Here is a 127,969-nt window from a genome sequence, read left to right on the forward strand (position 1 = left end):
TGTTTTTGGTCCCTGCAAAATTTTTTGTTTTTTAAAATAGTCCCTGACCCCATTTTTGTGATGATTTGCATACGTGGCACATGATGACCGAACCAATTTTGTAGTTTTTGGTCCCTGCAAAATATTTTGTTTTTTAAAAAGGTCCCTGCAAAAATTTTTGTTTTTGAAAATAGTCCCTCCAGGGATAGAGGGAATATTTTCAAAAACAAAAAATTTTGCAGGGACCAAAAATATTTTTTTTTTTCACAGGACTAAAACCAAAACGAGGCATATTTGTAGGGGGCTAAAACCATATTTTAGCCATTAAAAAAATTCTCATGTCAATTTTCTCAATTAGTGCTCATTTATGATGTGAGATCAAGCCATTGATTTTCTAACGGTGAACTAATCCTAGTCATTGAATTTGTAACTTATCTTTGGCTCTTCACCTATAAATTGAGCTCTTCTCCCCCACTTCTACTCACACCAAAAGTTCTTTTGAGTTGTCAAAGAACTTTTCTCTCTGCTCCCTCCTTTAGCTTGTGTTGACGAGCTATTCTTTTCCTCTCCCTCTTTTTCTGTCCCTTTGGATTTAAAGAGTGTTCTTAAGGTCAAAGTCCCTTCAGTTTAAAATGTCCCTTCGGAATTAAGAATGGTCTTAAGAACATAGTCCCTTCGGTATAATTTTTTCCTTCGGAAATAAGAGTATTCTTAAGATCAAAGTCCCTTTCGAGATAAAGCATCCCTTTGGAAAATAAGAATGATCTTAAGAATATAATCTTTGTTTTATGTTTTATGCCCTTAGAGAAGTTAGAGGTGGAAACACCATATTAGAGTGGTCTCAATACCATATAAGAATGATATATTAGTACCATAATAGAGTGGTATCGGTACCATATTGGAGTGGTTTAAGAACCATATTGGAAGGTGTATTTCTAGAACAGATCCTATAGTGCAATATGACTCTGGTACAGTTGTAGCTGGGCTGTTTTATCTTGGGGACGTCGTGGTTGATAGTCTGCTTGCACAATTTTGAGCAGTGTCACGAAACGTCTTAAAGAGAGCGACCTAGTACACGACTCAGCCTAGTAATCTTTTCTGTGATAAAAAAAATATTTTTAACTAATTTTGACTATTGTTCCAACATATAATATATATAAGATCTAAGATCCCGACCACCAAAAATATAATCATCTGTCTCAACTCTTAACGCTTTGAAGATGGAAACCAAGTTCCGTGTACATATCAACAGTTTTCCTTTGAAGTTTGAAAGTAGTCATGCAAAATATTTTCTTCTGCATGTTTATTTTGTTCTCATAATATAATATGTTGCAAGTTATTTCAAAAAATAATATGCTGCAAGTTCAATCCGATTCTTATCTTTTTGTGTAATTTAATCAATCCTCCTTATCTTTATCGACGTGTTTTTTTTTTTTTTTTTGAAGATTTTATCGACATGTTTGTGCACACATATTAAATCCAGAAAGGCTGCACGAACACCTTATGGGAACAAATTGTCAAGTGCCAATTCTATAATCATTTTTTATTAAAAGAAATTCTATAACCATTTTGTTACCTAAAAAAATTAACATGTATGCTTCTTAAACAAGAACACTGTTAGCGTGACATCGTAAAATTTGACAAAATCTTATCCGTGCAAATTTTGACAATATAATAGAATAGTCAAATCATAAGTTTACTAACCCATAAGATTTATGTATTAAAAAATGCCACCAAAAACTACTATATATACACCTTACATTGCAATGCATTATATATCAAAAACACAAGAATTGCAAAAAGAAAAAAAAAAAAAAAAAAAAAAAGGCACACAAATAGTCATACATATTCAAGGATCAAAAAGGAAAAAAAAATGTCTGATGATGAATGCAAAGGTAAGGAGTTATATATATGTTTACATGCTTATATATGAATAATAAATTAAATGGTTTGTGAAATTTTAATTATAATTTGATGGTTTAATGAATCAATATATTGTGTGTGCTCAGGTAAGAGTTCATGGCCAGAATTGGTTGGAGTTGAAGGAAAGGTAGCAGAAGCTACAATTCAGAGGGAGAATGCATCGGTGAAAGCCATCATAGTGTTAGAAGGATCTTCTGTCACCGACGACTTACGCTTTGACAGGGTTAGGGTTTGGGTTGATAAAGAAGGAATTGTGACTCAGGTTCCAACAATTGGATAAAAAGTGTCATGGAATTGAACTTGTATATATGCTCCAAGTTATAAATTTAATGCTTCAATAAGGAGCTATTTTCTTTCCAATTGTATATTGTTATATGTTATTTTTTTATTTTGGTGGTCGGGGTTTGAACACCAGACCTTACATATATTATTTATTATCCCTATCAACTTAGGTAAAAATTATTGTTAATTGTTATATGTTATTTAAACATACATGTTCTGCATGTGGTGTGCATATACAATCCAATCCAAAGCAAACTGCAATAACCGAATAGAAAAACTAAAAACCGAAACCGGAAAAGAAAAACCCACTATTTTAAATGGTTTGGAGAAAAAAGGAAAATTGGCCGACCAAAAACCCGGTTTTTTAAATAGTGGGACTTAAGATTTCTTTTTTTTTTTTAATAGGGAGACTAAAAGAATATTTAGGCATAAATTTTTTTAAAATGTTGACTCGGAAAATTACGTGGCCTGCCACATCACAAAAAATTATCCACATCCAATATTTTCAAACAAAAAATTAATCGAGGGACCAAATTAAGGTTTTTTTTTTTTGGAATTACAGAGTGAAATTGAAAAATCTAACTTTTTATTGGGAATAAAACAAGGTAATCTGTGATTGCAAGGATCTTTTTCATATTTAAGTCCAATATATATGGTCAGTTATTATTAAACATTTATTAATTAATCAATATTTTTTTTGAAAGAATTAATTAATCAATATTTGTTCCCCTCAAAACAAAACAAACAATATAAATATTTGTTGGACTTTATTCCTAAATGAACCGTCATGAATTAAACTATTTTACTATGTTGAACTACATATCTCTAACCTTAGTTGTTTAACTATTTAATCATAATCGCAATAGAATATCAACGGCCTAAAGCCTTAAAGCAATTATTTTTACCCAAATTACCTAATTTTCAAATTTATACACCAAAACACACATTATTACTAACAAAGTTAAATTGAACTCCTTCACTCTATGAACTCCTAACCCTCCACTCTCTTTATCTAGAATATATATATATATATATATATATATATATATATATATATATATATATATATATATATGATACTGTACAAATATTGTCGAATGATATATAATTTGATTTATTTCTTTTTTTTTTCTCCCTCTATTTTAAAAAAAAATGGAGTTTTGGTTCCCAATTTAAATACAAATTTTTTGGTTCTCCAATTTTATATTTCTCACCCTCATCCTATTTTAGGGTCATTTTTGGTAATGTTATCCATTCATTAGTGACGTGACAGAGTTTTTTTTTAACAACAAAATTTATTAAAAAAACAAGATCTTTGTTCAAGACGAACAGAGATCGGTGAAGTCAGAGACTACAAACTACAGGGGCCATGTATAGGCAGAACACACAAAATAAACACCATAAAAGACACTCATACACACAACACCTAACCAAGCTCTGCTTTCAACACCCATGACGACAACAACCACCAAAATAAATCTCACCACTAAAATCAGACTCTTTCGCAAACCACCATTGGAAACGAATCCATAACCACCCATCGCCACTACTCACCCCAAAAAAACACCCTTAAAAGTTAAAACATCCTCTGCTCATCTCCATAGCTGCGCCACACTCAAAAAAGTCTCAATCTAATACTCGCTTCCACCACCTTTCAACCTCCGGTTCACCGAAAGAAAATCATAAATAGCCCAAAATCATAAACACGCGAATAATATAAATATTCAAGAAATAGACGTTACGTCATCAAGAAAATCCAAACAACAAGCATATATAAAAATTCTCAACAGTTGCAGCGGATATAGATCATACATCTCCAAAGTCTACATGTCATGAGATCAAAATACAACATCATAAAAATTCTCCAAATTCCGACAAATGGGCAAATCTCCGAAACATAAATAAATCCAGAATAAACAATCTAGAATAATCATAAAGACAGACATCCTAGATCAGAGCCTACCCTAAGACTCTAAGGAAACGATAACGGAGATAGCTCCCGCTATCCAAGCGGTCATCAAGCAACTCACCAAAAGCAAACTAGTCTTGCACTTCGTCTACCCATCCATACAGACAGGTAGTGTAACACCCCGTTTTCCCAATATGAAATTTTCTTAAAACATTTATCAGAGTAAGCATCGTAAACAACGGGATGTCACATAAACGTAATCCAAAAACAGTTAAATAATGATTTAACCAAATATCTTAAACATCGCAGCGGAAATTATGTCATAGTCATAAAACGTTTTGGCACGCAGGCCTCATCTTAAATCTTAAAAGAAATTAGTTCATAATCATAAACAGCATAAAAGTCACGTAATAGAATGAAGCATGCATAATCATAAAGCCCCATCCCGTTACGTATCAGAGCGACCTAGACGACACAGTGAAGGCAAGGCCACTCACGACGGAAACAGCACACTAAGCTCGATCACCTGCACGTTACCCACGGTCGAGGTAACATTCAAACAGAAGGGGTGAGATTTCATAACAAAATAGCGTTAATCAATGCAATTAAGAATCATAAATTAACATCTTAATCGATCTTGATCATAATCATTTTAAACATAATCATCATTGTATCCTTAATAAGCATTTATCACGTAATCACATAGTCAATCATCATCAACAACATAACATTATCACGTAATCACATAATCAATCATCATCAACAAAGCATAATAGACATGACAATGTGACAATGCTCCTAGACTCCGTATATGCATGTGGTACCAATCGTCATCATAAGTATAAATATACTTTAATCGTGCGGAGGATAAAGCTCCTAATAATCGTGCGGAGGACAAAGCTCCTAATAAAACGTGGTGAGGACTAAGCTCAATGATATGCTATGCATGGACTCTTAACAACAAAACATCGTAATTGTAACGCCCACTTTCGTTTAATCGTTATTTAATTGAGTTTAGGCAATTATATTATAAGTATATAGTATATGCATGATTTTGTTATGTTTTGGTGATTCACGATGAATTTAGTGATTTGATTGATGACGTGATAAGTTATGAGTTTTGGAGGATTTGATTATGATATGAGATTTATTTTATTGTTAAATAGAATAAAGATTTGAAAATAATATAAAATATTTAGTTGAGGGCTGTTTTGATATTTTAGATAGTTTTGGGGGAGAAAGTGAGATAAGATAAGTTATTAGAAAGAGGTATAAATAGGAGAAGACCTAATATTTTAGAAACTCATTGTACGTGAAAACTTTGGAAAAAGGGAGAAAAGCTTAGAAGGGAGAAGAGCATAGAGAGGGCTGCGATTTCTTCATAACCAGGTAAGGGTGAGACTAATAACTCAGTATTGTTAATTGAATGTGATTCTGATGATTAGTTAACAAGAATTAGGAGAGAATTGGAGAAAACGAAAACTAGGTCAAAACCTTAGAATTGATGATCAAACGGTGAGAATTGGTTTAATTGATGTAGAAAGTGTCCCTAGACCTTAGATAATGTTTAGGATGAACTTTGGAATCAAAAACAAGCTTAGAACCATGTGAAACGTCGAGTTTTTGTGAATTTAGGAAGTCTGGCCGTAGCGACATTCATCGCTCGCCACGGCGAGCTATGAATCTCGCCTCGCGAGTGATGAACATTCATCGCTCGCCTCGCGAACCCTGTTTCCTCGCCTCGCGAGTTGTGCAATGCAGCTCGCCATAGCGAGCGACCTTACTCGCCATAGCGAGCTAAGGCAGAGTGCATTGTTAGATTTTGTGTTTCGACCTTTTTAGTTGGACCTTGAATGCCTTAGTGTGCCTGAACATACCTAGTAATGATTAGGAATGAATGTAGGGCAAGATTAGACCCAGAACAACTTTAGTTTGGGAATTGTTTAGTACTCGCCATGGCGAGCAAGAACCCTCGCCTCGCGAGCACCTCCAGCCTTGAGTGTTGTGAGTGTTTGTGCGATTTGTGTCGCACGTTTTGATCAAGAGCGAACCCCCTTATGATAATAAGACCTAATGATGACGTTAAATGCAGTCTGTAAGCTGTTTAAGATATGTTGAGATTGATTGAGTATGATTAAGGTATTGTATATTTATGTAAGATATGGAAGTTTAATTATGAAATAATTGATGTGCTATTGATATAATGATATCATCCTGTTATGTGACTTGATTATGCTGCTGCTGTTATTTAACTAAGTGCATTGTATGTATTTATATATGATGAAATGATGACGTTTAGCTCCAAATTGTTGGATGCATGTTGATATGTTGATTACGATGTTTTGTTCATAAGAGTCCATGCATAGCATCTCATTGAGCTTAGTCCTCACCACGTTTATTAGGAGCTTTGTCCTCCGCACGATTATTAGGAGCTTTGTCCTCCGCACGATTAAAGTATATTAATACTTATGATGACGATTGGTACCACATGCATATAAGGAGTCTAAGAGCATTGTCACATTGTCATGTCCATAATGCTATGTTGTTGATGACGGTTGAATAAGTGAATACGTGATATTGTTGAATATATGAATACGTGATACTTGTTATTTGAATATGCAAAGTTATCCAAGAATGATTATGATGTTAATGTTAATTATGATTCGAATTACTTTGATTAGCATTATTTTGTTATGAAATCTCACCCCTTCTGCTTGAAAATGTTGCCCTTCGTATGGGTAACTTGCAGGTGATCGTGCTTAGTGTGCAGTTGCTTCTGTGAGTGGCCTTGCCTCACTGTGTCGTCTAGGTCGCTCTGATACGTAACGGGATGGGGTTTATGTTTATGCATGCTTCATTCTCTTACGTGACTAATACGTTATTTTTATAATGTTATGGATTCTGATTATGAACTTTTGATGGGGCCTGCGTGCCAAAACGTTTATGAATTATGATTATGATTTTCCGCTGCAATGTTTAAGATATTGGTTAAATTATTATTTAACTGTTTTGGATTATGTTTTATGTGATATCCCGTTGTTTATGATGCTTACTCTGATAAATGTTTTAAGAATTTTTATGTTGGGAAAACGGGGTGTTACAATTGGTATCAGAGCAGGTCGGTCCGTCCGGTCAATTAGAGAGTCGTGTCGAGTCTTAGTAATATTTATATTACTATCTTATGTTGTTGTTGCTACTTTTGTAGAATCTCGGAAATGGCTGGAAGAAACGATGTTGCGTTAGCTGCTGCTCTACAAGCTGTTGCCCAAGCTGTGGGACAACAACCTAACGCAAATGCTGGTGCGAACGCGGAAGCTAGGATGTTGGAGACGTTCATGAAGAAGAACCCTCCGACCTTCAAAGGACGTTATGACCCTGATGGAGCCCAAACGTGGCTTAAGGAGATTGAGAGGATTTTCCGGGTTGTGCAGTGCACGGAGGATCAGAAAGTGCGTTTTGGTACTCATCAGCTGGCCGAGGAAGCTGATGACTGGTGGGTTGCTCTTCTGCCTACCCTTGGGCAGGAGGGAGCTGTTGTGACTTGGGCTGTTTTCAGGAGAGAGTTCCTGAGAAGATACTTTCCGGAAGATGTTCGCGGGAAGAAAGAGATCGAATTCCTTTAGCTGAAGCAAGGAAATATGTCCGTGACAGAGTATGCTGCCAAGTTCGTGGAGCTGTCAAAGTTCTACCCGCACTATACTGCTGAGAATGCTGAGTTCTCGAGATGCATAAAGTTCGAGAACGGTTTGAGGCCCGACATCAAGAGGGCGATTGGGTACCAACAGCTGAGAGTTTTTCCGAATTTGGTTAATAGCTGCAGGATCTATGAAGAGGATACGAAGGCTCACTACAAGGTAGTGAATGAAAGGAAGGGCAAGGGACAGCAGAGTCGTCCTAAGCCGTACAGTGCCCCCGCTGACAAAGGTAAACAGAAGATGGTCGATGTTAGGCGGCCTAAGAAGAAGGATGCTGCAGAGATTGTGTGTTTCAATTGTGGTGAGAAAGGCCACAAAAGCAACGTTTGCCCGGAGGAAATCAAGAAGTGTGTCCGGTGTGGCAAGAAAGGTCATGTTGTAGCTGATTGCAATCGTACAGACATTGTGTGCTTTAATTGCAATGGAGAGGGTCACATTAGTTCACAGTGTACTCAGCCTAAGAGGGCGCCGACTACTGGTAGGGTCTTTGCTTTGACTGGGACTCAGACAGAGAATGAGGATCGTTTGATCAGAGGTACTTGCTATATTAATAATACTCCTTTAGTTGCTATTATTGATACTGGTGCTACGCATTGTTTTATTGCTTTCGATTGTGTTTCTGCTTTGGGTCTTGTTTTGTCTGATATGAATGGAGAGATGGTTGTCGAAACTCCAGCTAAGGGTTCGGTGACTACTTCTCTCGTATGTTTGAAATGTCCTTTGTCTATGTTTGGTCGTGATTTCGAAATGGATTTAGTTTGTCTACCTTTGAGCGGTATGGATGTGATTCTGGGTATGAACTGGTTAGAGTACAACCACGTTCTTATTAATTGTTTTAGCAAGTCAGTACATTTCTCTTCCGTCGAAGAGGAAAGTGGTGCAGAGTTTTTATCTACTAAGCAGCTGAAGCAACTGAAACGCGACGGTATCTTGATGTTTTCGTTGATGGCTACTTTATCTATTGAGAATCAAGGAGTGATTGATAGGTTACCGGTGGTGTGTGAATTTCCTGAAGTTTTTCCAGATGAGATTCCTGATGTGCCTCCAGAGAGAGAAGTTGAGTTTTCTATTGATCTTGTTCCTGGAACGAAGCCGGTCTCGATGGCACCTTATCGTATGTCTGCTTCTGAGTTATCTGAGTTGAAGAAACAGTTGGAAGACTTGCTTGAGAAAAAGTTTGTTAGACCGAGTGTTTCACCTTGGGGAGCGCCGGTTTTGTTAGTAAAGAAGAAAGATGGTAGTATGCGGTTGTGTATTGATTATCGGCAGTTGAACAAGGTAACTATCAAGAATAGGTATCCACTTCCGAGAATTGATGATTTGATGGATCAGCTAGTGGGTGCACGAGTTTTCAGCAAGATTGATTTGAGATCAGGTTATCACCAGATTAAAGTAAAGGATGAAGATATGCAGAAGACAGCTTTCAGAACGCGTTATGGTCACTATGAATATAAAGTTATGCCTTTCGGTGTGACCAATGCACCTGGAGTGTTTATGGAGTATATGAATCGCATCTTCCATGCATTTTTGGATCGGTTTGTGGTTGTGTTTATCGACGATATTTTGATTTACTCCAAGACTGAAGAAGAACATGCTGAGCATCTGAAGATTGTTTTGCAAGTGTTGAAAGAGAAGAAGCTTTATGCTAAATTGTCTAAGTGTGAATTCTGGTTGAAAGAAGTGAGTTTTCTAGGCCATGTTATTTCCGGAGATGGTATTGCTGTGGATCTGTCTAAAGTCGAAGCTGTATCGCAATGGGATACTCCTAAGTCCGTTACTGAAATTAGAAGCTTCTTGGGTTTAGCTGGTTACTATAGAAGGTTTATTGAAGGATTTTCTAAGTTAGCTCTTCCGCTAACGCAGTTGACTTGTAAAGGTAAAACTTTTGTGTGGGACGTTCATTGTGAGAAAAGTTTCGGTGAATTGAAGAAGCGTTTGACGACTGCTCCAGTGTTAATTTTGCCGAAGTCAGATGAACCTTTTGTGGTATATTGTGATGCGTCCAAGTTGGGTTTAGGAGGTGTACTTATGCAAGAAGGTAAAGTGGTAGCTTATGCTTCAAGACAGTTGAGAATTCATGAGAAGAATTATCCTACGCATGATCTCGAGTTGGCGGCAGTAGTCTTTGTATTGAAGATATGGAGACATTACTTGTATGGTTCGAGATTTGAGGTGTTTAGTGATCACAAGAGTTTGAAGTATTTGTTCGATCAGAAGGAATTGAATATGAGGCAGCGAAGATGACTAGAGTTGCTAAAGGATTACGACTTTGGTTTGAATTATCATCCGGGTAAAGCTAATGTTGTTGCAGATGCCTTGAGTAGGAAGACATTGCATATGTCCGCTATGATGGTCAGAGAGTTCGAATTGCTTGAACAGTTTAGAGATTTGAGTTTGGTTTGTGAATGGTCACCTCAGAGTGTGAAACTGGGTATGCTGAAGATTGATAGTGAATTTCTAAAAAGTATCAAGGAAGCACAGAAAGTTGATGTAAAGTTTGTGGACTTGTTGGTTGCTAGAGATCAGACTGAAGACAGTGATTTTAAAATCGACAATCAAGGTGTGTTGAGATTCCGAGGAAGAATTTGTATCCCAGACAATGAAGAGATTAAGAAGATGATTCTCGAAGAGAGTCATAGAAGTAGCTTGAGTATTCATCCGGGAGCTACGAAGATGTACCATGATTTAAAGAAGATTTTCTGGTGGTCTGGTTTGAAACGAGATGTGGCACAGTTTGTGTATTCCTGTTTAGTTTGCCAGAAGTCGAAAGTTGAGCATCAGAAACCTGCTGGAATGATGGTACCTTTAAACGTGCCAGAATGGAAATGGGATAGTATATCCATGGATTTTGTGACGAGTTTGTCGAATACTCCTAGAGGGAGCGACGCAATTTGGGTTATTGTTGATAGGTTGACGAAGTCAGCTCATTTTCTACCTATTAATATTAGTTTCCCTGTTGCCCAGTTGGCAGAGATTTATATCAAGGAGATTGTGAAGTTGCATGGTGTTCCTTCGAGCATCGTGTCAGATAGAGATCCAAGATTTACTTCTAGATTTTGGAAAAGTTTGCAAGAGGCCTTGGGTTCGAAGTTGAGATTGAGTTCGGCGTATCATCCACAGACAGATGGTCAGTCGGAGAGGACAATTCAGTCGCTAGAGGATTTGTTGAGAATTTGTGTTCTTGAGCAAGGAGGAACTTGGGATAGTCATCTTCCGTTGATCGAGTTCACTTATAATAATAGTTACCATTCTAGTATTGGAATGGCACCGTTCGAGGCCTTGTATGGTCGGAGATGCAGAACTCCGTTGTGTTGGTTTGAATCAGGAGAAAGAGTGGTCTTAGGACCAGAGATTGTTCAGCAAACTACTGAGAAAGTTCAGATGATCCAAGAGAAAATGAAAGCGTCGCAGAGTCGACAAAAGAGTTATCATGATAAGCGTAGAAAAGATCTTGAGTTCCAAGAAGGAGACCACGTGTTTTTGAGAGTCACTCCTATGACTGGTGTAGGACGTGCTTTGAAGTCAAAGAAGTTGACCCCGAAGTTCATTGGTCCGTATCAGATATTGGAAAGAGTTGGAACGGTGGCTTACCGAGTGGGTTTACCGCCGCATCTTGCGAATTTGCACAACGTTTTCCATGTGTCGCAACTTCGAAAGTATGTTCCGGATCCATCTCATGTAATCCAAAGTGACGATGTGCAAGTTAGAGACAACCTTACGGTAGAGACTTTACCGGTGAGGATTGATGATCGTAAAGTGAAGACGTTGAGAGGCAAGGAGATACCTCTCGTGAGAGTCGTTTGGACGGGAGCGACTGGTGAAAGCTTGACGTGGGAGCTTGAGAGTAAGATGCTGGAGTCTTATCCAGAGTTGTTTGCTTAAGGTAAATTTTCGAGGACGAAAATCTTTTAAGTGGGGGAGAGTTGTAACGCCCACTTTCGTTTAATCGTTATTTAATTGAGTTTAGGCAATTATATTATAATTATATAGTATATGCATGATTTTGTTATGTTTTGGTGATTCACGATGAATTTAGTGATTTGATTGATGACGTGATAAGTTATGAGTTTTGGAGGATTTGATTATGATATGAGATTTATTTTATTGTTAAATAGAATAAAGATTTGAAAATAATATAAAATATTTAGTTGAGGGCTGTTTTGATATTTTAGATAGTTTTGGGGGAGAAAGTGAGATAAGATAAGTTATTAGAAAGAGGTATAAATAGGAGAAGACCTAATATTTTAGAAACTCATTGTACGTGAAAACTTTGGAAAAAGGGAGAAAAGCTTAGAAGGGAGAAGAGCATAGAGAGGGCTGCGATTTCTTCATAACCAGGTAAGGGTGAGACTAATAACTCAGTATTGTTAATTGAATGTGATTCTGATGATTAGTTAACAAGAATTAGGAGAGAATTGGAGAAAACGAAAACTAGGTCAAAACCTTAGAATTGATGATCAAACGGTGAGAATTGGTTTAATTGATGTAGAAAGTGTCCCTAGACCTTAGATAATGTTTAGGACGAACTTTGGAATCAAAAACAAGCTTAGAACCATGTGAAACGTCGAGTTTTTGTGAATTTAGGAAGTCTGGCCGTAGCGACATTCATCGCTCGCCACGGCGAGCTATGAATCTCGCCTCGCGAGTGATGAACATTCATCGCTCGCCTCGCGAACCCTGTTTCCTCGCCTCGCGAGTTGTGCAATGCAGCTCGCCATAGCGAGCGACCTTACTCGCCATAGCGAGCTAAGGCAGAGTGCATTGTTAGATTTTGTGTTTCGACCTTTTTAGTTGGACCTTGAATGCCTTAGTGTGCCTGAACATACCTAGTAATGATTAGGAATGAATGTAGGGCAAGATTAGACCCAGAACAACTTTAGTTTGGGAATTGTTTAGTACTCGCCATGGCGAGCAAGAACCCTCGCCTCGCGAGCACCTCCAGCCTTGAGTGTTGTGAGTGTTTGTGCGATTTGTGTCGCACGTTTTGATCAAGAGCGAACCCCCTTATGATAATAAGACCTAATGATGACGTTAAATGCAGTCTGTAAGCTGTTTAAGATATGTTGAGATTGATTGAGTATGATTAAGGTATTGTATATTTATGTAAGATATGGAAGTTTAATTATGAAATAATTGATGTGCTATTGATATAATGATATCATCCTGTTATGTGACTTGATTATGCTGCTGCTGTTATTTAACTAAGTGCATTGTATGTATTTATATATGATGAAATGATGACGTTTAGCTCCAAATTGTTGGATGCATGTTGATATGTTGATTACGATGTTTTGTTCATAAGAGTCCATGCATAGCATCTCATTGAGCTTAGTCCTCACCACGTTTATTAGGAGCTTTGTCCTCCGCACGATTATTAGGAGCTTTGTCCTCCGCACGATTAAAGTATATTAATACTTATGATGACGATTGGTACCACATGCATATAAGGAGTCTAAGAGCATTGTCACATTGTCATGTCCATAATGCTATGTTGTTGATGACGGTTGAATAAGTGAATACGTGATATTGTTGAATATATGAATACGTGATACTTGTTATTTGAATATGCAAAGTTATCCAAGAATGATTATGATGTTAATGTTAATTATGATTCGAATTACTTTGATTAGCATTATTTTGTTATGAAATCTCACCCCTTCTGCTTGAAAATGTTGCCCTTCGTATGGGTAACTTGCAGGTGATCGTGCTTAGTGTGCAGTTGCTTCTGTGAGTGGCCTTGCCTCACTGTGTCGTCTAGGTCGCTCTGATACGTAACGGGATGGGGTTTATGTTTATGCATGCTTCATTCTCTTACGTGACTAATACGTTATTTTTATAATGTTATGGATTCTGATTATGAACTTTTGATGGGGCCTGCGTGCCAAAACGTTTATGAATTATGATTATGATTTTCCGCTGCAATGTTTAAGATATTGGTTAAATTATTATTTAACTGTTTTGGATTATGTTTTATGTGATATCCCGTTGTTTATGATGCTTACTCTGATAAATGTTTTAAGAATTTTTATGTTGGGAAAACGGGGTGTTACAGTAATCATGTGCATTGAATAACTTGAAGCGAAACGTCATCATTTTCATTATATTCATAAATAAACATTGCATACTCAGTTAAATATTAGCAGCAGCATAGTCAAGTCACATATCAGCAGGGAGATATCAATATATCAACAGCAATTTAATAGAATCATAATCGTTTCGTTATATCTCACATATTGCATAATACACTAATCATGCTCAATTAATATCAACATATCTTAATAGCTTTACAGACTGCATTAAACGTTATCATAAGGTTTCATTACCAACTAGGGGTTCACTCCTGATCAAAAGGTGCGACACAGATCGCACAACCACTCAAACAACTACATTCTGGACTTGCTCGCGAGGCGAGAGTTCTCACTCGCCATGGCGAGTGCCACTTAAATTCCCAACTAATGTTGTTTTGGGTTCAATTATGTCCTAAAATCATTCCTAATCATCTCTAGGTATGTTTAGGCACTTAAAGGCACTCAAGGTCCAACTAAAAAGTCGAAACTACAAAAATATGACATGCACTCTGCCTAAGCTCGCGAGGCGAGGAAAGGTTGCTCGCCATGGCGAGTTGCACCAAACAACTCGCGAGGCGAAGGGAAAAGGCTCGCGTGGCGAGCGATGAACTTCATCACTCGCGAGGCGAGGATCATAGCTCGCCGTGGCGAGCGATGAACGTTGCTACGGCCAGGCTTCCTAAAAACACAAAAATCCGTCGATTCACATGGTTCTAAGCTTGGTTTTGATTCCAGAATTCTTCCTAAACATATTATAAGGTTAAAGGACGGTTCTTTCATCAATCTAAACAAGTTTTACCGTTTATTCTCAAATTTTAGGGTTTTGACCTAATTCCAAAACTTCTCTAAATCAATCCTAACTTGGTCAACTAATCATCAGAATTACAGAGATTAATGTTACTGAGTTATTAGTCCCACCCTTACCTGGTTATGAAGAAATCGCAGCCCTCTTTGGTCTCTTGCTCCTCTCTAAGCTTTTTCTCCCTTTTCCAAAAGTTTTCACGTACAAAGTGTTTTTTCTAAACCTAGGTCTATTCTTTTATATCTCCTCTTAAAATACTTATCTTATCTCACTTTCTCCCCCAAAACTATCTAAAATATCAAAACAGCCCTCAACTAAATATTTTATATTATTTTCAAATCTTTATTCTATTTATCAATAAAATAATTCTCATAACATAATCAAATCCTCCAAAACTCATAACTTATCACGTCATCAATCAAATCACTAAATTCACCACAAATCATCAAAACATATCAAAATCATGCATATACTATATAATTATAATATAATGGCCTAAACTCGATTAAATAACGATTAAACGAAAGTGGGCGTTACAGGTAGGCGGTCAAAACCACTGGGGGTAAGCTTTACATCAATCATAATCAACATAAACAAACATAAGCATTCAAAGATTTCATGCATAACACATGTATATAACCATCCCTCCTAGAATACTAGCATCACATGATTATTATCCCCCATTCCATACATCTCAAGCTATCAACTTACTAACATAGTATATCAATCACTAATCAAGTCATCGACATAAGCTCATCATTCATCAACAACAATCAAGAAAGGATTACTCACCTTATTCTTCATTTAGCATACTTAACTTAATAAATACAATTCATCATTTCCAGGTTATAAGCAAGCAATCATCATTATCTAAGGAATCACCAAATCATATATATATATATATATATATATATAAATATATATATATATATATATATATATAAACACACACACACACACACACACACACATACATATACATACATATACAAATCTTACCTCATCATTATTATCAAAAATAATTATCATCAAATTGATTCACCAAGTGTATAAGCACAAGTAAGTAAGATATGCAATCAGAGCATATATCATTTATTTACAACAACCAACAAAACCACCAATCTACATATACACAATCAACATAGATCACAACATTCAACAATTTCACCAATACACAAATTCATCAAGTCACATATCCAATTGTGACACAATTCATCAACCACTCAAATGCATGCAATGTTCTAGACTCTTCTAGATGCATGCGGTACCGTCACCAACAACGTCTAGGCCGTCACCCCAAGATGCCAATAGCACATCTTATGTAAGAGTACACCTCCTCTTACAATTCAACTATGTAAAAGTACACCTCCTTTTACATTTCTCATATGACTCAATATGACTATGATGCATGGACATACAAGCAAAGAATCAATAATGCAAAATCATACATTCACCAACAACAATGTAAAAGTACACCTCCATTTACATTGATCAACTTCAACAACAATTGCATTATCAAGTATTTACGTCCACAAAATCAATCAAGTCATAATTCAATTAAGAATCATCACCAACATCATCACTTAACATATATGCATTCACCGACAATATCACAATCATTCAACATATATGTATTCACCGACAATATCCTAATCAATTAACATATATGCAACATTCAACATCAACTATATCATATAGTTCAACAACATCATATTATTTCTCACAATTCCAAGTAAATGAGAAAATACAACACCTTACGATAAACATCATATTCAACACCTAGCAATCATTCACATATCTTCATATAATCATATAAATCTATTCACGGAATATTTATAAGGTAATTGGCTTTAAAGAATCGTTTCCGACAAAGTCTGTATCAAGTGGCAAAACGGCCAACATTGATGATTTTCAAAACAAGGTAACTTATTCAAGTTTGAAAACTCACAAATCAATCTTAATCAATCATGTAGTCATTAGTTCAAAGATTAGCCTAAGTTCGTATAAGAAAACCCCAAGTTCACACATTCCGTAATCCCACCCGAAAATCAAGTTTGACATGATTAAGACCTTGTACCAACTTTACAAGCCTTACCTAAGTCCACTTGAACTGTAGACCAAGCTTGTAATCCCTTTTTGTTTACAAAAATTCATTTCCGACAAAATCCGAAATTATCAAAAGTTCAAGTTTCAACCCAATTAGAAAATCCCAAGTTTGAATAAGTAAATCATGTTCCAGTAGGTTTAGGAGTACAAACAGAGATTAAACAATTTGAAAGAAGTGTTTCACAAAGCTCGGATTGGCCCCCTAAAGCCCGGAACGAAAAATCAAAAGTTGTTGAAACTGGGCTCGTTCGCTTAAGCGTCCATCCGTTTGCTTAAGCGACCAAGCTCCAGAAGCTTATAGTAGTTGTTCGCTTACCGTTCGCTTACCAGTTTGCTTAAGCGATCAAGTTCCAGAACTTACTGTGACTGTTCGCTTACAGGTTTGTTTAGCGTTCGCTTAAGCAAACAGTCATCAGTTCTGCAGAAAAACTTTCGGGTTTCAATCCTTTTTCACCCAAAATTCCCAATTTTGATCTCCCAACGCCCAATTATGTTTCCAAAGTTTGTATACAAGTCTTAGCACTTAAAAGGGCTCTCGAGAACACATCAAACATGAAAACAAATGTCATTCAAACATGATTCACCAAATCAACCCATTTTCACAAAACCAACAACCACAACTTATTTCACATCACAAACTCATGATTTATGAACACACAAGCTATGAATCATCAACAACAATATCTCTTAACAACAACAAGATCAATTAAACATGATTCTCATCACAAATCAACAACAACATAGCACAATTCAACAATTAGAGCACAATTCACAATATATTATTTTCACATATTATGAACATGCAATTTCATCAACAACAACTCAATTATCACCAATTTCATGTACTCAAACATATCATCATAACAAGAGCACGAATTTCAAATGCAAAATAATCACTTATTCAAATAAGCACTTATGCATATAATTAAGGAAAAGATTATAACTAAGTGATTATGATTGAAATCTAACCCCCTTACCTCAATAAGCAATAATCCTAGCAAAAGGTTCGATTTAGCTCCTAGAATCTCTATCACCTCTTGGTTCCTCAAGCTTTCTCCCTTCTAACCCTTTTGCTCATTCTCTTGGACTTCCTCTCTCTACCTCTCCCAAATTCTTATGAAATGAAATGAAAACCTATTTTTCTCTAAAGTCTAGAACTTATATAGGCTCCTCTCAAATAGGCATAACCCTAATGCCTTAGTGGGCTTAACTCACTCATTCACTAATTCTAAAATGTTTCTACTCACTTAACGGTAAAATAATAACAACGATCACTTACCGGCTCACAACTAATTACCACACTAGTAACTTAGTAAAATAATGGTTCTCACTTGAAACACTAAAAATAATTCTCACCATGAATCACTAAATTACCCTTCCAACACGTAAACCCATAAAAATACACTTAATATTAAATAATCACACACAAGCACATATATACACATATTAAAACAATTAAGAATAATTCTAGCGAAAATCGGGATGTTACAACTCTCCCCCTAAAAAGAATTTTCGCCCTCGAAAATTACGACACTCTCTATCCCCACCTACCATCTACCATTTCAACACTGCCACCACACAATACGTCAAACCAAAAAACTCCTTGCCACCGCTGCAGCTACAATAGCAACCTCCCCAAAACCACTTAAACACCGCACATCACCACCTCTTCACCAACCGAGAACCACCACCTCATCACCACCACTACATCAATAAACTCATGATCAATCACTGGCGCAGCTGCCATCTGCAACTGCAAGGCGAGGAAGGAAAGGAACCTAGAAATCTAACTCAGAAAGACACAGATCTAGATTAAATCTAAACACATATGAACACTCAAGCAGACAAGAAATGACATAGAGGGAATGCAGAACACCACCATAAAAATCGCCCTAAAAACCACTACAGCCACAAATACCACCACAAAATCAGCCGCCGGAAGAAAAACTTGAAGTTGCCTCCGTGCTGGTGGGTTTAGAACCGCGCCCACCCTTTGGGTGATGGACCCACGGAGTAAAGGTGTGATGCCGGTGTGAATTCGCATGAGTACCACCCTATGCAAGATCTACATCGGAAAAGAAAGGTTTGGATGTTACATGAGGATGGTGGAGAAAGAAAGGTATTAGAGAGAGGTCAAAGAAAATGACTTTTAGAGAGAGAAAATGACTTTTGACGTGACATAGTTTATTTGGTCACATTAAAAATGACTCAAGAATAAGATAAAAAATGAAATTTTGAAGAAAAATGTGAGATTGGCCGACAAAAAATCTGATTTTTAAAATAGTGGGACTAAGATTTCTTTCTTCTTTTTAAATGGGAGATTAAAGTATGACACATCAAAATTAAATGTTGACTCAGAAAATTATGTGGCCTGACACATAAAAAAATTAGTCACATCAAATATTTTCAAACAAAAAGTTAATCGAGGGACTAAAATAAATTTTTTTTACGCATATATTTTATGTGGAATCATTCTTTAAAAAAATCAAATATTTTAATTTGCAATGTATCAAATACACAAACTTTAATAAAAATTTACAGTTCTAAAACTTAAAGAGTGCCCTATGAGGCCCGGTTAACATTTTCAAAAGTCAATTTTTTTTTTTTTTTTTTTTATATATTTATTAGTTAGGCTCAAATGATATGTTTGTTCTAAACCACTACAATCTTGATAACCGACCTATCTTTTAAAAATATAAATATTTAAATATATTAAATATCCTATATTATAATCAAATCATCTATCTCAACTCTCTAACGCTTTGAACATGGAAACCAAGTTCCATGTACATATTAACGGTGTTCCTTTGAAGTTTGAAAGTAGTCAGGCAAAATATATTTTTAATTTCTACATGTTTATTTTGTTCTAATAATATAATATGTATATGTTGCAAGTTATTTCAAAAAATAAAATGAAAATAATATGTTGCAAGTTCAATCCGATTCTTATCTTTTCTTGTATATTTTAATCAATCCTTATCTTTATCGACGTGTTTTTTGAAAATAATATGAGAACAAATTATCAAGTGCCAATTCTATAACCATTTTGTTACCTAAAAAATATTAACATGTATGCTTCTCAAACAAGAACACTGTTTGCGTGAAATTGTAAATTTTGACAAAACCTTAGCCGTATAAATTTTGACAATAGAATAGACTAGTCAAATCATAAGGTTGCCAACCCATAAGATTTGTGTATTAAAAAAAAGCATAAGGTTTCCACCAAAAACTACTATAAATACATCATACATTGCAATGCATTATATATCACAAACAAAAGAATTGCAAAAAGAAAGAAAAAGGCACACAAATAGTCATACATATTGAAGGATCAAAAAGGCAAACAAAAATGTCTTATGATGATGAATGCAAAGGTAAGGTGTTATATATGTTTACATGCATATATATAAATAAATAAATTAAATGGTTAGTGAAATTTTAATTATAATTTGATGGTTGAATTAATCAATATTGTGTTCTCAGGTAAGAGCTCATGGCCAGAATTGGTTGGAGTGGAAGGAAAGGTAGCAGAAGCTACAATTGAGAGGGAGAATCCATTGGTGAATGCCATCATTGTGCCAGAAGGATCTGCTGTCATCCTTGACTTTCGTTGTGATAGGGTTTGGGTTTGGGTTGACAAAGATGGAATTGTCTTTAAGGTTCCAACAATTGGATAGAAAGTGTCATGGAATTGAACTTATATATATATATATATATATATATATATATATATATATATATATATATATATATATATATATATATATATATGCTCCAAGTCATAAGTTTAATGTTTCAATAAGGAGCTAGTTTCTTTTTAATTGTATACTCATATATACCCTCCTGTCATTATTATAAGTAAAAATTCACATTTTAGGTACATTCAATAAATTATGAATCATACACTCTCTGGTCATTATTATAAGAAAAAATCTAAATTTTAGGTTCATTCAGTAAATGATGTATGTGATGTTTAATATATGTCATATACATTATTTATTGAATGAATCTCTAGTATAGATTTTTGTTTATAATAATGACCAGAGAAGGGTGCATGTAATTTAAACATACATGTTATGCGTTGCAAATGCATATACAAATAATTTGTTTTTCATTTTCTTTGTCAAGGAAATATATGGTTCGGGCATGCTCCATTTAAGCTAAGCTCCATTTACTCCATTTAAGGTTTGGATGTAAGGCATGTGGCAAAAAAAAGTATCTAATGGTTAAGATTTTAAACTAAAAAACAATAAAAAGTTGTTGCGATATGAGAGAAGAAGGGAACATGATTTGTTTGTTATTATTATGTATTTTTATTAAACAAATATTTATTTTTTAATTTAAAATCTTAACCGTTAATTTTTTTTTGCCACATGTCTTACATCTAAACCTTAAATAAAGTAAATTGAGCTTAGCCTAAATGTAGCATATCCGAACTTAAAATATATATGATACTATACAAATATTGTCCTATAATATCATTTCATATGTTTTTGTTCTTGGTCCATGTATTTTTTAAAAATAAAAAATGAAGTTTCGGTTCCCAATTAAAAAATATATATATTTGGTTCTCCAATTTTACATTTTCCTGAATTTCCCACCCTCATCCAATTTTAGGGTAATTTTTGTTGACGTGAGAAGAGAAATTTGAGAAGAACCAAATGGCAACCCATGAAATGATTTTTACTAGAATTTTGCTCATTAGTCAAATGGATTCGCTCATTCTCAAAGTAAATGACCGAAATGCCCTTATGCATGTTAACATGCGCTAGTGCAAATTATAACGTAACTTAAGATAAGTAGCGTGACTTAACATGCGCTAGTGTTATTTGTTGAATGCTTAGCGCAAGTTAACATGTGCTAGTGTATTGTGCAACGTGAGTTAACTCATGTTGCCATTTGCACTAGCGTGAGTTAACTCACGTTCATAGCAGACACAGAAACTGCAATAAATGCAGTGCAATAACAGAACTGAAACTTGAAAAGTGTAGAATGACCCGTAATCACGCCACATTCATAACTTAACCGAATTACGCCAGTTTAACAAGATTATCGGATAATACGACATAATCGATCCAAATTACTCAAAAACATCGTTTTTCTCACAATCACGTAATCACACATAAACGATCCAAATTTCACAAATTCGCCGGTAATTATCCGTAATAATTTAAACACACTTAATGACACGTAAACGATCCAAAATAATTCATTTCATATATTTATATAATATTAGTTACATATTGGCCATAAATATCAAAATTACACAACCGGCCACCAAAAAATATGTCGGGGTGTAATACCACAAAAAAAATTGACGAACACCGACCGACCCAAAAGTGTCATAACCTATCTAACTAGACTAGTGATAGTGCATATTCTTCGTCTTCATCCATGACTTCGATCTCTTGCTTTGGCTTTTTCAGAGTGTCTAAATTAATAGGATTGTGCTCATTTGTTGGTTTGTTTGGCGGCATCAGCTCCTTAGACATGAGCTCGTCGAAGGCGGCTTGTCTATCCAAAAACTGAAAAAGCCACTTCCTTGAGCCCGTGCCTTCAAGCTTCGGTTCTTCCTCGTCTTAGGTGGCTTGTATTCACCACTCCTCTCACATGACATCGTCATGTATGGCACTATAGTACTAGATTTATCTATAGAAATAGTAAATCCCGCCCTACCCGCTTGTCGACGAACCCAACCAAGTAATTCTTCTCGATCTTTCCATCTTTCATTTGTTGTAAAAAATGACCTGGTGTTTACTTGAATAACACGAACACCGGTAGGTACCGGTTTAGGCTTCTCTTCAAAGTTACCGGTAGGTACCGATTTAAGCTTCTCTTCAAAGTTTCGGCTCAATGCCATCATCCGCCACATTTTCAACCGTGCCACTCAATATGTACTCATTAAAAAAAACAAAGAAAAAAATAAATAAGCGACTTGTGCGGCAAGCAAAGCAAATAAAAAAAAGTGGCGCAAAATTTCAAATTCTAGGTTACTGTAAGTAGCGTGAGTTAACTCACGCTAGTGCTATCTACCTACACAACTTAAGTCACGTTGACCTTACAACTAGCGTGAGTTAACTCACGCTGAGCCCTACCCCTACTGAAATGAAAAACGAAACTACCAGCAAAACCAGCAAAAATGAAAAAGTTTTGACGGTACATTACCTGTTCTTTGATGCTTAATGAGCGTAGAAACTTGTTTCCGGAAGATTTGCAATGATTTGGAATGAAGATTTTTACCCAAAATTTCGCACTTTTGGGGTTTTTAGAGGTGGAGCGAAAGAAAAAATGGAGTTTTATGGTTGCCTGCTGGATTTTGAACGAAAATAGTACTTAACGCAAGTTAACATGCGCTGCGTGACTTAAGTTACGTTCTCCTTATAACTAGCACATGTTAACTCACGTTACGCAAGTTAACATGCGTAGGGGCATTTTCGACTTTTACTTTGGAAATGAGCGATACTGTTTGGGTAATGAGCATAATTCTTTTTACTATTCAACCTAGATAAGTTTTTCCTTATTTATCAACCAAGGGGTACTAAAATGAAAGACGGGGTGATTGCCCCCAATAGGAAGACCAAGATAATTGGAAAAGTCTGACCAATTTTATAATTTAACACAACAAAAGACTCTACCAACCAATCCTCAGCCACGTTGATTCCAACCAATAAACTCTTGTGAAAAATCAACTTTTGGCCCTAAGATCAGGGGCGGATCTACACTGAAACATGGTGTGGCAGTTGCCACACCAGATTATTCCCCTTTTTTTTTCTTCATATACTTGACTTAAATTATTATATATATAATATAAGTCGCAAACATATCAGAACTCTTTCTTGGCTTAGTGGTATGTGCGAATGACGAATTGTGAATGTGCTGAGTTCAATTCCTGGCGTGTTTCTATTTTGATGTTTTTTTTTAAATTATTTGTATTAAAAAAGGGTGTTGCTGGGAATCGAACTAGTCGAACTAGTAACAACAAGGTAAAACACAGTCACCCAAACCACTTATCTATAGCATTTAAGGTAACAATGTTTTACTTTGTTAATATATATAGTTGCTTTGAAAGTTTTGCCACACCAATATCAAATGTCTAGATCCGCCCACGCCTAAGATGAGATCTAAAATGATCATATCGTCTTAAGAGTTTTAACATTTGTCCAAAATTTTCACCCAAGATAAAGATATAATCAACAAATTGCATAAAAAAAAAAAAAAAAAAATCTCCACCCTAGGCCTCACGAAATTATGTGATTTAAAATGATTTTCAAAGTGATTGAAAACCATGTCTCAAACATCATACACACCTTCCACCAAGGACCACTTAGATTATACAATTGATGGAATTCTCTTCCTACTAGCCATTTTCCATGAAAAAAAATTGAATTTAGCATCACCTTCCTTAAGCCATAACAACCTTGTCTTCTGACACTACATGCTACACATTATTCTAGACCAGAAAAAAAAAAACTTGAGATGAAACATAACGATATTCCTCTAACTCCAAAGCATCAAAACCACCCCCTTCATCCTTATTATCAAAATGAAGCAAGCGATCCTAGCCTCATTTAAACATCTAGCAATATTTCTACCATACTTCCTTTAATCAATTTTAATTTCTCACCCCAACAAACAACATGAAAAGATTGACATTGCTGTTTAACAAAATCCTTATAACCCGGAAAATGTAACACTTCAACATGCAAAGGTGTAGGACCCCAATTATCCTCAAATCAGAGCTAAATTCAATTGTCTTTTGAATTCCAACATGAAAAGGTATCCAACCCTTTCAAATAGAATTGCATCCGATGGAGGAAACCTATAACAAAAAAATCGATTGGTTTAGATTTTTTTGGACTTTTTATTACTTGTAATTTTTTGGATTATGAATATCTTAAATTAGACCACAAAAATCGAATATACAAAATACTCATCCAATTGGACCTTTGCTAAAAAAAATCAACAAAAACAACAATGCAAGCAGTAGTAAAACAGTACTCGTGTTGTTGTCTTTAGAATTCAATACTTAGTCTTTATCATATTAGTATAGATATCGTACTAAAACATGAAACAATTGATTAATTAATAGGCAATTAAGCTAACTTTTCTATAAGAAAACACGGATTATTTCAAAGACTTAATTTAAACCAAAAATTAAGTTCATGGTCAAGCAAATTATGCACTACACTACAAAGAAGACATTTGGTCTCTTTCAGAGATTTCTATTTTAAAATAACCAATAGGTTGCCATCAAATTATTCCTTCTAAACTGGCTCCACTCCCTTCTTTTTGATGATGTCAATGATTTATCAATGCATGTAAATAATGAGTTAGCATTGGATGAAATTAACCCTAGCTTGTTACTATACTATTATTACTAGATGATAGTACAAATACATGGTACAGCCAGATGTCTCTTGCTTTAGAAGAATGGGTGGCTAGAAAGCCTGTTAAATTATGCAAATTAAGCAACTGGCGAAATGCTAAATATATAACAACTATACTTTTCTATCTTAAAAACGTACGATAAAGACTTTTTTTTTTTTTTGGTTACATACGAAAAAGACATTTGGAGTTATACTTTTTTTTAGATGTGACATTAATTGGATATACTTCAAACGCGTTTTTGCTTGTATGTTCTGTTTACATTGCACATCGTATTTTTTATTTGCAAATTTAAAATTTGCATTCGCATGCAATTTTTCGGCTGAAAGAAATATCGATAAAGAAAAAAAGCTAATACAGTATAAATAAAATGTTGAGATTAATGAGAGGAAAAACACAAATGAAGACATCCTATGTGGTCGGTCAAGGATTATTTTGATGTAGTATAGACTTGGATCTAGTTTTAAAACAAATATGATAATGTAATATGATCCCATATAACTTTAATTTCACCTCACCCTAATTAAAAATATGAAGACATCCTATATTTACATGGGAATACGAACTACTTGTGGATATGATTTGATAAACAAATTAAAGAAAGGATTAAAAAAATGTACAATATATCCATGCACCGTCCCATGCACATTCTGCTTGCATCTCATTAAATATTCATACCTTAAATGACAAATTATTTGACAGCCAGGACAGAAGAATAGAAGTTTCAAACACACTAAAAATGTATTATATCATATGATTAATCCATTTGTGAGGATAAGTCACATTAACGCGGCAAAGAAGTTATACCAAAAGAAATTAAACAACCTCCTCATGAAAATTGAAAACAACATAAGCAGAAAGTGTAACCAAATCAATTACAATTAAATGGAAGTAAATAAAAATATTCCTCAACCTAGGTTATAGACTCATCTTAACATAGAGAGCCGGCTACATATTAGACAAATCCCATGAATATACGCCAAAACTATACTCTAAATTAATTGATGCATAACCGTGATTGCCACATAGACTTAACCAATTATTTCTCTTTCTTTAATTTTGACCCCTTTATTACATATTTACATTCCCATGCTTAGTATAAATTCCCTTTCACCTTCACATAATTTTTTATACATTCTCTTCCATATATTACATATTTTCAAACTCATAAAGTTGTATTCTAGTACTTTGTTTTAGTAACATGAATTATTCAAGTGAAGAAGGTGATGATGGATATGATCAAGGAAAAAGACGTTCTTATGAATGCACATTTTGCAAAAGAGGATTCACAAATGCACAAGCTTTAGGTGGTCACATGAATATTCATAGGAAAGATAGAGCTAAGGCTAGTAAGCAACCAAATTCTTCTTCATCACAAATTGGAACTAAATTCTACACCAATGATGAAACTATGGTCTTTCCTTTTGCTTCAGAACAAAATTCCTTTATTGGAAATTACCAACCTTCAAATATGCATGGTTATTCATATGAACAACCAAGATCATATGAATATCCGACAGCACCAAATTACCATGTTGGAAATTACCAAACTTCAAATGTGCATGGTTTTTCTTATGATCAGCAAGGATCGTCGAATTGGCCTAATTTCCATCTGAACCAAGAGCTTCAAGGACCTGACTTGAGTCTTCAAATCGGCTCAACTCAACATTATGTTGATGATACTCATCATCAAAGAATTAGGAGAGGAAATGATCAGGAGGATATTGAAGTGGACTTGGAGCTAAGGCTTGGGCAGGATTCAAGATTTATATCATAGTTTCATACTATATATTTCATCGTAAGTTTGATGTATATATTCACATTAATTTATTTAATTTTGTGTCCTTATAGATGCATAGCTAGAATGTTATAGATGCATGATTAAATTATATTATTGTAGTTTACTAGTGAGGATAGTAATGTTTAACATTTGGGTATTGTAAGCATCTATCTCACAATTGAATTTGTGGATATATATAATTAAAGCAGTATATATATGAATTTATTATGTATATATATGCTCAGTTTTCTACTATATGATACAATTAATTAGTACTATAGTGAATGATCTTTGTACTATTTCACTTGCGTTCATGTGTTTCTTTTTAAGGTAGACTATTGAAGTTGGTAGTTTGAGGTATTTCTTGTCAAATAAGTATATGCTATCTTATGAAGTTTGAATATATTATCTATACTGTGCTTAAAGTTCCTCAAAAATTTTGATTTGCCAGTTTTGAAAATTTTATATAATAGGGAAGCTAGGCTTAAAATCCAGATTATTGCCGTGTAAACGTAAATTTTTGAATAAAATGATTATTCATTCGGTATATAGTAAGCATTGTACAGAGCATAATTTGTTTTTGTGTTAAAGGGGAAAAATAAAGGTGGCAAATAGGACAAGGATTTGTTGGTGAATAAATTTGGTAAAATCAAAACATCATCAGAATCGATTTTATTGTCTTTTTACCAAAACTTCTCATGGTAAAAATTACAAAGACAAAGTAGTGGGGTTAGTTATCTAATTGCATGCAACGTATTTTATCTAATTATTTAGTTATTTCAAAGAACAATAAGTTATAATTGAGCTTTGCTAACGGACAATGGGTTTAATTCTCAAGATTAATCGATAAAATGAAACGTGATCTAAATTTTAAGATAAATCACCTATAGTCAGTCCAAAAAGCCTAATCTATGAGGTCGAGGTTTCATAGGAGAGGAAAAACTTGTATTTTTGTATAGCTTATAAAACACAAGTAGAAGGAGGAGTGTACTTCACGTCAAAAAAAAAAAAAAAGCAAGAGTGCTTCAATATTAGTAAAGAGAAGATTGCTATGTGTGTAACTTTGTAAGGTTAATTACACAATTAATTTTTCAATCGCATCCAAAAGCTTTTTTTTAAACAATATAAATTAAAGTATCAAATTCAGTAAAAAAATTAAATTCCACACAATTGCTAATATTATATCTATAACTATTATTTTTAGATAAATGATACTTTAGGAAGTGATTTCGAGGTTATTTTGTTTTCTTAGTATTGGAAAAATAAAATCCCACAAAGATTGATCATAAGATCTTGTTAGAGTTTACAAAAAAGTGACATTTTTTCATCTTACAAGTCAATTTTGTAAAATTAAATGCAACGTGATCTAAATTTTAAGATGATATCAAAATTTATCGATTCAGATCATTAATCATTTATATCAATGGTCCAAATCTAAAAGTACTTGAGGTGAGAGGTGTATCGGAATATAGCAAATAAACAAAGCTTTTGGATTGCAAAGGTCAAAGTATGGTCTGAGTAGAAGGGGCAGAGGTCAAAGTATTGTCTTGCATTGCAACTGACTATACTTAAAAAAATGTATTAGGAGCAACTTAAGCCCGTGTAATATATTAATTGAATAGGCAAATTTAGGGGATGCAGTTTTTAAGAATGGGGGGGTGGAAGAAGAAGCTCTCAAGAATGAGGAGAAAATTGCCTCTCTCGGACAACAGTTAAGTCATTTTGACTGCAAATGGATGCTCTGTGTAGACCATGTTGCCCAAATCGTTTGGATATATTATGATTGGTTTAGCTAATTTTTTCTTCTTCTTGAAAGGTGGTTTAGTTAATGTTATATGTCCGTAAGTTTAGCTCAATTAACAACGCCAATATTGCTAGATCAGATACCTTCATCTAGATTCGAACTCGAGACGTAACAGTTGTGTAAGTGAGTTTACGTGGTATTTGTCATTTTGTCAATAGACAAAAAAAAGATACACCTTAATGATTTATCGTGATAATAATTACAACTTCAATCGCGATGGATGTGAGAAAAAGGTAAAGAGTGCAAAAATGCAACGATGAAGACAATAAAAGAGGTGACAACAATGAATGTGAAGGGTAAAACAAATAAGCTCCAAAATGGCGGTTAAGTTTATGCGGAAACAGTTCCCAAAATCGAGAGCTTATGATATCATGTAGATAATATTTCTAATGTATTTTAAAGTTGTAATGAGAATACATGGATTAATTTAGTTTTTTTTTTTTTTTTTGACAAATGGATTAATTTAGTTAAATATATACTATTTGCGACATTTATAATATATTACTCATTGGAAGAAGAAAAATTGAACATTACTACTACTCCTTGCCTGTTAGATTAGAAAAACTTATAACATTTCTCATTGGAAATTAAGAAATGTGGCTCTTTATATGCACCGTTCTCCCTCTTATGAAGGTTACACTTACACAAAAAAAATAAAATTAAACTAATCTAATTTTTCAGCGACGAAGCTAGCAATATTTTTATGAGGTGGCCATTTATAAAAAAAAAAAATTAAACTAATCAAATCCACGCAAAAAAAAATCACAATAACTATTACTTATATAAAATGTTCTTCATAAAATATACACTTGATTCAACAAGAACGAATTATGTTAAAAATGCGGCAATAACATATTGTGTCAAAAAAGTCACAGTAGAATGAATAACGTATTGTACCTCCCCTCAAAAAAAAAAAAATATTGTATCAAAAAAACTACAACAAAAGAAATAAAAACTAATAGTAGCTATTTATGAAAATTGAACCCAACGGTCTTTTAAAGACTCGAATTCATCCATAATTGCAGAGCTAAATTGACTTATTTTATTTGTGTAGTGACCTGTGGGTGTGGGCCTACTATTGTTTTGTTTTATTTGTTAAATAAACCAAAGATTATTATTATTTATTATTTATCTTTTTTGGATGTTAATCTTCTGGTTCCTATACGATAAGATTAAATCATTTGAAGTTCGATCGGAAGCTAAATAAGGATGGGAAAAAGTTATTTCCCGTAAAATAAAACTTAGGGTAGTTAAATATATAGGGGTGGTTAGATATAAAAATATACCTACTCGCTCAAAAAATATATTTTTTTGGGGTGGCAATGGCTACCCCTCCCTTATACTAGCATTTGTCCCTGCGTTAGATGATCATGTTATACCTCATATCATTTTTCTCCAAATGAATTAACCAAGTGATCGAACTTAAATGGTTAATGAGCTCCACCAAAGAAGGAATTGTTTAGGAGAACCCGAGCTTGATTTTTGGGTGAAAATATTCTTGATCAGACTTCACTTACCTCTTTACTGAATGTCAGATTACTATAACTCTTTTCCTAAAAAACCGGAGAGTTAACGCGCGAAAAAAATCCTTAAATGAAAATAGTTTGCAAATAGGACAGTGCATTGTTATTTGTTAGGACACTTGTTGATGACTTAATGTTTGCCTTTAAATTAATCTCCACTTACAAAATCCGAATCTTCCAATAAAACAGAAAACTTAGATGACAATTTTGAATTAGGAATTTGGATTAGAGCCAATAATTTGTGACTTTACTGATGAAATAGCATTAAGGGGTTAAAACTTAAAAGTACACATTTGCTCCTTTCAGTCACTGTACATTCAATTTGAAGTAAATTCACATTAGCATTGGTAAATATTCATATTCTTCTCCTAACCTCAAAAGTTCATTAACACTAAAACTAATCAGGTTGGAAATAGAAAGTTACATTTTCCTTTAGTATGGTAACATGTACAAGCTCATACATATTCTTAACTCATTATACGATCCTGATTTTATGTCTTAAAACATTGACTTCATCAATATAACAATATTATTTACTGAATCACCAATATAATTCATGAAAACCTTTACTAAGTTAACTACTATAATATAGAAAAGGAGAATACACATAAAAAAATGTAATGCTTATAGCCAGGTTTCTATAAACAGGTGCTGATCAACTGAAGACAAAACAGACAATCTGATGAAACAACCAACAATGATTAGGTGCTTAAAGTAGCTACATTCATCACAATTTTGACAAATCCTTTAAAAAAAAAAGACATTTTGTGATATTTTATTTATATATTTAGAGAAGTGGTGACAAATCCTTTAAAAAAAAAAACTAAATTCATGATTTTCAGCAAGCCTACTATGTGAATTCTCAAAATTCAAAAACAATAACAATATGGCTGCACTGGACAAATGATCACACACTGGAATGGATTCCTCTAACTAACTTGATTAGAATTATGTTCTAAAGTGGCTTTCCAGTCACCAAAACCATCACACACAAAATATATACATAATTATAGTTCTTTGGCCATCCAAATTTGGAATTTTTTGATCATAAACATTCTTCCTAATAGATCCAATCACTTACTCTATAAGGTTCACATGGTTAGCCTCTTTCTTTTCCTTCAGTTCATTGGCAAGCATGTCTATAGAATCCGAAACTTCAGCCCTATATACATAAAACCTTGTAACAAACGCGAAGAAAGCCAAGTTCAAGAAGTTCAACACCGCGAAAAACGCATAGTAGTAATCAAGATGAGAATCATTCAGATTGTTCAAAATCCACCCTTTATGACCATGTTCCTGAGTTATATGCGATACTGTCGACAAAAGGAATGAACTGATGAAATTTCCAACGCCTAATGTAGTTGAAGAATACGAAGTTCCAATACTCTTCATGCTTTCTGGAGCTTGATCATAGAAAAACTCGATTTTCGCAACCTCTAGAAATGCATCAGCTGTTCCCATAAGTATAAACTGAGGAAGCAAAATGAAAATACTCAAAGGAACTTGTCCTCCACTTTCAACTAAACCATGTTCTTTTGCCACTCTAAGCCTATAATTTTCTGTCACAGAGGCAACTACCATGATAATTGTGTGAAGAACAAGACCAATTCCCATTCTTTGAAGAAGGGTAATCCCTCTTGGATTCTTGGTTAATCTCTGCATAATCCTTACAAAGAAACGGTCATAGAGCACTACACAGACAAGCAAGGACAATGTGACAAATGCAGCTAAACTTGCTGGTGGAATTTTGAAGCTTCCAATGTGTCTGTCAAGTGTTGTTCCTTGTTTTACAAAAAGGGTGTTTACTTGAGCCATCATTGTACTTGGAACAAATGTAGCAACCAAGATTGGAATCATCCTTAGCATTTGTTTTGTCTCTTCTACATGTGTAACTGTGCATAACATCCATGGACTAGTTGAGCCTGTTTTGACACTTGCCTTGTCTAGGAACCTAAATAATAAATTAATATATGAAATTGCATCACAAAAGTAACAGAGTCGTGTTATTTGAACAACTAAGATTTGACAACTTTCACTATAGTTTTTTAAGGGGTTCACGTGGTTGTAGATTTGAACGTCTGAAAAATGTGTCCAAGTTTGTGGTTAATGAAGTTACATTGATAGTTAATGAGTTTTGATGCTTGTTATATACATTAACCATCTATTAAACATAATCAACCACCTATTTGAACTGTGTTAACCCCTTAAAAAGTTGTTGTGGAAGTTGTCTAAAACTAGTTGTCCAAAAACCATTTCTCAAAGTAAAATTACATCCGTCAAGTAGAGATGAAGTACTAACACAAACATTGTACACTACACTAACATATCGACAGCATAAATAATTTTAATTGAATATAGTAACATGTGTCGGTGTCGGGTCCGTGTCCAACATTGACATGTGTCACACATTGCCTTCAATCTGAAATGTCTGTGTGTTACGGTTAATTAAGCTAGGAAATAATCAAAAGTATATACCTCAATGTTGGAGTGGAATCAATTCTGTAAGTGTTACTCCCTTTCTTAGCATACTCTTCCATATCAAGTTCATATAGTTTTTTAGTATCATCAGGAACAGGTACTTTCCATTTTCTCAAAGAAGCAACTATGACCCTAGCCATTCTAGTGAAAGTACTCCCTGCAGGCAATTTGTGTCTATAAAAGGGTGTTCCTCCCAAGAATATCATGATTGATATTGCTAATCCTAGAGTTGGCAAAGCATATCCAAGAGTCCAACCAACATTATCTTGGATATAAACTAGAACAGTATTAGCAAAAAGGGTCCCAAAGAAGATGCTAAACATCCACCAATTGAAAAATGAAAGTTTATGTGATTTTTCTTTAGGATGAAAATCATCAAATTGGTCTGCACCAATGGTTGAGATGTTGGGTTTGGTTCCACCTGTTCCTATTGCTAGAGTGTAAAGTGCACCATAGAACACAGCTAATTGTAATGTAGAGAGTTTTTTGCATTTTGTTACATCTAATTCATGGCATTCAGGTGGCTTTAAGGTAGGAAGTGACACTGCTAATGTAAGCAAAGACATACCCTGCATGTTCCAATACAGATCAAACAATTAAATTACATAATTCAGTGTAATTATAATTAAGTGTTAGTGTTGTGTCGGTGACACCAAAATACGCATAATCTGAGGAGTGTTCGTGCTTTATAACTTGTAGGGTCGGTAAAATTTGATGATGCAATAGTTAAACGAGATTGACTTTGACTTGAAAAACAATAATTAATATTGCACACATACCTATTAGTATTATCCATCTTTTTCACTTAAAACTTATCCAAAACTTGGAGCATGCTGCAAATACTACTAGACAATTTTGCCACTGTTAGCTATAAGATTCTTCTATAATCTATATGATTTGTTAATTGTCATTATAGTGCTTCATCCCAACCCACTAGCCCCACAGTAGCACCATGTCCTTATCTTGAGATTGATTTTATGAACTTTTAGTGGTGTTTATAACTTGAAAATGTGCTCCATGTGGAAAAAAAAAACATCAAAACATTATGATGGGAAAATTTGCTTTTGATTTTGCTCATTCCTTTAATTCAACGTACGCACGATATTTTTCAATGTAAGTTAACTCACGCTGATACTTTAAGACCGATTCAATCGCTTTTTAAACTGATTCAATCGATCTTGTTAAATCAAAAATATCAAATAAGAAGAGCAATTTTCCTATGGTGGACCTTAATAACCCTTGGTCCAGTCCACTATCGAATCTTAAATAGGAAAATTAATATGAAAAGAATATCGCGTGTTTAGAATCAAACTCACTGTGACTAGGACACTTTCCTACTACCTTAATGTATTTTTCTATATACAACCCTGTCACATGGGTCCAGTTCTTAATACTTTGAAAAATATTCATATTAATAATGTAAAGTATACATAAACATTTTTTTTGGTCGTATATTTCGTCATCTATTGACTATAAACTCGTCAAGTATTGACTATAATTATGTTTAGTAAGAACTAATTAAATTTATTATTAAATTAGTATAGTAGTGAACTAGAAGCTCATTCGTGCTGAAAAGAAGGAAAAAATCATCAAATAATATATGGACATGACATGCTAACGAGTGCTCTACGAGAATTGTTAAAGAAATATATTAAAAAAAATTGTCTTCAAAATATAAATAAAACACTTAAAATATTTGTACAGAAAGAAAAAAAAATCATCAAATATCATATGGAATATATTAATAAACGCTCTAAGAATATTGTCAAAGGAACTCATTAAAAAAAAAATTGTCTTAAAGATATAAGTGAAACATTTATCTAAATGAGAATAACACATGTTAAAAAACCAAATGAGTATCAAAATATCACTCTTAAAATTGTGTAAAACAATATTTATTTACTTCCACTGAGATATATCTCATATTAATCTAAATAAGTATATTTCAATTGATAAATAAATATATCTACGATGTTCATACCAACTGAGATATACTTATTAATACTTTAACATTTTAAAAACAATATTCTCAATACAATTCCTTTTGATTTAATAAGTGTCTTTAAGATTGAAATATATAGAGATCATTCATTGATCCTAAAAAGGCAAGGATAAGTTTCAAATGACTGGTTTGTGATTCTAGATTCTTTTGTTTGTCTGATTGTCTCGTATCAGGAGCTAGTCAAATGTTCAATTAATGTATTATTGGTCCTTTCATAAAATAAAGAAAAAAGTGTATTATTAGTCCCCGGTCTATAGCTATTGTTGACTTATCCTACTAGGCTGCTCGCATAATTGGTATCAGAAAAGTAAGAAATCTTCCATCCAAAATGTTGACTATAGTATAGTAGTAGCAACTTAGTTAGCCAACTTGCTTGCTAATTATATATTCATTTGTGTGGAATAATCATCTACGCGCAAACACGGTAAAGATTAACCTCTCAAATCAGATAGAACTACAATTGTTGACAAAACTCTTCTTAAGAGAATTAAATGTTCTTGCATTCTAAGGTTGAATTCGAATGTCTTTTAATTAAACTATAAAAATCTCTTAGATTGTGGAATGATCGGTTAATTGCATGTAATATATCATACGGTCAAGTTTTAAAAGTATTAAATAATCCATTTTCATCAATATAATCAATAATTGCAAATGGATTTAACTGACCACGTATATTATAAGAGTTAGGATCTCTCCATTTACGATCTTTGAATAATATAAAGATTTTTATACTATCAATCATTTGTTGCCATAGAACCAATGTATGGACAAAAATATGCGGATTTCAAATCATATATATTGAGATCAAAAACTATATCTTTGCACCATTTGATTTAATACACTCAGAACCTAGGGTACATGTGCCAATTGCCAAAGATCTTGGTTGAATCTTGACCCCATTACATGTTACATGTAGGAGTTGGGAGATAAGCTGGACAAAACTATGGGGGTCCATAGGGTGTATTTAAAATTACTCCCACCAATGCCATGCAAGAGGATACAGACATGGGTAGGATGAGGTTTCAATTAAATTATCAACCTTAAATGCAATCTGTGGACATTTTAGATGTCCTCCTATTAAGATTGAAATCAATGCCTTACTATTGGTACAATAATTATAATGAGTTTTTGGACAATGATTGTATGTTAAATTAAAAATACTACTTGAATTGAAATTGAACTCTTGTGATTAAGACTTGCTTATAAGAAAGTTATAGCATATACTATTGCTTACCGAGAGATAAATGAAGGATGCAATGAGGAAAGTCCAAAAACGACCAAGGTGAGCATCAGCAACATAAGCACCTAAAATAGGTGTCATCCAAATGGTCCCAACCCAATTGGTCACATTGTTACTAGCAGTCACTGTTCCTTGGTGAAGTTTCTTTGTGAATAAGAGGATCAAATTTGATGATATTCCATAATATGCCATTCTTTCAAATACTTCATACACTGCATTCATATATTTGACAAGCAATAAGGTTTATACGTTTGTAAAATGAAGATTGAAGCTTTGGAGTAGAAGTTAACTTGTTATTACTAAATTATTATTTGCTATGCCAAATATTGAGTAATATCGAGACCGGACAAATTATTATTGGCATGCATAATGGTGGCCCTATTTAATAAGTTTTATTAAATTAAAAAAATGTAAAAATGTAATATTGTGATATTGACGTGACCCATTAATTAAGTAAATATTTTTGAAGTGTAAGTTTGAGAAATTTAATGTTTATTAAGTAATATACGTTACAAAATATAGATATTGTTTAGTAATAAATACAAAATATGATGTGCAATTTTTATTTTTGTAAAAAATTATAAGGATGTATCCATCAAAATAAAATTATAAGGATGTGAACATTTTAATTAGAAACCTTAAACTTTTTTAAAAAAAAAAAAAAAAAAAATTAGAAAGCTTAAACGTCAATAGTAGTAGTATATTTTTTAAATGGCATTGGAATTTCTTTATTTCTTTGTTAAATAGTTTGGTCGTTAGAAATTTAAAATGTGAATAAATGAGAAATTCAAGATTCGAACTAAATTTTGCTTCATTAAGATGCATTGAAAATTTAAAATATCTTTAAAATCGTATTTCCTTATGAAGAAATACTTATCCATTACACTATCCCAAATCGTGTCACACTAAACTAAACGAAGGTTCAAGCTTTGGAGTACATTTTTTTTAGGCGTTTATAATATACTAGTGGTTCTTATCTTCCTATTTATTTTAGAGGATATTGGTTCTTATCTTAGCATCCATAATTTTCTCAAATTCACTCAAAGTTTGTTTTTTTAGAGGAACTTCCTCAAAGTTTGTTATCTTTCCACACTTATTGGAGAGCAATATTTTGGACCCTATAGAGAATAACAAACACTTTTACTTCAAAGTTCTAAACATAAAGAGATGAAAAGGACTAGTATATAAAAAAAGAGTGAGAGATTTTACCAACAACAAAGGAACAAGCTTTCCAACCACCAGTTTTGGATCTAAGAACAGGTTTCCCTTTAAGATTCACAGTTCCATCTTCTGTGTACTCCTCTTTCACTACTCTACCTTCTTCCATAGCCCTCTCTTTTTCTTTGCTCTTTGGTTCCTCCTTGGACGGGAAAGAAGAGAATGGTTATGAAGGATACGTATTCATCAATGAAACTAGAGACTAATTTATAGACACTTCTATCTAGTTCACGTGGGCCCATGATAACAACTTTGGCTTTTAAATTTCTTCTTGTTCTGTTTTTGAAGTAATTTATGGAGTGACATTAGTCAATTCGGTTGAAATGAAAATTTATGGTTTTTTTTTAGAGTTTTTTTTGGTTAAATATGTTTTTAATCATTATAAATATATTATTTTTTGTTTTAGTCTCTTTAAAAAATTTCTTCAACTTTTAATCACTTATAAAATTTTCAATCACTACTTTTGATCCCTTTTAAGTTAATTTTTGTATATTTTAATAAAATTGTGCAGAAATGTGAAGAATATTGTAAAAATTTCTCTCCAAAAAACTTAGTTTTTTTTTAACAAAACATAAATTAAATATAAATTTTTAACCGTAAAAAATGTAAAAATTCATATTTAATTCATGTTTTGTTGAAAAGTTCTTTTTTTTTTTTTGGAGAGATAAATTTTTCTGCAAATTTTCATTCCAAAATATAAATTCTACATATGAGCTTACTTTAAAAGAGGGACTAAAAGTGAAGATGAAAAACTTTTGGAGGACTAAAAGTTGAAGAAATTTTTTAGAGGGACTAAAACGAAAAGTTAGCATATTTATAAGGATCAAAAACATATTTAGCCTTTTTTTTAAGGATTTTATAGAGTTTGTTTATCAATTTTTATGGTATTATTATAGCGTTTGGACACTCATTACACTCTTTTTATTTCACTTATGAAATTTTGATTAAAACTATCTTTTTTTTTTGCTTTTGCGCTGGTTTCCGACCGACCAAAGGTGGACGACTAATCCGGCTCGTGCATAGAGGCATGCGCACTGGCCAAGCGTTGTCCCCCCTAGGAATCGAATCCGGTATTCTCCGGGTACGTCTTTGGAAGGAGCTCCTTGCCACTGGAGCCCAAACAACTTGGTTTGATTAAAACTATCTTGATTATGATTAAAATTGTAGGTGTAGATATTTTTCATTTCATGTTGTAATAAATTATTCTTATCATTTTTAATGACTCTAATAATATAACAATATAATATAAATTATTACCTTTTTGAATGACTTCAACAATATATCATTCTTATTCTTTTATCATATTTGTTTAAGGGTTTTATTGAAAGTCAAAAAATCGCCACAAAACTATGTATTCACTTTATATATGTAGTATAAATAGATATAAATAAATTATTATATTTGCACTTTGTTGTTTTTTTTTTCAAGTAATTAAGGTGATTAAGTATCAACAATTTTGGTCCAGATGGTAAGTGATTAAGTCTTTTAAGGATGTGGTCAGGGTTTGATTGTTGGTTCATTCTTATGGAAAAAAATTGGTTAGGAGAAGAGAACCCACATGTGTGCTTCATAACTTCCTTAGGAGAAATTAGTCAATGTTAAGTAACGGTGGAAACTTTGTACCAATATCATTATAATCCAAACAAAAATTAAGGGGAATAAGTGAAGAATTTGATTTTGAATTTCAACCCTTGAATATCATAATGTTCCTATCAATCCTTCAAAAAAATAAAATAATATTCCTATCAACTGAACTATGTTCATCGGAACTATTTACGCTTTGTTTTATTAGCAAGAAAAACTATACTTTCACTTTGTTTTTGGATGCGTGACAAATAAGATGAAAAGATAAAAAGGAAAAGGTCAAAGAAGGGAGAAAATAAGAAAATTTATAAGTTATTAGCGAATAAGTGTGAGAATAAGTTGAGTCGAATAAAGATCGATCTGCAATGTCTAATTATGACTTGTCAAAAAATTTAAGAACTAGTTTCAGTTATAGTATGTCATAGGCTTAATTTTTAGGTTTGAGTCTAATCTTTTAAAAATCTCATGACGTATTAGTTTGTTTAAAAAAATTATTTTATATGAACGTATTTCAATAGATAATCTGATATATATTTAAATAGATCAATAAATAGATCAACGAACTAATAAACCAATGAGAATCACTTTTTATGAGTTAATATAAATTCCATTTAAAAAAAAAAGTATTTTTACTGGTTACAAAAATTTAGTTCTTTAGTTGGGAGTTTAATTTTTATTTTGTTGTGTGATTATATTTTGTTAACTTGCAGTCTTAAACTTATAATAGTCATAAATTACAAATATGTCATTTTAAAACAAAACTCTTCAGCAACCTAGTGGTACAATGGATGTGATATTTTCTCAAATGGGCATGGTTCGATTCCCAACGTATGCTGATTTAACATATTCTCATCCATACTAGTAAAATACATGAGCACTCGCATAAGTCCTGGCTTATTCTCCTCCCTACAAACAAAATCCCAAGGTCTCCAAAGTATACGAGAAATCATTCTTAAAAATAACAAATAAAATTAACATAAGATTAGCATATATAGGAAAGTGCAAATAGAATCAAATTAAAGCACATAAATACATTTTTGAATTAAAAAGCAATGAAGAAACTTAATAGAAGAGAAAATAGATCATTTTATGAAAATTGTCATTTCGTTTCCAAGGAATATTAGCTTGTGTGACATAAGTTTTGTTAATGTTTCTTTCATGTTACATTTTGGTTCCGTTGATACAATAAAAAACGCAAATCTATTGAGTTTAATGATTTTGAACTCCCCTACTTGATACAATGTTTGATTTGGATTATCTCTTGCTGATGTGTTATGCTATCTTTGTTGCAACTAATCCAATAGCCGGAAGAACATCAAGAATAAATAAATAAATAAAAAGCAATGTTTAAGAGAGAGAAAAGTGGACGTAAACAATTGTGATTTAAGCCGCACGGATAAGAGAGAACCTCATCGGAGAGAATCCAAATCCGTGTTTGAATCAATATCATAAACAAAATAGTTTTTATTTTATTGTCAATAAAAAAGTTTTTTACAAACCAATAATAATTGGGCATTTTTAATTTTCTATGTATTAAAATCACATCACATAAATATATGTGAATGTTTCTACTTTCTAGTCACATGTAACAAAAAAAAAGAATGTTTCTAGTTACATCCGTTTTCGCCGTAAATCTAATTGGTTACTTCCAATTACGATAAATCAATAGTTCAAACCGCACTCAAAGGTAGGGCATTTCCCATTTTTATAGGAACTTCTGTACCATAAACAATGGTATCTCCAATTATAGCCCCTCTGGGGTGTAAAATATATCTTTTCTCACCATCCCCATAGTGTATGAGATAAATGTGTGCATTTCTATTAGGGTCGTATTCGATAGTTACGATTCGACCATATATGTCCTTTCATTACTCTCTTACAGCCGGTTACTGCGGGGAGAGAGTGCTAGTCTAACTGCCGGTACGGGTATGCTAATAGATAGAGGATCCGCCAGTCCTAGAATCGGAAAGTAGCTTGTCTGCCGGACTGGCTGCTTCATTGAATGTGTCGATCTTATTCTATATAAGGAGTTGATTTGCATCCTTGTCCGGCAGTTAGCTAAGCGAGAAGCTGTGATCGATCTGGTTACACCCATAAATGACAATAACACCCTTAAATAAATTTTAATTCCCATTTCACCTAAAATCTTTGCTATCGTTCTCTCCTAAACGAAAACAGGTTCTTCTGGAAGCAATTTTGAAACAACCAAGGTTAGAAAATTGTGTTTTGATTTGGTTTTTTTTCCCTCATTTCAATTCATGCCATTGTTTTGGGTTTTGCGTTTGATTTATGCTTTCAATTTCTACATCGTGGGTTTTGTGGGTGCAGAGGTAAACGTGAACTAGTCTCACGTAGAACACGTGAACTTAAAGGAAATTCTGATTTTACACGTTTCTTTCTTTGAGAAAATTTATATGGAAAGGTCAATTTTGGTATTAAGCTAAAAATTTTAGTTAATTTGGAAAAATTCTAAATATATAGCATCGAGGTTAATTAATCCGGTTTCGCACATAGTGAAGCACCAAAAACCCTAATTCCCATCTCCTTCTCCTTCAGATCCATCATGACGACGAGAGCAATTGCATCATCCTTCAAACGCCGCCTTTTCTCCACCACCACCTCCACCTCCACCTCCACCTCTACCTACACCACCACCGTAGCCGGAGCACTCTCCAAACCTTCATCTCTCACATCCCCTCGATTCATCATCCCAATGTCCCAAACCATCTTCCAATCACTCCATTTCGGCGGGATTCACCGGGCCGGTTACTGCAACTACTCGCCGCTAGTACCGGGGTCCAACACCTCCTTCAGTGACCGTCCTCCTGCTGAGATGGCTCCGCTTTTCCCTGGTTGTGATTACAATCACTGGCTTATTATTATTGATAAGCCTGGTGGTGAAGGTGCTACCAAACAGCAGATGATTGATTGTTACGTCAAAACCCTTGCACAAGTTCTGGGAAGGTATAACATTTTCTTACTATTCATATTCAGGTTTTTAATTTTGTCATCAAAATTTATGAATTTTAATACCTTTTTGGATTTTTGCTTGTTGGGTCTTCTGGGTTGTCATAAAAATCATTTTTTGCTTGTTGGGTCTCCGGGGTTGTGATAAAAATCCTTTTTTTTTTTTTTTGCTAGTGTTATATTTTTCTGTGATAGAAATGGATGTTTTGAAACCCCAATTTTGGTTTTAGTTTGATAGGTCTTATTGTTGTTAAGTGATTTTGGTTTTTGTCTTTCTAAATTTGTTGTTTGGTTTTCAGTGAGGAGGAAGCTAAGAAGAAGATTTACAATGTATCTTGTGAGAGGTACTTTGGATTTGGCTGTGAGCTTGATGAGGAGACTTCTAATAAGTTGGAAGGTATAAAGGAAGAGTAGTGATATATTGACAACCATTTGTGACAACTTTGTTGACAACTTTTATTTTCTCTCTTCTCATTGGTCCAAAACAATAGAGAGAGAAAAAGGAAGAGAGAGAATAAAAATATAATGTGAGTATGAGAGAGAAAGTTGTCAAAAAGTTGTAATAAAGTGGTTGTACAGATATCATTTCTCATAAAGGAATCATTTCAATGAATTATTTTGTTTTTAATTTTTAATTTTTATTTTACTGCTGGTTAATGTGTTTTCTATTGTTGTTTCTCTTTGAGTAGGGATTCCTGGAGTTCTGTTTGTCCTTCCTGATTCATATGTTGATCCTGAGCACCAGGATTATGGCGGTGAGGATTTAGCAGTTTTATATTTGAACTCTTTTTTCTCTTGCCTTTTGTAGCTGATAATAATGGCGATCTTTGGTACTGATTTTTATTTTCTTGCTTTGAGGCCACAATTTGTGACATTTACCTGTTATGTTTCCAAACTTTGATTATAATTAAGAATAATCCTAGTAACAAACTCTCTAACACAAACATCCCAACACACTCTTATGGTTGAAATTCATATGGTTTCCACCAAATTATGTGGGTTCCATACAAATTTGGTGGGACTCGTATGAATTTTAACAAATAAAAGAGAGTTGTTGTGATGTCTTTGTAGTGTTGCTAGCACTCCTCAACTAAGTAATATAATGTTTATATAGCACTTTTAATTGTAGGTATAATCGAGGGGCGGTGTTCAATGTTTTTACAATAGTTTGCATTGCAAGCACTTTGTTCTCTTCTTTTTGTTGTCCTTTTATATCTTTTGTCCATCTCGGTAAAGCTAATAATTCTCAATGTCATTTGGGTAATGGATAGCTTTTAATGCTAATGGACTAAAATATTCTCTCTTTTCCTGATTTGTTGCTTAACATATCTATGGAGGTTCAGAATCAAATGAAGTGATACATTAAATCACTTGATGTCTTCTTTTCCAAACCTATGATGCTATTTTCCTTTTTCATTTTCAATTAGTTGGGTAATTACTTATTTTTTGTAAATTATTCAGATACAAAACTCTTGTTTTTATCATTTATATCGAAATGTCTTGTGTAAATGAAGGGATTGTCATGTTCTTGTTCTAGTTATACACTTGGCAAGCACTAATTAGTAACATAGAATACGTTTCTTGATAGTCCATCTTGGCAATGCTAGTAACTCACTAAGTAATGTCTAGCTTTGAATGCTAACGGACTGATAGATACTTCACCTCCTCGTGTTCTGTTCCTTTACATGACTATGGAGTTGCAGAATCATTGGAGTTGATACATAAATTAATTAGCATAGAATGTATTCACTGGAAGTCCATCTTGGCAATGCCTCTCCGAGTAATGTCTAGCGTTGAATGCTAATGAACTGATAGAGAATTCCCTTCCCGATGTTCTGTTCCTTCACACATTTATGGAGTTGCAGAATCATTGGAGTTGATACATAAGTTAATTAGCATAGAATGTGTTCACTAGAAGTCCATCTTGGCAATGCTAGTAACTCTCCGAGTAGTGTCTAGCTTTGAATGCTAATGGACTGATAGAGAATCCCCCTCCTCTTGTTCTGTTCCTTCCCACATTTATGGAGTTGATACATAAAAAATTACTTGGCATATAATGTGTTTTTGTTCGCAGTCCATCTCGGCGCTAATAACTTTCTTGAGTAATGTCTAGCTTTGAATGCTAATGGACGTCACTGACAGAGAACTTCCCTCCTCTGTTCTTTAAATCATATGAAATTGCAGAATCATTGGAGTTGATACAAAATTTACTTGTCATTTTCTTGTCCCAGAGTATTAGTGCTTTCTGTTTTGGGATAAATCAGTGCTTATTAGCCAAATTCGACAATTCCATGTTTGTTATATAACTATGATGCTATTTAGTAATAATCTTTGGTGGTGGCTAATGTATTTTCATCTTTTCTATTTGGAATGTCTGGTGCAAAGAAGTCAATTTTTATATTATTGTTGTCCACACTCAGTACATTCTAGTTAATGTCTTGATTTTCTGTGAATCCATCTCTTGGTTGTGTCTAGCTTTAAACGTTAGACTGACATGAGTACCCCAATTATCAACAATCACTTGTAGTCACACATTCAATCCTCTTCATCATATTTCTCTTGGTTCATTGATCTGTCATTTTTGTCTCTTTCTTTATTAAATCTTTGATTTGCATTTGTTTATTAGGGTTGTTTTTGTTCTTTTCTATTTTAATTATCATGTGATAAGAATCTGGTTGTCATATTCATGCTTTCTTTTGACTCTCATAGTTGCACACTGAAGTTGATTAAGTAAGGTCTAGTTCTAGTTATACAATATAAGGGAATGCATGCTTTTGTTCTTGTTTACCCAAGCCCGATAACTCTGCTCAGGTTAATAATTATCTCTTAATTATGTCGGTGCAGCTGAGCTATTTGTGAATGGAGAGATTGTCCAAAGATCACCTGAGAGACAGAGAAGGGTGGAGCCACAGGCACAAAGGGGGGACAGCAGACCAAGATATCATGATAGAACAAAGTATGTCCGACGCAGGGATAACCAGCGGTGAAGTGCTAGTTTAATAAGGAGAGGGACCTGATGTACATAATGTGGAAGTAGTGCATTATATATGCCAACTTCCTTAATTCGTGCCTATGGTATTCAGGTGGAGTGTTAACTGAATGTGTGTTTGTAGTTTGGACCTTTATCAGGTTGATTCCTCTGTTATTGTTTTTATTCACAAGAATAGAATATTATATTTATCATGGATCTAAATTAATTTAAAATCTAGAACAAAAGAAGAAGTTGTCGTACTTTTAGCTACTATAATGCATAATTGTTTCACCGTAATTGGTTGCCAAGGGAGGGGAATGTTGGTTTCTTATCATCTCTAAATCCCTTCCTATTCTTAGAATGAAACAGTTTATATGAGCCATTATGTAATAAGCATTGCGAAGCATATTGTGTAATGGGGAATGAAAAGATTAATTTAACCCGAATGATTTTGTTATCGTCCATGCTTAACACATAAAATTTGTGTGAACAAAAATCTTTTCTTGTTACTTAATTGCACTTTTGGCTTTTAACGTTTCATTTCAGTAATTTTTAATTTATCTATTAGAATGATTCATTTGAAGATAATTTTACTAGTATTGGAAAACTCTGATTTATTTATATATAATGGTGCTAGCCACTAGGAGCCCAAATAAGAAGAAATGCATGAAATTAAAAGGGGCTGAGAACGTGAAAAAAATAATTAAAAGAGTTGTGCATTATGCAAAAGAAAACATTCATTTGGTATTCATACAGTGAGAAATTTGAATCACTTGATGGATATAACATGATGTGAGATAAAGTGAAAGATAGAGAAAATGAGATGTTGAATGATAGTTTGGTAGTTAAGGGTGATATCATTGTTGACATGCAAAAGGATTAGGGTTGCCAAATTAAAATGTTATATGGGTCATTTTTTTTTTAACTTGCCAAAAAAATCTTGTGAACACTTGAAAACACCCAATTCCGGACATTTTTATTTCAATCTCAGGGGTTTTAACTATAATCTTATTTTCGGTGTTACTTTGTTTTTTTTTAGTTGTTTTCGTTAGTTCAAATAAATAAATGTGGACCGTGTTAAATGATTTGTTTATTCATGTCTAAGTGAAAATTGGAGAGTACATGAAACTTGTATGTGGTACCAACAACCACTTCTACTCAGTAATTTAGCATGAATTTAAACTCACATCAATCTTCTCACTCGTTAATCCAGAAGTTGCAACTGCCTATCAACCATTCCACATTACAACCTATATAAGCAACAAGACCAGTAATTCAATTTCCACCAAATTGAATAAACAATCATCAGTACCTTAATATACTAGAAATAAGGCTACAACAACTCAACATGTTACCAGTACCATTTTTCTTGCTTGTAGTTTTCCTACCAAAGCCAAAGGATTAGCAATGCCATCCATGGATTCCCCAAACCCTCTCTTAGCTGATCATTTCCCAGACCCATTTTGTGTCATGGAACAAACCTACTTTGGAGTTGAGAAAGACCAATCAGCCATGACATTGTCACCGGTTAAAGTAGACTGGAAGGAAACTCCAGAAGAACATGTTATAGTGATGGACGTGCCGGGGTTGAGAAAAGATAAGATAAAGATAGAAGTGGAAGAGAACAGCGTGCTGAGAGTGATTGGAGAAAGAAAGAAAGAAGAGGAGAAAAAAGGTGATCGTTGGCATAGAGCTGAAAGATCATATGGAAAATTTTGGAGACAGTTTAGATTGCCTGAAAATGCTGATTTGGATTCGGTTAAGGCCAAGATGGAAAATGGTGTTCTTACTTTAACACTTCGTAAGTTGTCACATGGTAAGATTAAAAGTACTAGACTTGTTAGCATTGAGGAGGAGAATGAGAAAGCAAGCAAGCTTAGCGATGATGAGGCTAATAACAATGAGCTTGGAAATAATTAGCATGTGTTTGTTTTGAATAAAGGGATATCACCTAAGGTCTGTGTTATTGTGAAGGAATTATTCGGTTGCTGAAGATGAATGAGTATGTGTGTGTGTTTTTTTTTTTTTTTTTTAAGGTAGTGTCTAGGATTTAGAAATCCCTTATGGACACTTTGGTTTGTTTTTGTGTCTCTGTAAGCTTTATATTATTATGATTATGATAAAATGATTACTTACATAAATTAATATGAAGCACTTGCCTTAGTACTTTCTCCTTTTACTATTTCATTTATCAAAAAAGAATTTAATAAACCAACTTTACAAGCACACCAAAATAAAAATAAAAGGTGTTATTATCTAAAGGGTTCAATGGGAGATGATTCTTCAAGAAAAACAGCTGTTTCAAAGCATTCAGCAGCTTCCAATGCTGATGTTCCCAAATCAGCTTTGTAGAGAAGTCCAAGATTGTACCATGCAGATGAATTTGTTGTGTCAAGCTTTAATGCATCGGTGAGAAGGCTTCTAACAATTAAAGATGATGATTGACCGCCAAGTTTTCTCAGAACACAAGCTGTTGATATCAAACTTGCCACATGGTTTGGCTCAATATCTAATGCTTTTTTATATGATTTCAATGCTTCTTGATGAAGACCTCTTGCTTCATTAAGTAAACCTGCATAAACTTAACTTAATGATGAACATTACTACATGAAGAATATTGTATCTGAAGATGTTAAGCTTCAATAATATTAAGTTCATGTTTGTGTCTGCGGCAATCCACCACATCACCGCACATTTATTGACTCCTAACAATTGGAGCTTCTGAAATATCATGGTGAGGAAACATCGGGACACGAGAAATAGTGCATCACCATGAAACCAAACAGGTGCTAAGATTGCATTTTTGTTGTGTTCAATTATGTTCTTTCTAACATTACACAGATTTTGTTAAGACAATTGCTTTCGGTATAAACTTATACAAAAATGTTGTGAAAGTTGTCTTGAAACTGAATAAATGAATTTCAAAAGCTCCAAGTTCTAGCTTCAGTTCAGAATCAATTCTGGAGTCAAATTAATTCTACTCGAAAACATCAAAAATATGTAAACATAAATTTTAACATAAGCAATATATATATACCTGTGGAGTGCAATCTAGAAGCGGAATATGGATCAATAGCCTGAGATTTAGCAAGACAAATTTCGGCATCATGCCACCGCGACAAGGCTGTGTACACATTGGCTAAATCATGCCAAACTTCCACTTCTAGTCTTCTGTCACGATTTCTCTTACACTGTACAAAAGAGAAATCAGAGAACTAACATAATCATAGCTGTATTAAAACATAGATTTAAAATGAAGCTTCTCTAAGTTTCCTTTTCCATTGGTACTTTGTATTATTCAAGAATCAACAAAGTAATATATTCTACGTTTATTAAAAACTGTGTACCTTCATAACCTTATTTGCAGTTCCTAGATTTTTATTATGGACTTGAAGAATCGCAAGAAAAAAAGTGTATGTCTCAATAGCATTTTTTAATCTTCCTTGTGCAATCTGAATCTTAGCTTTAGTTCTCAACAATTCTCCTTGATCCCATTTTCCGCTTTGATCTAAAGCAGCATCAATAACAATCTCCGCATCAACAAACTTTTTTTGAGCCGATAAAATCCGCGCTAGTAGTATATATCCGCTAATACTCGATCCACCTTCCAGCTTAATCAGTTTCTTTGCGTGATCATAAGCAATTCTCAACTTTCTATGCTCAGCATATTCTAGACAAAGATTAAGAACAATGTAAGGATCATTTTCCTTCATCAATTTCTCAGAAGCTTTTAAAGCACTGAATGCTTGAGATTGTATCAAAACTTTCTCTGATTCAGAAGTAACTGACTTCGATTTTGCTGACAGTAGAACACCTAGTAAACAATTTGCAATAGCTTCTATTTGATTACACTTTCCATGCATTTGAGAAATTGCCTTGCTTGAAAATTTGATTCCGTCTTCGATACAAACCTTGTTGTCTGCACAAATTTTTGAAGCTAATAGCAATTCCTCTATGCAATCCGAGTATACCGAGTTCTCTCTATTTTTCAATAGGTTCCTCAAAAGATCCAAAGCAACTATATGCTCACCTTTACCACAGTAACAAAGAGCTAGAGTGTAATATCTTTCTCTTCTCTCCATTGTTTCTGGAAGTAATTCCTCAACTTGTTGAGCTAGTGTCATGAATTCACCACAAACACTCAGCGCGAAAGAAAGGTGATGAATTATTGAGCGATCTTTAGAATTTCTCAGCAGAATCAGAAGTAGAAGAACAGCTTCTTCTATGTTGTTTCTTGGCACAAACGAACCGTTCAATTGAGAGCGAAGCGAAGGAGAGTCCGCTTCGTAGCCGCTGTACAAAAGAAACAAAGCAAATTCCTTTTGTATTCTTGCAGTTGATTCAGTGTCAAGATTCCAATGATAAAGCAAGGCTTTCCTAAATGATAAGATAACATCTTGAGGTGAGCCTGCGAGGTTCCATAACTCCGGAAGCAGTTCTACAGAATTTGTTACTATCTCTTGTAATTTACAATCTGAAACAAAGTTTTCGGGCCAACCTTCTGGTAATGCAGACTCAACTGTGTCTAAAATAGTTTTGCAAGATTGAGCAGCTTCTGCAGATTAATAATTTACAGTCACAATAAAAATCATGAAGTGCAAACCAATTGTGTTGTAAACTATGCATTGTCCACATCACATGATTGAAGAATCTTTACAGAAACTACAATTTATCAAGCACTGTTACATGAACACCAGACTTACATTGATACTGATACGTCGACACAAGTAATAATTTGAAAAATAGAAGTAGTTGAATATAAGTGTTGGTACTATGCACGTTACAACGGTTGAAGATAAAGTGCAAAATAATTAAGATGATGATTTCGTATATAGTTACTTAAGAACTAAGAAACAAGATAGAAAAGCACCTTGAAACCTTCCAAGAGTTTGCAATGATTTAGCCTTGAGAAAAAAAGCTTCAAGAAGTAAACTAACAGCATGTATCGACATAGAAGGCACTGAATCACGTTGTGGACTGCGTTTATTATTGGATTCACATTTTCTAGATATAGACATTTTCATCTTTGGAATGACAGCAGCAATATCTATTCCTTCAAATACATGAAGTGCAGCTTCAATGTTGCCTTTTTGATACTCAAGTCTTCCTAACAAGGCTCTAGCTTCCTATAAGGAAAAGTTCATCTAGCTTCATAAAAACACTTAAAATAGCTAAAAACACTTAATTAAACTGTTCATCCAAACATGGTCTAAGTACATGGGAGCTTCACATCATGAAAAGCATACAATAAAAGATGAAAGAAATAAGTTTATCCAACCTCATAGTTTAAATAACCACTTTCACGTAGAGATGATTCTGCTTCTTCAATGTTACTATTATCCAACTTTGTATCATTTTCACCTGGACGAGATGAATAACCACTTGCTGTTGCTGAATAATCCCTAGTTGCAAGGGACTCTGATGAATAATTCAGTTCATCTACACTTAACTTCTCCTTTGAACACACACACTTTATCATCTTCCTCAATTCCCTTCTAATGCTAAACTTTTTCTTACTTATCAAACTCTTAGCTCTCATGCTACTTTCCTGAAACATCATCAATAAAGCATGATAACAACTTTAAAAAAACATGGACACTTTTTGTGCATATGTTTGTTTTGAATTACTTAACAAAATTCAAGGTTTAAAACTATTTAGTCTATATTTCGATTTACCGTGAATTTGGAAAAATCACGGTGACAATGATTCTAAGGCTCTAGAGTGTAACTTTTATCAAAATTACTTGACTAACGGTAATTTTAACAATCTCACTATCAATACAAACATAACAAAACCAAATTAACTAACTCATAAAGAATTTGGCAAAAAATTCATCATTTACATACCAAAATTTCTGATCAACAAATTAAACAAAGAAATAAAAAAAAAAAATAAGAAGCTATAAAACTACACCTATATTATAGATACTGAATTCAATAGAGGCTGCTGTAAAAGGGAAAGAGAATGGTATACAAACCTAGAGTTAAATGTTAGAAAACCCTTTTTATAGCAATATAGAAAGAAGAACAATGATTTCATCATAAGTTCATTACAACTCATAGAAGAAGTGGGAAGAAAAAAAGGTAACTTTTCAATCAATTACACTAAAGTATAGGCTGAGCCCACTAGACAAAATGAAATAAGCATGCAACTATCCTATTAAATTCACCCACAATGAAAGTGTAACAATGATTTTTTTCTCTTGTTAAGCAAAGAATCCAAAGCTGAAAATACTTTCTACAACAACCTTTTATTTGTCTGTTTTGGTAATTTTCAATGTTTTCATGAGTTTGACTGGTTGTTATGTTACAAGTTTTCAAACAATTTGTCGTTGTAACAGTTATGTCACAGTGCATTAAATTATACATATCTAACCCCTGAAGTCTGAGGTTTGAATGTTCAACCTAAAGTGTAGAACACTAAAACATGACTTGTTCAGAATTTTTGTCCTTTCACTTTTATTTAATTAATAATAATTTTGATAAATTAATAGCACCGTTATAGTCATTAGGAAAAAAATGAATTATTAAATTTAACACTATTATCATTTTCTTAATTGATGTGATTTGTTTGATGGAAACTACATATAAAGTTAATAAAATTTAAATTCCTGTGAATTTGACTTTTTATACTCGTAATTTTGTTGTTGTTAACTATCCGGTTTATAGGAGAAGGAGACTTCACCAAAAAAATTAAAAATAAGAGAAGGAGACTGTGATAATTTAGACTTTGATCAAGAGGTAATTAAAACATACTCCCTCCGTCTCGAAATATAAGAAAAAAAATTCATTTTCTTTGTTCCAAAATATAAGTAAAAAAGACAAAATTTTCTCCCATTTAATCTTGTTTTTAAAAAAAATCATCTTTTCCAAGAAAAACTTTTGTTTATTCTCATAAAATGAAATACAAATTACATTTAATTTTCTCTCTTTCATTTTCTCTATAACCAATAGCCAATGAAAATTGTTTTTCCATCCTCCTATAAAACTTTTTTAAAAAAAAACACAAAAAACTATGCTACAAATTCTTATGATCTAGTTTTCTTAATAAGTGTGATTCTTGTTATTTAGTAAACCTCATTAACCAATTATTGGTCCTAATTGTTTGATTATTACATGCATATTTGTCTTTTGTGTCTTATTGTCAATATCTATAACTTCAATTTTCTATGGAGCTTAGAGTTTTGAAGCATGTTTCACATGACCAGTCTAATGATTTTCTATATTTCCCTTAAAAAAAAAAAAAAAAAATTCATCATTTAATGAGACCTAAAAGCAAGATTAAATATATGAGGTTTTTTTTTTTTTTTGAAGTTAAGAAAGAAACCCCAGAAGTCAAAAGACTGTAAACACCAGTAACATCGTAAACGCTAAAAATAGAGTATTCTTAAATCAATCTATTTAAATTGTATGTATTCTTCACTATCCTGTTTAATTTTTGAATATGAAGGGTTTTAGAAATAAATTTTGGGCAAATAAGAGGGATGATTGATAACTCATCTCCTTGAACAAAGATGAATTTTTATTAAAACTTCTCTACAACCAAAAAAAAAATAAAAATGGTCAAATCATATATTGTCTACTAGGCTAAAGTGAAATGATTTGACTATCAGCTGCATCACAATTAGTTGATACAAAATCGATTAACAACCAAATCTGTTGTCGATTGACGATTGAGTATGACTACCAAATCTAATTGGACTTGGAGGCTATTATAGCCTTATTGGAAGTATTTGACTATAACTATATCAAAATAATTGACATTAGAATCAATTGATGTCGAATCGGCTAACAATCGAATCAACTCTTGGTTGATGGCTGAATGTGGCTACCAAGTCTAGATTAAAAGGTTTTTAGACTCGATTTTTTACCTCAACTTGTTTTGCGTATGTTAAATCGACTCATAAACTCTAACAACACAAGACAAGACATAACGGTACTGGAGAGTGAGGATATTTTGATATTTTTAATAGTTTTTACTATAGGCAAAAAGTTATCCCATAGTTTAATGAGAGACACACATTCTTGTTTTTGTTCAATCCATTACCATTTGTTTTGTCTAGTTCCATGATCAATTTCTAAATCAAAGAGAGTACAAAAGTTGTCTAATTTAATCCTCTACTTTTTAGCGAATCAAATGTAACTATCTCATATAAAATAGGGAGAAAAGCTTACTACAATAGAAACATAAGGATAGTGTTGGAATAAGGCAAGCATCAAATAAGATTAAAATAAAATCATTTTCGCAATGAATAGAAAATAAAATCATTTTCGCACGAATGACTTTTTATAATTCTCACTTAGAAAATTTGAGACACTATATATATATATAAAACTTTTGAAGTATATAATATAATACAAAATTTACAACAGACAACATCAGTAAACCATATCACGTAAAAACTCACATGTTAGGGACTTTATTTTAAGAGTAAATTTAATTTATGAATGTACTTTATCACTGTATATTTGTAGACATTGTGAAGTTTATGCTTTTAGTGAATGCTATATGAAATTCATGTGTTGAATTTGAAGGATTTTATTTATGCCTTATTATATAAGACTTTGAGTGTTCCACTTTAGAAAGAAAAAAAGAACATTGTAGACTTCATCAATTTTATCTTAAAAATGATTATTTACACTTTTTCATTTTATTTTACTATAGTGCTCTTCTTATGATAAAGAATGAATTAAGAGTGACAGAAATGGAGACAATATTTCCTAAAAAAAGAAAAAATTGAGACAAAGATATAATAAACTTTGTTAACAAAATTAGTAAACATATTTTAAATAATACAACACTTTTTTTCTTTTTGGTCAGCAACTACAATACCTTCTTCTTTAATGCAGGACTGATAAAATGCAGCCAAAACAATCAGGCTGAGATTCAGTACGATTTGGTATGCTTGTCAGTTGTATATTTGGAAATCAAGGAACATTGTATTGTTCCATGAACCTTGTACATCTTATGTTTGGTTGAGTGTTTTAATGATATCTTTTATCTTCTAAAGTCACACACATGAGTAGTTGTGATATATGATATTGTCAAAAAAATTGACATTCTCACTTATAATTATCAATCAAAGCGATGAAGAACATTAACATCAGTCATAAAGTTTGAAAGTGAGTCTTCGGATGTTAATATTCAAGATAATAAAATAGAGTAAATAAATATAACTAATTCTTTCACTCAATATATTAGAGAAAATTTCATATATAAATAAGATAAGATACATGATTAAATAATAACACTTTTAATTTCGCTCGTACAAACATTTCTTATATATAGCATCGGCTCATAAAAAATGCAAGTTCAATAGAAATGATAATTATACTATAAAGTTTAACTTAAGTAATATCAACGTCGACGCTCAGTGGTGTCCAATTCCACCGCCTCCACCTCCTCCGCCACCCCCGCCAAACCCTCCACCAAAACCACCTCCTTCTCCTCCACCAACACCTCCTCCAAAGCCTCCACCTTTGCCGAACCCTCCACCAATACCACCACCAGAACCTCCTCCAGCACCACCACCAAAACCTCCACCTTTGCCAAATCCCCCTCCAATGCCACCACCAGAACCACCACCGCCGCCAAAACCTCCGCCTGAACCACCCCCAATACCTCCACCAAAACCTTTTCCGATTCCACCACCAATTCCAGTACCAGAACCGCCTCCAAAACTACCACCTCCACCAGAACCTCCTCCAATACCACCACCTAAACCACCACCTTTACCAATTCCACCACCAATGCCACCGCCTTTTCCAAATCCACCACCACCACCAAGTCCTCCACCTTTTCCAATTCCACCTCCAACACCACCACCTTTTCCAAAGCCTCCACCACCACCAAGTCCTCCACCTTTGCCAATTCCACCACCAACACCACCACCTTTTCCAAAGCCTCCACCTTTGCCAATTCCACCACCAACACCACCACCTTTTCCAAAGCCTCCACCACCACCAAGACCTCCACCCTTTCCGATTCCACCTCCAATGCCACCACCTTTTCCAAAGCCTCCACCACCTCCATGACCTCCACCTTTGCCAATTCCACCTCCAACACCGCCACCTTTTCCAAAACCTCCACCACCACCCTTACCTATACCACCTCCAAGGCCACCGCCCTTTCCAAAGCCACCACCTGAACCTCCTCCAACACCACCACCTTTGCCAATTCCACCACCACCTCCAAATCCCCCACCTTTGCCAATGCCCCCACCATGACCACCTCCAAGTCCTCCACCCTTTCCGAAGCCGCCACCGGCACCACCTCCTACTCCTCCACCTTTTCCAAAACCACCACCTCCACCAGCTCCCCCACCTTTTCCTATTCCACCACCAAGTCCGCCTCCTTTACCAATTCCACCTCCAATCCCATGTCCTCCACCAGCACCTCCACCGCCACCAAACCCTCCTCCACCTCCAATTCCATGTCCGCCGCCTGCACCACCACCAAACCCTCCTCCACCACCAGCACCACCCCCAAATCCTCCTCCTCCACCAAAACCGCCGCCGCCGCCACCACCAGCTCCTCCTCCACCACCAAATCCACCTCCAAACCCACCTCCCTTGCCAAACCCGACAAGGTTTTTCTCATCATCATTGTTTACATTCCTTGCAACCACATTGACCACGAAAGCATGTAGACAAAGCAATAACAATAAAGCCACTTTCTTGTTCCCTAGCAACATCTTTACTATATCAAATCACTCACACTTTCTATTTGATATCTATCCTGGTTGGTGTAGTATGCATAAGCTAACATGAGGCTTTTATAACCCGGAAGAGGATATATGTTATACTATGTTGGCCCCTCTATCACTTTAATTGGTTTCAACTACTAACAATAGCAGGTCGTAGCATTTAATGCATGCACACTGTTTTTGCTCAATTATTCACCGTGTTCGTTGCACCTGTTTTTCACACAAAAGGAGAAAAGTTAAACTTCTAATTTCTAAACCTTTGTTTGTACAACTTGATCAAGCTGACACACACTGACACAAAAGTGACAATTTTGTTCTTGGTACCTCTCATCATGTCGAAACTTCTTTTCATTTACCAAACTTGTATCACAAATGTCAAATAGGACATAACTGTTAGAGCAACGTAACTTCAATGACGGTGCAGTTTGTTTTCCATTGATATCATGTGTACTTAATAAGATATACACGACGGTGCTTGAATGAAAAAGCATCCCGTACATGTTTCTTTAATAAGATATACATAATTATAGTATAAGTTATGTGCATATAATTTGATCATTCAAAATATTATTATACGTGTTTTATGATTTAATCTAATATATATAGCTCAATGTTAAGTTTTGTAAATCGCACTATCGATTACTATTAAGTAATCAAAGCTAATTATCAAAATTTGGTTAGGTACTTATATTTCTCGCAAATTATATTTCTTTTAGAGTTTAATGCAGATGCCCTGTGTGTATAAAATAACTATACTAACATTTAAAAATTCAGGATATTGCCACTCATATCTAACTTTTTATTTTTGTGTGACATTCTGACTTTTAGAAGAATGAAACCCTAGCTATTGCTTTTATGATTGGTTATGTAATTTTTATGTTGTCTTCTTTGTAAAGACTTGATGTACATGGGTTAGGGTAATCCTTGTACTCTTTGCTATTAATTTTTGCTTATCTATAAAAAAGTGTAATATAAAAAGATGACTGTCAATCCGTCTTTCTAAAATGCATTATTTTATCGAAGAATAATGCCACTTCTCACGAAAAACTTCTTGGCGAAAACGTCACAACTGCAATATAAGTTTTAACGCTTGTAACCGTAGTATATCCCTTCCTTTTATCCAACCCATCCATGATTTCCGCCAAAGAAGTGGCAGTAAATTCTCGAGACTTTTGTGATATTTTGTTTCGCTAGAAATAACAGTGTTGTTTTTTGAAAAACCACTTCCGGTAGTGTATTCAACATATTTGAGTATATATAGAAGTAGATTGAGAAATCTTCATACTCCATCTGATTATTATTATAAGCAAAAAGACCATTTTTTAAAATCATCAAATAATGATTATATTTAGTCTATATTATATAGATCTGATACATCAATTTTCAATGAACCTAAGAAATAAGTTTTTTTTTTCCTATCATAGTGACTATTGTTGTAAAATGAAGGCATTATCATTCGACGTGTAAATCTTTCCAACAGTTTACTATCACGCTTGTGGGCTTCTTGTTTTGACAATTGAAAAGTGTTATCAGACAAGATTTTATGGGTACGACGGAATCATTGAATGTTGCATTATATATTTTAGTTTATTTTTGGACAAGATTTTAATATAGATCTAGCATTAGATGTTACTATAAATTAAAACCGATTTAGACAATGGTATAGAAGAGAGTATTATAGGATAATAGACCCAACTCAGTAATGCCTAAAAATTATTAAACGTTATAGAGAGATTCATCAAAGTTTAGAAAGAAAGCTGTCACTTTAATTTGGTGAGCCATTTGCATGTGCTTGGTAGATGAAAATTTATTGTCCTATGAATTTTGTTTTCTTTTCTTTCTTCAAATTCAAATCTGAGGCTGGCATCCAGATCCTATAGCACGTTAAATAACAGGAGAGGATAATGGAAGAGAGGTCCAAATTGTTAACCTAGCTTTCAATTTGATTTATTTTATATACACACCCAAGGATATTATGTTAATACTAGCAGAAAGACAATAGTTTGATTTTTTTATTGTTCTTAATTGTATATCTATATTATTGTATTTAGTTATAAATTTTCTATCATATATCACACTTAAATAATTTTGAAAAATTAGAAAGATAAAATGGTCTCCTAAGAAAAAGAATAAAAAGGTAAACACATTAAGTTTAAATAAATGACATAATTGAAAAAAGTACTACACCAAAAATATATGATGCATCACCTTTAAATATATGCATAGACTTTTTTTTTTTTTTTTTTCCGATGGTAGATGAATTTTGAACCCTGAATTTTGCATATATTATGTATTGTCCTACCAACTGAGTTAAGCTCAAAAGGACGTATAGACTAACTCATCATACTTTTTTCTTTGAATATATATATATATATATATATATATATATATATATATATATATATATATATATATATATATATATATATATATCCTACAAAATTTTATTTCTATGCACACTAGGGTCAATCCATTTTTCATTGGAGACCATGTGTGTACATCCTTATAAAAAATTATTCACCTACACTATAATTAACTCAACTTACTAGTGATTTGTGCACTTATTTATTAGATTTTTGTTTAGGAAGATTAATTTTGATCTTGTGTGTAATATATATCTTCAAACCGTATAAAACAATATCAAGTAGCTATATGCATAATGTCTTTTTTCTATCAAAACCTATTTGCTATATGCATAATTGTGCACGCATTTAACTCTTTTTTCTTCCTATCACTCTCAAATAAAAAATTTGGCTTTTCTCTTTTGCCTTTCAATTCAACCCTTACTAGTATGTGTTTATCTTTCCCATAGGCATGGATATTTTTGTTGAAGGACCCATAGGCATGGATATGAAAAGCAAAAATTAAATGTACAACTTGTTTTCGAAAGCAAATGTAAAACTCATCAATCAACATTAAATGTGCTATTATTAACAAAAAAATAAACATTAAATGGGTAACCTGTAAATGAGTTAATTTTACAGCTTAAATTTCGTTTTCAAATCCCCCAATATATTGATCAAGTTGTTTTGACTTCCAAGCATTGAATCAAACACGAGTTGGCCATTTAGGGCAAACGTTAATTTGTGTGGATACCACATACTACTATATGAAAGCAACCAAACCTTCTCTAGTCCTAATGATATATTGGCCAAACGTTTGTGTGGATACTACATAATAATAGTATGATATTTGCTGCTACACAAGATCCAGTTTTTAATAGTATGATGATTCAAATTGAATATTTGATGGAACTTCATAACCGTGAGCTAGTGATCTTTGTTTCAAACTCACGAGTTTGTAACTTTGTATGTGAAGGAGTTCTAAATTTGTTAAGAAATTCTTAAGTGTTCTATGCATTTTTTTATTTGATAGAGTAAGGGCACAGTTAAAGATAGCACAGTCTTGTTATCATTTTTCAAGTCTTCAGTTCCTTATATAAGCAAAGATTAGAGAGACGTTGGAGAAGAGTGTCAGCGCATTAAGAATCGTTGAGAAATTTCAAATCAAGGAAGTTGGGTCATTGCCTGATATGGATAATGTCATTGATTAGACATTCATAATTTTTTTTTGCTGAAACTGGAATTATCCGCTCATTATCTTTGTCCTTGAAGTTCTTTGTTTGCTTATACACGTGGTCAGAAGAAGATAAATTGTATTATCAGAGTCTTGATAGAGACAACTACAGAAAATGATAAATTTGACGTGGCTTCTAGGTCCCGCAGGATCTTCTGTACTTCAAAGTGGAGGTCTTCAAAGTCTGATGCAGATCTTTAGCTTATGAGTTGCTTCCTTTCTTCTGATCCAAGACGTTGACTTATGGTTTACCTTTCATCAGATCTTCTACCAAAGTCTTTTAACTTCTCTTTGTGCTTCTGATGCTCTTATACATGTTCATATCTTTTTAAAATTTAATCTATGGTCCTGCACACTTGATCATATATTAGCATATCTAATTGTTCTTTAATACCTTGTTATCATCAAAATTCTAGAGGAATTGTACAAACCAATTTTGTTCCAATAAAACATATAAAAAAATCACCTAAAATATTGTAAAATTGACTCATAAAAAACCCTGAAATATTGTTATGACAGGGTGTCACTATTCAGAGACAAATAAACGAGGTTGCCCATTACTTAAACTTAACGAAGGGGAGCACATTGTCAGCTAGTTTCCATATATTGGTAGATATATAAAAAAAAGTTACCATAAATTGTCAACTAGTTTCCACAACTGGAATCATTTTTATTAAACTTTTTTTTTACCATGGTCCAAAAAGAAATTTTTCCATGAAAGGTTAAAAATTAAAAAGTTAAGAGTAATTAAAGGTTAAAAAAAATTCCCTTTACTATCACGAAATGTTAAAAAATTCCTTACTATCATGTGACCTCCTTATTAGTTGTGCTAAAAGGACAAACAATACAAAAATAAATATTTAATATTGATTATAATTTTGAAAATGGCTTCTACAACTTTATGAGTGCTAAGAATTATTTAATAATGTATAAAAAGAATGAACTTTATACACTATAAATATATCAAAGAATATTCTATGTTTTACGATGAAAAATATGTCTGCAATAATCAAATTTATTTATGCTATGAGTTTAATTCTTTTCATTGCAAATGAACATTATCGTAAGATATTCTTTCATCCTTTTTCCAGAATTTTCTTCTTCACTTCTTAGTTCCTACACAACGATTTCTATGTTTTAGTAATGTTATTTTATTATCTTTGAAATTTAAACAGGTGAACTTATATGTAAAACTGATGACAATTGTCCAAGACGTGGAACCAACAAATATTTTATTCATAAGTGTATTGATTACAGGTGTCAATGGATTCCTCGTTGATTCTTTGAGTATCACATCTGGGAGAGTACAATAACATACTGGAGAATTATTATAATTTCAAAGTCTACAATTTTAATTTTATGTCACATACTCCCTAAAAATTTATGTCACATATAGAAATATTATATGTGTGTTCCACGAGTTTCACATGAATATGTCTTTAGATTTTTGTTTTTAACCAAATAAATATTTTAATAATATATTTTTATGTAATTTTATCGATTATTTTGATTGTATTTTGAATATTATGAAGATATAAATACATTTAATATTGATTTATACAAGTCAAAAGAAATATATTAACAAGAATTAAAATATATATTTCATGGATAAATAGAAGATAGTGACAATAAATATACAATACATGATAAAAATTGTATATTTATTTCAATATATTTTGTATGATGCTTGTTAGGGTTAGACCTAGGAAGATGATTTGTCGGGTGAGATCCGATGTAAAAAGATATTGAAATGATGTATTTGCATGTGCTCCAACAACCAAATCAGTAAGAGGTTCAAGAGAGAATGCGGCTATATTATGGAAAAAAAAGTGTCATAATATTCTACAGTTAGGGTTAGATCTAGGAAGATGATTTGTGTGTCGGAAATTTGGTAGAGATAAAAAACTATCACATTTTTATGGGACCATCAATAACTTTTAGAAATTTTGTAGGCAAAAAAATCTTATTTAACCTTATTATACATAATATTCTACTAAAATCCTTTTTCATAGGCTTAAGTACCTCATTCCTCATCTAGTTTTTAACAATCAAAGTAAGAAACACAAAACTAGTTGAGTGTTAAAAACTAGTTGAGGAAGAAACACAAAACACGTGTGAATTGTGTTTTCAATGAGTAAATTAATCACAACCATTAAACTTAATCCAAGGGTTTTTATTCAATCCTCTCATCTCTTATAATAAAAGCTCCTCTCAGTATGTATTTATGTATGTCATACTATGATTATCCTTGAAGTTTTAGTTTCATCGCATATATCACATATAATTCTATTTTATTTTATTTTTACATTTGACATCACTCTACTACCCTAGATATCTTTATTTTAATATTTGTCTACTAAAAAAAACTAACAACTACTGAACACGTTGAGATCCTATGTTATTTATGAGTTAAGATCCTCTTTATTTAGTACCATCTCCATTTCTTCTATTTGGAGGGATAGAGACACAATGAAATTTGAAAAAATTAATAGTGGTAAGACTTGGGTTAAAATCCTCTCCATTTATAATTTTTTTTCATTTGTTCCATTTAGAGATATAAAAACACACAAAAAATAAAAAAATAATTAATGATGATAGGACTCAATTAAAGATATGATCCACCACTTATTTTTTGTGTCTATCTCTCTCTAAATTGTAACTTCCATTTATTTTTATAAATGGGGAGGATCTTTAGCCGTAAGACTCACTTAATGGTAGGGCCCACAATCTACTTTTTCGTATCTATCGTTTACCAAATGACATTTTCCATTTATTTTAAGCAAATGGAGAAGATCCTATCTCTTTATTTAGAAGTCAAAAGTAAGTTTGGTGCACAAAAACAAGAATCACAATAACCGTAACAAGAACAAAAAAAGCTAGAGACTCCATTGGGTGTTTGTTGTTGGTTTAAGATTTACATTCTTGGGAAAGTGTGTTTGTTCAAATGAATGAGTGTTTAAGTGTGTGAGTGACCAATTGTCCAATTCTAAATTTCTAGTAGATGCTGCTGGCAAACTAGTCCACCAGAATTAGCAGGGAGAATCAAATCAGAGATTCTGAGAGGAGCACGTTCCAAGGTTCCAGCAAACACAACTAGACCAACACAAACTACCACATATTCTTCCAACAACTTCCTAACTACCATTCCTACAAACGGGTTTGTAATCGTCGTTCTTGGTAACAGTTTGTAACTATAGTTCGACAACAAACAATAATTAAATGCCGTTTGGAGTGTTTTTGGAGGTTCAAGTTGCTTGTGAGCAATTCCTAGGTCCCGAAAAAGCAATTTTCCCCTGGCAATAAAGTTGACACAAACCCACTTGTTGAAATTGGATGATCAATAAATATTTGAAACCAAAAAAATACATTGCAGCTTCAACTTGTCGCCAACTTAATTACCTAAATCTCATGTGTCTCTTTTGAGTTCTACACAATTATTAAAAAAAGTGGTTACAAGTGTTGACTTTAATGATAAATGTTTCATTTATAAAAACACGTTTTTTTACAAAAGGCCAAAAACACCATAGATAAAAAAAAAAAAAAAAACACCCATTCGAAGCGCAATGTGCCTAAAAGGAGCAAAAATAGTATACATTACAAACAAGTTAAAGATAGAACCCCAAAAGATAATTATTAATGGCTTATTGATGTGTTTAGCCCTTGCAATTAGGCGGCATTTAAAAATTCGTCTCTGTAATTGCTAATCCTGGCATTTTAACCCTGCAATTGTTAATCGTTTAAAATTTGGTCCTTGGACCAAATTAATCACTGCCACGTCACTAATTTGATGACGTGGCAATCACTGTCACACATGAAATTCCAATTTTGCCCTTAAGAAGAGGACAAAATATTGAAGAAAGAATTGGAAATCCAGGGATAAATTTGGAATTTCATGTGGCGTGGCAGTGATTAAGTGGGGAGAGGGACGAAATTTTAAATGATTAACAATTGCAGGGTTAAAATGCCAGGATTAGCAATTACAGGGACGAATTTTTAAATGCCGCCTAATTGCAAGGGCTAAACACATCAATAAGTCATTATTAATTGTAGTTAGTGTAGTAGTTAGATGATTAAAATGCAATAAATAAAATATATTAATGAAAAAAATAGTAAATATTATATTGATATTATAAAAAGAACAAGTAATTCAAAACAAAAAAATGGTAAATATGACACCTAATTTGAGACGAACACCTAAAAAATATTAATTAGTGAATGAGTAGTGATAGTTGTACCATAATTTATCACTAATATTCTTTTTCTCTCAGAATACAATAAAAAAAAGAATAAGAGAGAATAAGAACTTATATTAGAGAAAATTGTCCAAAATTATAATGGTAGATTCACGATTTCTCTTGGTCAAGAAAAGCATGCCTAAACGAAACATGGAAGGACGTACGTGTACCCTTTATAGGGTCTCTATTTTGGATTGCAGCAAGGTGTCTAGTAAAGAACCATGAATTCATTTATTTAAAGACACCATTAATATTACTCAACATTTTCATACTTCATTGTAATATTATAAATATATATCTTTCTCTCCAACCATGACAAATATCATAGGAAATTCAATCTATGAAAGCCTTTTCCTTTAATAGTTACTCGCTGTTGAGTTAAGTTTGGATAGAAAGATGGCTACCTTGAGTATGATCACTATACTATACTATACTATACTACATTACATACTTTTTTCTCATTATGTTTCTGAAACTTAAATTTAATCCATTAATATACTAACCAGTTTAATTACTATATCCACTTTTTTAGCTTCTGAACATGTGTTCAAAGGAATATTGACTGGTCTTCCCAAGCCTGGAGGTGGTGATGAATATGGAAAGTTTTTTAGTTTGCCTTTACTCAATGATTCTAGAATTGGTATGTATGAACTATGAACTCTAAGATTTAACCTTTCATACATGAATGAATTGTCTATGGATTTATATATGATTGGTTGTGATCGGTTAAAACTTCACATTGTTTCGAAATTAAGCTCATTGTTTATTTGGCATTTTAAGAGAGGCTGCCATACTCCATAAGGATACTTGTAGAATCTGCAATACGTAATTGTGACAACTTCAAAGTGACTCAGAATGATGTTGAAAATATTATTGATTGGGAGAACACATCTCAAAACCAAACTGAAATTCCTTTCATGCCTGCTCGTGTTCTCTTGCAGGTTTGTTCCATTTTCATGACTTATTTGTTGGTATTTTTTGTTTGAAATTCTAGAATATTTGTGTTTGGTTTTTTTGTACTAAGGTTAATTTGTTTGTGTTGACAAGGATGCTACTGGAGTTCCTGCTCTTGTTGATTTGGCTTCTATGAGGGATGCCATGAAGAATCTTGGTGGTGATCCTAACAAGATTAGCCCTTTGGTTTGTTCTTCATGTTCTTATGATAAATGCATTGAATTTTTTTAGGTGAATAATTGATTTAGTTTCCAGAAATGTGGGAAAAGATGTTGTTTTTGGTTTGGAAGAGCCTAAGGGCGAAACTCACACATATTAAGTGCTGAGAAGTGGAAAATTGTGGGTTCAAACCCACATCCCAGAATATCAAATGTCTAATTATAGCTACTTAACCGAGCTGTATTCACATGAAATAAGAATGGACAATTTAGTCCATTAAATCTTCGATAACATAATTTGAGACTAATTGACAGACTCAAAAGGACTAATGTTTTTCAAATATTCTTTTGAAATTTCGTTAATTTTGGAAACCAAATTACTCAACCCTAAGCCGTTGAATGTGTGATTTCCATCTAACATTTTCTTAGAAAAGCTTAGTGAAGTCTCCTATGGTTACTATGATCAATTGTCGGGATTAAGTTGAAAATTTTGGACTTACTGCATGTAGGTTCCAGTGGAACTTGTTATAGATCATTCGGTTCAGGTTGATGTAGCAAGATCAGAGAATGCAGTACAAGCAAATGTAGAATTTGAGTTCCAAAGGAATAAAGAGAGATTTGGTTTCCTTAAATGGGGTTCATCTGCTTTCGATAACACACTTGTTGTTCCTCCTGGATCTGGAATAGTCCACCAGGTAGATACCATTGCTTAAAATGAAAATCTTGTTCATAAACTTGTTAACCACTACAAAATGTAAGTTATAAATGGACTTATACTAAGACATTCTATTGAATTTTTAGGTAAATCTTGAATACCTTGGAAGAGTAGTTTTTAACAACGACGGCATTCTCTACCCTGACAGTGTGATCGGTACGGACTCCCACACACCAATGATTGATGGGTTGGGAATTGCTGGATGGGGTGTTGGGGGTATTGAAGCAGAGGCAGCCATGCTTGGCCAGGTAAAATATGTTATAAAATGTTTAGGCCCTGTTTGAATTAGCGATGATTTCCTTCCTTCTAGTTTTGGTGATCATAAGGCATTGAGATTCTTTTCTAGTTTTGAATGACAGCCGATGAGTATGATATTGCCTGGTGTTGTTGGATTCAAGCTGATTGGGAAATTGCTTGACGGTGTCACAGCTACTGATTTGGTTTTGACTGTGACTCAAATGTTGCGGAAGCATGGTGTTGTTGGCAAATTCATTGAATTTTAGGGTAAGTTAATTATATGATGAGACTGCATAGGATAGAGTTTAAGAACAACTTTCACAACATCTGCACAAATGAGTGAGCCTATTTAAATATATCTTAAGGTGAAGGCGTTGGTGAACTGTCGTTACCTGATAGGGCTACGATTGCAAACATGTGTCCAGAATATGGGGCAACAATGGCCTTCTTCCCTGTAGATGATGTCACATTGGAATATCTTAGATTGACCGGAAAAAGTGAAGAGACAGTGAGACATTCTTTCTCTTACATTTTTTCTCGAAAATGGTTTTCTTTTATTTTCACATTCATAGAATTTATTATTTAATCATGTTTACTTGCTTTCAGGTTTCAATGATAAAATCATATTTATATGCAAATAGATTGTTCAATAGTTGTAACAAGGTAACATTTTCTATTTTCGATAAAAAGTACTCTATGATAATGATGGAAGTTGTGGATCTAAGGTCATGTAGACTTCTCTGTCATCCAGGCTCACCATGAGAGAGTATACACATCTAATTTGCAGTTAGACTTGGGAGAAGTTGAATCCTGTGTTTCAGGGCCCAAAAGGTATGATAACCGACTAATAGACATAGTTTAACGCCTGTATTCCTTTATATTATTGTACTGTCTCTTTCTTATCTTGTTACACTTCTATACTTTCTGAAAGGCCTCATGATCGAGTTCCTTTGAAAGACATGAAGGCAGATTGGCATGCTTGTCTTGAAAACAAAGTTGGAATCAAGGTGACCTGGACTGGAGCTTATAATGTGCTATCGTGCTGTTTATTTTAGCTTACGTTAAACTGATTTTTCTTAGTTTTTCATATTATTAATTTTTTTAGCAGGGATATGGGATATCAAAAGGAGAAAAGGATAAAGAGGTGAAGTTTTCTTTCCAAGGACATCATGCTAACCTTAAGCATGGAAGTATTGTCATCGCAGCCATTACAAGTTGTACTAATACATCAAACCCTAGTGCAATGCTTAGTGCTGGTCTTGTCGCAAAGAAAGCCTGTGAACTAGGTTTGGAGGTTAGTCTGAAATCTCAAAATGAAATTTGGATGCAAACCTTCGATTCCGATTGGCTAGATAGTCTAACTATAATATCAATCATTTTGATATGTTGTTTCCATGTGATTTTATATCAGGTCAAGCGATGGATTAAAACAAGTCTTGCTCCTGGCTCAAGAGTAGTTACCGAATATTTAATCCAGAGGTTTTCGATATATACCTACTCATTTGTCTTTTCATTTCAGGTGTTTCACGTATATTTATTTTTTAAGAACATACCTTGCTTATATTTTATGTAGTGGCCTACAAAAATATCTAAATCAGTTGGGCTTTCACACTGTTGGCTATGGTTGCACAACCTGTATTGGAAATTCCGGAGAACTCGATAACTCGGTGGCATCTGCAATTTCAGAAAATGGTACACATTAAGATAATACAGATATTTCTTTTTCATTTTATATCTTAATAACCACGACCCTGCTTTAAACTTCTTGTTCCAACCTTTGCAGACATTATTGCTGCTTCTGTTCTTTCTGGAAACCGAAATTTTGAAGGTCGTGTTCATCCGTTAACAAGAGCAAACTACCTTGCTTCTCCTCCATTAGTTGTTGCCTATGCCCTTTCCGGCACGGTTTGTCTATGTTCTTATGCTTTCATGATATAACAGTTAACTTTTGAATGTAATTTAAAAACATCTTGAATGAGTAAGACTTTTTTCTCTCTTGTAAGATAGACAAAAAAAAAAGTACAATAAGTAGCAATTGGATTTCGTCTTGAAGCAGTCATGAATTTTCTCAAAGGAGTTTGAGAATAAGGTCCAGAGTTGAAATCCCGACTACAAACATAACATATCATTACTACCATTTGTCTATAAAAAAAACACTTGGTAACTATACGAGTTTCAGTTTTCCTGAATCATTTCAATGATTTTTGAATCTTCTACACTTTTAAATTCATGCTTAATTTAAATTTTAGCTCAAGGACAATTTACATTTCAGGTTGACATCAACTTCTATGAAGAGCCCCTAGGAAGAGGAAAGAATGGAAGGGATGTGTACCTAAAAGATATCTGGCCAAGTAATGAAGAGGTTTCAAAGGTAGAAAAAAACAGAAATTAAGCTATGAGATCAATGTAATATTGTTAATTTACTCTGAATATCATTTAATAATTAGACTTTGACATGTATATTTCTTGTTACACGCATATAGGCTCTTCAAACTTATGTATTGCCTGACATGTTCAAGAGCATTTATGAGACTATTACAAAGGGCAATCCTATGTGGGATAGGCTTTCAGTTCCTGCTTCAACTCTCTATTCATGGGATCCAAACTCCACCTACATTCACGAGCCACCTTATTTTAAGAACATGACGATGGAACCACCTGGTCTTCATAGGATAAAGGATTGTTATTGCTTGCTCAAGTTTGGAGATGGTGTTACCACAGATCAGATTTCTCCTCCAGGGAGTATCCACAAGGATAGCCCTGCTGCAAAATACTTGATTGAGCATGGCGTAGATCACAAAGACTTCAATTCTTATGGAAGTCGTCGCGGAAATCATGAAGTTATGGTAAGAGGCACATTTGCCAATATCCGCCTTGTGAACAAACTTCTGAATGGAGAAGTGGGTCCAAAAACAGTTCACATTCCAACAGGAGAAAAAATGACAGTGTATGATGCAGCAATGGTTAGTATTAATATTTAACACTTGGATAAGCATTATGAAAATTCACTTTTTACAAATGTTATGTAACTGTTAAGTCTCATGTGGAAATAATTACTTAAAAACTTCATGCTTATAACTTAGAGGTATAAGGAAGCTGATCAGGACGCCATTATCTTGGCCGGAGCAGATTATGGAACTGGAAGCTCTCGAGATTGGGCTGCGAAGGGTCCTCTCCTACTTGTAAGCTCACACCTTACAAAATACTGTTGTTTCAATATATTTTTGAGTTTAATGATTCTATATTAACAGTGTAAATTGTTCCAGTATATATTAAACAAAGTTTTACGCAGATGTTCAATCTTATCTATGTTGATCAGACGTTTGTACGTAATAACTATATAGGGGGTGAAAGCAGTGATTGCTAAGAGCTTTGAGAGAATTCATCGCAGTAATCTTGTTGGGATGGGGATCATTCCTCTTCGCTTCAAGTCTGGTGATGATGCGGAAACACTACAATTGACAGGTCTCGAGCGTTTCACGGTGGATCTTCCAGAAAGAGTTAATGACATAGAACCTGGTCAAGATGTTAATGTCACCACAGACAGTGGCAAATCTTTTACATGCAAGCTTTGCCTTGATACAAGGGTACATAAGATCATTTCCTTTTTCTTTAACATTGATAGGAGTTATATTATATATTATATCCTGAACATGATATATGAGATTGATTTACACAATTGCTTCACTTTATTACTTATTTATAAGCCTCAATTTACAGGTAGAGTTGGCATATATTGATCATGGTGGTATTCTTCCATATGTTATCCGCATTTTGATTAAGCAATGATATATTTTGTTTTTCCCTTTCTAGCGAGACTACTGAGGTATACTTGTGCATGTATGGTACACAATAAATTTCATTTTAGATTGTTTGTACACATATGTAGCCCTTGTTCACTCTCTGTAACATACATATGCTTGAAGTTTCTCACTTCAGACATTTCTATGAATTCATAATGAATAGATGAAGCTTAATATTGAGGCACTCACTAACATGCTACTAGATAGCTATGTAAAACGCACAAATATGTTATTGCTCTCAATCCAGAAGATCAATTTTTTGGAAATTTTTGCTGTCAAAAAAAGAAATTTATTGGAAATCTTATGCATTTTGAAACTCATTATGATATTATTTTAATTTTTTTGGTATGTAGGCGAAGTGGCAAGCAATTTCTAAAAATTAATACCCACGGCCGTTAACAATTTGACAATATCGAAATTGCTAGTTAAACTAGGACACAATTCTTTCTAATTAATTGATTGAAAAGTCAATCCCGGCAACAATAATAATAAAAGAGCATAAAAGAAATAAAATGAAACTAGGACACAAGAATTTTTAAAATGAGAAACTCCTTTTCCTATTGGAAGGGTAAAAAACTAAGATCCAGTCAATTAAGACTTTCACTATTTAAATGACTTAATTGTATTTTTCCACCTACTTTTTCAATTGTACACTTTTAATCCTTTAATTATTTTTGAGCAATTTTGGTACTTATATTTACCCATTTCTCATTCCGCATTTTCTCACTAATCTTTATCAAATTTTATGTTGAATTGACCATTTTTATTGAAAGTTCAGGTGACTTAGTTCATGTATGCTCACCAGAATTAGAGGATGTCTCATGACTTTTTGAACAATTCGTCACTAAATTAAATACATTAACCAGTTTAGTTCATTTACTTGGTTAAAACAATTTTTACTTTATATCTATGATACTAAAAATACATTTATTTGTGTGAAATGATAAAATGCAATCTTAATTAAATGGAAAGAAACTAGACTTCTCTCAAGAGGAAAGGAAAAAAAGAAATTAAGAAACCGTACATAAGCAGCAATGTCACAAAAGTTATATACTGAAAACTGAGGGACAAATACGTAAAAAGAAGTCTCAAGAAAATATATATCATAACACCCTTTTTCTTCTCCACAATATTATTCCCTTTCCCTTCTCCATTTTTCATTCATTTCCTCTAATCTTTCTCCCTCTTCTCTTCATTTCCCAACCCAATCTCTCTCTAAACCCTCTCTCTCTCTCTCTCCGCCGCACACGGCAGTAACCTCCATCCCCTTCTTTTCCCTAATCTACATCTTCTATACCCTATTATCCATCACCCCAAACCACATCTATCTTTTTTCCAATTTCTCTCCCACATTTTATAATTAATTATTCTTTATTATTATTAATTTTAGTCGCTTTCATTATCTTCAACAGCTGTTATTTATTTATTTATTTATTTATATTTACCAATATGTCCGAACCCATTTGTTGTGGTCCCGGGTTTTGATTTTCCCCATTCCTCGTATTTCACTCTTTTACGGTTTTGCCCTTCATTAAAAAATCAAGAAACAATTTCAACCCCATGATGATCAATCAGAGTCACAATCCTCACAATTCTCGTAGGATGTTGCCACCTGGCAATACGAGAAAGCGCAAACATTCTGAAGCTGATAAGCTGGATAAGCCGATACCTTCTAATCGGCTTCTAGCTGGCTATCTAGCTCATGAGTTTTTGACTAAAGGGACTCTACTTGGACAAAAGTTTGATCAACGTAATCAAAACCGAACCGAAACTGATTCTGACTTTGTCGTTGGCTTAACTGAGCAGCAACGACAGAGTCAGTTGTACTCGAGAGCTGAAGCTTCTGATGATGCTCTGACTAGAGCTGAAGGGAGAAAGGAGCATGAGACTTATGGTAAGGTAGCAAGCATTCTGAAGACTAATGGGACCCACATAAAGGGAATTGTGAACCCCACACAGCTCTCCCGGTGGATTCACAAATCATGATAGTCTTCAGCACAGAAATTTATGCATTCAAATAAGTGCGTTGGTTCATATCAGACCGTTTAGATCTCAAGTTCTAAGTTCTTATATTAAAAAGAATAAGAATTTGTGTTAAATCTAAACGGTTTGAAATTGATCCAACGACGAGAGTTATCTTAATTCTGAATGCATGACGTGAAGTTGAGGGACATGTATTTGCGTATTATGCTATGTTGAAAAGGTTAGTTTGGAGTTGGTACGTTACTTACGTGGTTAGCCATGTATGAATGTTATGTATCATCCTAATTGATGGCTTTTTTGGTTGTGGAAATTCGAAAATTATCTGTAATATGGATGGACCATGGTTATCTAAAGTTGCATGTTGTATTTGTCTTTTTGATTATTATTGCTAAATTTTGAATACAATTGCTGAATTACATGCATTTTGATCGGCTGGACATTCTTGTGTTTAAATTATACCTTGCGTTTCAATTTGATTGAAATTCATTTTGGTTTATAATTGTATATGACATGATATAACAATTACTATTACTAGCGTGACATTAATATTTCTTCCGTGAATTTAACTGAGTTGATAAATACATTGCATATTAAACATGGCTTGTGGTTCAGACTCCGTATTGCCATTTATTCACATTAAGAAGTACTTGACAAAATATTTGAAAAGATGAAGAAGTTATAGCAATTTTTTTTTTTAGGAGAACTTATAGCAAAATATTGTTTAACATAAATAATAGTGAGTAATTTAAACACGCTCAGCTTATCATTGGTTGTATAAGGGATTCATAAAGAGATCAGATAACATGTTTGTTTGAAAGAAGTTTCCACAAACTATGCGATACTCGTTTTTTGTGTTTTGCTCTCTCATGGAGTGTGGGATTAGAGGCAATGTGTCTCACGGGTTGATAAAGGACATGATGCTCATGTCTCTATTTTATTCTACTCTTATATTGGTCTTTTATTAGATATATAATATTCTTTACCATGTCCCACCAAAAGATCTTTAGAGCGTGTTTGGATGTGATATATATATATTTTTTTTTAGAGAAACTAGAGTTCTAGACAATTTAAATGTTTTAATTGAATTCCCTTTATTTTTGTTTTGTTTAGATATAATCGTAAAATTCCTCATTCATAAAATTTGTTTGACTGTTTTTATTAAGTTTAAAAGTTTTGAGATAAAAGTATACAGACATCATTACTAAATAAAAGTATAGAGATATCATGACAATTGATTTAAAATGATAGGACCAATTTCAAAATAGGAACCATGCAATTTGCAAACAAATTAAAAATTAGGGACCAACTTTCAATTTTAAAAATTACAAGGATAGAAACTTATTTGCAAAATTCAAAAGTGTACACATAGTTTGGCAAACTATTTAAAGTAACACATTAACAAACTAATATATGAATTTTTACGCATTGGCAATTTAAGTTTTTGCATTTAATAATTTGTATATGTCGGCATGGTAATTTATTTTTTGCACATGCATCCAATCAAAATTGATTAGCAAATCAGTTGCTAGCTACAAGGACAATCAATTTTATGCATGCACATAGTTCAAACCATAGACTTCCCACTTGTCTGTATTTTAAATTTGTGAGCCCAACCTCTAGACTAATTAACAAAAAAAATAAAATTGATTAAGTTGGTTTAATCCCTAGTCTATTTTTGATGACAACAAAGCAGACAAGAAGAAGAATTTCATCATCAAATGAGGGGTAGGGGGATCGTAAGAACAAGTTGGTATTATCCTTAGTATGACGTTTATGATAACAAAACTTGTAAAAGAAGAATTGGATCGTTTGGTTAAAGTGTCTCAATAAATTTGGTTGGATCCTCTAGTGTACAGTAAAGTTGAGCCCTCAAATCAAAGATATACAATAACCATGCCTTTGATGCTCGTCTAAGGATTACTCTGATGAAAAGATAGATCATGGTAATTTATTCAATGAAAAAGTCAGAAGAAGGTGTATTTCTGAAAAATACTCTTACAACTCCAACGGCACTTTTTGCAACAGATATATCTCTATATAATTAAAGAACTTCATTTGAACTAATGAAGTTGAAGATATTCACAAGAAGTAGCCTAAGTTGAGCTCGTCAACAAGGCTGGTGCCAGAATTTATTGAGAAGACTAAAAGTTGTATAGTAGTAGCATAGAGCATTGTTCTTTAGAAGATCCTCAAAATAACATGTGAGATGAAATTTGAAGTTGAACCAACTTTATATAATCTGTGAAACATTCATTATCCATGACATAATTTGATAACACTGTGAGAAGTAACTTAACAACTCATTTAAATTCCAAAGACCAACTAAGTCATAGAGAACAAAATGAAAAGTAGGAATAATCCAACTCCAATATGGCCAACAAATTACCATGAATTAACACAAAAATGGGAGATTTTGATTTTCCATTCCAAAAGTGTGAAGACTATTCTATCCTAGGCCTTCTTGATAATAGCAACTGATGACCTTGCTTTCAGATTTAGAAAGATTGCCCTGATGCAAGAAAGTAAATCAAAAGTCCATTAACTACTAAATAATTCATACTGCACATGTTGCCCATCAAGAAAAGCTTACTAACATGCATAGTACTATTAGTCAGGTAATAAATTCATTAAAGAAACTTTTAATTCAGTTTTCATATAGAAAAAAGTTTGGTAGAATTGGTCACATGTTATTATTCCTTAACTGCACAATATCAATTATTAGAAATTATATTGAGCAATAGTATCAGTCAATATTTATTGTTATATTCATCAAGTTTTCATACTTTCTGCCACTTTTGCATCTCTTTTACAAAAGCCTCCTAAGGTTCTTTTTCAACGTGCCTCGCCCTCCGTGCAGGGGTACGCTCGTGCAATTTTTTTGAAGTTATCCCCACCATCAGGAGAGGAGTCTCCGAATCTATGCAATGCTGTATTTGCAAGTTCAGAATCCCAATCATGTGCTGACACGCGCCACTTTTTTCCATCCGCGATTCTAAAAAACCGCCTCTTCAGCAGTCACACGATGTTGCGCATGAAGCCATATTTTTTACCACCGTTTCTTGCACCGACATTGCCTCCATGTTTTATACTAGGGTCTACCCTGAGTTTTCCAATTTGTAACTTGTGGAAAACTGTTTTAGTGGTTATAGTCCTGAGATGCAAGTTACAACCACGTTGTGCATTTGTCTTCCACATCTTGGTTCTAGTCTTTGTATGTCGGTTCTATTTTTTGTTTGTCGTGCCTCTTTTTCTCACTAAAAGGATTATATCATGGTGAATTCTTTTCCAACTGGCGGTCATTGTGGCGGTGACTCTTTTCTCACATATGAATCATATATTCATACTAGTGGTGCCTTCTCTTCATACTAACAATTATTCTTGTAGCGACTCTCACCCACAGATAAATCATATTAGTCATGCCCTCTCTTACCATTGACAATCACCCGATGATGTCTTATGTTGGTTATGACTAACACTAGACACACACTATCAGACTTAGTTTCAAGTTTTATGTGAAAATGCATTATTATAGGTAAAAGATGGAAGTTCACCTAGTAGAGAATGAAATATCCTCCAAAATATTGAAACTAGATACATTACAGAATGATCACTTCATGGTTAATGCTAGTGCTTCATAAAAGTCAAGACAGAATATCACAATGAACCGAAGACAATGATCATAAATCAGTACAACATACGCAACTTGGCTTTGCCAAAATGTATTTTATTTTGAGTATGATGGATTAGTTTCAGTATTGCTAATGCATGTTATGCATAACCAGAGAACCACCTTATACCGCAATTAAAGTTTTAATTGATGGAAATAAGAACAAGATAAAACGTTTCCACATTGCATCTTCACAATTTTTACTTGATCAAGGAATATGTAGACAACCAAAGCAATATGTGTGCATTGTATAATACCTTCCTTAAAAACCTATTTATGCATTTTAACTCTCTTGCTTAAATGAAAATCTTAGAGGCCTAATGATGTACTGACAATATCATAAATGAAAGCAGGACTCGATCAAAAAGTATCAACGACATTTTCTTCAGTCTTACAAATTTTCTTTGTAAGACCTCTCGTGTTAAGTCAAAACTGAACCTGCTTCTTTAGAGTAAATATGACATTACTCCGAATAGAACCTTTTGTAATTTATACTGCATGCCTATACTCACAGTACTATCAACCAACCAATGATGCTTAATCATTATTTTGGATCAATTAAGAGATGAAATGAAAACAACATTGAAGAGTAATAATTAATAAAAAGTTGAAAGATACAAGAACTCACCAGCATGAACCAACAAAGTTGTGAAATAAAACACGGAACTGTAAAGGCATATACTGGTAATTCACCCAACCAACGATAGGCCAAAACTACACGTTCAAAAAACTAGTTAGCTACGCCTTCTAAAAACTAACTATTCAAATTGTTCCATTGGCCAAACAGAAGAATATTAATGACATTGTCATACCTTCCACGCCATCAACTGGACAGCAGGGTAGTCATTTTTTACCTTGTTCATGACTATATTCAAAGGTCTTCCTGCAAACCAACCTCACACTTTAATTACATAGCACTATGCAGTGAAGGAGAATTATTTAGTATATTTCGTTTGAAAAATGCTTTTATTATGTGACATATGTATAATGTATTATCAATAAGCTGGAATTGTTTCATGAGGCTATTCTGTGAATAAAAATCAGACAAATATGAAGCATGCTTTCCAAAAAGCGTCTATCATTCAATGTATCTCTTTGATTAAACTATGCAAGAGTGGTAAGAAACTTACACACATAATTTGTTTATGCGTTTTATCTTTTCTAGACCCTTCACTGTTTTAGTTTGGTTCAAGTTATCCTTGTGAAGATTTCTAGAGTTTTTTGTTTTTCTTACGAATGAGAACTAGTACTTTCTTCTAGGTTGTAACACAAGCAAGCATAAGTAGTTCCTTATATTGCTCTCCACCGGGAATTAAATTCAATGTTAAGATTAAATTGAACAAAACAATTTAAGATTAAAATAAGGACTTGTAACTTGTAAGGTAGGATGGATACACGAATCGTTAGACCTTTTATTCTATAAATGTTTTCTAATTTGTTGTTCACAATATCATATTAAGGCTATACCATACATATATGATAAGAATTTTAACAATGAGAATGAGCATACCTTCAATAACCAAGCCATAATACATCATGAAGAAAAAGTTGTTCCATGGAGAACTAGTTATTTGCTCAAGGATCACCTAGTAAAACGACGTTTCAGTCATTAGAGTTTTACATTAAACAGATACCAGGGCTAAGGAAAACATAGAACCTAACATAACACAGTATTATCCCTATAAATTAAGACAAAGTTCACACAATAAAACAAGTTAACTATATACCTTCTTAGCAACAGTTTCATTGCCTTTCTTCCCCTTGAAAAGTTTATCCATCAATAAATGGAGATAATGTCCAAACGGTCCTGAATAGGCGAAACCATAGAGCTGCGAAATAATTTGATTTTAAATTTTCACAGACCTTCAAAATTCAACTACTACCATATCAAACTATAATAACTTCTACTTCATCTATAACATACAACAATAAACATGTTTTTAGATTTTTTTTTTGCTTCTAAAAAATTGATCATTGATTAAAAGTTTTGTAGCACCGACACTTTCAATGGTAGGCACGACAATGACAACACACATGTGATGTTATAACATTTAAAATTATTACTGGTATCGTCGATGTGTCAGTGCCATTGTCGTGTCCGGTGTTGGTATCTGTGTATGTGTTTAATAGATTGAAAGTAATGATAGGCATACCATGAAAAGAAGAATCCTTCTGAACTGAAGCTTCTTAGCACCAGAAATTTTCTGTGCAACGGCATCACTAAAACCAACTAGAACTGATGAAGTAATAGCCTAACATACCAACACAGACATACACGTTTATATTTTTCAAAAATATAAATAAAAGTCTCTTAGAAGTGAAAATGAGAAAAGTAGTAAAATGAAACCTTGGTTCTGAGAGGATGAAGCTTAAGCTGAAGGAGATATTTGTTCCAAGCATCGTTGACTTTGTCAGACATGGTGATTGATCAACCTTGGTCTGTCTCCGCTACTGTTTTTCTGTTGGTGTTATTAACAATTGATTAAAACAAAGTATATGTAAACAATATAAAACTTGTGTCAAAAAGACTAAACAATGTAACAAAAATGGTAGGTAGCAAAAAATGGGTAAAAGCTCTTAGATGAGGATCATGACTCATCATCACCTTAAATTAATGTTAACGTGCTCATCAGAAATTTCTTTGTAATTAATTAATAGTAGTACATGCATATCAATTTCAATAAAGAAAACAATTAGAAAGGATCGATGGTGAAGGAATGTTATTACTTTCTTTCTAACGAAGTTGCATGTGTCTATGGGAATTTGTCGATGAAGAAATTTGTATGGGAAGATTAATATAGAAATTGTGGTCACATGTGATTGCGATGGATACAAACATTTAGGTAGGATTCTACGAGAGGATGAAATTCGTATGGGAATATAGAAATTGTAGATGTGAAATCTGTGATGAAATTGAAAGTTACTCATTTGAATACACATTCATACATATTATTTAATTAATTAAAAATATATATTATTTGATAAACATGGATGAGATGATAAAGATTTTTTTGTTTTTTTATCACGGATGTGAAATCTATTACAAATATATTCAATAACACATGGATGAGATGTAAAGATATTTTAGTTTAAGAAGAGGTCATGATCAATTTTAATAATGCAACAATGTTAAGTTTCTTGAGATAAAGTTTTTATTATTTATTGTGATTTCATCCGGCTCGAGGGATTATAATGTTGGAATTTATTTAACAATTCAATATCAAAAACGATACATGTTTTGTAAAGATTAAAAGTTTTGCAGAATAAACAAACGAGCATGCATATAAACTAGGGTTTGCGATATGTTTGATTTATCAAAGATTAAGTGTAGGGAATACATGGATAAAACTTTGACAACGGCCCTCTCAACATCAACAATTTAAACAGAGAGAGGAGGCAAGGTGATCTGAAACACTACAAAGATTAGTGGTAGTTTTTTTAGTTCTTTCTCAACTGGTAGCTTTATGTCTATAGTTCTATTCGTATGGGAAGAAGAGAGAGTTTGCCGTGTCTAGTGTATTGAAAATCATAGCCTCTTATAGTATTATGGTCATTAGGGTTTCTCGTTATTTCATTAATGGATCATCCGGACATCCACTCACATTAGTCCATATCAGTTAATTAAATATTTAAGTAATTATCTAGTTAGAAATCTAATAGCATTATTACTTAATTTGATCACTAATCAATTAAGGCTCACAATTGATAAATAACCAATATAACTATTATGATATTTGTCCACATACTGATATCAGAATATAATTAAATAATAAAATATTCCAACAATTAATTCATAAAATTACGCATAGAGAATACCCAATGCGCACTAAAAACTATTTGAGTGTGTCTAAATATTATGCTAAAATAATTATGACCGGTAAATACTGTCTATGCTGTCTCAATCCCATAATGTAAAACTTAAAATTCACCTTATAATTCCTGAGAAAATGTGTTTATAAGTGAAAGTAGTCTTCACCTTATAAATCAATTTTGTAGGATTGAGTTACATTCAACTCAAATTCTAAGATGATATTCTAGCTATCCAAGATTTGTTTGCCCACTTGTTACCACTATCAAGCCATTCAAATCACGCTCCAGATGTTTAGTCACGAATGCGAGAAAATATGTTCATATTTGATACGATATGATTTTGCACGTATGTTATATGTGGGGTAATCCTCGTCTTTATAGGGTTGGGTTATACTTGATGAAACCAAATTCTAAGAGGGAGAATAATGGAGAATGTTGACTTATCATCTATTTACAGCCAACTTGCAATTTTTTCAATGAGAAAATTACAAACTCTACTTCCACAATATCACAACAAAATATTTTAGGCAAAATTATATTTGTCGTCCATTAACTTTATTTCATATAACTAACTATTTTGTCATTTATCTTTTTTCATGTCCTTTTGGTCCGTTTGAATATGAATTTTCAAACATCAAATCTAAAATTTATATGAAAACATCAATGAAGAACCATATATTTGAACACTAAGAGTTTATATCGAAAATAAAACCATACATTTGAATCTGAAAATGACGTTAAAAAACATAAAGGATGACAAGAGTAATTTTTCCTATATTTTATTAGCTACTTGTAATTTTTAAAAGGAAAATTACAAACCCTCTAACACAATTTTGAACTAAAAGATTTGTAAACCTTGAGAAAGGGGGTATATATAGTAAACATTGCAAAGAGGGCCCAACTATCTATCAGGCTTCAGCCTAGTAGCCCTCACCGTTTATATTTTTCAACTCCGCAGAATTTCATTTTCACACCCCCGATCTTTCATTTTCACACCCCCTATCTTTCATTTTCACACCCCCTCACATTTCATTGGCCGAAACACAGAAGTAACACGTAAACCACAAAATATCTACTCTTTCTGAGAGGCTAATTTTTTTTATTTTATTTTGAGGATGTTTTTTGATGTTTCAAATTGAAGTGAACCCAAATTTGTAGTTAGATTGCATAATATAATAATATGACTTTCATCATGAAAGTTTCATAGGACATCAAATTTGGTCTTATGTGATTTTTTTATAAGTAACATCAAATGATAAAATATTTTCGTCTTACAAGGTATGAGGGAATTGTATTTTATTTAGTTTTGATGGGTTTGGTTCAATCTCCCAAACTTTTTTTTGTTTTGTTTTTCTTTTTTATTAATAATATATAAGGCTTAATTGCATGCTTGATCCCTTATGTTTATTTTAGTTTTCAAGTTAGTCCCTTATGTTTTAAAAGTTTCAAGTTGGTCCTTTACGTTTTAAAAGTTTCAAGTTGGTCCAAAATGTTACGCACGTTATAATAAATTAGTCCCTTCCGTCACTTAACGTTTAAAGATTTGGATTGACAATATGGGTGATAGAACTTAACTTATTTAGAAAATCAGTTTAAAACCTTTTATTTTTTATTTTTTATTAAACTCAATACCATATCGCGAAAGGGACTAACTTATTCCAACGTGAGTAACGTTTTGGACCAAAACTTTTAAAACGTAAGGGATCAACTTGAAACTTTTAAAACATAAGGGACCAACTTGAAAACTAAAATAAACATAAGAGATCAAACATGCAATTAAACCAATATATAATTTGACACACAATGTTTTGGGGTGTTAGTATAGCAGGATTTCAAAACATTGTATTGTAGTATTATGGTGACTTAGGGTGGCAACATAGTTGAAATGTCAAAAGCCATTATTAACACATAGCTCATTCATCATTTATCAGAATAAAAGTTATGATATATTATATAAGAGGACCATTTTATCAAACTTGGCCTAAAACTCATAAAAAAGTGTTAGGAACGACTATGTATCCTTGATATATAGTTCGGTAACAAATTGGAACTCAAAGTAACAAATTGGGCACAATTTGTGCCGATTCGCAGAAATGATCAAACAAATTTCTAGTTTTAATTAGCTAGGAAACAAACTAGCCTTTTTTTTTTTAGTAATTTTGTCAAAAACAAAAAAAAAAACTTTTGTAGCAATCACCTTTTTTTTTTTTTTATTTAGTCACAAACAAAAGGACAAAAAGACTGACACCAACAAATGTAAAAAGTTGTTTGTAACCATTTATTTCACATGGAAACCACGTGATTGTGAAGAGCAATTCTTACCTAGTCACAAACCTAAATCAAAATATTTGATTCCATTGATTCTTGTATAATCAATAATGTGATATACGCTACCATTTAATATATAAAAATCTTTCTCTCTATTGTTTGAAAGCTCCCAATGTGGACTATTTTTACATTACTGCAAGAGCTTAAACTACAGGGATTATAATGTTATGTGCTCAAAACTTTCAATGTGGAAGTGGAACTATATTTATCCTCTATTTAAAAATATAAAAAAAATAGTGAACCAACTATGTATCAACATATAAAATACTTTAACAGCAGCATATTTCGTACCTAAATCCGTACCACGTTCTATAGAGGATTGTTGGTTACAGCGAAAAGGTAACATCGCGAAAATTTCAGGAGCCCTTATTTTAATAAATATCTGCCCTAAATTACACCCAAGTCATCCCTTGTTTTCCGGCAAGAAAGCAATTGTATTGGCTAAATGATTTATCATGATGTGCTCGGGACGAAAACCCTGACAAATAACAATGATCTTAACTTATTTAATTTGAGTTGTTTGTATAAATACAAATACTGTAACCTCCAACAATCTAACTTCAAATTAAATTATGTTAAAATTTGAAAATAATTCAAAGGTTTGGTGAGTGAAACAGGGCTACCAAAGAGGTAGCACGTGAATAATTAATTTGGCATATATAAATTCAGGCAATACATACATGAACCAATAAGATTACTCATCACAGTTGAATTTCTAAATGACAGTATACTGTAATAAATACATTATCACGGTCATACTAAGTAGTAATAAGCATAGAAAAAGGCACTGTTAATTAATAGTACTGCTGCAAATTATAGATATAACATGACTATGACAGAAGTTGATTAACTCTAAATTGATGCATGTATTATAGTTGCAGATGGATCATCGAAACATGGTGGGAGGCATACGAGGAGGAGCATGAGGTGGCCCAATCCAACCTTTGGAAGGGTTAAACCCTCTTGCTTTAAGTTCAGCATGTTCTTGGCATAAGGCACATGCATCACAACAGAAATGAACACAACAATCACAACATGGTTCAGCTGGTAAACCATATTTTGCTCTCAGTTTCTCTCTGTAAAGACATGAGTATAGCCAATGACATGTAATGGTCATCAGTAAACCGTATACACATCCTTGCATAGCACAAGCTGCATTCATTAATTCAAAATATCATGAATCAAAGTATACATATTTTGAGTATATATATAGAAAAATAGGTATTTAATGTTGTGTACTTACAACTACGTCCTTCATCCACAACTTCTGCAATTTGGCCAAATGTGATGCATGGTAAACAACATGTTATCAAACCTGCAAATATTTTATATATCAATTACATATTAATCATGATAAATTAACCACTAAAACTTACACACACACATATATATATATATATATATATATATATATATATGTGTGTGTGTGTGTGTGTGTGTGTGTGTATTGATCTTACATGTTCCTGGGTTTTCTCCACAGCCACATAATTTAGCTGACCATTTAGGTGGGGAAGAACGACCAAAGATGTTCATGTTATAACTACTTATTTAGTTGTTAGCAGAAAACTTCACTTTGAAGCAATAGAAACAATGTATATATATCTCAAAGAAGAAGATTAATTTACTCATTTAATTTGTGTTATCTATATACATACAAATACTGTATTCCAAAACAATTTCCATTGGAAACATCGGCTATATTTTCAATTATATTTTGAAGTGGTTGCTAAGACTTAGGACTCTTTCAATTCAAACATTGGAATGCCAAGTGGATTTTATATCATAATCGTTTATCTTTTTGCTTTAGGAATATCAAATGCCGTCTGATTAATCACGACTTAATTACTAATTAATTGCTTTTCGCCGTCTTCATAATTTTCTATTCTTTAGACTGTTATCCTTGCTTGAGTATCTTTAGTTTGTTCCACTTGTCTTGAGTAATTTTCGATAACCAATACTAAGTTATTATTTCATTGAAGTTGAATTCATCATAAGTATCTGAATTTGAACCATAGAACAATTTTACAATGCCCCAATCTGTTGAGTTGTTAATCCATGAAGTGAATAAAAGCAAGTTAAAATTGGATAAGCTTTGTTTGAGAAAATTATTTAGTTGATTAAGCTAGTTTCTTAACTAACAATTTACCATATAAATAAGTTGTACAATTCACCATTCATTAACCAATGAAAACATTGTTACAACAAACTCTTATCTTCATCATATCTCAAATTCATCATCATTCTATATATATTATTTCTTTTTCATTGACTTCTTGCAATATGCAAGAAATGTGTGATGCGCAAACAGTTGGCATCAAGAGTTTTGGATTCTGATTTTGGGAAACATGAGATGTTAATCTCTGGGAGAAACGAGTGAAGTGTGTGTGTGATTTCATAATTTCTTGCAAAGTAGTCATAAATAGGAATGTTGTTGATTCTTGGTGGGAGTAATTGGAAACGTAGAATCACATTGATGAAATCATTGTTTTGAGCTCAATATGTGTTGGAGATTGTCATGAATGCCTACGAAAATTATAAAGAACTTCAATCATCTTTGAAAGCACGTGAGTTGCTTGTGATTGAAAGAGGAACAAAGAGGTATGTGCAACAAGAATCGCTAGCACAAATCACCAAGAAAGATGGTTATGACTAGGTATGTACAACATGGAGCTTTTTGCATTCACTCACTTGGTATCTACTTTTAAGACTCCAAATCTCAAAGATCAATCTTGACTAACTTTGAGAATCTAAAATGGCGGTTAGCTTTGGTTGGAGGTGCAACTAGAGTTTAATGTCTCTCCTTTACAAAACAGAATTTTTGTCCTCATACACGACATGTGATAGTACAACATCTTTACTTTTTGGACTCATTGATCTTTTCCCATTTAACGGTCTTTTCTCTTATCCCTTAAGTAAGGAATGTTTGGTTCCCTAACTTCTCCGGTTGAATGTTAGGTATAGTTGTTTTGAGTATTTTGAACCACAAAAAAAAAATGCATAAAAATAAAGAAAAAGATAGAAATGTAAAGAGAGAAAAATATGAAAATAGTTTGTTTGATTGACTGGTTGTGTCTAATTACAATACATGGTCTGAGTAATTATAAAAATAATTAAGCCTATTAGCTAAAACATGTGGCCTACATTGACAAGCCTTTGCTGGGTTAATTTCTTATGTATTGTATGATAACTCCTTTGCCAATGGGATCGCAGCACCCCACGCTCAACTCTAGTCTGCCCTTCTCAATGTGAGTTGTTGGCAAGGTCCTTAGTGCGCAACTCCACAAAGATCAGGTCTTCACCCACATTCCTCAAAGTATTTAGTGGTGGTGATAAAAACATGGAACATGGGTTTCTCGCATCATTGCCGTCTCACTATATTTTGACTCAGCACTAAAGTTTCAAAGACCCACTTTCTGAGTTAGTGGCCTCGAGAAAGAATCATCTCCCTCACTCGATTTTTCTAACTTCACTTGCCATTCACTCGTCTTCAAGGTTTCCTCGCCAAATAGCACAATCACCTATTTTGCGAGATCAACTAGTTAATATGATGATTATTTTAGGTGTAACCAATATTATAACAAAAAAGGATCATGAAAATATCATTAATTTGACAAATGCATGTTAGATTAGTGCATCGTTTGAAATCGTGCAAAACCCAAAAAAAAAAAAAAAAAATTGTCTCTATAAATATCTTAAATTTTCTTTGAAGTCCCTTTATAAATTTTCAACAAGTTTTGGTCCCCCAAATATTTTCTGCCATAACTTCCAATCCATATGTTTAAGTCAACTCATTTGATTGCATTTTTTGCAATGATGTTTCAAATATTATAACAATCTCGCCCACAAAATTTTACAATTTTTCTAAACGCTGATTGAAAATTCATATATAATTCATACCTTGTTAAAAAAAAAAACAAGGAGTTTTCTATAACATAATAAACATAACTACAAAAATTCATTAAATATTTTGAAGGACATACATGAGTTTAAGTAAAAATTCGGATCAAAAGTCGTGACGGAAAACATTTATGCGGTAAAAACTTGTTGAAAATTGTTAAAGAGACTAAACACAAAATTTGAGTTTGTATAGATCAAAAACTTGTTTAACCCCAAATTTTATTTAACAAATGGATTAACTTTACAATATTAATTTATTTCAAAAATTAGCTCTTCTCACTGAATTATAACATATTATAATTAATTAGAGTAAGATATTTTTATGCGTGTCATAATTTTAATTTATTGCATAATAATAATAATAATAATAATATTTTATAAAATTGACAATCAGATTAAAACTATTTTTTAAATGATTGAGAAAGAATGAAATTATTATTATTTAAAGTGAGGTTACAAGATTGAACTCTTATTATTACTAACTCACACATCTTAGATATTTCAAGGGTTAATATATGTTTACCCCTTGTAATATTAGCGGTTTCTTGTTTACCTCACTAAAAGAAAAAAAAATAGATTACAACCCTGTAATTTAAATATTCTTTGGTTTTAGACCTTCTTGGCATCAAATTTCTAAAATTAAGATACTTTTGTCTCATGTAATTTGAGCGAATTTTAGTTTATCCCTTATCATATATCATCGATATTTTACAGTCAAAATTCACAAAGGATAATCGATGTTAGAGGTTAAAAAATGACACATACAATACCACATATTTAAAAAATAAATGGCAATAGGTACTGAGATGAGACAGGGCATAAAAGTACAAAAAGATATAAAAAATAAGGGTTAATAGTACTTTTCACCCCTGTAATATAGGTCAATTCGGTTTTATGTTTTTTAATTTTTAAAATTAATTTTTGAGATATTTTAAAAAATAAAATCTGATGTGAACAATTAAAAATAAATACAATTTTAAAAAAAGCCAAGTCAGCGCCGCATATGCGCATTTGATAAGTTGGATGGAGGAGGGGTGTTTTTCGGAAGAAAAAAAAATATTTTACAAGGATGCAAATCAAACCGAAAATTTTATAGGGACGAAAACCGAAATTGACCTATATTACAGGGGTGAAAAACACTATTAACCGAAAAAATTAATGATCTCCTAAAATTAACTTTTACTCTTCTACCTGCACTATTATCAATGGCCTAATCTTTGGCTTTTGATCATTTTGTCATTGGAATGTCACATGATTTCGACAATAATTTTTCCTTTTAAAAAAATTTATTTTATCCTGATTCCCATGTTTTTTTTAGAGGAAATGATATTTGAACAACTATTTTTAAACAACTTATGTGACAACACTCTCTTTTATATTTTCATTGTACTTTTATTTCCTTTCTTCCTCTTTCTATATATCTCTATTGTTATTGTTCGATAAGAAAAGAGGAAAAAAATTATCACAAAAGTTGTTTAAAATTTGTTTTGCAAACATCATTCCTCTTTTTCTAGAGCCTGATTTCCATGTTATCATTAGGAGAAGTTTTGTTTTTAATAATAATAATAATAATAAAATTGAAAGAATAATAATAATTTTTTAGTCCCTATACATATATCATATTTCGGTTTTAGTCTTAATTTTCTTCGAACAATGGTCCTTAAAATGATTTATGCAAATATTTTTTTATTTTGCATAAATAATAATTTTACCTTTTAAAAAAGAAAAAAATTATATAATCCCGATTTCTACTTACCATTTGACTCTGCTTTTTTTTTTTTTAAGGGGATCTTTGGACTCTGCTTTGATTTTTAAAAGTTAAATAGTTTACATTCATTTGTCAGAAATTTCATAAAAAACAATATAATCTTTTCCATGGCTGTGAAATAATTTGATTTTATAATCTTAACTAATTATTTTAAAATCTCTGATAATTAAATTTATTCTATCACTTTGTAAATTTATATAGGTTTTTATGATAAGTAAAAAAAATGACAAAAGAGTACAAGGATACTCCTCCAATCATGACCGGAAAAAAGTCAAATCCTGTCGCATGGACATTTTAATTATAAGTGTTACTAGATAGTTTTTAGATGACACAATCATCGTTCTTTATATGGTACCACACACTCTTGTTATTTTTTAATTAAATGAATTAATTTGAAAATAATTATTGCAGATTTCTAGATTTATCCGAGTACAATTTATCTATCAAGTGTTGAATAAGCTAAACTACATTGAAATTAGCAAAAAGAAAGTCATCATTAACATTGAATCATCTTCCATATAAGCTATGTAAAAAGAGATTTTATGAGATTCTCTCAATCAAATAAATATTTTAATGTAAGAAAAAAGTATAATTTTGAAAAAGAACCACGCGTCAAAAATATACTCCCTTTGCACTCAACTTCAATGTGCAATTTCTTAGTCTTAAGAATAAACATACTCGCCCACCTTTTTCTTCTCTATCTTCTTTTGTGCTTCAATCATGTTGATCGGAAAGAAAAGTCAAGATTGTCAAAAAATTGAGATGAAAAAATGAGCAACGAGAGCAACTTGCAAGTGACATTCTCGAAGCATTGCAATGGCCTATTCAAGAAAGCTAGCGAGCTTTGCACCCTTTGTGGTGCATATATTGCTCTCATTGTATTCTCACCTAGTGAGAAGGTGTTTTCATTTGGTCACCCAAATGTTGATACGGTCATAGATCGTTATCTCTCAAGTACCACCCCAAAACAGTGGCCCTATGCAATTCATTGAGGCTAATCGTAGTGCCAAATTGCGCGAGCTTAATGCTATGCTGACTCAAATCAATGATGCACTAGACATAGGAAAGAAGCGTGAGAATGAGTTGAGTGATTTGCGCAAGAAGAATGAGACTCAATTTTGGTGGGCTTGTCCCATTGAAGGGATGGATAGGGTCCAACTTCAATTATTGAAAAAGGCTTTGTTGGATCTTAAGAAACGTATTGGACAACATGCTAATATGGTTGTAAGTCAGGGGACTCCTACCCAAACCTTTCCATTTTTTGTTGGCAATGGTTCATCCTCTAATATGCCTATCGAGCACTAGCTAAATCATCAACAAGCTTCAAACTTTCCGGCTGAATTTTTTCAAAACCCTATGTTGCAACCTCTTTTGTTTGGTTTCAACAATATGGGAGGAGGGTGGACATGGTCCCTCCGGATTCTATTGATCTAGGTCCATAGATCCACCTTAAGATGCTCTTATTAATTTATTTCATATTTTTTATTTGATGTTATTTTAAGTTAATTTCAATTAAAGCACAAAGGCTTGACTAGTTTCGTATGTATGTAGCTTGGTTAGGACTGCAAAATAATGATGTTGTATTATCTATTCTTCGAATAAAGAGCATCTTATTTATTTTTATATTCATATCTCTCTTAAATTTTCATTAATTGTTTTAAATTCAATGAATCTATTTCATTCATTCGTCGTTTTTCAGTCATCTAATTGAATGTTTTAAAATTACGATCAAGTGTAAAAAAAAAAGGTTGGCAGGAGAAGAACCATGAAGACTTGTGATAAAATCAATTTAAAGTTTTTGGATAATTTACACTTTGTTTTTATTTTTTATTGATTTTATCTATTATAGATAATCATGTTGAAAGGTTGTTGGACATTAAATATGTGTATCTTTACGAGAAATATGTTGCGGAAATCTAACCACTTCCATTAGAAAAAACCTACTACTATATTGGTATCGGATCTTTTACATTGAATTGTCACATTACGATGATGTGTAAAATTAAAGATTCTAATTCATTGCTAAAGAATTTACTGTTTCTTTCCGAGAGAAGTTTGTCGCAGAGGTGTTATAAAGGAATTTAACCGACACTATGACAAAATGTGTGAATTTCACCATTCTTAAAGAGCTAATTTTATAGTAAATTCTCATAGGATTTTGTGGTTTTTTTCTTTCTGATTTATGCGGTTTGTGTCCCTTAATCTAATTTTTTATTCATTAAAAACGATTTCAATATGCGCATATTGTACAATTTAGATCATTTTGTTAATTAGATCAATGTCAAAGATTTATGGTTAAAAAATATATGCCAATTTAGAAGACAATCAATCTATACATAAACAACTAGTGGCGGAGCCAGGAATTTTATAGAGCCTGGGCAAAAAATTTATCGCAAAACGTTACTTCCTTCCTGCGAATAATTTCACATTTCCTACAGATATATCTTTCCTGCGGAACCTAAATCCTTGACAAAATTTGCAGGAAATGTGTTTCCTACGGGTAAATCCGCAGGAAAAGCTAAAATTTCTAGTAATGGTTGAATTTGCTATAAAGAAAGTTGGAGCTGAGCCTAGGCACTAGCCCAGGCTAGCTGGGGTGGCTCCGCCCATGTAAACAACCTCAATGCAATTTAGAGTTAACACACATACAAATTAACTGTGGGCTAGCCTCGTGTGCATATTTTTGACTAACTCGTCTTTATAAAGATAATTATTATGATTTTTTTTAGCAACAAACAATTATGTTTTTTTACTAAGTATTTATTATTTAAATTATTAATAACTTTTATAGAATATTAAATAAACAAATTTACTATTAGATAATGTTATACTGTGTCATTATCATGTTAAATGAAATCGAAAAATTAACAACATAAATTTATACTCCTAAAAAAAACAAAAATTAATAGAAAAATGGTTTCTACGGCTAGATTGGATAATGAAGTAGATATGTGCTACCTATGATTAGATCTATTAGGCCATGTAGATATATTTTAAATTATTTTCAGCACATTGATTTTAGTTAAAGGGAACTTAATATATTATTAAATGAGAAGAAAATACAAAGGAGGGGGAACTGGGCCAAAACCTCTTCAAAAAGAGAAAAATTTGTATCTTGGAGAGTCAAGCCTATCTCTAATTAATATACAACTCATTCTAAAAAATTGGGACATAATACCAAATAGTGAAATCATACAAATTCAATCCCACATGTGCTAACCTATCAACACATTGATTATCGTCCATAAATGTTTGGAAAACTATCAACTTCATGCATGTCGATAAATCATGCAGTTTTCCCATCTATTCCTTGCACTACAAGGAATTGTGGCATCGGATTTGAAAGCTAGAACTACAAGGGAGGAGTTTGTATGAATAAAAAGATTGTTCCATATATTGTGATAGGTTATCTCAATGGCTCTGATCGCACCAACTTGTTCACCAATGAAAGCATTTCCACTCCATAAACTCCTCTAGAACATTTGATTAGGTCAATTTTTCTATCCTGCACTAGCTTTGTGATGCCTCTACTAAGCACTTCTCTTCCAGACAAAAGAGAAGAGGAGACAAGGGTTCACCTTACACCTCTTTGACAATGAAAATATCCTTGCTGAGAAGTGAGAACCATTGATAGAGATAGATAGAGTTTCTGAGGTGAGAATTTCTTCTATCCAATTACGGAAAGTGGTACGGGACCCAAATATGCGTAAGACTTTAATAAAAAGTTTCCAACCTAATGTGTCAAATGTCATATAAATGTAAATTTTAATTGCTAAATTACCACCAAAAAATTTCTTGTTAAGAAAGTTTATTTCTTCAGATGCCAAACCAATGCAGTCTCTAATATGTCTCCCTCTAATAAAGCATCTTCGATCCTCTAAGATAATCTATCTACCAGGATCTTTAAAATGACTCTAAATTTAAATATGGCCATATCAATGGATCAATACTGCTCAATTGTATCTACATTTGCATGTTTAGGAAGCAATATAAGAGTATTTGCAATGAAGTTGGGAAGGATCCATCTAGTAGTAAAAAAACTCCAAAACAACATTAATCATATCTTATCTTGCTTAATGATTCTCCAATAAGTTTGATAAAAATAAGCTCCAAAGCCATCTCGACCTTGTGCTCCATATTTTTTTTAAGTCAAACACTTCATTTTTTTTATTTCCTAAGCATATGGAAGCATAGTGAGCATAGTGTTAACTGCATCATCAATACAATTAGGAGTAACTTCTTCTACAAGTAACTGTTCCTACACAAAATGGTTAATAGAAAAAAAGTTTTTATAATAGTTAACAATGTGTCCTATAACTTTAGGTGGCCTCCTTACCATATGTAACCAGCTTGAAGGTTAGACTGGTTGTAAGCATCACTTTCCATTGGGTCCCACCCCAGGGTTAGATGCGGGAATAACTTTAGGTTGAGAATAAGGAGTAGGAGATACATGTTGCATATGAATTGTATGAACTTGTCGTGGTCCTATCGAGGTAATAGCCGACTAGCTTTGATTAATAATGCTGAGACTCTTTCCAAACCAAGGTGCATAAGCCAATTGTAGTCTTTATATGGGGAATTCAATTTTTCATTGGTAAGGATTGTATTGGCCCACTAGGAATGCCAAATTTATTGATGGAAGCATGAAATTAGTCAAAGTCGGATGAGTTTACTCAACTATGATTAACTTTGCTTCAAACGATTGATGTTGAGGAAGGAATGTTGTCCCTCATGTGTGAGTTTCTTAACTTTTCCAGAAGATTGTTTGGTATAGTTGTTTAAGGTTTCTTAGGTACATTAAGAAATGTATAAAATTAAATATAGAAAAATGTGAAAATAGCTTGTTTGATTGATTGGATGTGTGTAATTTCAAAATATTGTCTAAGTGCTTATATAAAAAAGGTAAAATTACACTTTTAGTCCCTTAACTTAATTTCAGGTAACAGTTTGGTCCTTCATCTTTTTTATTTCAATTTGGTCCTTTTTTTTTTTCATATGAATTTTTAAGTTTAAAATTCATGATTTTATTTTCTTATAGTCTTTCAATCTTTAAATTTATGATCCTCGTCTATGTTTGCATAAGAATATTAGATTTGAAGCTTGAAAATGTATATAAAAATGGACAAAAATGACCAAATTGAAATGAAAAAAAGATAAAGGACAAAACTGTTACTTGAAAATAAATTAAGAGACTAAAAGTGTAATTTTGCCTATAAAAACTTAAGCCTATTATCCAAAAGACGTGGCCTACATTAATTAATGTGCCTTTGCTCGATTGATTTCACGAGTTGTGTGATAACGCTCATGTTAATGAGATTATGGTGCCCCGCGTCCAACACTAGTTTCCTCTTCTTGGCTTGAGCCACTGATAATGTCATTAGAGAGCAACTCCATGGACATAATGTCTTCTTTCTCATTCCATAATGTGTTTAGTCGTGATAAAAATAGTGAATGTGGGTATATCACGTCATTTTCTAGCCTAAGTATATTTTGACTAAGTTTTGAGGTTTTGAAGATCCGTGTTCTAAGTTAGTGGCCTCGAGAAAGAATCATCTTCCTCACTCGACTGCAATAGATTCGCTTAATCTTCACTCATATTGGAGGCTTCCTCACCTAATATCTCATTCACCTATTTGTCGAGATTAGCTAACAAGATGATTATTTTAGGTGTAAACAATATCATAACTAAAAGAGGATCAAGAAAGTATCATTAATTTGACTAGTACATGCTAGATTATTGCATCTTGACATAACTGCAATTTTTGGGATTAAATAAGTTTTTAGTCTCTATAAATTTTTCAAATTTTGTGTTTAGTTCTTCTAAAAAATTTCAGTATGTTTTGGTCCCCTAGATGTTTTTCACTATGACTTTTGGTCTGTATGCTTAAGTCAACTCATTTGTACTATTCACATTTTTTAATGAATTTTTACAGAGATGATTATAATATTATAACAATATCCCTCATAAAAATTAAGATTTTTTAATGAAACATAAATTTTTCTAAATGCTAAAAGCATAAAAGTCCATATTTAATTCATCACTCATTAAATAAAATTAAACTTTTACTAGAAAGATTTCTATAACGTAATAAACATGACTGCAAAAATTAATTCAAAATTTTGAAGGATATACATGAGTTTGATTAAAAACAGTGACCAAAAGTCGTAACGAAAAACATTTTGTAGACTAAATTTTTTTGAATTTTTTAAAATGGAGTAAAAAAAAAAATGAGATACAAACCTTTCTTGTCACCCTCTTCAAACACTAGATCCTCCAGTGGGTTTTACGGTGGTGGCCATTGCAGCGCCAGTGGTTTTTGTGTGGTTGTTTGTCAAAGCATTTGTGTGTTACACCACAAAACGCGTCTGTATTGGTTTCTGGTTTGGTCTTTTACGACACCTCCTTGTGGTGACTAGAGTGGCTCCATCTAAGATCTGTTTGTTGGTTTTGCAGTTGTGGTTCGTTCCCGGTGGTGGTTCCTTGTTCCAGATCTATTCATGATTAAATGGGTTTCTGAAAAATCCGGTTTTGATTTGGGTCATCTCAATTTCGATCCGAATCTGGTCTCTTAAAATCATTGTTAGCTTCGCTGCAGTGGTTAGGTTCTGTTCTGGTTTCGAGTTCGTCCTGTTTGACGTTGTCGGGGTCGATTCGTGGCTGAAATGTTGGTTCTCGAAAGGGAGTTTCTCAATTTCGTATCACTTTTGTGTTGTTATCGTGTGTATCACCCGTTAGGGTTTGTTTCAGTGGTTTGGCACCCTCAGGATTTTATTGCTTGTCCAAAATCATGGATGTGCTTCATAACAGTTCTTAGAAATGGTCATGCACTTGTCCTTTGTTGCTGTGAATGGTGTGTGCGGATGTTACCTTGCTAGCGGTGCTCATGTTGCTCATACTCGTTGATTGACCATTCCTCGATTTGGCCTTCAATTGGTTTTGAGTTGCTTTCTATTGGATTTGGCTAGAAATGGTCGTGAAGCTTTCTGTCGCAGCATAGTGGGTTGTAGGCATGGGGTTCTGTATCTGTGTTGGCGGTAGAATCTCTGACCTTCATGAAGTTTGGCTCTATATAACTTGGATGAGGTTTCAAAATCCACATCACTCTACCTGATGTTGGATTGTTTGGCTCAAAAGAGACGTCATGCTTGTTGTTGTCGCAAGGAGTTGAGTTGTTGGTTCTTGGATCCATTCCGTGTTGACGGTTTGTCCATACACTGCATGTTAGACATTCACCGGTGTTGTTTTTATTTCTTTGTATCACCCGATTGGACTGGCATACACTATGTATGGATTGACTGGGTTAAGTTTATGTCCCCCCAATTCTTTCTTTTTTTTGTATTTCTTTTTTCTTTTTTTTAATAATATATGAGAACTTGACATAGACTGGAATTTGCAAGACATTCCAACTTTTGAACTGTTTTCTATTCCTTTTTCATGTCTTTAGACTCTTACCTTATAAAAAAATACAAATATACATATAACAAATAAATATGAGTAAATTCAAATATTAAAAAAGTATAACAAACTCAATATTTATTGTCCCCGATATATCAAGTTTTTTCCTAATCCTTTATCCTTTAAAAAATATAATTTATGAGAGTGAATTAAAAAAATGAAAAATATAACAAACACAATATGAATATATATCTAGCTTTTTTTCATACTTTAAAAAGTGTAATAAACTAAATCAAGTATGTCTATATTATATATTTATCCTGTCTATAAAGAAAATATAAGATTTTGAGCTGACTTTTTCATTATATCAATTATACTTTAAAACAATTTTTTTCTATAATAATGATTGTTGTTGTTGTTATTAAAAAGATAATAATTTAGATTATATATTTTTGTTATATTGTTGGTGTCATTGAAATTAGGGGTGTTCGTGGTGCTATTTGGTTCGATTTTGAGCAAAAAAATCATCCAAACTGTGAGATAAAAAAGCATGCGGTTTAGTTTGGTTCGGTTGATTTTAAAAAAGTCATCCAAACCAAACCAATGCGGTTTGGATTGGTTCGGTTTGTGCGGTTTATCGCGAGATAAAAAAAATTACATTAACTCTAATATTGCCAACTTGTTACAAAATAAACATAGAACATTTTATTTTGATGTTTATATGATAAAATATTAGATAAAACTTATATCAAAATAAGTAAAATTAAGAAGAAACATAAGCATGAAACAAATTATTGGGATGTAAAGGAAACAAATTCATCACTGGAAATGAATTGAAAGAGATGGAAAGGAATTAGAATCGAACCTGATGACGCAACAATGAAAAAATCAAATCAAAAGAGATTATTCTTGAGCTATGTAATTGGGCTAGTACATATTTAAGTAATATTCGTTATTCTTGCAGTTTGGTTTGGTTTGGTTCGGTTGATGAGATGCAAATCACAAACCGAACCGAACCGCGCGGTTCAGTGCAAAAGTCATCCGAACTAAGTGTGGTTTTTTTCGATTTCGGTTTGGATTGGTTTGGTTTGTGGTTTTTCTATTGGGTTGGTTTGGTTTTGAACACCCCTAATTGAAATAAATAAACAAGATTAGTTTGGTCTTTTCTCTAAAAAAAAAAAAAGTTTAGTTTGGTTTTTTTTTTTTTTACATGAGATTAGTTTGGTTTGTTATAATTTGAAAGCAACAATCATTTATATTTATACTTTTAATCAAAATCAAAATTTTATAGAAAAATACCGCTCATAATTTTCAAACTTTAGCGCTATAAAAAGAGCGTAACCGTTTTTTCGTTAGTTTTAATAATAATAAATAATAGTAATAATAATAATATTTTATAAAATTGACTACCAGATTAAGAATAGTTTTTAAATGACATTAATAGTTATTATTTGACAACTGTTTTTGAGTGGATTGAAATTCGTCCTCAAGCTTACGATGTCAAACTCTTAGTTAACCCTAACTTACACATATCAATTATGAACAAAAATGTGTTACATCGCTCCTCCTATCGATATCATATTTGACATATACTATTTTTTATTCTATCCATTTCATTTGAAAAATTATCCACTTATACTCCTAAAAAATTATTAATTAGGTAAAGAAATGACACAAACAACACCATATATTTAAAAAATATAGCTATAAGCACTTAAATTTTTTTTAGTAAATTACACTCTCCTCCTCTCAAAGATATTTGAATTACACTTATCTCTCCTCTTATGTTAAAATATACATTTCTCTCCCCCCTCTTATTCAAAATATATTAGAAAACAATTCACTCCCCTTCCATAAAAAAAGTTTGAATTACATTCTCCTCCTCTTTCATTAAAGTAAGAAAAATACAAGGAGAAGAAGGAGACTTAACAAAAAATGTAGTTTTTAAAGAAAATTTTATCGCAATCAAATGATTATTCCATTACACAACAAATTATTTATACATTTATATTATAATTTTACTAATTATTATTAAAATAATCAATAAATGGTCGTTATTTTATTTTTATTTTATATACAAGCAAACCAAAATACGTCGAGTTGATAAATAATTTCATTTTTTTTTGAAGGAAAATAATTTCATTATATGCTTTCACAATAATTTATAGATAAATCAATGTACCAATAATTTCCATTAATAATAATAATAATAATAGTAATAATAATAATAATAATAATAATAATAATAATAGTACTAATAATAATAATAATAATAATAAAGGTTAAATAAATTTGTAGTTCCAATAAATATATTATATTTCATTTTTAGTCCCTCTAATAGTTTTCTTCAAACAATGGTCTTCAAATATTTTCTGTTTTTAAGACAACTCTAGTGCACTCTCAAATTTTTACTCTTCTACAACTCATTATCATCAATAACCTAATCGCAACATTTTTGTGGGTTGTGGTTTTCTTTTTGTTCTTCAAATCTCATGTATATATGAACAATAGTTTTACCTTTTTAAAAAAGGAAAAAAATAATAATCGTGATTTCTATGTTACCTTTCGACTCTGCTACGATATTAAAAAATAAATGATTTGTATTCATTTATTATAAAATTCATAATAACTATTTAATATTTTCCACAAAGTGAAACTTTTTAATTTTATAATCTTTTTTTGAAGGAATTTAATTTTATAATCTTAAATAATTATATTAAATGTCTGATAATTAATTTTGTCAAAAAAAAATCTGATAATTAATGTTTATTCGATCACTTTGTATATTTCATATTGGTTTTTATGATAAGTAAATATATGACAAAGAGTGCGATGAATACTTCAACCATGTTCTAAAAAAAATCCAGATGCATTGCACATTTTAATTATACGAGGAACTGCTAGATTGTTTCTAGAGGACACAATCATTATTCTTTATTTATACTGTACCACAAACTCTTGTTATTTTTAAAATTAATTTAATATGAAAACAATCATTACAAATTCCAAGAATGATCCAAGTGCAGTTTATCTAACAAGTGTTGAATGAGATAAGATATATAGAAATTGGCAAAAGAACGCCATTTTAACATCGAATTTCTTTTTTTTTTTTTCTCAAAAAAAAAACATTGAATTTCTTTTAAAAAAACATTGAATAACCTACCATATAAGTAAAAGGTAGAATTTTGAATTCCCACAAAAAAAAAAAAAAAAGATAGAATTTCGAAAAAGCACCACGTGTTAAAAAATATAGTCATGAATTCTGTCTATAAAACGATCCCTTCACACCCAATTTCAATGTGCCATTTCTTAGTCCTAGGAACAAATACACCCACCCACCTTTTTTTTTTCTCTTTCATTTTGTGCTTCAATCATGTCAAGTGGAAAGAAAGGTCAAGGTCGCCAAAAAATTGAGATGAAAAAAATGAGCAACGAGAGCAATTTGCAAGTGACTTTCTCGAAGCGTCGTAGTGGCCTCTTCAAGAAAGCCAGCGAGCTTTGCACCCTTTGTGGTGCATATATTGCTCTCATTGTATTCTCACCTAGTGATAAGGTGTTTTCATTTGGCCATCCAGATGTTTATACGGTCATAGACCGTTATCTATCTCAAGTCCCACCCCAAAACAATAGGATCTTACAATTCATTGAGGCTCACCGCGGTGCCGAATTGCGCGAGCTTAATGCTATGTTAACTCAAATCAACGATGCACTAGGCATCAAAAAGAAGCGCAAGAATGAGCTGAGCGATTTATGCAAGAAGAATGAGGCTCAGTTTTGGTGGGCTTGTCCCATTGAAGGGATGAATAAGGTCCAACTTCAATCTTTGAAAGATGCTTTGTTGGATCTTAAGAAACGAATTGAAGAACATGTTGGTATGGTTGTAAGTCAGGGGACTCCTACCCAAACCCTTCCGCTTTTTGTTGACAATGGATCGTCCTCTAACATGCCTATGGAGCACCAGCCAAATCATCAACAAGCTTCAATTTTCCCGGCTGGATTTTGTCAGAATCCTATGTTGCAACCTCATTTGTTTGGTTTCAACAATATGGGAGGAGATGGTGGACATGGTCCCTCCGGATTCTATTGATCCAACCCATAGATCCATCTAAAGATGCTCTTATTAGTTTATTTTATATTTTTATGTTTCATTTTATTTTAAGTTAATTTAAATTAAAACACACAGGCTTAACTAGTTTCATATGTATGTAACTTGGTTAGGACTGAATCATAATCGTGTTGTATTATCTATTATTTGAATAAAGAGCGTCTTATTTATTTATATATCCATATCTCTCTTAAATTTTCATTAATCATTTTAAGTTCATTGAATTCATTTCATTCCTTCATCGTTTTTCAGTCATCTAGTTGGAATTTTTAAAATTAGGATCAAGTGTAAAAAAAGGTGGGCGGGAGGAGAATGATGAACACTTGTGATAAAATCAATTTAAAGTTTTTAGATAATTTACAATTTGGTTTTTTTTCATTGATTCTATCCATTATAGATAATCATGTTCAAAGTGTGTTAGACACTAAATTTATGTATCTCTACATGCCAATGTGTTATGGGAATTTAACCATTTCTATTAGACTCAACCCTTATTAGTATTAGATATTTTACATATAATTATCACATTATAATGATGTGAAATTTAAGATTATAACTCATTGATAAAGACTTCACTGTTTCTTTATAACTGGGGTTTGTCGTAGAGGTGTGATAGAAGAATTTAACTTACATTATGAAAATGATGTGTGATTTCACCATTGTTAAAAGAGCTTAATTTTATTGTAAATTCTCGTAGATTTTGTAGGTTTTTTCCTTCTGATTTTTATGTGGTGTGTGTCCCTTAATAGAAATTTTTATTCATAAAAAATGACTTCAATATACATGTATGTACAATCTAGATCATTTTGTTAATTAGATCAATGCAAGAGATTTATGGTTAAAAAATCTATCCCAGTTTAGAAGACAATCAATCTATACATACGCAACACCGATACAATTTAGGTTTAACACAAATACAAATTAACTGTGTGCTAGCCTTATCGGTTAATTATATTTTTGTCTAATTCATCTTTATAAAGATAATTATGATATTTTTAGCAAAAGAAAATTATGTTTTTCACTAAATATTTTTTATTTAAATTATTTAAAAAAATTAATCAAAAGAACAATTATATAAAATAAAAAGGAAAGCAAAAACTCCCACCAAACTATCCCCTGGATAGCATAACCATGGTTGGCATGCTTATCTGCACAATAATTTTCTTTGTGAAAATATGAAAAGAAAAAACATGAAGATCTAAATGAAAGAAATTAAGTCACCGTTCTCATACGATAAAGAATAAGGGAAAGAAAGATACATGAAGGCCAGGATAACATTCGAAGAATCTGCTTTTAACCAACGCTTCACCCAACTGTGTTGTGTAACACCCTTGAACCTCACATATAATATTTAATCATAAAATGTATTATTAATCATATAAACTTCAAGGTGTTACTTCATCTTTAATCCAAAACACGTATAGATCATCATATACATAAATAGTAGCAGCGGAAATAACATCTCAAACTCCATAAAGTCATAATCTCATATTTTCGGATACATTAACATAGTGAACTCAATCGTTCCTCAAACATAAAACAACATATGAAGATAAAATCCCCGACACCTAAATCAGAGCCTACTAGCTAAGACTTCAAAAGCATAAACGTGAGTACGCGCTAACCGTTCTCAGAAACTCACGTCGACTAAGAGTCCTCAACCAGCACGTCTACACCGCGAGGATGTAGGCGACCAAAAAGCCATTGAAGGGTAAGATATACGTTCAACATAAAGAAGATACGAACTCATGCATGATATTAGGATTCACAAATACACATATTCATTTCCTCGCAATACTATAATTACATGCATTCTCATTCAATAAATTAAATATATATAAAAATTCTCAAATCAGCAACATAAGATATAACGAGTCTTCACATCGTCACTTCATCACCATCGCCAATTATCACATGAACACACATAGTTATGAACTATATTCAAATAGATTCACATATTCAAATCACGACTCTCACATAGACTCAGATGTATGTGATGTTCTAGTTTCACTCTATAGGCATGTGGTACCAAGTTTGAGATGTCGGAGTTATGTTACCGAATGATCCCCCGTTTTAAAAAAATTGGATAATCGGAGGTATTTTATCGATTAATCCACCAGTCATCAAATAATCGTCATTAAATAGGACTGGCCATGATGCATGGATACAAGTATAGACTCGATAATGTAATATAGTTCATGTTAAATGATCACATCATCATATAGCATAACAACACACCAATGATTTTCAAATAAATAATCCATACACAAACAAATTATTTCATCATCAACATGTTTCTCGTCAATAATTCAACATCATCTTAATATTCACATCATTATGTTTATCACACCAACATCATTTTTATCATCAATAAAACAACATCACTTCATTTAGCCAATTTGCATCTTAGAAAACTCACTTAATTAATCAATATTTCATTCACTTATCATTAACCAATTCGACCATTATTCATCACTTTATCAATATCGTATAACGAATTACAAGCTAACATGCTATAATTCTTCATTTCACAAAGTCCGTCTATTTCACACATTTCACATAGGCTAAGTCTACCTCCATCATAAGCTAGGTTAATTACTCCTACACATTCAATTTATACTCCTATTAATCAAGCTTAGGAATTTGGGACTTACTCACATGCATTGGATACTTTAAAAAGTCAAAAAAATAAGTTTCCCCAACACAGGATGGGTGCACGGTCGGGCTCCCTAGGTGCGAGCCACATGCACGGTCTGTGCTACAGGGGCACACTCGTGCGTGTTTTGCAGAACATGAAAACTGAATTTTTTTCTTTTTCCCAGGAAATACCGTTTTCAACACCGTTTTTCGATCAATTCATGTCAAATTCGTCAGAAATCATCAATCCAATGTCATCTAAACACATACACATTAATTTCACCTTAACCAACTTATCCCCACTTACTTTTGTCATCAATTAACATAATTATCATTTGTTCCAACTTGTCACTCCGATAACTCATTTTTCACATGATAACTCACACCCAAACATAGTAACAACAACAACAATGTAATTTAATCGAACATTAAATGTAATTTAATCGTGAGGCCCCACTAAACTTAAAGACATTATTCATAAAACATAAGTAATCATTAGCTAGCCTTTTTACTAAAGTAGCCATGTCGATTTAAGTAGGTAAGAAAATAAGTCTCTATTTGGGATCTGTCCTATAGCCACCCCTAAATATGACCATACAATTTTTTTTAGGGATAAATATACTTTTTATCACATTAAATACATCAACTTTTATTTTTAGTCTTTCTAGCAATTTTCTTCGAACTTTTTGACCCCTATAAATTTCTGTTACCAATTTAAGTCTATGCTTTCTTATGAAAGTTCATGTCACATATTCCAATAACTTTCTCTTTTATGAAATGTCATTGTAAAATATTAAAATATCGCTAGTTTAATAATTTATTTTTTAATCTTTATTAATAATTTATCTATAACATCAAATTAATAATATTTTAACATCTTAACAATGATATGTCATAAAAAAAGTCACATGAAACATGCAACATGAACTTTTATAAAAACGTATAGACTAAAATTAATGACATACAATTTTGAAAAACCAAATTTCAATGTTTTTTTTAGAATGACTGAAAAAAAAAATTTAACATATTTACAGAGTTTAAAAACATACTCAACTTTCTTTTACAATGGTAAATGGTAATTAAATTGTGTCCATGTCTAATCTAACTATAATAATAGATGGTGTAAGTAGCAAAAATCTAAAATCTAATTCTGCAGCCCAATGGTACAGTATGAAAGAAGCATCTAATATCTTAAGAGAGCGGAATTTGAAATTCAAAAGGTAAGTATCCGTTGGACAACGATAATAAAATTTCTCTTCGTATAAATAATCAAATCTCTTTGTAAGAATTTCACTTCATCTTCATTTCTTCAACAAAAACCCCTTTTCAGACCAAACCCTAACCCTAATTTTCTCGATCGATTCAATCATGGAGAAACCTGGTGAGACAATCGCAGTAGTGTTATCTGCGAAGGAAGCATTCGAGAAGCTCGAGAAAGTTGGAGAAGGAACGTACGGGAAGGTTTACAGAGCAAGAGAGAAAGCTACTGGGAAAATTGTTGCGTTGAAGAAGACTCGTCTTCATGAAGATGATGAAGGTGTTCCTCCTACTACGCTTCGCGAGGTTTCGATTCTGAGAATGCTCTCTCGCGATCCACATGTTGTTAGGTAAGTTAACGCTAAATTGTTTTCAATTTCAATTTCAATTGGATTTGAAATTAGATTAATTTTGTGATTTTTTTTTTTTTGGTGTTAGGTTGTTGGATGTGAAACAAGGGCAGAACAAAGAAGGGAAAACTGTGTTGTATTTAGTTTTTGAGTATATGGATACTGATCTTAAGAAATTCATTCGGAGTTTTCGTCAAACTGGGCAAAATATTCCACCCCCAACCATCAAAGTATAACATATTCTTTCAGATCTACAAATTATTTGATTATTGTTGTTAGTTTTTTTTGCAATTAATTAATGATTTTGTGGATTTGATTTTAGGGTTTGATGTATCAACTTTGCAAGGGTGTTGCTTTCTGCCATGGTCATGGAATTTTGCACAGGTATATTTCATTTATTTTGTAAATGGATAGATTGGTTCATTGATTAGTTAGTAGTACATGTACTTATTTAAGATTTGATCGTTGTTACTGAAAGGGATTTGAAGCCTCACAATCTCTTGATGGACCGGAAAACAATGATGCTCAAAATTGCTGATCTTGGACTTGCTAGAGCTTTTACTGTACCACTTAAGAAGTACACTCATGAGGTAACAGAGTCATACATTATTGGATTTAATTCCAGAGCTTTGATGAGATGGTTTTTATGTACTTTCTTCATAATTAATTAACATATTCGGATGTTATAGGATGGTGTATTGTATGTGTTGTGTTTTACTGTGTTAGGATTGTTAAGCTACATATAAGTTGAGTTGAAATTAGCCTATGCCTAGGTTATTGTCTGTGATTAGGTTGTGACAATGTTGATGTTAAAGAGAGATAGATTTTTAGATTTTGCCCCCTTGTTGGTTTTGCATTCAGGGTGTCATGATCCTCACTTGTGGCTGATTGCATTACGTTTGTGTCATTTTCAGATACTAACCCTGTGGTATAGAGCACCTGAAGTCCTTTTGGGGGCTACCCATTACTCAATGGCTGTGGATATGTGGTCTGTTGCCTGCATTTTCGGTAAGGATATATTTCGTTCAACCAAGTAAAGGGCTATTTCTTAGTATTTGTTTATCTTACAGCAGGGTTTTTTTTAATCTGATTTTTATCTGGTTATTATAGCTGAACTTGTTACCAAGACAGCACTATTTCCTGGTGATTCTGAGCTGCAACAACTCCTCCATATATTCAGGCTGTTGGGGACTCCTAATGAAGATGTGTGGCCAGGTGTTAGTAAACTAATGAACTGGCATGAGTACCCTCAGTGGGGTCCTCAAAGTCTTTCAAAGGCTGTTCCCGGTTTGGAAGAGACTGGAGTGGATTTACTCTCTGTAAGTTAGCCCCCTTGATTACTTAACATTTTCTATTAACTGGTGTCCTTTTTCTATTTTAATAATGTTGTTTTTCTTCTCTATTTTATTTTCAGCAAATGCTGCAGTATGAACCTTCCAAGCGGCTATCTGCAAAGAAAGCTATGGAACACCCTTACTTTGATGACCTAGACAAGACCTATCTCTAGGTTCCAAATGATGTTTTGGATTTAGGAATTCTTATCATGCTTCTCTCGAGCGCATATCCTAGTCTGTTTTAGGTTGATAACATTTGCCGTCTTATTTTTTCTTTGTATTCCATAAAGTTGTGGATTGTAAGGATTTGGATCAAGTTAAACTCTTTAGTACGAAAAGAGTGTATGCTGTGCATTGTTATAAGTACTGTTATTGTTACCTACAATGAAATGAATCATTGGTTCTCCTTGACATGAAATATCAGTTGTCATAGATAGGTGGTTAACTTGAATGATTTTATTTCACATTTGTTTTCTCAGGGAGACAGGTTGAGTAGAATCAAATCTGTGTTCCTTAGTTTTTCATTAGATGTTTTGGTAGAGTAGAAGTAAAATGGTGAGCAGTAAAATTTGCTTTCACTGTAATAATTGGGAGGGAATTGAAAATGTGGATTTCACAGTAAATGACTTTTCCAACTCAACAATTTAATTAGCTCTCAAATCTGTGAGTCATCACTTTGTTCTTCCAAGTCAAGGAGAGATTTTCAAGTCTTGGTTACGAATTTGGGTTTCTAACAAAACTGTTGATTGATTGGAGATGTTGTGGCTTGTGTGATTGGAAGCGTTACCTTTGTTGATCTCAAGTTCTAGTTTGATTTCATTGTGAGTTCATTGATCTCGAATATGATCAACTCTAGTTGAGAAAATTTAAGTGGGAAAAAAAGAACAAAGTTGATGATTTACTCTTTCTATGTTCTGTTAGATTGTTTGCATCATGGCGTTTTCAAAATTTGGACCTTTGCCAAAACAAATGTTAAATGGAGAAAAAAAAAACTTATCAAAATCCAAATCCAAGATATTTTAGAAATTTTGAAGGAAAAGGAGGGGAGGGAAAAGATATTTTTAAATGTAATGTTTATTCAAATTTTTAGAGAAGGGGAAAAAAGAGAAGGGAGGAGATGGAAATTCCTTTAGGGCGATATATGCGTACTGTTAAATTGTTTGCATCATGGCGTTTTAAAATTTGGACCTTTGCCGAAACAAATGTTAAATGGAGAAAAAAAAAATCTTTATCGAAATTCAAATCCAAGATATTTTAGAAATTTGTTTGGTTGAAGGAAAATGAGGGGAGGGAAAAAGTATTTTAAATTTAACATTTATCCGAATTTTTAGAGAAGGGGGGGTGTGGGGGTGGGGAAAGAGAAGGGAGGAGATATAATTCTTTAGGTTATGGATAGAATTCTTTAGCATAAATGAAGGATATGAGCAAAAGAAACGGTGAAGATGTGCGGCTAACATAAAATGGTGGAAGAAAGACAAGAAAAAGATAGAAGAATTGTTATTTTTAAATTTGGATTTTACAACTTCTCGTTTTTTGGTTTTGGTTCCTCTACGAATTTCGTTTTTTGATTTTGGTCCCTCTCACTGTGTGACCCATCATCCAGTTTGCCACGTCAGTTACTGCAACATCATCCTCCGTTAGCCACATGTACGTTTTTGTAACACAAGCTAACGGGAGGGACGAAAAGCAAAACGTTAACAACTTTCAAGGACGGGTTAAAAATAAATAAATACAGGACGAAAAACAAAAACACACTAAATTACAGGAACGATTTACATATTTAAGTCTTTAAAATTTGACTTAAATATCATTTTATTTAAAGTGTAGAAACTCTCAACATTGAAATACATCTCTATCACTTTGCTCGTGAGCGCTCAACTAATAAGAACAATACATATAATACATGCAGGTCCAGGTTCAAATTCCAGCAACCAAGAAAGAAAAAAAAGTATACATCCCGATCATAAAATAGTTCTTCCTTTCTCTCCTCTTTCCATCCATCTCATCAATTAAGACTTCTCTTCAAAGGAATACATAACTTAGTCGCTGCATTCAATTCACCTCTCGAGTTTTTCGAAATAGTAAATTATTCTATGAACTTGTTCTGCGTCAATAAGTTTCAACATTTTATTAACTTTAAATGTTAAGACAGTGATCCTGATGTTTGACATTAAACAATGATGCAACCGTCTATGTGTAATTCAAATCACCTTTATGATGCATTTATAGGAACAATTTAAAATATTGAAGTACTCCTATTTGATTGGAATTATGTGTATGTTTGAAATCTTTAGTTAATACTCAATTGTTTTGACTTGGTATGTTTAAGATTTGAGAGTTTCTATGGTACACTCTTAAATTAAAGTGTATCAATACACCTATTTCATAAATCAATAAGTTATCAATTATTTTTATGTAATAAAGAGATATTTATCAACTTTTATATTTTAGAAAATATTATTTTTATAAGAAAAAACGTCATTTCATCCTTTATAAGAATCATACTAATTTTTTAACATTTTATCTAAAAAAAATAATCAATATTCACTATTATGGGTATTAAAAATTAAAAAAATTTGAATTTTGATTTGCCGATACTTTTGAGAAATAAAATATAATTGTAACCAATAGAAAATATATTTTTTCTAAAATAAATAACTCATTAAACTATTCATTTAACATATGGATGTACCAATACACTCAATTTTATTTCAGTGTACCAGTGTATCATAAAAATTGCCTTAAGATTTAAGTGGGCTGTGTAATGTTTACAATTTAATCTCTTCAGTATATGGACATGATTTGTAACCCACGTGAACCGACACATCAGCGTTTAACATCGTATGTCATCAAGTAACACCTTAAATTGACAGGGGATGAAACCATTTTTTTTTTTTGAAGCGGAGGGATGAAACTTACTAATGCAAAACAAATTCAAGGACTACTGTGCTATTTCAAAAAATTAATGAACTAAAATGAAAGGTTTATGTTGTAAAGAATTTTTTTTTTTTGAGTCTTGCTAATAAGTGTCCTCATTAATGATTAAAAAAAAATAAAAAGGTTTATGTTGTAAAGAATACTTTTTTTTTTTACAAAAAAAAAACGATATTCATTCATTCAAATTGATAGAGTACATCGATACAATACAAATCCAAATTCGTTAAAAACAAAAAAGATGAATCTGTGAACAAACTCACAGCATCCATGTTAATTAATAGCATAAAACGGCAAAGTACCTATGCCTACAAATATACTATATTCATGTATCCGGAATACTCATGTCTTCGGATCTGCAACATTGACGACACCAAAGCCATTGTCATTGATCGGATTTGCATTTGCTCAAAGTTAATTTTTCAACCTGAATCAAATAAACACCGCACTAAGACGGGAAATCAAAAACACACTGTACAAATACGAGAAATCAAAACAAACAGAGTCGTTCAAAGACGACGAAATCACAAAAACAAACGAAAGAAAGCATAAAATATATGAAATCACATATTCAATTAGGATAGAAGGAAAAACAATTCGGAGGGGTGATTTTTGGGTCAAAATTGACCCTAAATCACCCCTCTGAAAAGAAGAAGAAGAAGAAGAAAAAGGTGACGGCTAGGATTTGAGAAGGAGAGAAGAGAGAGAGAAAACAACACTATATAAAGAACACTTCTTAAAGAATTGACTATACAATTTATAAAATATTATTACTATATTTGAATTATTAACCGATGTCATTTTCACCAAATTTCTATTTACTCCACTATTTTTTTTACTCCAAATTTTTATTTTTTTTGATGTAGAAAACAATTTAGCAGTGACTTGGATTTCAACTCCATTGAGCTCTAAAAATTAAAAAAATAGTTGAAAACTTTGAATGGATTGTTGCTGCAACCTTGCATTTGTGGAAATGATAACCCAATCAAAGTATCAACACACACAGAGTGGTTGCCAAAATAAATCTAATTCAATCATAGCAATTCCCAATATTATTATCATTGGTCCTCAATTCTTAATATTCTTTCAGTGCTCTGCAGTGGACAACATGGCAATGTCCCGTTATGTGATTCTATTTCATCAACTTTCGAAACAAATAAAAAACCTATACCTTGATTGGAGCAGATAAAAAATGAAATGTATATTATCTGATGCCAGATTTTCAGTTGCATGCTTTTTGCGTCAACATTACATATTTATAAAAGTTGTTTATAATTTTCCTGTGGCATCATTATTTATCAACCATTTTCTAATCGGGTCGTTGGAGGATGAACTTTCTATATATGGACTGATGTTTTAAATAAAATAATACTTCCTCCGTCCCAAATTGTAAGACGTTTTGGCCATTTCACACGTATTAAGAAATGTAATTAATATTGCGTGGGGAAGAGAAATTATGAGTTGTTTTACAAAATTATCCCTAATAAATTGTATGGAAAAGATAAATGAAATAATTGAAAGAAGAGAGAGTAATTAATAGTTAAGGATATAATAGGAAAAGTAACATAAATATTTCATTGGTATTGTAAAACGACATATAATTTGGGACAAATTTTTTTTCTAAAGCGACATACAATTTGGGACGGAGGGAGTACTATCTATAAAGGAAATTACTTGCTTTTTTTCAATTTAATACATGGAGGAGTGACTTTTTGGTCTACCATGTTATTGTTAGGAAATTTTCACCATTGTTCGATTAATCGTCAGAAAATATGTGAGGCACATAAAGTGAATTATCCCCTTCCAACCACGTTTTTTATATGCAAGATTTTGAGGGAGCGAATTAGTGTTTGGTCCATTGACATGTGATTTGCTATTGTGGTACAATTAAGAATAAAGTAATGTGATTTGCGGTCTAATGAAAATGACTAAACTCTTGTATTGTGACAAATCAACTTTTAAATCCGTTTGAAAGAGTTGGTATCTGACAGTGACTCAAATATAGAGGTGTTAAATGGTATGGCCCAAGCCAACCCGACCCGAGTGGGCCAACTACATAAATGAGTCAGCCCGACCCATCTCATTTATAATTGGGTCGCAGATTCTTGAGTCCGGTCCGGCCCGTGTGGGCCATAGGCCAGCCCGGTCCGACCCATTTTAGTTTTTTTTTTTTTTTTTTTTTTAAATTTTAATTTTTTCACTCTTTTATATGTATTTTTTATATATTAATTACTCACAACTATCTTTTTGTTAAAATATGATTGGATGAACATAGAAGTGTAAATAATTTTTACATTAACATTGAATATACTAAACTCTAGATTATTCCTTTCATTGAATCAAATTTATAATTTATAAACTTTAGAATTTTAAAACTTTGAGGTAAATTTATTCATTTTTATTAAGTTTAGTTATTTAAATATTTTTTACTAATAAATTTTAAATTAGTTGATAAATTTTTTAAAAAGTAGTGTTTTTACCAAAAAAATCAAATGAAAATATTGATAATGGGCCGACCCGAAGCTTGATGAGTCGGTCTGACCCCATTTTTATATGGACCAAAGGGCTTGTGTCAAAAAGCCCAAGTGCAATTTGGGCCATCTTTTTGAGGCCCAACCCGATCCAAAATATGGGCTAATGGGCCGGCCCATTATCCCGGCTCATTTTTAACAGCTCTACTCAAATATGATTAATCCCGGTAGCAAGATTTTGTAGAAATAAAAACACAATGAAAGATTTGTCATGTACATCTCACTTTCTTGCTTTCCTTTTTACTATCTTATTTCTTTGGCAAATGGCACATTGAATTGACATGGATCTTGATTTAGTTCATTGGTGTCCCCATGATGCATGAATGGACACAGTTGACCAAAAGCTGAGACAATAGCTTGCACACTTGAATTGCGGACGACGAATGTAAAGAAGGTATTGGAATTGTGATTTTTTTTCCTGCAGTCATATTCAAATCATATATCCTTCTTCTAATCTACCACAAGTAGCTTGTTCAATTCCCACTTGTGTTGGGCCAATGCTAGCAAAAGTATATATCCTGAATCTTGTTTAATTAATTTGATCTTTCTTCCACTCACACACCCCGTTAAACAGTGCTTGATGATGGAAATGTGGAATGTGCTAACCAGGGGCGGTTTCACCACCCGGCGACCCCGGACGGTCGTTCGGGATTGTTCGATAATTTTTGTACATTAGACTCAAACTAAAAGCCCATTAACACACTTACTAAAAGAAAAATTTGAGCAAAATCTGAAAATTCTCACACGCAAATAGGCTTGGAAAAGACATTTACCTCCTAATTTTATTTAGCACACTATTGACGGGTTCATCTCTCTTATTTTAACGGGCTAATTGTTCAAATTGACCTTGCAATATACAATATGTCTGAAAAATGACACTGTAAAATACAAAACATATATTCTAGCATTGTAACTTGAATTTCTTCTTATTTTTGACCATCCTATAATATACGCATAGTCTAAAAATGTGACCTACATGTTGAATTTTTTCACTATTTTTTACATACAAGTTAGCACGTTAAAATATAGCTTTACACAAAAAAATTAAATTTCTTCGACTAGGGATAAATTAATTATTAATTTTTATTCCCTCATAATTATGAATTTCTTAAACAATTTATAATTAATTCGTATCTCGTTTAAAAACTACAAAATTTCATTGTGAAGGTTATTATCATGTTCTAGTCATGCCTACAAAATTAGGGAACTAAATTTGACTTGCGGGTATACGCTTACGTATTCAGGGTTATAAATAATAAAAATCTTGAATTACATGTTTAGAATACATGTTATTTAATTACATGGGCAATTTTTCATACTTCACGTATATTACATGGTCAATTTCAATTAATAACCCTATTTTAAATTGTACTTTTGTTGAACAAATGAGGAACCATTTTATTTCGATTTATGACTATTTATATATTATGTCGCATGTGAATTTGCTATAAATTATTTGCCCGAACACCATAAATTTCCTAGCTCCGCCATTGGTGCTAACAACGGGATAGATTTTCTCGAGTGTAATTCTCTCAATTGTTATATTTCAATATCCTATTTTCTTTATAATTTTATATCTCTTTGGGTAGATGTAACAATTGAAAAATTTTTGAGAGAATACCACTTGAGAGAATCCATTTTCACCAAGAATATTTTCTTTTCAACACTCACTAACACTTCTTATTGGGTTGAAATTAATGTGGATTCCACCATATCACATGGGATCTATTTTTAAAATGCGAGATCTACATTAAACTTATCCAATGAAATAGTGAGAATTAACGAGATTTTTTTTTTTTTTTTTACAAGAGTTAATGAGAATATAGTTAGCACTCTTACATGGACTTAAATTGGTCCACATGATTATAATGAAAAAAACATATACCGAGTGATTCAAAATAAAAATACATATTTGAACTAATTTTACCATTGAAAAAGTTCACAAAAAGAATTATAATGAAAAAAAATATACCGAGTGATTCAAAATAAAAATATATCCAGTGATTCAAAATAAAAATACATATGTCCTTGTGAGTTTAACTTATGGACAATGCATAATAATATGCAAGGTTCGGGGTTCGAATCCCGACCACCACAAAAAAAAAAAAAAAAATACATATTTGAACTAATTTTACCATTGAAATTGGTAGCAATTATTTATTCCTTTGTAACAAGTTCACAAAAAGAAAATTTCAAAATATACACTACCATTTTTAGTCGGAAAAATTTAAGGTGGGGTGGCGCTCAAGTCTAACGCATAAAAAAATTTACACTTTTATTATCATGATCGATCCAAAACATATGAAGGTCTAAGACGAGTTTTACTATGATGCCTTTTTAAAGCCCATGATAGTATTCTAGTAAAATTACAAAATTTTGGTTTTTGTTATGAAACTATTAGAATAAGAAGAACAAGAACAAGATTAAAGAGAAGAAGAGAGAATAGAGAGAGAAGAAAGAGGATTATATTATTCTCTTGTGATGTATAATTAGGTTACTGATAAAGGATTTTTACCTCTCATAAAACTATTTACACGTAAGTATAATAGGATCGTGTCTACAGGGAGTTGCGTATTTCATAAGCATTTTCACAATATTTGTCACGTTAAGTGTTTGGGTATAAATTGTTTGTTTGTGTAAAACTATTTTCCTAATCGACATAAAAGTAAAACGAGAAGAGATAGGGCTATTCCGCTTGCGGTCAGAGACATCAACCAAGCGTAACAGCTGCAATCTCTCGATCGATTAACGGATTCTAACTTTTTAAACTATATTATCACAATCACTCGACAATATCATTCGTGTCCAAATGATATCGTTATTTCTAAGGGATCGTTTAAACATCGATTTCCCAAACATTTAAACGATCACAAAGTCGTTTGGGTAGTTTAATCGACGATTTCCCAACCGATTAAATTACCCAAAAGCATTAAGTTCTAGATTAAAAGTGATTATCAAATATTAACATCCATGTCTAGAGTGATAACTTAAGATAGATTGTTATTCTATTTCTAGATTCAAAAGTATGTGTCCATATCATTTTGAATCTCAATAAAACAATGAAAACAAGAATAACAACAATATTGAATAAATAAGCTAGAACCATATATTAAAAGATCAAAAGATTACATAATAGCTTGTTTGAATACCTCAGAACTACAAGAGTAGATGTGGCTACATATGTCTATGATAGCTTTGCAAAGGATGAAGAAAGGGTGAAGATTCCATGACAAGATCCATGATGTCTCAACAAATCTTGGCTTGAATCTACTCCTAACTACCTTGCTTTGTGTTTCTCTCTCTAGAAAAGCCCTAGTCTCTCTCTAAAACCAGAAAAATATGAATAAAAATGTAATAGCATTGGAAAGAGAAGAGAAAACTATTTATATGGGCTGACTGCGTGCCAGTTCGCTTAAGCGAAGCATAGTTCGCTTAAGTGAACATCCAGGAAATCTCCAGTTGACCATTGAGGTGCTGCCACGTGGTCCCTATCCTCTGAAGTTGGATGAACTTCGCTTAAGCGAAGCACCAGCGAACATGTGAGCGAACTTTCCTGGAGCTCACTGGAACTTGGTCGCTTAAGCGAACCATAGTTCGCTTAAGCGAACTGACCTTTCTTCATGAGCGAACTGGAAGTGTGCTTGTAAGCGAACAGAATGGTTGCTCTCTGTAATTGGTTCGCTTAATCGAACTCCCAGTTCGCTTAAGCGAACGGACCTTGGTTCAGGAGCTTCCTTCTTTTGGTCCTTTCTTGTCATTTCCTGCATAAATTGGGTAGAATCAGGCATGAAAGCATAAATGGTAAAATTGCACTCAAATGGTAGCTTTTCCTTAGATAACTTGCAAAACAAGTCACTAATTTGCCTAAGTTAACACATGAAATATGTTACTTTTGAGCACTTATCAGTTACATATAAGCTCTATTTATAGAGAAATACAATGACTTAGGGAGCAAGCACAATATAGCCCAATAAGCTAACAATATGATCCAACAACTCAATTGCTATATGGACATCCACTTGTAATATTCATAACACTCCCCCTTGGATGTCCATCTTGGATATGCCTCATTAAAACCTTACTAGAGAAAAACCCAGTGGAAAAAAATTCCAGTGAAGGAAAAAGAGTACAACATCCTTTTGTGTTATAATCTGCCTCGTTAAAAACCTTACCAGGAAACCCAATGGGATAAAACCATGGTTAAGGGAAAAAGAGTGCAGAACACATCTTTGTCTCCCCCTCATAAAGACAATTATATATGAGACGAAGAAGTTTAAACAATCTTTTATGCTAGTTACTCAAAATCTTTACTTGACGGTGACTTTGTAGAAAGATATGATATATCTCCATACTCTTCTCCAAATTAGCAGCTCTTGTGATATCTTCATATTGAGTTGTTGAAAGAACCTCCTTTTATAATTAGAAAACCACAAGTTTCTTGTATGTGTGAAATCATAATCCTTAATAAAGAGCATTCTCCACTTCCTTGACGTAGTGCTAACATTTTCAAATGATCGGATGATATTGTTGTTTCTCTAAGATACAAATTGTATGTTTGACTTTGCTGCAATATCTGTATTTACTAATATTGACAAAAAAAATAACACAATATATATATAATAAGCAAAATGCGTTTGTGTCCTCACCTGACCAATTCAAATTGTTCATGATTTTCTTGAGGACATGATCTTTACTCACATCAAGTGACATCACAATCATTCTAGTACATAATCAATTAGATTTGTCCATAAAAACATTTATATAACAAAATTTAGAATCTCTTCAAGAGTTCTAATATATATACGATTATAACAAATTCATTTCAAATCCTTAAGATGTCATCTTTCGAATAGATTTGATAGTATGTTTCACTCAAATGAAATCCTTCAAGTAGTTTCATATAATTCAAATAAATTGTAGCACATTTTCATATAATTTGAGCCTTTCATGTGCTACTGAACTTAATCAAGTATGAAAAAGTTCTTGGATTCACTTCTGGTGAATATGTCTTTTAAAATAAATGGTAGACATTTATCAATTCACTTCAGGTGAACATATCAAACTCTGTATATATGTAATTTACCATACTAATTCTTTTTTCGCGCGAAAAATCATATACAGTCATTTAACTTCACACCTTCAAGTGTGCGGACTACAAGTCCAAACAAGGTCTGCTTCATGAAGCGAGTTTGATTTCAGTAGAATTGTCTCTTTCCATTATGTAGATATTTTCTTTATCTATAATCTTTAGTCGACTTTAGCACATGATCCTCATTATTACTTATCACATAACGCTATATTATATGCAAAAACACATCAACGTTGACTTTATTTCGGTTCCATCTCATTCCATTGAGATCTTTTATTCATGACATAATTTACCAATATTTTATAAGTTTCAGGTACCTGATTAGTTCTTCTAGAACTGAAAAATCAATTATGTCAGAAAACTCTTTTAGAGTTTCTATATCCTCGTTTTGGGTTATCTTTCCTTTAAGCTCCTTTTCTTATTCAAAGCTTTTTATATTTGGAACCGATTGATCTATCATGCTTCAGGCACGATGAAGACTCATTTGCAATATTAGATTATCCGATATGGACATCTATTTCGTTTGGAGCATTAGCAGCTAATATTTGATTTGTTTACCTTTGAATAATAGACAATAAGAGACAATAATATTTCCTTTCAAATAATTTATTTAAACTTCAGGTTCACAATTTTTAGCTGCTTACTATCTCCCCCTAATATTGTGAAAATCAAACCATCAATTGATAATCATCCTACTAGGCTATAAACAAGCTGGCTCAATACAATTAATGATAGATGGAGATTTATATCAAATATATTTTTCCAATATTCTTTCAAGATTTATCAAAATGCATTATATTGAAGCAATTGTGACATACACAACACATCCAAAAATTCACTTGGATGAAAAATATCAGGTTGTTAACCTTAAACCAATGATAGATTAAGGGGAGAACTTACATATAGTAATGTGTTGGCTTGATGCATATCAATATCTCAATATACAAAATTATTGATTCCCAAAATTGAGTCTATAAGGCATTATCTCATAACCAAAATAGAGTTTATAAGATATGGTCTCATAAGTATCAATCATACAATTAACTTTAGACGTCTAAAGAATGGATCTCCAAATCCATTTTTATGATCATATGCTACCAGCTGTTCAATATCAATTTGAATTGGTGAATGATACTTATAAAATGCTTTTTGAAAAGTTTAGAAAATAAACTCTTGGTCAAATTTGTTGACATAATAATCTCACAAACTTCTGGTTGTGAATATACATGTGATCATTTAGTTGATGCATCGATTCAAATCATATAATATTCAAGTACTTCACATGATCAATGTATTAATTTAAATAGCACCTTATATAAGTGAGGGATTCATTCTTTTAAATTGTCAACTCTATCTGGGAAGTAGTAACACACAATAGTTACTAGATTGAAGAATCTTCTGGCTCTTCAATATATATCCATTTTTTTTTTCAAATAGTTTATGCATCATAATAGATCCGGGATAACCCAACCAGTCTTGCCAACAAAATAATTTGTAAACTTCTGGTTTACGATATTATGTGCTTACATTGCACAAATAATATAATATGTAAACTTCAGGTTTACTATAATATGTGCTTCCATTGCACTAATATAAATGTATTATAAATAAGAGACAATAAAATTTCCACTACACTTATTTTCTCCAGAGTATATCTCGTAATATAGAGATTTTTAACATTAAAATTTTATGAGAATGCAATCTCAATGTTTAACTTTGTTCCTCTATGTAACAATAAATTAGTTATTTAGGAGCCTTCGATAATTTATTTATTTTGAACTGCAATGCTAACATTGATTCCTTGCATCATAATTTATGAAAAATATTCCTGGTTCTTCCAAAATGCATGATTGAAACCATATTATTGTATAAAAAAAATAAATTAATAACAATAAATTTCAAATATCATAATCATGCTATAACCCAAATATTCAATTTCAAATTAAATAAACTTGAATCTTATATATACGAGAGAAAAAATCATGTCAATATTGATTCACTACATGTGAATATAAATATTTACCCATATATTGTAGAATGAATATTTCTCAAAATTAAAGAATCAAACCTTTGTATAATATACTACCAAATTGAATCACAAAAGTTGAGATTCATTATTAAAATACAACAAATCTTCCACAAATATATATCATAACCAAATATATAGCATTTATTTATTTATTTTATAACTAAATACAAAGTTTATACACAAAATTATGTGAATCAATTTTAATTTCAAACCAGAAATTAAAAGGTAGGATATAAATGTTATGCCAAATAAAAATATATTTTCACAACAAATAAATTCAATTAATCAAATTCAATTCGATGTTAACAACATATTTGCATTTATTGTTACAATGATCAAATAACCATATTCAATAATTCAAAACAAATATTTGTATACATGACATTTATGTGCATATCGATAATGGATCATAAATAAGTTTAAATCAAAATCCACACAAAAATTTCCCAAATTACATGAAAGCACAACCATAAAAATAAAATACTTATTTGTCATCAAAAGAAAACACAAATATTGACTAGAACAAATTGATGTACATATCTCCTTATAGGAAACTTCAGTTTTTCGAAAGTATAGAAAATTTTCTACACCGAAAAAAAATTGGCCTACTATAATTTAGAAAAGAGTCTATATAGTCTATATGAGCCGAAATTCAAGAACTTAAAACATGATAATTTAGGTGCCAAACACGATTTTGGTGGTTGAGAAATTGAAATTGCCAAAATCGCATGGGATCAAAATTTTCTATCGTGAAGTCAATTTGCTTCTAAAATTAATGATTTCATCCAATTTTTATTTCAAAACAAAAAATTGTGACAATCCACTAAAACAAAATACATAATTCTAATTGGTGTCTATCAATCAAATTAACAATGAATCCATAACAAACAAGAGCCATAAAGTCAGACAAAAAAAACGAAATTAGTTACATTATCTTTTTTTTTTTTTTTTTTTTGAAAAAAAATATGTAGAATTTAGAAAATAATTTTAGATCAAATCTTAAAAAAAATTGATACAATTTGAATCCTTAATTTTAAGAAGAAAAATTAGATATTTAATTTAATATTATATTTGAAACAAACTCAAACGTAAAGATATGTTTCAAATCAATTATAATAATATTTTTTTTTTTAACTTAGATCCAAATAAAAACTAGTTGGTTTATTTTAGACCCAACAAAACAAAACTGGTTTCAGCAAAAAATTTGAAAAAAAAAAATCCACAATTAAAGGAAACAACCTCAATCAAACAGAGATTTGTTTTAAAATTAAACCAAAAAGATAAAATAATAATTAAATCAAGGGATAATTTTAAATGAATAAAACATGGAAATTTGGTGAAAAAAAAATACACACCAATTCACAAAAGAAAAATGAGTTTTTTTTTTTTTTTTTTTTTTTATGTTTTTCACGAACTACTCACAATCAAATCAATTATTTGTGCAATCCATGCATCACAATTGAATTCTTCAGGAATTCATGGAGAATAAAATTGGTTGATTTTTAAGTTTTTTTAAGCTTTTCAAGAACTATATAACAAATTTAATCTGTTATTTGTATGATCCTTCATGGATGTATTACTACTGAATTCTTCAGGAATTCATGGAGGATAAAGATTGATTTTTAAGTTCTTCAAGAACTATGCAATAAATTTAAACCATAAAATAATTCTCCAAGCAATCCTTCCTTCATAGATTAACGCTTTTGAATTCTTCAGAAATTCAAAGAGAAAAATATTAAGTTCTTCAGGAACTACGCTGTTGAATTCTTCAGGAATTCAAAGAGAATAATATTTAGTTCTTCAGGAACTACGGTTTTGAATTATTCAGGAATTCACAAAGAATAATAGTGAGTTCTTCATGAACCACACTTTTGAATTTTTCTAAAATTCACATAGAGTAATATTGAGTTCTTCATGAACCATATAATAGATCTCTTTGATTTTATAATATGAGATCAATTCTTATGCAATACTTCATGATTACATATGGAATAAATAAACACAATAATATATTACAATTCACATAACAATGATTTAATGTATCTATAAGGCACTGATTCCAATTGATGGAATTGTAACAGTATAGCCTATAATCATTGATACAAAATTAAAACTTATTTACATAAAAAATACCTTAGTTGGTAAGCTCGTGCTGATAGCGTGTTATGAAACTATTAGAATAAGAAGAACAAGAACAAGATTAAAGAGAAGAAGAGAGAATAGAGAGAGAAGAAAGAGGATTATATTATTCTCTTGTGATGTATAATTAGGTTACATATAAGCTCCATTTATAGAGAAATACAATGACTTGGGGAGCAAGCACAATATAGCCCAATAAGCTAAAAATATGATCCAACAACCCAATTGCTATATGGACATCCACTTGTAATATTCATAACAGTTTTAATTTTTTTCCTGGCATTTTATAATAGAAAATAGAATATAAAACTAACGTAAACAGATTTATTAATATTAAATAATTTTTAATTGGTAAAATTTCAATCAATTCAATTTTTGTTGAGACAATACTTACTTTGAATAATATTTTATAATTCTAGCTTTGAAAATAGTAAAATATGAGATATTTTAGTAAATAAAATTTGTATATTTACTGAGGCCTAAAGCAATTGTTTTGGTGGCCTTATCCTTTTTTTTTTTGCTTTCGTACCGCTTTACGATCCATCAAAGGTGGACGACTAATCCGGCTCATGCGTAGAGGCATGCGCACTGGCCAAGCGTTGCTCCTCCTGAGAATCGAACCCGGTATTTTCCAGGTACATCCTTAAAAGGAACTCCTTGCCACTGGAGCCCAAGCACTGACTTTATCCTTAGAACGTATGCATTTACCCCTAGAGCAAACTCTTAGAGTTTATGTACAATAACTTTTATTATTTAATTAATATGAATTTTGATATTTTTATTTATTATGAAAATGGAAGAAAACATTAATATGTACAACAAACTCTTAGAGTTATGCACAATAACTTTCAGCACACATTGAATTATTTTTTATTATATAATCCGAAAGTATAACAATTTGTTTTTAATTATATAATTCGAACTTGTACAGTACTCAGAAGAAGAAAAATATTAAACAACAAAAAAGTTGAAGAAATACGACCTAATCTTAAGTTTTTGGATTGAAATGGGTTAAAATGTGATGAACTCGAAGAAGAAAACTTCAATAATAGCATAATGTTGTGTGGTTCAGATTTTGGGTTTATTTGGAGGTTTATATGTTGAAAATTCTTAACGGTTAAATGATGAAAAATTTATGAGATTTACATAAAATATATATATATATATATGCATAGTTTAGATTATATAATTTGGATTGTGTGTTTGGATTCAAATTATATAATTCAAACGGGTTGATTAAAAAAATAATAATGATAAATCCCTTTCTAAATGTTCTTTTGAATATGGAGTTCTTCTTGCTTGCATTGTACTAGGTCATCATCACCTCATCTTACATTTTCTTTGTTAAAAAAAAAAAAAATTCACTCCCTGATCCAAGATCTTAGTTACGCCACTGATTAGAAAACCATCAAAAGAGTAACTCTTTAAGCTTATGCACATAACTTAATAAAAAGTGGGTAACACAACTCATGCTGAGTTGACACTAATCAAAATTATTTCTTTGTTTTCTATTATTTTTAACATTATATACATTGTTTTGATTGGATCAACTTGGAATGGGTAGTGTTACCCACCTTTTATTGATGGGTAAACAAGAATTTCCCTTTCTTTCAAGACATAACTTTTTGGAAAGGGTTATATCGGAGAAGAGTTTTAACTTGCAGATAGGTTGACACTTGAACAATCACATTTTTAATCAAATAAAAGTCTGACCTAAAATATTAAGCTTATAAACCAGGAATTCTTCCACTTACTAGTTAATATATAAACTAATCTAAAAGGTTGATCTCAGTTTTTGACCTTATGCTACTAACCAGAGATAATGCAGCCATTAGCAAGGCAACTAATAATGTAGTGTCGCTTTTTGTAAAATGGTCTAGGGATCTCTTTATTCTGCCTAACTTCTAGTTGTACATAAAAAATCAATTTGGTGGCTTCAAACATTTTTCATGATTTTGTGCCTTGAAATTTAGGTGTACGCGTTATTTAAATACAAAATCATTAATATTTTGATTTGATTATGAAAGATGATTTTCCATGGTCACCACTTCTTTCTGAACTGATAAGACCACTTTGTATGATGTGTTCTCATATTCAATTTTTAGTGTTTGCGATTTTTCTAAAGAAGAATAATATAATTATGTAGAATTTAATTTATAAACACCGTAAATTTTCTACACAAATCTAATGATGTGTTATTATATATTTAATGAGTAAGATAAATCATATGTCTAACTTGCCAAAAAAAAAATCATATGTCTAAGTGTTCTTAACTCTTGTATAATGTGGTTTGAAAAATGCGTAAATATTGTGGTAAAATATCATTATATACATATGTAAAGCTTTTTAAATATGATAGTGTATACAAATTAAACTCTTTTTTGAATAATTTCTTTAACTCTAATAAGTAATAAGAAGTGATATTTTCACAATCATTTTTAGATAACTTTTGGAATAATTCTGTTTTCATACTTTTATTGTGATATTACCCTATCTCCTATCTCGATATCTATTTATTTTTTTGATAAAACAATGAAATAAAAAAAATTATCGCAAAATAGATGTATAAATAAAATTATTCAATATATAATAGCGTGTCATTTAAAACATGATTAATTTTTTAATAATAAAATGAAGCACCCACCCAATTGACACAAAACAAGCCACCACTAAGCATGCTATTAACTTCTAATTAAGGTAAACAATGAATTGGATCTTATCAAAATTCAGTGCTGTCACAATGTTGGCACTTAGAACTGCATATGAGTATCTACCTATATAGGTCTAAGCCTCATGAATCATGTTTCTCAGCAACATTAAAATAATTACTATAGGAATCTACATCAACTTGCATTACTATAATAGATGCAAATTTAGTCCAGTTTATGAAGAGGATACATGCTTAAATTAAATTGTCATATTTAACTAATCAAAGAATATTCCACTAGAATAGGGCATGGGATTATGATGTTAAATGCTGGCCACTGAATGCAATATCATGACACTCACTAGTCAATGCCTGCCCCTCAAGACAATTGATCACACACCAATTGTCATGTCCTTTACCATAGGGCACACAATTTAATACTATAATAGTAAATTACTCACGTATGGAGTAAATAAAAAAACATAGGAGAAGAAAAAATGGGAAAGGAATTAGTGGCTTACACTGTAGAATGCACTATAATAATATTTGATAATAATATAGTATACTTGATTGGAAAATGTGACCTATTGGAATGATTTCTTGTTGCTATAACAGATTGACAATGATCTTGGCTCCATTGTTGAAAAGTGAGCACTCAGAAAATAAACTGTTGAATCTCATATGGAAAGGACATTGCCATTTTACTGTAGAATGGTCGAGATTTAAGAATTATTTATATTTCTTTACCTAATAATATAATCTAATGAAATAATTAATTAGTTAATAACATATAATGTAGAACCTCTAAAATCAACTTATTATCTTGTTACTATTATCCTTTTGGAAGGTTCAAACCTGGATTGGTTAAAATAAAATCAACTTATCTTGTACAAGGTATGCCAACATAGGGATACAATTAAGAAGGGGTGAATTGGTTAAAAATGCAATTGTAACTTATTTTATACGTAAAATTACTTTGTTGAAAATAAAGGAATAACTTAGGTACAAGAAACACTCAAGACAGTTAGAGACAAAGTAGAAAACCAATTCTCGAAAGTCAAGAAAAACTAGCGTCTCTGGTCTAATTAACCATAATATTAGAACTATATAAAGGTTCACAAAAGCCAAAATAATCTGCCGACTAACTTCCTAAATTGATAATGCAGTTGGAAGTGGAGCACCACATGAAGGAATTATAAATGAATGGATAATTGATGGTGGAATCACGGTTTGATTTAAGTGAAGGTTGAAAAACAGAAGTTTACTTAAGCCAAAATGAATTGTTTAGGCAAAAGTAACCTAATTTCAATCTATAAATATGAACGGCCAACAACATGGACAGAAAAAGGCCCCACACATCTGGATTTGATATAGTCCATTAAACCCTAAACCAAATTTTACAACATGAATTAATTAAGGAATCAAAATTTTACTTGTATATATGCTTTTACTTTACTTGTATTTGCATATATGCATGTCGATCGTTAGAGTTGACCATGATGATAGAAGAGTTGACAACACAACTATCCTTATAATGATAGAAGAGTCTTAAATTATTGGATAATGTTTCATGAACATCCTTTTCTTCGTACATACATTGTACCACCTCTATGTGAGAGTGTGTGAAAGATATAAAATGTGAGTTTTTTGTGTGTGTGGAGACCATGTGAACATATGTCACAATTGCATGTAGGTGTACAAGTGGTACATGTCATCTAATGTGGTCTATGTATCACTACCCTTATATAGTCTAACATTTAATTCATATATAGTCGATGATGTAGACTAATCAATCACACTTAAACCCAACAAAATAACGATAAGATAAATTCTCAATACATTATTTGATGGATTATGATATTGAAAGTTATTAATTCAACTATCTTATAATATATTATATTGTCTCTCTAGTTAAATTTGTATTATATGGTGGAGGCCGGACTAAAAACTAGCATAATAATATAATAAAGAAAATAATTTGGTGATTTACATCTTACATACCCCCCTTAAGCCCCCCTTAAGCACTTTTATTACTACGTACACATACATACCCTCCCCAACAAGCCATCGATCATGCATGTATGTGTGCTGGAATAATTTCCAGGGTCTGCCCTAAAAAGTTAAAACCCCATGGTATAATATCTTTAATCTAAAAGGACCAAAATCCAGCAGTAACCCACCCATTAAAATAGAGTATTATACTATTGGTCTTTAAATTTGGCATTCACCAAAAGCCACATTTGTACAATCCCATTAGCTTATGAAGAAAAAAATTGAATTTGGGTGATACTGTCTTAGTGGAAGCAACATAATTTTGTAGTCTTCCAACGTCATCCACACTCAAAATTAAAAGTATTGTTGGATTAATTCCCTCCACGATTACTATCCCACTAACTAAGACAACTTCTCTTTATCTCTGCCACTGTATGAAACAACTACCCAATAGTTTATGATCCTCTTATAAACACCATAAATTAATTTTCCTAGTTGCATTTTTTGGATCAATTTTCCTAGTTGCATTTTTTTCTAAATAGGTGTATACTCTGCCAAGGAATCTTTACACGTGGAGAGCCACCACTACTAGTGGTTTGGTTTTGCTTACCATGTTATTGTTAGGTTTAGATTTGTTACTTATTGTTACATCTGTAAAAAATATTTGTTACATGGGTAAATTTTATTATACCCTCTATTATAATTTTATCATCTTTTTTACTCTTTAAATTTTAGCTGAGGTAGTCCCCACCAATATACAAAATAATTTGGTGTTGCCTACTCTAGTAGGGATGAAATAAACAAGTATTGTAAATCACACAAAATAGGATTTGAGGAGAAATATAGTACAAAAATACTTAATGTAGTGTTTTGAAAAGGTTTGCTTAAAGCACACTATGATTTGAAATGAAAAACATGTACATGATCGTGATGTGATAATGACTGCTGCATTTTATCTACACAAGAAGATAACTTCCTAAAAAGTAAAAATTCGGGTTTGTATATTTTTAGGTGTTGATGTGAAAAATATTCTTCAGAAATGGATTATTCTTCATTAAATGGTTTATATATATATATATATATATATATATATATATATATATATATATATATATATATATATATATATATGAGTCAGGATCCGTTGACACCAAATCTCAACCATCCATTTTATTCAATCAAAGGTCTATAATCGTTTGTTCATCGAATAAACTTAAATTGAACACACAGTATTATTGTACTCTTTCTTTTCTTCTGCAAAATTTGACACTCTTCCTCACACCAACCCAACAATATACTTGTTTGGATCGCAACTCCTCATGAAGATATTTCCTATTTATGTCAAATTTATTAAATTGATCGCAATAGGAGTATGGTAGTGAATTTAGGGATATTTTGGAAGGCTTTGTTTCTAACCGTGGAATTTTAGGAGTGCAAATCGAGTTTCTAAAATTTTCTTGGTTTGATGCCTTATCTGAATTGCATGATTTGAATAATTTGATGTGGATACATATAATCAATATTGTTTTGATAGATTGAAAACCCCCGTTTTTTTTGTGAACAAGATGAAACCCTTAAAATTTAATTGAATTGTTAGTTTATTATCTATGAATAACAAATCCAAAATTGTTATGGATGTGTAGTTGAGATTAGTAATGATTAACAAATTCATACACATGCTTTCAGTATTGAAAGTAAACTGGCTGTTAGCGCAGTAGAGGGGAAAGGTACAGGTGTGTCAATTTAACAAACAATAATAGCCTTTGGATTTAAGAAAATGGATGGTTAAGATTTGGTGTCAATACACCAGGTGTCAACGGATTCTGTCTCTCTATATATATATTGTGAATATAGAGTCACAATAATACTTGATGCCTAGAATAAATCTATGGCAACTGAAATCAAAGGAATGCAATAATAATCCTAAACAAAAATAAACAGCAATATAAAGTAGAAGAAGAGAAAGAAAAACATAAAATTGATTATCCAGTTCGGTCGAATAATGACATACTATAGGGGAGAGATCATCTATGTGTTCCATTAATCAGGAGAGTAATATTACACACAGATTTCAAAATAAATTACAAGAATCAGTCTTAAAATCTAATTCTACCCTTTCCCAAATCTCCACAGGTGATCAAGAGACTCGATGTTTTAGTATTGTTCAAGGTGAATCCATTGATGATTCCTACAACCCTAAATTCTTACCAAAAGAAAGTCTAAAAATTCTCTCAAACCCTAGTTTTTATCCCCCCCCCCCCCTCCCCTCAGACACACAAAAAACTTCATGAATGATTTCTTCTATAAATTTGTTTATTCTATGCCACCAAAGAGATTGTTGGGTTGAGTCGCATACTAGATCACCTTTCTTAAGACATTTCATGACATTATTTGAAATTGTGCATTCACACTATCAACCACGACATCCCTAGGATAAAGTTGTCCAATCTTAAACTGTATCGAAATCCAACTACTGCACCATATATAAATTGTTCTACAATTACACTCTTAAATATGGTACTATGGCCACTTTAATATGGTACAATGGTCATTCTAATATGGTATCATAATCACTCTAGTATGGCAATGTGAAAACTCTAATGTGGTACTATAACCATTCAAAATTCTAAAGAGTCGATGTTACTATAGCCGCTCTTAATATCGAAGAGACCGTGGTATTATGACTACTCTTAGGGTCCGTTTGGTTCAACGAAGGGGAGGGGAGGGGAAGTGTTTAAATGGAGGGGAGGGAAAGGGAGGGAAGGGAAAGGGAGATATTTCAATTAAATATATGTTTGGTTCACGAGGGGAGGGGAGGGATTTTAAAACTAAATTACTTTTTTATCCCTATAATATTAAAATAGTATCACAATTTTTAAATTATTCACTTCATAAAAAATTAAACATAAAAACTCAGTAACGAAAACTCCATAAATAATCATACACAAAACTTCTGACAAGATATTGGGTATTCATAAATATTAGAGCACTGACTTATAAAATAATGTAGGAAAATATAAAAATATTTATAATAAAATTATTGTTAGAACTGATTTATAAAATATATTTATAAAAAATCCAACACAAAATTTGTTGATAAAGTTTTAATATATAATACTATTAAAAAAATATTAAATAAAAAAAATGAGAACAACGTTAGTACAAAAAAATTTCTCGTAAAAAAAATATTAGAAGAGAAGAATATGTGGTTCTACTTAAAAAAAGAAGAAGAAAAGGATGAGATAGGCAAGATAAGAAAAAAGGGTAATAAGCAATATATTGAAAACACTTAAATTTTTAATAAGGACGATTTTGTTATTTAAAAATAAATATGAGGATAATTACGTCAACGTAATTAAAATTGCATTAACTCATTTATCTTTCCCTCCCCTCCCCTCCAAAAAACTCCAATTTGAGGGAGAGTAATAAATGAGCTTTTGAGGGATTTTGCTCCCCTTCCTCTCCCTCCCCTCCCCTTATAAAAATTGAACCAAACACAACAAATTTAAAATATTGCCTTCCCTCGCCACCCCTCCCCATCAAAACCCCCGAATCAAACGGACCCTAAATAATAAAGGGACTATTATATGAAGACCACTCTAAACCCAAATGGCAAAAAAGAAAGAGGATGAATGACTTGGAAATGCATAAATCTTTGGTGTACTTTTTACCTTTTTAAGATGAATAAGTGGAATGTTCTGAGTTTGAACTTTGACTGTTGCATATATTATACAATATTTAAACCAAGTGAGTTAAGTTGGAATTATATTTTTAGTTTTGAAACCTATTTAAACTTTTCCGAATAATTTACGGGCCTATATTATTTTAGGTATTTCTCAAATATATCATATATATTTCAGGTATCTCTCAAGTATCTTGAGTTACGTTTCTTATTCATCTCAATTTTTCTATCAGATATATAGAAGTCCGATTATTTTATTTTAAGCAGCACATTTTATTACGCAAGCCACACCCATATATATAGAAATATAGAAGTCCAATTATTCCCCCTCTTTAATATAATCAGATCCACAAACCTTTTACTTACATATCAAGCACCCACAATAACTTGTGTCAATATTTTTTTTAACAAAACTTACTTCTGGAACTTGTTCGTTGACAAAGTGTTTTGCAATCATTATCTATATATTGCAAAGATAAAGATGCAAGTTATCGTGTAGAAACCATATTCTGAACATTAAATATATAGTGAATCGAATCAAATTGAATTCGATAAAGATATACCAACCCAAAAAATTCTCCTCACTTTAATATAATTGAAACCAGGGATTGAAGAAAGTTTTGCAATAGTCAACGACACATATTATTTTCCGTATACAAAATAAAAACATTACTCAAGGCACCATAGATTTAATATTTAGGTTTAGATATAAACAATTCTCTCAAACATTTATCTATTAGGGCAAGCCCCCAAAAGATACATGCAATATTGATCAATTATCAGATGAAGAACAGAACCCCACTTTTATGATCGACCTGCCAACAATACTTCCAGTGAAGACCCACGCTTAGAACTTAGAAGCACCCCATTGTACAAATCAGCATTACACAGCATGAGACCCATTAGATCAACATGAAAATTGCAAATATTTTTCAACGTATAGCGTTTATAAAACATTAAATGTCATCCAATATAAATTAAGGAATAAAACCTTTTAAGCTTTACCAATAATGAATTGGTTCAAGACTTGGACCCCTTAGGTATGTGGTCATAAGTTCGATTTCTGACTCATATGTATGAAAAAGGTTTTATTGAGAGGAGAGAAACCACTTTATATATTCCACACGGCCATAAGTTCTCTAATATAGATTAGTCACTATTAAGCAACGGTGGAAACTTCGTGCTAATATCTTGCTGCCAAAAATACTTTTTAATGTTCCCGTGAGCTTAGCTCAGGTGGCAGGGACATTGTATAATTTATGCAGGGGTCAGAGTTCGAACCCTGAACACCCCA

The 127,969-nt window shown here is 32.3% G+C and overlaps 10 protein-coding genes, 1 long non-coding RNA gene and 3 pseudogenes across 19 annotated transcripts; 9 read left to right on the forward strand and 5 right to left on the reverse strand.

The window, feature by feature from the left end:
- The first annotated feature begins 26,350 nt into the window (after positions 1-26,350).
- On the forward strand, positions 26,351-26,926 carry LOC11434605 (probable transcriptional regulator RABBIT EARS). The gene has a single exon (XM_003590755.3). The coding sequence runs from the start codon at positions 26,351-26,353 to the stop codon at positions 26,924-26,926; it is 576 nt and encodes a 191-aa protein (XP_003590803.1).
- Positions 26,927-31,124: 4,198 nt separating this feature from the next.
- LOC11434158 (protein NRT1/ PTR FAMILY 5.2) lies at positions 31,125-37,366 on the reverse strand. The gene is made up of 4 exons (XM_003590756.4): positions 37,186-37,366; positions 35,971-36,188; positions 32,732-33,303; positions 31,125-32,207 (listed from the first exon to the last, which is right to left on the reverse strand). The coding sequence occupies exons 1-4, from the start codon at positions 37,301-37,303 to the stop codon at positions 31,334-31,336; spliced, it is 1,782 nt and encodes a 593-aa protein (XP_003590804.1). The 5' UTR covers positions 37,304-37,366; the 3' UTR covers positions 31,125-31,333.
- Positions 37,367-41,234: 3,868 nt separating this feature from the next.
- On the forward strand, positions 41,235-45,013 carry LOC11429753 (multiple organellar RNA editing factor 2, chloroplastic-like; annotated as a pseudogene).
- Positions 45,014-45,871: 858 nt separating this feature from the next.
- Positions 45,872-46,725, forward strand: LOC11421347 (22.7 kDa class IV heat shock protein). The gene has a single exon (XM_024780950.2). It carries the CDS (start codon positions 46,124-46,126, stop codon positions 46,634-46,636), a length of 513 nt encoding a protein of 170 aa, XP_024636718.1. The 5' UTR covers positions 45,872-46,123; the 3' UTR covers positions 46,637-46,725.
- Positions 46,726-46,830: 105 nt separating this feature from the next.
- LOC11421348 (protein NPGR2) lies at positions 46,831-51,100 on the reverse strand. 4 transcript variants are annotated; one of them, XM_024780940.2, is made up of 6 exons: positions 50,891-51,100; positions 49,995-50,264; positions 49,587-49,842; positions 48,064-49,271; positions 47,754-47,907; positions 46,831-47,288 (listed from the first exon to the last, which is right to left on the reverse strand). In XM_024780940.2, exons 1-6 carry the CDS (start codon positions 51,083-51,085, stop codon positions 46,969-46,971), a joined length of 2,403 nt encoding a protein of 800 aa, XP_024636708.1. In that variant the 5' UTR covers positions 51,086-51,100; the 3' UTR covers positions 46,831-46,968. The 4 variants fall into 4 exon arrangements, with proteins under 4 accessions (XP_024636708.1, XP_024636714.1, XP_024636711.1 ...); XM_024780946.2 differs by having other exon boundaries at positions 46,831-47,297; positions 50,965-50,982; XM_024780943.2 differs by lacking the exon at positions 50,891-51,100 and adding an exon at positions 50,695-50,884 and having other exon boundaries at positions 46,831-47,297.
- Positions 51,101-53,888: 2,788 nt separating this feature from the next.
- LOC11433290 (glycine-rich cell wall structural protein) lies at positions 53,889-55,683 on the reverse strand. 3 transcript variants are annotated; one of them, XM_039828542.1, is made up of 3 exons: positions 54,921-55,679; positions 54,675-54,884; positions 53,889-54,626 (listed from the first exon to the last, which is right to left on the reverse strand). In XM_039828542.1, exons 1-3 carry the CDS (start codon positions 55,408-55,410, stop codon positions 54,088-54,090), a joined length of 1,239 nt encoding a protein of 412 aa, XP_039684476.1. In that variant the 5' UTR covers positions 55,411-55,679; the 3' UTR covers positions 53,889-54,087. The 3 variants fall into 3 exon arrangements, with proteins under 3 accessions (XP_039684476.1, XP_039684478.1, XP_039684472.1); XM_039828544.1 differs by having other exon boundaries at positions 53,889-54,578; positions 54,627-54,884; XM_039828538.1 differs by having other exon boundaries at positions 53,889-54,884; positions 54,921-55,683.
- A 4,252-nt stretch (positions 55,684-59,935) lies between these two features.
- On the forward strand, positions 59,936-60,513 carry LOC11423136 (uncharacterized). Its single transcript, XR_003008827.2, has 2 exons — positions 59,936-60,061; positions 60,174-60,513. It is a non-coding gene; the product is annotated as an uncharacterized lncRNA (long non-coding RNA).
- A 3,020-nt stretch (positions 60,514-63,533) lies between these two features.
- On the forward strand, positions 63,534-69,288 carry LOC11423137 (aconitate hydratase, cytoplasmic-like; annotated as a pseudogene).
- Positions 69,289-70,239: 951 nt separating this feature from the next.
- LOC11424446 (uncharacterized) lies at positions 70,240-71,511 on the forward strand. The gene has a single exon (XM_003590767.4). It carries the CDS (start codon positions 70,661-70,663, stop codon positions 71,084-71,086), a length of 426 nt encoding a protein of 141 aa, XP_003590815.1. The 5' UTR covers positions 70,240-70,660; the 3' UTR covers positions 71,087-71,511.
- Positions 71,512-73,006: 1,495 nt separating this feature from the next.
- LOC11431286 (peroxisomal membrane protein PMP22) lies at positions 73,007-77,622 on the reverse strand. 4 transcript variants are annotated; one of them, XR_005643407.1, is made up of 8 exons: positions 77,098-77,209; positions 76,904-77,002; positions 76,478-76,579; positions 76,261-76,336; positions 75,563-75,633; positions 75,379-75,464; positions 73,470-73,592; positions 73,007-73,322 (listed from the first exon to the last, which is right to left on the reverse strand). XR_005643407.1 is itself a non-coding variant. In XM_003590768.4 (8 exons), exons 2-8 carry the CDS (start codon positions 77,167-77,169, stop codon positions 73,535-73,537), a joined length of 564 nt encoding a protein of 187 aa, XP_003590816.1. In that variant the 5' UTR covers positions 77,170-77,209; positions 77,478-77,622; the 3' UTR covers positions 73,012-73,534. The 4 variants fall into 4 exon arrangements, 3 of the variants coding, with proteins under 3 accessions (XP_003590816.1, XP_024636728.1, XP_039684487.1); XM_003590768.4 differs by adding an exon at positions 77,478-77,622 and having other exon boundaries at positions 73,012-73,592; XM_024780960.2 differs by adding an exon at positions 77,356-77,471 and having other exon boundaries at positions 73,012-73,592.
- Positions 77,623-81,619: 3,997 nt separating this feature from the next.
- Positions 81,620-82,570, reverse strand: LOC11430530 (cell number regulator 9). The gene is made up of 3 exons (XM_003590770.4): positions 82,346-82,570; positions 82,132-82,203; positions 81,620-82,040 (listed from the first exon to the last, which is right to left on the reverse strand). Exons 1-3 carry the CDS (start codon positions 82,419-82,421, stop codon positions 81,775-81,777), a joined length of 414 nt encoding a protein of 137 aa, XP_003590818.1. The 5' UTR covers positions 82,422-82,570; the 3' UTR covers positions 81,620-81,774.
- A 4,703-nt stretch (positions 82,571-87,273) lies between these two features.
- Positions 87,274-87,858, forward strand: LOC11429577 (agamous-like MADS-box protein AGL62; annotated as a pseudogene).
- Positions 87,859-97,322: 9,464 nt separating this feature from the next.
- Positions 97,323-98,036, forward strand: LOC11434606 (agamous-like MADS-box protein AGL62). Its single transcript, XM_003590774.1, has one exon. The coding sequence runs from the start codon at positions 97,323-97,325 to the stop codon at positions 98,034-98,036; it is 714 nt and encodes a 237-aa protein (XP_003590822.1).
- A 3,931-nt stretch (positions 98,037-101,967) lies between these two features.
- Positions 101,968-104,050, forward strand: LOC11424447 (cell division control protein 2 homolog D). The gene is made up of 7 exons (XM_003590775.4): positions 101,968-102,298; positions 102,387-102,528; positions 102,621-102,682; positions 102,777-102,888; positions 103,213-103,306; positions 103,409-103,617; positions 103,713-104,050. The coding sequence occupies exons 1-7, from the start codon at positions 102,060-102,062 to the stop codon at positions 103,803-103,805; spliced, it is 951 nt and encodes a 316-aa protein (XP_003590823.1). The 5' UTR covers positions 101,968-102,059; the 3' UTR covers positions 103,806-104,050.
- The last annotated feature ends 23,919 nt before the right edge of the window (positions 104,051-127,969 follow it).

The sequence above is a fragment of the Medicago truncatula genome, chromosome 1, assembly GCF_003473485.1.
Source record: "Medicago truncatula cultivar Jemalong A17 chromosome 1, MtrunA17r5.0-ANR, whole genome shotgun sequence".
NCBI classification, from domain to species: domain Eukaryota; kingdom Viridiplantae; phylum Streptophyta; class Magnoliopsida; order Fabales; family Fabaceae; genus Medicago; species Medicago truncatula.

Excerpts from the sequence above, each read along its gene's own strand:
- LOC11434606 (XM_003590774.1), top strand. The coding sequence starts at position 97,323 with ATGTCAAGTGGAAAGAAAGGTCAAGGTCGCCAAAAAATTGAGATGAAA.
- LOC11421347 (XM_024780950.2), top strand. The coding sequence starts at position 46,124 with ATGCCATCCATGGATTCCCCAAACCCTCTCTTAGCTGATCATTTCCCA.
- LOC11434158 (XM_003590756.4), bottom strand. The coding sequence starts at position 37,303 with ATGGAAGAAGGTAGAGTAGTGAAAGAGGAGTACACAGAAGATGGAACT. Across the intron at positions 36,189-37,185 it reads AGCTTGTTCCTTTGTTGTTG|TGTATGAAGTATTTGAAAGA; the intron begins GTAAAATCTCTC and ends ATATGAATGCAG. Across the intron at positions 33,304-35,970 it reads CATCCTTCATTTATCTCTCG|GGTATGTCTTTGCTTACATT; the intron begins GTAAGCAATAGT and ends TGGAACATGCAG.
- LOC11430530 (XM_003590770.4), bottom strand. The coding sequence starts at position 82,421 with ATGAACATCTTTGGTCGTTCTTCCCCACCTAAATGGTCAGCTAAATTA. Across the intron at positions 82,204-82,345 it reads TGGAGAAAACCCAGGAACAT|GTTTGATAACATGTTGTTTA; the intron begins GTAAGATCAATA and ends AAATATTTGCAG. Across the intron at positions 82,041-82,131 it reads TGTGGATGAAGGACGTAGTT|CTTGTGCTATGCAAGGATGT; the intron begins GTAAGTACACAA and ends TAATGAATGCAG.
- LOC11431286 (XM_003590768.4), bottom strand. The coding sequence starts at position 77,169 with ATGTCTGACAAAGTCAACGATGCTTGGAACAAATATCTCCTTCAGCTT. Across the intron at positions 75,634-76,260 it reads TTATGGCTTGGTTATTGAAG|GAAGACCTTTGAATATAGTC; the intron begins GTATGCTCATTC and ends GTTGGTTTGCAG. Across the intron at positions 75,465-75,562 it reads TCCAGTTGATGGCGTGGAAG|TTTTGGCCTATCGTTGGTTG; the intron begins GTATGACAATGT and ends TTGAACGTGTAG.
- LOC11424446 (XM_003590767.4), top strand. The coding sequence starts at position 70,661 with ATGATGATCAATCAGAGTCACAATCCTCACAATTCTCGTAGGATGTTG.
- LOC11421348 (XM_024780940.2), bottom strand. The coding sequence starts at position 51,085 with ATGTATAATTTAATGCACTGTGACATAACTGTTACAACGACAAATTGT. Across the intron at positions 49,843-49,994 it reads GTGGTTATTTAAACTATGAG|GAAGCTAGAGCCTTGTTAGG; the intron begins GTTGGATAAACT and ends TTTTCCTTATAG. Across the intron at positions 47,908-48,063 it reads CTGCAAATAAGGTTATGAAG|TGTAAGAGAAATCGTGACAG; the intron begins GTACACAGTTTT and ends TCTTTTGTACAG.
- LOC11433290 (XM_039828538.1), bottom strand. The coding sequence starts at position 55,410 with ATGTTGCTAGGGAACAAGAAAGTGGCTTTATTGTTATTGCTTTGTCTA. Across the intron at positions 54,885-54,920 it reads TGGTGGGGGCATTGGCAAAG|GTGGTGGTGTTGGAGGAGGT; the intron begins GTGGGGGATTTG and ends GAATTGGCAAAG.
- LOC11424447 (XM_003590775.4), top strand. The coding sequence starts at position 102,060 with ATGGAGAAACCTGGTGAGACAATCGCAGTAGTGTTATCTGCGAAGGAA. Across the intron at positions 102,683-102,776 it reads GGTCATGGAATTTTGCACAG|GGATTTGAAGCCTCACAATC; the intron begins GTATATTTCATT and ends TGTTACTGAAAG. Across the intron at positions 103,307-103,408 it reads GTCTGTTGCCTGCATTTTCG|CTGAACTTGTTACCAAGACA; the intron begins GTAAGGATATAT and ends TGGTTATTATAG.
- LOC11434605 (XM_003590755.3), top strand. The coding sequence starts at position 26,351 with ATGAATTATTCAAGTGAAGAAGGTGATGATGGATATGATCAAGGAAAA.